Consider the following 127,365-nt stretch of genomic DNA (forward strand, 5'->3'; position numbering starts at 1 on the left):
GTGTCCCCCAGGGCTCGGTTCTCGGCCCTCTCTTCTTGTCTCTATACACTAAGTCACTCGGCTCTGTCATATCCTCACATGGTCTCTCCTATCATTGCTATGTGGATGACGCTCAAATACTTTTCTCCTTCCCCCCTTCAGACACCCAGGTGGCGACGTGTGGATGTCGGCCCACCACCTCAAGCTCAACCTCGACAAGACGGAACTGCAATTCCTCCCGGGGAAGGCCTGCCCGCTCCAAGAGCTCTCCATCACAGTTGACAACTCCACAGTGTCCCACTCCCAGAGTACAAAGGACCTTGACGTGGCCCTGGACAACCTCATTTTGACTACTTTAATAAGCGTCTTCTTCTCCAGAACCATTGAACCAATTGGCACCAAATGTTATATATAGCATTTGTACAGTATTTCTGTGCCACACCACACTCACATGAATGTTTATTGGACTATTTCTTGAGATACTATCCTGGATAAACATAATTTGTGAGAGTTTGGTCCATAGATCCTAAGTATCAAGTTTTGTGCAGATCGGTCATTCGGTACCAGAGGAGTAGAGTTATGTTTCACAAAAATTCAAAATCCATCATGGTGGATCTTATGGGTCTTTGAGGCATATTTGTTTGTTGTGAGGAGAGGGACCTGTATACCAAATTTCAGTTAAAATGGGATGAGGGGCGTGAGCTTTCAAAATTTGCATTTTCTATGGCTTGTTATAGAGCCACCATGTGGCCAATTGGCATGACATTGCATGAGAGGTTGTGGCCCTTGCCCCTTTACCATCAAGCAAGGTTGCAACTTCTGAGGTCTTACCATCTCACAGGAAATCACATTTTTTTCACCAATAAACACCACCAAATACAATAGGGTTTCACCAGCTTTGCCTCTGAACCCCTAATAATTAGGAACGCCAACAAATACAACATATTTAGCATATATGGGGTCGGCTATTTGAAAAACTAGGCTATAACGGACTAACATTAGAATTTAAGATGATAACAATGCAATACATAAAAAACGTAAATACACAACTAAAGGCAACCACACATTTAGCCATTGAGCATGTTCTGATTGGCCAGTGAGGGGCCAAGCAAGACACACCCACAACTTGCTAATTCATCAAATCCCAGGCCTTTTGCGCCGCTGCCCACTACTGCGCCTATAATTCCGGTTTTGAAATTAGAAAAAATATTTCTGACACACCCCTAAACTATTAAAACACTGCCACCAGCGCTAAGATTAACCAATGCGATAGGTTTGTTAAAATAGAGCCCAGACTGTGTCCTGGTTGTGGGTTCAAGGTCTGTTACAAACGAGAGACATAATATAGAAGTATTTGCATTCATAATTTGCGTAGTGTATGGACGGCAGAATTAGAAGGAAATCCTGATGAACCAGACCTGCAGGATCAAGAGTGAACTACCGCCACCATAGTAGACTGGGCGAGGTGTCGGTGACAATCTTTTCCAAAAAAGTTCCTTTGTGATGATTCATGAGCTAACTGCTGAGGCAGAACCCAAACTAATAGCAGCCTTTTCAGCTTCACTGGTATCTAATGTCACTCTTCGCCAAGGAGAAATTGATAACTGTGAATTGTTGCTAAAGGTAAAACATGTCTGCGAAATGTAAACTTAAATGTATCTCTTTCTTTAAATTATTTCCCTCCCTTTTACAAAACACTGAATTACAGCAGTGATAACATGTAATAATGTAAAAACTCATTGAACTTATGATTGACTATATTGTCACGACTTCCTCCGAAGTTGGCTCCCCTGCCTGTTCGGGCGGTGCTCAGCGGTCGTCGTCACCATCCTACTAGCCACTACGATCCCTTTTTCGTTTGTCTGTTGGTTTTGTCTTATTAGTTTCACCTGTGTGTATGTTGGTTTAATTAGCTTTCCTATATGTAGTAATTTGACCCGCCCTTGTTTTGTGCGGGATTGTCTTTTGTTACGTGTGTACATATTAGGTCGTAGTGTATTTTATTTTCTATACTGGACACCCTGTGGTTTTGGGTTGTCTGGTATAGTGTCCTGTGCCCTGTATTGTATTGGGCTTATCAGTTGGGTGTGCAATAGTAAAGCACTTTATTCCGTTACTCTCTCTCTGCGTCTGATTCCTGCACACACACCTAGTCCCGCGTGACATGTATATGGAAACATGTAACATGGAATCAGCAAGAGCAGCCGCATCTCCTCTCCCATCGATGGAGGAAAGGGTCCTCCATCATACCAGCGTTCTCCATAGGATTGGTTCGGCCATAGACCAAATGATGGAGAGGATGGATCGATGGGAGAGGAGTGGCCTTCCCACCTCATCTTCAGCACCCCCTCCTCCAGCACTTCTTGCTACCGCATCTGGCTCCGGGGCTCTTCGGCTGACGCTCCCACGGGAGTATCATGGAACGGCGGTGGGGTGCCATGGTTTCCTTCTACAACTAGAACTGTACCTGGCTACCGTGCGTCCTACTCCCTCCGGAGAGGAGAGCGTGAGCGCCCTCGTCTTCTGTTTGACTGGGCGAGCTTTCGAATGGTCCAACGCAGTGTGGAACGGTCCGGACTCGGCGAGGGATCATTACCCCGAGTTCACCCGCCGATTCCGAGCTGTGTTTGACCATCCACCAGAGGGTCGTGCAGCGGGTAAACGGCTGTTCCACCTGTGTTAGGAGATGAGGAGCGCGCAAGACTTTGCCCTGGAGTTCAGGACCTTGGCCGCAGGAGTAGGGTGGAACGACAGGGCCCTGATAGATCATTTCCGATGCAGTCTCAGGGAGGACGTCCGCAGGGAGCTAGCATATCGGGACACCACCCTCACACTGGAACCTGCTGGCTGTCCGCAGGCTTCCGGATCAGGTCCTGTCGTTTCCACTTCCCAGCTTGCCTGCCCCTATCCCTATGGAGTTAGGAGGGTCGGCTTCGAGGGGGACCGGAGGAGGAGTGTCCTCCTGCACCAGTTGTGGTCGGCGAGGGCACACGGCCGACCGGTGCTGGAGGAACTCGTCAGGGAGTCGGGAGGGCAGACAGAGCACTACTCAATCACCCCAGGTGAGTAAGAACCAGACTCACTCAGAGCTTCCTGCCGGTCATATGTATTTGTTAACTTCTTTCCCTGGGTTTCTTCCCTCTCTACAGCATAAGGCGCTAGTCGATTCAGGCGCAGCTGGGAATTTCATGGATCGTGGGCTCGCGTTAAGGCTAGGGATTCCCCTGGTGTCGTTAGACCTACCTTTCCCCGTGCACTCCTTAGATAGCCGACCATTAGGGTCAGGAGTAGTTAGGGAGGCTACGGTGCCGCTGGACATGGTAACGCAGGGGAGTCATAAGGAGCAGATTAGTTTGTTCCTTATAGATTCACCTGCGTTTCCAGTGGTGTTGGGCATTCCCTGGCTAGCTTAGCACAACCCGGTGATTTCTTGGCAACAGGGGGCTCTTAAGGGGTGGTCAGAGGAGTGTTCAGGCAGGTGTATAGGAGTTGCCGTTGGTGCGACTACGGTGGAGAGTCCAGACCAGGTTTCCAACGTGCGCATTCCCTCTGAATATTCCGATTTGGCTATCGCCTTCAGTAAAAAGAGGGTGACCCAATTACCACCCCATCGTCAAGGGGACTGAGCAATAAACCTTCTGGAGAACGCTGCACTTCCTAGGAGTCACGTGTATCCATTGTCCCAGGAGGAGACAGTAGCGATGGAAACATATGTTGCAGAATCGCTGGGACAGGGGTACATTCGGCCCTCCGCATCACCCGTCTCCCCAAGCTTCTTTTTTGTGAAGAAGAAGGATGGAGGTCTGCGTCCGTGCATTGATTATCTAAATTCCATCACAGTGGGGTTTAGTTACCCACTACCTCTCATCGCTACGGCGGTGGAGTCATTTCACGGGGCGCGCTTCTTCACAAAACTGGACCTGAGGAGTGCGTATAATCTGGTACGTATCCGGGGAGGAGATGAGTGGAAAACCGCATTTAGTACTTCATCTGGTCATTATGAGTACCGCGTCATGCCATATGGGTTGAAGAATGCTCCAGCCATCTTCCAATCCTTCGTAGATGAGATTCTCCGAGACCTGCTTGGGCAGGGAGTGGTAGTGTACATCGATGACATCTTGATCTATTCTGCCACACGTGCGGCGCATGTGTCTCTGGTGCATAAGGTACTTGGGTGACTGCTGGAGCATGACCTGTATTGCAAGGCGGAGAAATGTGAGTTTTTCAAACAGGCCGTTTCCTTCCTGGGGTATCGTATTTCCACCTCCGGGGTGGTGATGGAGTGTGACCGCGTTACAGCCGTGCGTAATTGGCCGACTCCGACCACGGTGAAAGAAGTGCAGCGGTTTTTAGGGTTTGCCAATTACTACCGGAGGTTTATCCGGGGTTTTGGTCAGGTGGCTGCTCCCATCACCTCACTGCTGAAGGAAGGACCGGTACGCTTGTGTTGGTCAGCAGAGGCGGGCAGAGCTTTCAGTCGTTTGAAGGTGCTGTTCACCAAGCGCCCGTGTTGGCGCATCCGGACCCCTCTTTAGCTTTCACAGTGGAGGTGGACGCGTCCGAGGCGGGGGTCGGGCCGTGCTGTCCCAGCGCTCGGGCGTGCCACCCAAGCTCCGCCCTTGTGCCTTCTTTTCGAGGAAGCTCGGTCCGGCGGAGCGAAACTATGACGTGGGGGACTGGGAGTTGTTAGCTGTAGTCAAGGCTCTGAAGGTGTGGAGACATTGGCTTGAGGGGGCGAAACACCCTTTTCTCATCTGGACTGACCATCGTAATCTCGAGTATATCCGGGCAGCGAGGAGACTAAATCCACGACAAGCTAGATGGGCCATGTTTTTCACCAGGTTTCGGTATACCATCTCATACCGGCCAGGCTCCCAAAACACCAAAGCCGTCGCGCTGTCCCGCCTCTATGATACCGAGGAGCGGTCCGTTGAGCCAACTCCCATCATTCCACCTTCATGTCTCGTGGCACCGGTGGTATGGGAGGTGGACGCAGAGATAGAGAGGGCCACACGGTTATAGCCGCCCCCCCTTAACTGTCCAGCAGGGGCTCAGTACGTGCCGAGGGGGGTCCGGGATAAGCTGATCCATTGGGCTCAAACTCTCCCCTCCTCGGGTCATCCTGGCATCGAGAGGACAGTGCGGAGTCTTAGAGGGAGATACTGGTGGCCCACGCTGGCTAAGGACGTGAGATTTTATGTCTCCTCCTGCTCAGTGTGCGCTCAGAGCAAGGCTCCGAAGTTACAGCCCCTCCCCGTTCCACAACGGCCGTGGACACACTTATCGGTGGACTTTCTTACTGACCTTCCCCCGTCCCAGGGAAGTACTACAATCCTGGTCGTTGTGGATCGGTTTTCTAAGTCCTGTCGTCTCATCCCGTTGCCCGGTCTCCCTACGGCCCTGCAGACTGCGGAGGCCTTGTTTACCCATGTCTTCCGGCACTGAGGACATCGTTTCTGATCAGGGTCCTCAATTCACGTCCAGAGTATGGAGGGCGTTTATGGAGAGACTGGGGGTCTCGGTCAGCTTAACCTCAGGTTTTCACCCCGAGAGTAATGGGCAGGTGGAGCGCGTAAACCAGGATGTGGGCAGGTTTCTGCGGTCATATTGCCGGGACTGGCCTGGTGAGTGGGCAAGGTATATTCCTTGGGCTGAGCTCGCTTAGAACTCCCTACGCCACTCCTCAACTAACTTGTCCCCTTTTGAGTGTGTGTTAGGTTACCAGCCGGTCCTGGCCCCATGGCATCAGAGCCAGACCGAGGCTCCTGCGGTTGAGGAATGGGTACAGCGCTCCAAGGACAGCTGGAAAGCCGTCCAGGAATCTCTAAGGTTAGCGGGAGAACGACAGAAGAGGAGTGCTGACCAGCACCGCAGCGGAGGACCCCGTGTTTGCACCGGGGGACAGGGTCTGGCTCTCGACCCGCAACCTGCCCCTCCGCCTGCCCTGTCGGAAGCTGGGGCCGCAGTGTGGAGCCATTCAAAGTCCCAAGGAGAATAAACGAGGTGTGTTACAGGTTACAACTTCCTAGGTATTACCGTATTAAGCCATCGTTTCATGTGTCTCTCCTCAGGCCGGTGGTGGCTAGTCCCCTGCAAGAAGGTGAGGTGCCTGAGGTCCCTCCGCCCCCTCTGGACATCGAGGGGTCCCCGGCGTACACAGTACGTGGCATTCTGGACTCGAGACGCCGGGTGAGGGGCCTACAGTACCTCGTGGACTGGGAGGGGTACGGTCCGGAGGAGAGATCCTGGGTTCCGGTGGGGGACATTTTGGACCCTTCTCTCCTGAGAGATTTCCACCGCCTCCACCCGATCGCCTGGCGCCTTGTCCTCCGGGTCGTCCTCGAGGCCGGTGGCGGCGCGCTGCGGGAGCCGCGCGTCGGGGGGGGGGGGTACTGTCACGCCTTCCGCCGAAGTTGGCTCCTCTGCCTGTTCGGGCGGTGCTCAGCGGTCGTCGTCACCGTCCTACTAGCCGCTACCGATCCCCTTTTCGTTTGTCTGTTGGTTTTGTCTTATTAGTTTCACCTGTGTGTATTTTGGTTTAATTAGCTTCCCTATATGTAGTAGTTTGACCCGCCCTTGTTTTGTGCGGGATTGTCTTTTGTTACGTGTGTACATATTAGGTCGTAGTGCATTTTATTTTCTATACTGGACACCCTTTGATTTTGGGTAGTCTGGTATAGTGTCCTGCGCCCTGTATTGTATTGGGCTTATCAGTTGGGTGTGCAATAGTAAAGCACTTTACTCCGTTACTCTTTCTCTGCGTCTGATTCCTGCACACACACCTAGTCCCGCGTGACATGTATTTCATGACTGATATTACAGATAGGATATATGGAGACATACACTGTGCGTATAAATTATTAGGAATCAAAGGGAAAGCTATGATCCCTTTATTGATGTCACCTGTTAAATGCACTTCAATTAATGCAGATGAAAGGAAAGAGACGGGTTAAACTGTGGGACGCATTGGGCCAGCATCACTTTGGAATGCTTGCAACACCTTGTTGAGTCCATGCCCGATGAATTGAGGCTGTTCTGAGTACAAAATGGGGTGCAGCTCAATATTAGGAAGGTGCTCCTAATGTTTTGTACACTCAGTGTATGTGACAGACTTGGCCTGAAAATCTGACATTCGAAGTGTCACACACCACAAAAGCAGTCTGCAGAAGCCAAAAACATGTCAAGCTGTCATTCATATTACTCCTTAGCAGCGTTAAGCAGTGATGCTGTATGCCAATCCGTTTTGATACAGTTGGATTGAGCACTGACTTTGTGCCAAGTGTCTCAGAGGATGAAGGTACAGATTTGGCTGGCAGGCTTTTTCCTGGTATGCCAGAGTGCAAAGGGAGGTCAGAAAAACAAAAAAAATAACCAGACTAAACAATGTGAGGCAGTTCTTACTTTAATTGTGTTCAGATCTCTTAACAAACGTAAGGGAAATGTCATCAGGTGTTCCACATGTTTGAGATTCTTTATACCATCACAACTTTTCATTGACCGTAAAAGGTATTTACTACAAATTGAATATTTATGATGAATATGATGTTCATTTAAATCAAGTTTGTTTCGGTTTAAAACTGTTTCGTACATTAGGCTTACATTGCTGTAAGTGTCGCAAAAAAACAAAAAACAAATGGTTGATTTCCTGTAAAACTATTTGTTTCGTGGTTTCCAATAGAGACCCCTAATTGTACAAGTTTGGGGTCAATTCTTCATGACTCACTGATTGTGGGAAAGTGTTGCAATAACCAAGAAATAGTAACACCACACTCAGAAAAAACATTATCCACTGTAATGATGCATCTGATTATGATATTTGGGAATTAATATTCATATGTAATGTACTTTATCATTCAGATGGAAACCGATAACATGATAATGTTTTTAATGATTTTATTTTTAAAACGATTTTATTTAACTCCTCCAGAGGAAAAATATCTTAGTTTTTTTTACAGCTTTTATGCTAAATATACATACATTTTACATACACTTTTAACATATACATTTGACATACATGGTACTTTTTATATATAACAACAATACATCACCAAACAAACTCTTTAATCCCAACCCTCAGCCACTCTCAGCCCATCCCACCTATCACCATAGACCTCAGCTCTTTAATCCCTCCCCTCAGCCACTCTCAGCCCCTCCCACCTATCACCATAGTCCTCAGCTCTTTAATCCCAACCCTCAGCCACTCTCAGCCCATCCCACCTATCACCATAGACCACCCTTGTTTGGTTTCCATGTGCCATATATTTTTCCATTGTGTTTTACAAAATTTTGGAATCATTCTAATCGTATATTATCCACAGATTGTGAGCTAAAGATGAAAACCTTTCCTACGAGTATTATTATGAGCTTTTCTTAATAATCTATTGGAGAACCATTTTGGGTTTGAGTATAACTTATGTATGCGTGAATCTTTTAGTGAGAGGTTTAAAGCTTTAATATTGAATCATTTTAGCCCCCCAAACTCATATTCATTATACAAATAGGCATGTTTAATTTTGGCTGCCTTAGCATTCCAAATTAAAATGAAATATTTTTTGTTCATTTGATTTTAAAAACAAATCTTCTGGGGTAGGCCATTAGTAAGTAAGTCAACTGTGATAGGACCAAGGAGTTAATCAGTGTAATATTTCCGTAAATAGAGTATTTACCTCTCCATGGTTGAAACATCTTATCTATTTTTGCTAACTGTCTATTGAAATGAATTGTGGTAAATTAATTTATATTTTTTGAGATGTGAATGCCTAGTATGTCTAATTCACCATCCACCCATTTTATTGTTAAACTACAAGGTAATGTAGACATTTATTTTTTAATGCTCCAATATTTAATATGGTACATTTGTCATAATTAGGTTTTAATCCAGTGAGGCTAGAAAAATGATCAAGATCTTCAATGAGACTGTGCAGGGATCCAGATTGAGGACTTGAGGAAAAACTACAATCATCAGCATACATGGACACTTTTGTTTTTATCCCCTGGATTTCTAACCCCTTGATGTTCTAATTTTAATAGCTCGCATTTAAATGGCCATAATAAATAGATATGGAGACAATGGACAGCCTTGTTTTACTCATCTTAAAAGCTCAATACTTTCTGAGAAGTAACCATTTTTTACTATTTTACATCTGGGGTTGCTGTACATAACTTTAAGCCATTGTATAAGCGATTCACCACAATTAAAGTATTCCAGGCATTTATATATAAATTCTAATCATGCTTTATCAAACGCCTTTTCAAAATCTGCTCTGAAGACCAGACCTGGTATCTTCAATGTTTCAATATGTTCAATTGTTTCGGCTAATTGTCATATTTTATGTCTAATATATAGTCCAGGTTAAAAAACCTTCTGGTCAGGATGAACAGTATCTGGTATAACCTTTTTTTAAATGATAACTGCATGGTAAGCTTTTTGCCTTCTTAATCCTTACTGGTACTGACCGCTAATGTGTTGTGTGGGTGCGTGCGGTTTGTGACGGGGTGTGTATGACATGGAATGTACACATTGGAGGAAGTCTGCTGTACCTGACTCAGTCGGTCAGTCAGAGACGCAGGTCAGGTGCATGATGGGATAGAGCAATCTATCTGTCTGCCATCCATCACGTCACCTCTGTCCTGCCTCGCCTGGGGGCGTTGGGGCGGAGTAACGCCTCCCCCAGCTTTGTCCCTCTGTGACTGAAACACCATGCCCTGAACGGTGCTGAGCACACACACACACAAACACACACACAGACAGACACTAAAAAATAACTCACTCAGACAGAAACCCAAATAGAGTCACACAAACATGCGTACACACACACACACACGTACACACAAGAGTTCATACACTAACAAACATACACAAAACAAAATGCATTGACACACACCTTCATACTTGCAAACATGAACATGTTTGTGTCTACTACAGAAAAATAAGTAAGATATTAATGGGGGAAATGTCAAGGTCCAATGCAGCTGTTTTATCCAATATATCAAAACATTTCTGGGTAACAATTAAGTATCTTACTGTGATAGTTGTCAATCAAAATGGTAAAATTCTTTACCAAAATAGCTTCTCAGCAAGACCAATTTCTCAGGCAAGAATTTTCCCGAGGACTGTCTGGGAGAGATCTGAATGGGGAAAACCGAAAACTAGCTGTTATTGGCAAAAAGGTTTGGAACATTCCTACTGATCTGTTAACTAATATATCGCCCGGTGATGTCACCAGACAGGCCAAAACTCCATCCCACCAAAACAGGCTGAAAATTAAACTCTAAAAGGGAATCATCATAATTGTCACAATATTTTTCCACCCTCTTGGTGTGGAGCTAAATATAAAATACAGGAAATCTAGTTTTTGACTGCACTGGGCCTTTAAGGCTGTGCCTTTCAGCTTGGGCGTCACAGGGACTGTAGTGCCACCTGATGGTCCTTATATTCCTCTCCTTTTGTGAGCAGATCGAGTTATTCTCAGTTTCTGCTAGGGTTGGGGTGAATTACATTTAAAATTCAGTCAGTTCAGAAAGTAAGCAAAATTACAATTACAAATGTGACTGACTGGAATTGAAATGGAATTGACCCTAACACTGCTTTCTACATTACTGTTGAATGTTACTCCCTTTTTGTCTTGGCACTACAGAGGGAGTGGTGCAATTGCCTATCTATCTATGCCTGCACAACATCATAACATCCTTACCAAAAACAAACTCAGAATTCAACGCTGGTAGTTACAGTTGAAGTCGGAAGTTTACATATACTTAGGTTGGAGTCATTAAAACTCGTTTTTCAACCACTCCACAAATTTCTTGTTAACAAACTATAGTTTTTGCAAGTGGGTTAGGACATCTATTACACAAGTAATTTTTCCAACAATTGTTTACAGACAGATTATTTCACTTATAATTCACTGTATCACAATTCCAGTGGGTCAGAGGTTTACATACACCAAGTTGACTGTTCATTTAAACAGCTTGGGAAATTACTGAAAACGATGTCATGGCTTTAGAAGCTTCTGATAGGCTAATTGACATCATTTGAGTCAATTAAAAGTGTACCTGTGGATGTATTTCAAGGCCTACCTTCAAACTCAGTGCCTCTTTGCTTGACATCGTGGGAAAATCAAAAGAAATCAGCCAAGACTTCAGAAAAAAAAGTGTGGACCACCACACGTCTGGTTCATCCTTGGGAGCAATTTCCAAACACCTGAAGGTACGACGTTCATCTATACAAACAATAGTAGGCAAGAATAAACACCATGGGACCACGCAGCCATCACACCACTCAGGAAGGAGACGCGTGTCTCCTAGAGATTAACGTACTTTGGTGGGAAAAGTGCAAATCAATCCCAGAACAACAGCAAAGGACCTTGTGAAGATGCTGGAGGAAACAGGTACAAAAGTAACTATATCCACATTAAAATGAGTCCTATATCGACATAACCTGAAAGGCAGCTCAGCAAGGAAGAAGCCACTGCTCAAAAATTGCCATTAAAAAAAGCATGACTACGGTTTGCAACTGCACATGGGGCCAAAGATCGTACTTTTTGGAGAAATGTCCTCTGGTCTGATGAACCAAAATAGTACTGTTTGGTCATAATTACCATCATTATGTTTGTAGGAAAAGGGGGGGTATGCTTCAAGCCGAAGAACACCATCCCACCCGTGAAGCTCGGGGGTGGCAGCATCATGTTGTGGGGGTGCTTTGCTGCAGGAGGGACTGGTGCACATCACAAAATAGATGACATCATGAGGAGGAAAATGATGTGGATATATTGAAGCAACATCTCAAGACATCAATCAGGAGTTCTGTCAGGAGAAATGGGACAAAATTCACCCAACTTATTGTGGGAAGCTTGTGGAAGGCTTCCCGAAACGTCTGGCCCAAGTTAAACCATTTAATGGCAATGCTACCAAATACTAATTGAGTGTATGTAAACTTCTGACCCACTAGGAATATGATGAAAGAAATACAAGCTGAAATAAATAATTCTCTCTACTATTATTCTGACATTTCACATTCTTAAAATAAAGTGGTGATCCTAACTGACCTAAAACAGGGATTAAATGTCAGGAATTGTGAAAAATTAAAGTTTGAATGTATTTGGCTAAGGTGTATGTAAACTTCTGACTTCAACTGTAGGTTTGCTTGGCTTCAGTCATGCTTGGACAGACTAGCTAGCTAGGCCCTAAAGTAGTGTAGCCTAACGGTAATAATTTCCCCCTGTGTCTCTGTAACTCCCCTGCATTCTATCAGTTGCTTCAAAGCAGGAGTTGGAACACACACATTCTGGCAGGCTTGTAATGGTTTATAATAGTACCAGGAACACACCGTGACATTTCCCAATCCCTTCCCCACCCCCCAAATACATAGAGTATTACTCGACATCCTAAAGTAAGCAAGAACAGCATTCCCTTGAAAGGAGTCACCCACTTCCCATTTCTATTTTGACATGGCCAACTTCCAGATAGTGAATGAATCCAGGGGAGTATCACATCATTCAGATTTGAGAAGATTTATTGACCCAGTAACATATACATAAAAGGGGAGTTAACCTTTTGATACTGTCTGGTTCAATGTGATATGTAATGTGTAATCCAGTAAACCTACACAATGTAAGTTAAAGGTACACACACACACACAAACACAAAGGGTGCCTAAACACATAGAATTTGCATCATTACAGTATTTTTTAATCACTTTGGTGCTTTTTCCACAAGCAGGTATTGAATTTTAAAAACTCAAAACTGATAACACTAGTTATGTTCAGAACCATTGATTGTGCATTAATTTGGGGTTCCACACATATTTCACCCCTGAGTCTTTCATGCCAAGTTTTTTTGAGAAATACCATGAGAACCATTTGTGATAGGATCATCATTTAGTCATTTTAACTCCCTTTAATCCAATAGCAAAAAAATACAAGAATTTTCGACATTTTGTTACGCTACAGCCTTATTCTAAAATGGATTAAATTAAATTCTTTCCTCATCAATCAACACACAATACCCCATAATGACAAAGCAAAAACAGGTTTTTAGAATTTTTTGCAAATGTATTAAAAATAAAAACACATACATAATTTACATAAGTATTCAGACATTTTGCTATGAGACTCAAAATTGAGCTCAGGTGCATCCTCTTTCCATTGATCATCCTTGAGATGTTTCTACAACGTAATTGGAGTCCACCTGTAGTAAATTCAATTGATTGGACATCATTTGGAAAGGCACACACCTATCTATATAAGGTCCCACAGTTGACAGTGCTTGTCAGACCAAAAACCGAGCCATGATGTCAAAGGAATTTTCTGTAGAGCTCCGAGAAATATTGTATCAAGGCACAGATCTGGGGAAGGGTACCAAAACACTTCTGTATCATTGAAGGTCCCCAGGAACACAGTGGCCTCAATCATTCTTTAATGAAAGAAGTTTGGAACCACCAAAACTCTTCCTAGAGCTGGTCGCACGGCCAAAATGAGCAATCGGGGGAGAAGGCCTTGGTCAGGGAGGTGACTAAGAAACCGATGGTCACTCCGACAGAGCTCCAGAGTTCCTTTGTGGAGATTGTAAAACCTTCCAAAAGAATCATAACCATCTCTGCAGCTCTCTACCAATCAAAACGTTATGGTAGAGTGGCCAGACGGAAGCCATTCCTCAGTAAAAGGCACATGACAGCCCGCTTGGAGTTTGCCAAAGGGCACCTAAAGGACTCTCAGACCATGAGAAACAAGATTCTCTGGTCTGATGAAACCCAGATCGAACTCTGAATGCCAAGCGTCACATCTGGAGGAAACCTTGCACCATCCCTACGGTGAAACATGGTGGTGGCAACATCATGCGGTGGAGATGTTTTTCAGCAGCAGGGACTGGGAGACTAGTCAGGATCGAGGGAAAGATGAACAGAGCAAAGTACAGAGAGATCCATGATGAAAACCTGCTCCAGAGCGCTCAGGACTTCAGACTGGGGCAAAGATTCACCTTCCAACAGGACAACGACCCTAAGCGCACAACCAAGACAATGCAGGAGTGGCTTCGGTATAAGTCTCTGAATGTCAAAATGTGGAAAAAGTCAAGGGGTCTGAATACTTTCCGAATGCACTGTAGATGTCACCTTGATACATAGCCTACATAAATTCTACTACTCTATAGGGAGGGCATGAATGGCAACACCGGGACAAAGTGCCCTTCGCTCCCGCTTGACAAGCACTACGGTCCGGCAACTGCGTGGGAAGTAGCTACCTAGTAGCCAATATCAGGGTGACAGTTTGCCCATCATAAATACTGTTAATATAAAATAACCAATTGTCAGTATTATATGTACAATTATTTGTGTAAAACTAAGAGACTCATCTTTTGGCTTAAAAACGGAAGTCCAAACTCTGGCGGTACATTAGTTTGTGTGGTAAGAAACGGACGAAGAAAAGCACTCCTCAATCAAAACCGCTGAACTTATAACAGAGCGTTTTTGACACACCCACTCCTCTCTATACGCCCACTCCTTTCCACATGCAAACCACTTTCCTTTTGATACACCCGCCACCCCCTTCTCATCCAAAGTGAAAACACCACACAAGAAGTGGGACAGCATAAGGTCGCCACGACCTGCGGATTTGAATCAATGTTGAAAAAACATTAATGATTTATCAATTTAGTTTTTGTATTCAATGTGTATGGAGGCCTATACAACTCCCTTTCCACATTTGTCGGTCAACTAATAGTCAATTAATTGTACACACCTTTAATAATAAATAGACAGTAGTTCACCCACAGGAAAAACTTGACCTCAGACTCAGTCATGAAAATAAAACTGTTTACAGAAGTGCATTACTACCGTAGCTGTACAATGTTGCACTCTACTGGCTGATCACAGGAAAATGACTGCAGAAATAAAATGCACCCTTTTACATTTTTTTTTTTACAATAGCCTACATGGAACCATTTTAAATCGTTTTCAAGAAGAGTGGTGCACTCTGCTAATCATAATCTGTAGTATATTGCTTGCACTGTATATATACTGAACAAAAATATAAATGCAACATGCAAAATCTTCACTCATTTACATTTCATATAAGGAAATCAGTAAATTGAAATAAATTCATTCGGCCCTAATCTATGAATTTCACATCACTGGGAATACAGATATGCATCTGTTGGTTACAGATACCTGGGCCTCACAATGGGCATCGGGATCTCGTCACAGTATTTCTGTGAATTCAAATTGCCATCGATAAAATGCAATTGTGTTCGTTGTCTGTAGCTTATGCCTGCCCATACCATAACCCCACTGCCACCATGGGGCACTCTGTTCACAACGTTGACATCAGAAAACCGCTCACCCACATGATGCCATACACGTGGTGTGCGGTTGTGAGGCCGGTTTGACGTACTGCCAAATTATCTAAAATGACATTGGAGGCGGCTTATGGTAGAGAAATTAGCATTAAATTCTCTGGCAACAGCTCTGGTGGATATTCCTGCAGTCTGCATGTTAATTGCACGCTCCCTCAAAACTTGAGACATCTGTGGCATTATGTTGTGTGACAAAACTGCACATTTAAGAGTGGTCTTTTATTGACCCCCAGCACAAGGTCCACCTGTGTAATGTTCTTTAAACAGTTTCTTGATATGCCACACCTGTCAGGTGGATGGATTATCTAGGCAAATGAGATATGCTCATTAACAGGGATGTAAAATAATTTGTGCACATCATTTTAGAGAAATACAGTTTCTGCAACCAACATTTTACATGTTGCATTTATATTTTTGTTCAGTGTAAATTAGTCCTATTAAATGTTCTACAATATAGACATAAAAAAACACAAAACGATTAATAGGCTACTAATCTTGTGTTCTACTTCAATAGTTAATTAATGGTGTATTAATTAGTACAGTTATTACCTTCTTTTTTTCCATAATTGCCATAAAAATGCAAAAAAATGCATATGTATGGCAATGCACTTATGTCATTATTATGTAATAATATCATTGATCAACAAATTGCTCTAGGCACATGAAACTGCGCAATGTTGAACGATCAGAAACGTCATTCTTCTTGTTGTCCAATGTCCATGCTATATTCCAAAACATGCTCCCCACCTCTGGCTAAATTCTCTGTTTATTTTCACCTCGCATTCACATAATTTGTGACGGGGTGGTATCACAATAGTCCAGTTCTAGCTGCTGAATCAGTTTCTTATTGACGAGGATCACCGTGCGAGAGGCGAGATGGTTGACATGGGATCAACAGCATGCGATGGGATGTATTCTAAACTTATCGACAAAGATAGTCAATATTTGGACGATTCAGAGCTGCGCGGTCCTGAAGTGCACACGGGTAAGAACATCAAAAAGTGTTTCCTGTACAAAGGAATTGATTTAGAGAAATTATACAAATTATCTCAAATGTTACAGTAAGGAAAGCAGCAGGTATTGGAAATATCCTTCATGGTTTTGAAATGTATGGCTTGTGGGACAAGAACACAATTCAAATGACTACAATATGACAACAATAATATGCATCATTTCCAGCAAAGAGAGCCTGATATGAAGGATTTACATTGTAAAGTTTCGGGAGTTACTTTGGTTATGCAGTGTTCACTCAGGCATGATGTGTATTGCATTCAAAATAAAGTTATCTCAGGGTTGCCATGTCGTGTCTTTCATCATTACCTTCTTGTCCAATCAACTCAATAGAATAGACACCGCTTCTAATTCATATTCAATATGCTTCCTTCCACGTATCTGACACCATAACTAAAAGTAAAATAATTATGTAATCGTATATTATAGAACTATCAGAAGTTCTGAAAATCAATAGTTCTTTATCAAGAGATGTTAGTTCAATTAAATCTAGCATCTAATGTGAAAAAATATATTTGCGTGCTGTGTCCTTAATATTCCGAAGAAAAAAATAATTTCAATTTCAAAATGTGTCAATCTGGTCATCTGGCACCCCCCAGCAGTTGCCTTCCAGCACTAGCATACCTGATTCAACTAGTCAATTTATCTCCAAGCCATTGCTGCAATATGACAAAATGTGCGACAGCTGGGTTGGCCGAGAAACAGATGTGAAAACACTGAGTGCATACAGTGCACCACAGGAAATATTATTTTCAGGAATCCCATATAAAATGGGGGATTTTCTCCAAACGGTTAACAAGCTACACCCTCTTCCCATTCAGCCCATGTAGTGTTCCGGGAATCCTCCTCCTACCTCGGGGTGCGGTAGCAACGACTCGTCCAAACAAGCTCGTGACATTTAACAGCAAGATACATGTTCTTCGTGTACTGATTGCACATTTGCGTGAACATGTGTAATTTCACAACCTGGAATATCAACAACCATAATCCTGCATTACAAATATGATGGGAGATGTGATTCAACAACAGGCATTTTGTGAATCATCGGGGAGCAAGAGGTAGCCAACTAGCAACACAGAAGAGCAGAATAGTCACGAGTTTTCTTCTTTGCATAACTTCTGTTCCTCTTTTAACAGTTGGCTCAAACAAACAACAGTTCTTCAACAATTCTACAAGTACGGAATTAAATTGATAAGGTATATACAGTACCTAATGATTAGTAGCCAGTAGCCTGTTTCCTTCTCAAGCACCCACAATAACACTTGTGTATTCCAATCATTAGGGCTATATTTCAAGGATTACAAAATTCTCATTTTATTTGAACCTTTTTTTTATTTTTGTGCAAACCACATAAAAAATGCAGTCGCCCCCACAATATTCTATGCATTGGTTGAAGTTCAATGTTACATGAAAATCGCTCTACCATCATATGCCATGTTGGCTTAGATCAATGTCGACTAAAATGTGCAAATCAACTTCATTGGAGGTACACAACACATTCCCCGCCTTTCATCCCAGCCGCCCGGCCGTTACCGAGAACAACATAGCGGATTTTCGTGTTAGAAGAAAAATAGAATTATTGCCCTGACCTAGCTCAACATAGACGTTGGATAAGAACAAGATGACAGTGCCCATAAAGGGACAATTAGACTTACCACCTTTCGGACTGAATACGTTTGTAGGGGCAACAGTTATGATAACATGTATAATTTATCCTCTCACGTGAAAATCTCTGTCCACTAAGAACCAACGATGTGCTGCTTCCTTTTTGTAGCATTTCTGACTATGCTAACATCTTTTCAGCTGAATCTCAGTTCTAAAACCAGACCAAAGCACTTGGGTTGCGCAATAACAGCACTAGTAGCTAGCAAACACCAGTCGGATGAGAGGCAAGTACAAGAAAAGGAAGGTATCTATATTTTGCTAAGGAAGGTTTTTCACATGGCTGAAGTCGATCTGTGTAAACTGTTGGCCTTAACAATTGCATGTAAACAGAGTTCAAACAAATAAGCACAAATAATGCCTCGATCACACCGACCGTGTCATTGCATTTTGGTACACCAGAAGTACACTCACGCCTCGATCACACCGACCGTGCCATTGCATTTTGGTACACCAGAAGTACACTCACGCCTCGATCACACCGACCGTGCCATTGCATTTTGGTACACCAGAAGTACACTCACGCCTCGATCACACCGACCGTGCCATTGCATTTTGGTACACCAGAAGTACACTCACGCCTCGATCACACCGACCGTGCCATTGCATTTTGGTACACCAGAAGTACACTCACGCCTCGATCACACCGACCGTGCCATTGCATTTTGGTACACCAGAAGTACACTCACGCCTCGATCACACCGACCGTGCCATTGCATTTTGGTACACCAGAAGTACACTCACGCCTCGATCACACCGACCGTGCCATTGCATTTTGGTACACCAGAAGTACACTCACGCCTCGATCACACCGACCGTGCCATTGCATTTTGGTACACCAGAAGTACACTCACGCCTCGATCACACCGACCGTGTCATTGCATTTTGGTACACCAGAAGTACACTCACGCCTCGATCACACCGACCGTGTCATTGCATTTTGGTACACCAGAAGTACACTCACGCCTCGATCACACCGACCGTGTCATTGCATTTTGGTACACCAGAAGTACATTAATTTCCCAATGGAACGCTGCATTTGCCTTGCAGCATTGCGTTGCAGAGGCAGTTGCGGTGTGTCCTGTGTGGTGCATGTGTTGAATTGGTTGCAGAAGGTGAATGTTGAACTTTTGTTGCACACATATCCAGATGATGCGGTGTCCCCTTTTGCACAATTGCTACAGTGACGCTCATAGTGGGGTGTTGCAGTCAAGTCAGTATCTAAATAATATCTGTGAAATGCTTGATAGTGTATGTGTTGTAAACAGAGAGGTCTACTTTCTCGGGAACCTGAATATTGACTGGTTTTCATCAAGCTGTCCTCTCAAGAGGAAGCTTCTTACCGTAACCAGGTCCTGTAATCTGGTTCAGGTTATTAATCAACCTACTAGGGTGTTTACAAACACTACAGGGAACAAGATCATACACATGTATCAATCACATTTTTACTAATGCTGTAGAACTTTGTTCTAAAGCCATATCCGTACCCATTGGATGCAGTGATCACAATATAGTGACTATATCCTGGAAAGCCAAAGTTCCAAGAGCTGGGACTAAAATAGTGTATAAGAGATCACATAAAAACAATTGCTGTGACTCTTATGTGGGTGAGGTTAAAAATATTTGTTGGTCTGATGTGATTAATGAGGAGCATCCAGACGTTGCACTTGATCTATTTATGAAATTGTTTCTTCCAATTATTGATAAACACGCACCTGTTAAGAAACTGACTGTTAGAATTGTTAAGGCTCCATGGATTGATGAGGAATTGAAAAACTGTATGGTTGAAAGAGATGGGGCAAAATGAGTGGCTAATAAGTCTGGCTGTACATCTGACTGGTTTACAAATTGAGAAATGTGACTAAACTCAACAAAAAGAAGAAACTATTATGAAGCCAAGCTCAATGATATAAAGAATGATGGAGGAAAACTTGATTACTTCAAATTAAATTATGGGCAGAAAGACAAATTCAACTCCATCTTTCATCGAATCATATGGCTTATTCATCACAAAACCATTTGATGTTGCCAATTATTTTAAGAATTATTAAATTTCATTATTATTATTATTTCATTGGCAAAGTGTGCAAACTTATGCAGGAAATTCCCACGACAAACAGTGAGCAATTATATTCATGCATAAAAAACAAATAATGAAATTAAAGCAGTGCAAGTTTGAGTTTTGTAAAGTTAGTGTGGGAGAGGTGGAAAATTATTGTTCATGATCAATAATGCCAAACCACCTGGCATTGACAACTTAGATGGAAAGCTACTGAGGATGGTAGCTGACTCTATAGCCACTCCTATCTGTCATATTTTTAATCTAAGCCTAGAGGAAAGTCTTTGTCCTCAGGCCTGGAGGGAAGCCAAAGTAATTTCGCTACCCAAGAGTGGTAAAGCGGCCTTTACTGGTTCTAACAGCAGACCTATAAGCTTGCTGCCAGCTCTTAGCAAACTGTTGGAAAAAAATTATGTTTAACCAAATACAATGCTATTTCTCTGTAAACAAATTAACAACAGATGATTTTCAGCATGCTTATAGAGAAGGGCACTCAACTATCATGCCACAAGGTGAGACCCAGATGCCGACACAGGAGGCAGATGGTTGGAGTCTTACAATGTTTATTAATCCAAAGGGGTAGGCAAGAGAATGGTCGTGGACAGGCAAAAGGTCAAAACCAGATCAGAGTCCAGGAGGTACAGATTGGCAGACAGGCTTGTTGTCAAGGCAGGCAGAATGGTCAGGCAGGTGGGTACAAGGTCCAGACACAGGCAAGGGTCAATACTGGGAGGACTAGAAAAAGGAGAATGTAAAAAGCAGGAGAACGGGAAAACCACTGGTTGACTTGGAAACATACAAGACGAACTGGCACAGAGAGAGTCAGGAAACACAGGGACAAATACACTGGGAAAACAAGCGACACCAGGAGGGGTGGAGACAATAACGAGGACAGGTGAAACTGATCAGGGTGTGACATCAACATGTACTGCACTGACACAAATGACTGATGATTGGTTGAAAGGAATTGGTAATAAGAAGATTGTGGGAGCTGTACTGTTAGATTTCAGAGCAGCCTTTGATATTATTGACCATAACCTGTTGTTGAAAGCACCTAAGTTTTATGGCTTTTCAACCTCTGCCAGATTGTGGATTCTGAGGTATCTATCTAATAGAACTCAAAGGGTTTTCTTTAATGGATGCGTCTCTAATGTCAAAAATGTAAAGTGTGGTGTACCGCAGGGCAACTTTCTAGGCCCTCTACTATTTTCTATTTTTACCAATGACCTGCCACGGGCTTTAAACAAAGCACGTGTGTCCATGTATGCTGATGATTCAACCATATACGCATCAGCAACCACAGCTAATGAAGTCACTGAAACCCTTAACAAAGAGTTGCAGTCTGTTTTGGAATAGGTGGCCAGTAATTAGCTGGTCCTGAACATCTCTAAAACTAAGAGCATTGTATTTGGTACAAGTCATTCCTTAAGTGCTAGACCTCAGTTGAATCCGGTAATAAATGGTGTGGCTGTTGACCAAGTTGAGGAGACTAAATTACTTGGCGTTACCTTAGATTGTAAATTGTCATTGTCAAAATATATAGATTCAATGGTTGCAAAGATAGGGAGAAGTCTAGCCGTAATAAAGAAATGATCAGCTTTTTTGACACCACACTCCAAAAAGCAAGTTCTGCAGGCTCTAGTTTTGTCTAATCTTGATTATTGTCCAGTCGTGTGGTCCAGTGCTGCAAGGAAAAGACCTAGTTAAGCTGCAGCTGGCCCGGAACAGAGCGGCACGTTTTGCTCTTAATTGTAATCAGAGGGCTGATATAAATACTATGCATGCCAGTCTCTCTTGGCTAAGAGATGAGGAGAGACTGACTGCATCACTTCTTCTTTTTATAAGAAACATTCATGTGTTGAAAATAGAGGTCAACCGATTATGATTTTTCAACGCCGATACCGATTATTCGAGGACCAAAAAAGCAGATACCGATTAATCGGCCGATTACAAAATAAATAATAATAATAATAAATGAATAATATATATATATATTTTTAAATGTTATTTATTTGTAATAATGCCAATTACAACAATACTGAATGATCACTTATTTTAACTTAATATTATACATCAATAAAAATATATTTAGCCTCAATTAAATAATGAAACATGTTCAATTTGGTTTAAATAATGCAGAAACAAAGTGTTGGAGAAGTAAAAGTGCAATATGTGCCATGTAAAAAAGCTAACGTTTGTGTCAGGATTTGGCCAGGGTTGTTCCGGGTTTTGGTCAGTAGATGTCCCCATTGTGCTTTTTGTCCCTATGTTTTTCCCTTGATCCCCATTATTATTTGCACCTGTGTCTCGTTTCCCCTGATTGTATTTAAACCCTTTGTTTCCCTCAGTTCTGTGCTCTGTGTTTGTATGTTAGCACCCTGCCCTAGTGTTCTGTGTGCTCTTGTCGATTCCGGGTGAAGTTCTTGTGGTATTCTGTTTTTTTTGTTTTTGTTTATTTTTGGTGAGTTTCTTTTGAGGTCTTTTTGTGTTTTTCCTACCACCTTTTGGATTTGCCATTTTTTTGTATTTTAGTATTTTTTCTTTATTAAATACACCGTCTTAAGTACTGCTGTGTCTGCCTCATCTTCTGGGTTCTGCTGACTATTCGTGGCTCAGTTGGTTAAGTGACTGTTTCTCACTCCGGAGACCCAGGTTCGAAACCGGGTCCTGACAGAAACACAGAGCCAAAAATGAACCCAGAGGCAGCCAGTTCCCAGGACCTTTTTGCCACGCTGTCCCACCACCAGGAGACTGTCCAACGCCACGAAGCCGCCCTGGTTCAGCAAGAGGCCTTAATGGCTAGACATTCTCATCTTCTGTCGGAGATGCTGACTTCCATAAAGCAGATATCTGATCGACTTACCCCGGCAACGGTTCCCGTCCCAGTACCTCAGGTTCACGTACCCATGGCAGTTAACCCCCTGGCTGAACCTCGTCTTCCACCTCCCCAACGGTTCTCAGGTGATCCAAGTGCTTGTAAAGGCTTTCTCACTCAATGTTCTCTCTCCTTTGAGCTGCAACCTTCGTCGTTTCCCACCGACCGGTCTAAGATCGCATATATCATTACCCTGCTGTCGGAAAAAGCCCTGGCCTGGGCTACTGCTGTGTGGGATGCCCATAGTTCCTGCTGTGCCAGCTACTCTGCCTTTGCTGAGGAATTCAAACGAGTGTTTCAAGGCCCAAGCAGTGGTTCTGACTCAGCCAAACAGCTCCTGACTCTCCATCAAGGTTGGCGCAGCGTGACGGACTATGCCATCCAGTTCCGCACGGTGGCAGCAGCGAGTGGCTGGAACAACGAGGCGCTCACGGTGTGCTTTCTGAAAGGCCTTTCCGACACTATCCAAGATGAACTGGCCACTCGGGAACCACCGGACAATCTCGAGTCCCTGATCAAGTTGGCTTCACGCATTGACCAGCGTCTGAGAGAGAGAGAACTCAACCGTAGACCTCTAGCCCCTATCAGTCCCAGCTCCGAGTCCCCACCTTTATCATCGCTGGCTCCACCGGAACCCATGCAGATTGGACGCATCTCCCAGGCTGAGAGAGACCGCCGGATGAGGGAGCGACGCTGTCTATATTGCGGCAAACCGGGCCATTTCCGTTCCACGTGTCCCGGGCTCCAGGGAAACGCTCTGTCCCGTACAGACCGGGGGAACTGTAACGGGAAACATAACCTCCTCCCATCCGTCCAACTCCCGTCTGCTCATTCCAGTCACCCTCTCCTGGGACAACCACAAGCTTCACCTTCAAGCCTTGGTAGACTCTGGAGCCGCAGGTAACTTCATGGATGGTGTCTGGGCGAAGGAGAATGGCGTTCCCTCTGAACCTCTAAGTGACCCCATGAGGGTTACTACATTGGATGGAAGCCCTTTGGGATCTGGACTTGTCACTCATGTCACTACCTCCTTGAGACTTTCAGTTTCACAACACCAGGAATTGATGAACTTTCATTTGATCTCCTGTTCCGAGTTCCCTCTCGTCCTTGGATACCCCTGGCTTCACAGCCATAACCCTCACATCGACTGGTCTGTGGGCACTATCAAGCAGTGGGGTCCTACGTGCCAAGCTACTTGTATTTTCCAGAATTCCCGAGTTCTACTCCCGAGTCTTTAGAATCCATCGACCTGACCCGAGTTCCCGAGTGTTACCATGACCTCAAACTGGTGTTTAGCAAACAGAGGGCCACCATGCTACCACCCCATAGATCTTACGATTGCCCCATCGACCTGTTTCCGGGCACTTGCCCCCCAGGGGTCGGATCTTTTCCCTATCTCCACCCGAACGAGCTGCTATGGATACCTACATCAAGGACTCTCTGGAAGCAGGCCTCATGCGTCCATCAACCTCCCCGGCGGGAGCAGGGTTTTTCTTTGTGGCCAAGAAAGATGGTGGATTACGTCCTTGCATCGACTACCGGGGACTCAATGACATAACCGTCCGTAACCGTTACCCGCTACCCCTTATGGCCACAGCCTTCGAGCTGCTCCAGGAAGCAGTTGTTTTCACTAAGCTTGACCTGCGGAACGCATACCATCTTGTGCGGATCAGACCTGGTGACGAGTGGAAGACCGCTTTCAACACGCCTACTGGTCACTATGAATACTTGGTGATGCCCTTCGGCCTGACCAACGCCCCAGCGGTGTTCCAAGCGCTCATAAACGATGTGCTTAGGGATATGCTTAACATATTTGTGTTCGTTTACTTGGATGACATCCTCATCTTTTCGAGCTCCCTTCAAGAACACACTAAGCATGTCAGACAAGTACTCAAACGCCTCCTGGACAGCCATCTGTACGTTAAGCCGGAAAAATGTGAATTCCATTCATCCCGAGTACAATTCCTGGGATTTGTAGTGGAACCCGGTCGAGTCCAAATGGACCCTAGGAAGGTAGGGGCGGTAGCGGATTGGCCCACCCCCAAATCCGTTAAGGATGTTCAGCGTTTCCTGGGCTTCACAAACTTTTACCGCAAGTTCATCAAGAACTTCAGTTTGGTGGCAGCTCCTCTCTCAGCTTTAACCAAAGGTGGCAATGCAAGGTTTGTGTGGGGAAGAGAAGCTGAGACGGCCTTCCAAGGACTCAAGCAGCGCGTCCTCTCTGCTCCCATCCTGATACTACCGACTACGGATGAACCATTTGTGGTGGAGGTAGACGCATCAGAGGTTGGTGTTGGAGCTGTCCTGTCTCAGAGGGGTGAAGACAAGAAGCTTCATCCGTGCGCTTTCTTCTCACACCGGCTTACCCCGACTGAGAGGAACTACGATGTGGGGGATCGTGAACTCCTAGCGGTTAAGATGGCATTGAAGGAATGGAGACACTGGCTCGAGGGGGCTTCTCACCCGTTTCAAGTGCTTACGGACCACAAAAATCTGGAGTATATCCAGCAGGCGAAGCGATTGAACTCTAGACAAGCTAGATGGTCTCTTTTCTTCAATCGATTCCAGTTTATCCTCACCTATCGGCCCGGGTCGAAGAATCTCAAACCGGATGCCCTGTCCCGAGTCTACGCTCCTGCCATTCGAGATGACACGGACATGCCTGTCCTTCCTGCTGCTAAGATTGTGGCTCCGATCTCGTGGCAAGTTGAGGATACCGTGAGACGTGCTCAAGCTAGCGAACCGGATCCTAAAGGAGGCCCTGCCAATCGGTTGTTTGTCCCCAAGGCAGTGAGGACTCAGGTCCTTCTGTGGGGGCACTCCTCTCGCCTCACCTGTCATCCGGGCGTAGGTCGCACCTTGGAGTTCATCCAGCGTAAGTTCTGGTGGCCTACCATAAGAGAAGACGTTGCCACTTTCGTCAATGCCTGCCCCGTGTGCTGCCAGGGCAAATCTTCTCACCTCCGCCCTCAAGGACTCCTTCACCCTTTACCTGTTCCCCACAGACCCTGGTCCCATATCTCATTGGACTTTATTACTGGACTTCCTCCATCCCATGGCAATACTACTATCCTAGTCATAATCGACAGGTTTTCAAAGGCGGCCAGGTTCGTCCCTCTGACTAAGTTACCTTCTGCCAAGGAAACGGCTGAGTTGGTAATTAATCATGTGTTCCGAGTCTTCGGCATTCCTCAAGATGTGGTTTCTGACAGAGGTCCCCAGTTCGCCTCAAGGTTTTGGAAGGCCTTCTGCCAACTCATGGGGGCTTCTGCCAGTCTATCTTCAGGGTACCATCCGGAGTCCAACGGCCAAACAGAGAGGATGAATCAAGAGCTGGAAACCACCCTCCGATGTATGACTCGTGACAACCCGTCCACATGGTCATCCTTTATTGTTTGGGCCGAATACGCGCACAACACCTTGCGCTCCTCCTCCACTGGTATGTCCCCGCACGAGTGTCAGTTTGGCTATGCTCCTCCATTGTTCCCGGACCAGGAGGCAGAAGTCAGAGTGCCTTCAGCCTTGAGGTTCGTCAGACGCTGTCGGCTTATGTGGAGGAAGACCCGTCTTAATCTGATGCGTTCCTCACAGAGGTATCAACAACAAGCCAACAGACGTCGCCGTCCCGGGCCTACCCTGCGCCCCGGCCAGAGAGTCTGGCTTTCCACAAGAGACTTACCTCTACGGGTGGAGTCTCGCAAGCTGTCCCAAAAATACATCGGTCCCTTCAAGGTTGCCAGGAGAGTTAACCCAGTTTCTTATCGCCTACACTTACCCAGATCCCTTAAGATTAATCCCACATTTCATGTGTCATTGTTAAAACCTGTTGTTTTTTCTCCCCTTGTCCCGGCAGACAGACCTCCCCCTCCGCCTCGTGTCATTGGAGGCCAGCCGGCTTATACCGTCCACCGGATACTGGATTCCCGCCGGGTGCAGCGGTCCTGGCAGTATCTGGTGGACTGGGAAGGCTACGGTCCTGAGGAGCGCTCCTGGGTTCCTGCCAAAGACATCCTGGACCCTGACCTCATTCGTCAGTTCAGGGTCCTCCACCCTGAGAGAGCTGGTAGGAACGTCAGGAGCCGTTCCTAGGGGGGGGATTCTGTCAGGATTTGGCCAGGGTTGTTCCGGGTTTTGGTCAGTAGATGTCCCCATTGTGCTTTTTGTCCCTATGTTTTTCCCTTGATCCCCATTATTATTTGCACCTGTGTCTCGTTTCCCCTGATTGTATTTAAACCCTTTGTTTCCCTCAGTTCTGTGCTCTGTGTTTGTATGTTAGCACCCTGCCCTAGTGTTCTGTGTGCTCTTGTCGATTCCGGGTGAAGTTCTTGTGGTATTCTGTTTTTTTTGTTTTTGTTTATTTTTGGTGAGTTTCTTTTGAGGTCTTTTTGTGTTTTTCCTACCACCTTTTGGATTTGCCATTTTTTTGTATTTTAGTATTTTTTCTTTATTAAATACACCGTCTTAAGTACTGCTGTGTCTGCCTCATCTTCTGGGTTCTGCTGACTATTCGTGGCTCAGTTGGTTAAGTGACTGTTTCTCACTCCGGAGACCCAGGTTCGAAACCGGGTCCTGACAGTTTGAGTTCCTTGCTCAGAACATGAGAACATATGAAAGTTGGTGGTTCCTTTTAACATGAGACTTCAATATTCCAAGGTAAGAGGTTTTAGGTTGTAGTTAATATAGTATTTATATGACTATTTCTCTCTATACCATTTTATTTCATATACCTTTGACTATTGGACGTTCTTATAGGCACTATAGTATTGCCAGTGTAACAGTATAGCTTCCATCCCTCTCCTCGACCCTACCTTCGCTCGAAACAGGAACACATCGACAACAGCCACACTCGAAGCAGCGTTACACATCATTCCACAAAAGCCGCAGCCTTTGCAGAGCAAGGGGAATAACTACTCCAAGTCTCAGAGCAAGTGACGTTTGAAACGCTATTAGCGCGCACCCTGCTAACTAGCTAGCTATTTCACACCGTTACACCAGCCATTAGGCTGATAGGCTTGAAGTCATAAACAGAGCTGTGCTTGCGACGAGCTGCTGGCAAAATCGCACTAAGGTTCTGTTTGAATGAATGCTTACGAGCCTGCTGCTACCATCGCTCAGTCAGACTGCTCTATCAAATCATAGACTTAATTCTAACATAATACCACACAGAAATACGAGCCTTTGGTCATTAATATAGTCGAATCCGGAAACTATCATTTCGAAAACAAAACGTTTATTATTTCAGTGAAATATGGAACCGTTCTGTATTTTATCTAACGGGTGGCATCCCTAGCCTTCAATGTTATGTCATAATTACGTACAATTCTGGCAAATTAGTTCGCAATTGGCCAGGCTGCCCAAGCTGTTGCATATACCCTAACTCTGCATGCAATGAACGCAAGAGAAATTACACAATTTCACCTGGTTAATATTGCCTGCTAACCTGGATTTCTTTTAGCTAAATATGTAAGTTTAAAAATATACACTTCTGTGTATTGATTTTAAGAAAGGCATTGGTGTTTATGGTTAGATACAGTCGTCCAACGATTGTGCTTTTTTCACAAATGTGCTTTTGTTAAATCATCCCCCAGCATTGCATTGATTATATGCAACGCAGTACACACTAGATAAACGAGTAATATCATCAACCATGTGTAGTTATAACTAGTGATTATGATTGATTGATTGTTTTTTATAAGATAAGTTTAATGCTAGCTAGCAACTTACCTTGGCTTCTACTGCATTCGCGTAACAGGCAGGCTCCTCGTGGAGTGCAATGAGAGGCAGGTGGTTAGAGCGTTGGACTAGTTAAATGTAAGGTTGCAAGATTGGATTCCTCGAGCTGACAAGGTGAAAATCTGTCGTTCTGCCCCTGAACAAGGCAGTTAACCCACCGTTCCTAGGTCGTTCTTAACTGACTTGCCTAGTTAAATAAAAGTATACATCTTCTTTTTTTTCCGGCAAAATCGGAGCCCAAAAATACCAATTTCCGATTGTTATGAAAACGTGAAATCGGCCCTAATTAATCGGCCATTCCGATTAATTGGTCGACCTCTAGTTGAAAATCCCAAGTTGTTTGCATAGTCAACTTACACACAGCTCTGACACACACACTTATTCCACCAGCCATGCCACCAGGGGTCTTTTCATAGTCCCCAAATCAAGAAAAACTTCAAGAAAACGTACAGAATTATATAGAGCTCTTATTGCATGGAACTTCCATCTTATATGGCTCAAATAAACAGCAAACCTTGTTTCAAAAAACAGAAAGCAACACCTAGCGGCACAACGCCTCTCCCCTATTTGGCCTAGATAGTTTGTGTGTATGCATTGATATGTAGGCTACGTGTGCCTTTATAAAAATGTACGTAGTTCTGTTCTTGTCTAATGTTGTTCTGTATTATGTCATTCTGTTTCATATTTTGTGTGGACCCCAGGAAGAGTAGCTGCTGCTTTTGCAACAGCTAATGGGGATCCTAATAAAATACCAAATCAAATTTTATTGGTCACATATTTAGCAGATATTATTGCGGGTGTAGTGAAATGTTGTGTTTCTAACTCCAACAGTGCAGTAGTAACTAACAATTCACAACAATACAAACAAATCTAAAAGTAAAAGTATGGAAATAAGAAATATATAAATATTAGATTGAGCAATGTCAGAGTGGCATTGACTAAAATACAGTAGAATATAATATATAGAACATATATACATTTGAGATAAGTAAAGCAGCATGTAAACATTATTTAAATATCATTAAAGTGACTAGTGTTCCATTATTAAAGTGGCCAATGATTCCAAGTCTAGGGCATCAGCCTCTACACAGGTGCACCTTGTGCTGGTGACAATAAAAGGCCACTTTAAAATGTTTTTCTTTTCACACAACACAATGCCACAAGTGTCTCAAGTTTTGAGGGAGTGTGCAATTGGCACGCTGACTGCAGGAATGTCCACCAGAGTTGTTGCCAGATAATTTTCTTATTTCTCTACCATAAGCTGCCTCCAACGTCGCTTTAGTGCACCTGGCACCTACTACCATACCCCATTCAAAGGCACTTAAATCTTTTGTCTTGCCCATTCACCCTCTCAATGGCACACATACACAATCCATGTCTCAATTGTCTCAAGGCTTAAAAAATCCTTCTTTAACTTGTCTCCTCCATTTCATCTACACTGATTGAAGTGGATTTAACAAGTGACATCAGTAAGGTATAATAGCTTTCACCTGGATTCACCTGGTCAGTTTTGTATACTCTGTGTATTTAGGTCTTGCTCATGGCATGTCATAGCACCTCTCTTTCAATTACACTTAATAGTTTTCGATTTCATACTTATTTTCCATACTTTGTACAATGATTCATGAAGTCTATAAAAAAACACATATGTTTCTTTGTCTGTAGGATTAGTTGAAATTCTGAGAAGATTTCAGTGTAAGCATGTTGTCCATCCCCAACCTGCAGACAGTAGGCTGTAGTATAGTATCTGACTGTGCCATCAAGTGTTTCCGGTGCACAAAGCCCCCCAAACTGCATACAGGGCAATTAGCACCAACATTTTCAACTGAAACAGAGCTCAATACACTGGTGTCATGTACTTCTTTGTGTCATCCATAACAGTGTCTGTTCCCTCACTGAGAGCAGGCTCCAGACAGAGTGGCCAAGGGCCCTACAGGTTAGCCACGGGCTGCCTGGCCACACTCTGCGCTGTCCTACTGCTGTCCGTCATCGCTGTGAGCACCCACTGTGAGTAATCAAACACACAACCACCACCACACAACGTTGCTTTAATGGTGCCTCCATAAACCACTTCCTGATGTACCATTGTGTCCCAATGAGGGGAGGGGAGGGGAGGGTGGATTCATGGAATCTGAATGCAGTGTGTTGGGCTGCCAGGGAATTACATTGTGAAACATTTCTTCCCCAGCCAACAAAGTTTAAGTGCTACCAGTTACTTATTTGTGTTGTATCATTTATTTCCCACATCTCAACGGTCCCAAGTGTTAGTCATAAGGTTAGCAGTCTGGTTAAGGATTGGTTTAAAATCAGATTTTTTGTCTCCAGTACATGTGTCATCCCAGTAAATGCAACCTGCATAAAACAACTGATATGAAACTCTACGTGCACACTGACAAAGTGTGAGGTCAAAAAGCGGTGTTGAGTCAGTGATTGCTGCTCCTGAACAAATCTTACCCTGAACAAATCTTAGATATCCCCATGGAACAAAACAAGCAAATGTCTATTCATTAACGAGCTGAGGATGAAATCGTCAACTGCGGACCTTCCCATGACTTATGGCTGCCAAGTTCAACTAGCCTTATCAAAGGAACCTCGCCACATCTGCCCTACACTCATCTTATACTTTGTCTTTGCCTTCCATTCTTTAAAGACTTGTTGTTTTTCCTGGATGCTTTGGACTGAAGTCCCCTGCTTCTTGTCTTCCTCTCAGATAAGAACCTTTATCAGAGCTTGCGCAACGAGCATCAGGCTCCTCTGCCTCAGAATGACTCTGGTGGCCAAATCCAGATGCAGAGGCAGACCACCAATGTGACCAACCTGACTGAAGCCCTGAGAAAATTGCAGATGGAGAAAGAAGACCTTGTGAAGGAAAGAGATGAACTTCTGGCTAGGTTGGCCAAATCAGGTCAGCTGTGTGTGTGTGTGTGTGTGTGTGTGTGTGTGTGTGTCATGACTTCAGGGGTGCAACTTTCATTGGGGACGGGGGGACATGCCCCCCCCACCCACATTCTGAAATTGAATTTTTGTCCCCCCCCAGTTTTATCATTGGAATGTGATTCAAAACGAGTTAAAGGTGTGCTTTAGGACCATGTGGACGCTTCCGAGCAGTTGGGTAGGCTGTTCGGAGTGTTTATCCGACTGGATAAATAAAAGAAAATAAGTTGTGTCTATGGGATCAATATCATGCCAAATGTCTTCGCAAGTGTAAATCACCAATCCACAAATATAAATCACTTTCCAAAAATGTACATCACCAATCAACAAATGTAAATTACTATCCACAAATTTCCAACATTTCCAAAAATTACTATCCACACTTTCCAAAAATGTAAATACACCACAATAGTGTTGCAAATATAAAGTAATCTAGGGCAAGGGTTTCGATTGTTTACGTTGGACATACTATGGTTACACATATGGTTAACATATAATGGTTACCATACTATCATTTCTGCAGCCCTGAAAGGCAGGCATCAACATGGCTGAACGAAAGGCTGCCAGCAATTTATAGAAATCCCATTCTATGAGTACAACCCTTTTTTCTACGACTACAAATCACTTTCTACCGCGATAACTTTTTTCTATGTGTGAGAACCTCTTGTCTACGCATGAGAACTTCTTGTCTACGCATGATAACTTCTTGTCTACGCATGAGAACTTCTTGTCTACGCATGAGAACTTCTTGTCTACGCATGATAACTTCTTGTCTACGCATGAGAACTTCTTGTCTACGCATGATAACTTCTTGTCTACGCATGATAACTTCTTGTCTACGCATGAGAACTTCTTGTCTACGCATGAGAACTTCTTGTCTACGCATGAGAACTTCTTGTCTACGCATGAGAACTTCTTGTCTTTTTCTTGTCGTCAAATCCCTGCCAAAAGTCAGGTGACCTAAGCGCTGGAGTTGCAGGTTTGCCAGATCTGTCATGTTTGCGCATATCTCTCCTATGTGAAAATCTTTATGGCAGTGATTTTACTTAAGGCCCTCGTTTTACAAATACAAATCAAAAGGTGTTTGTTTGTGGATCGTGAATTGCATTAGTGGAAAGTGATGTACATTTGTGGATTGGTGATTTACATTTTGTGGATTGGTGATTTACATTTGTGGATTGGTGATTTACATTTGTGGATTGGTGATTTACATTTGTGGATTGGTGATTTACATTTGTGGATTGGTGATTTACATTTTGTGGATTGGTGATTTACATTTTGTGGATTGGTGATTTACATTTTGTGGATTGGTGATTTACATTTGTGGATTGGTGATTTACATTTGTGGATTGGTGATTGATCCCATATATGTCCCCTCCACTTCTAAAACCAAAGTTGCGCCCCTGCGTGACATGATGCTGAAGTAAATCAAACATTTGCTGTCAATCTAAATCCTACCTTTTGCTGTGTATGACAGAACCAGAGCAAACATCACCCACATTACTCCCATCTCCACTGTCACCTCCGTCAATCCCATTGCCCCCTTCAACCCCACTAACCTGTCCTCCGGACTGGCTGGTGTTCAACAGAAGCTGCTACTACATCTCCACCAGGAGTTTGACCTGGCCGGACAGCCAGACCTGGTGCAAGGAGAAAATTGGACACCTGGCCATCATACACACTGCTGAGGAACAGGTGAGAGAGAGGGGAGAGAGAGGCAGGGATGGGGGAAGAGAGAGAAGGGGTGGAGTTAAAGATGGAAAGAGAGGTAGGAAAAAGGAGAAAGGAGGGTGGGAAAGAGAGTAGAGGACGAGGGATGTGGTGGATTAGACACTGTTGATTTTCTCTTTGCTCAAATATCTGGCGAGGCTGGAAATAACCAATCAATAGGGAAGATAAAGTCCAACGTCAACAAGAGAGTGTTGGGGTTCATGATAATAGTCTAAACCAATTTCTCCTGGTAGAATGGAGTAATTGAGGGAATGTTCTTTAATCATGTCTCCTGTTGTAGACGTCGCCATTCACATCCCAATGTAATCGTGTCTCCTGTTGTAGACGTCACAATTCACATCCCAATGTAATCATTTCTCCTGCTGTAGACATTGTCACACAAATAAGGGTCTGCTGCTATAGACATTGTCACATCCCAATGTAATCATGTCTCCTGCTATAGACGTTTCTGTGGAACCAGTTACCTCGGGGCCACTGGAATGCCTACTGGTTTGGAATCAGTGACGAGACGGCTGAGGCAGACTGGCTTTGGGTTGATGGAACCAAATTGGTCGGGGGGTAAGTTTTTGGCTTTGCTGGGCTACAACAAAAATGTGGGCGGGTTTCGTGGATGCCTAGATTCAATCAGATCAGGCGTTAACTGGCGATAGCAGACACCCGCACAAGGGGGATGTTTTGGCGGAGTGTCAGAGGTAGAACTGCGTTGGAGCCGTCATATCGCTGCTCTTGCTATCATTGTCACAAGTCACCCCCACCCTACTCAGATTAGAAGTTCAGAGCGAGAAAGTGCAGGCTGTATAGAAATAATGACGCTCAAATTGAAAAATCCAGAAATAAAATAATAAGGGTTTCTGTCATCGTAATGGAGGTGTAGATTACATCTCACATTCTCGTGTTCCAACTTGTAAACAAGGCTGCATGGGATTTCTGTTCATGTGACTCCCTGCAGCCAATAGCAATGCCCGCTTCAGGTATAATGCCAGGACAGCTAAAACAACCACTATGCCGATGTCTGCTAAAGCGGATCTGGTTGAATAGAGCCCTAAATCTACCCCATGATTATATTGGATTCAATCAACACTAAATTATTGGCTTCATACACATGGCCTATATTATCTCTGGACTGTGGTGGTTCATTAAAACATATGGAATCACAGACCATAGGTCTAACTAACCATGTAAATCATGATTGGGGTATATTCATTAATCAATCAATCAAATGTATTTGAAAAGCCCTTCTTACATCAGCAGATGTCGCAAAGTGCTGTACAGAAACCCAGTCTAAAACCCCAAACAGCAAGCAATGCAGATGTAGAATCACGATGGCTAGGGAAAAACTCCCTAGAAAGGCCGGAACCTAGAAAGAAACCTAGAGAGGAACCAGGCTCTGAGGGGTGGCCAGTCCTCTTCTGGCTGTGCCGGGTGGAGATTATAAGAGTGCATGGCCATTAAGGCCAGATTGTTCTTTAAGATGTTCAAACATTCATAGATGACCAGCAGTGATTGTAGAGGGTGCTACAGGTCAGAACCTCAGGAGTAAATGTCAGTTGGCTTTTTATAGCCGAGCATTCAGAGATCGAAACAGCAGGTGCGGGACAAGGTAGCACGTCCAGTGAACAGGATCAGGGTTCCATAGCTGCAGGCAGAACAGTCGAAACTGGAGCAGCAGCACGGCCAGGTGAACTGGAGACAGCCAGGAGTCATTAGGCCAGGTAGTCCTGAGGCATGATCCTAGGGCTCAGGTCCTCCGGGTGTGGAGGGAGAGAGGGAGAGAGAATAAGAGGGAGCATGCTCAAATTCACACAGGACACAGAATAAGACAGGAAAATGCCACCAGATACAACAAACTGACCCTAGCCCCCCAGCACATAGACTATTGCAGCATAGATACTGGAGGCTGAGACAGGGGTGGGTTGGGGGACACTGTGGCCCCGTCCGAGGATACCCACTGACAGGACCAACCAGGCAGGATATATAACCACCTTCGCACCCCTACGTCAGACTACACTCAATCATAGGACCTACTGATGAGATGAGTCTACATTAAAGACTTAAAGGTTGAGACCGAGTCTGTGTCTCTCACATTGATAGGCAGACCATTCCATAAGTATTGAGCACTATAAGAGAAAGCCCTGCCTCCAGCTGTTTGCTTAGAAATTCTAGGGACAATATGGAGTCCTGCATCTTGTGACCATATCTGTACGTGTAGGTATGTACAGCAGGACCAAATCGGAGAGATAGGTAGCCCATGTAATGCTTTGTAGGTTAGCAGGGGAGTAATATGATCATTTTTGGGGGTTCTATTCATGATTCTAGCAACCATGTTTAGCACTAACTGAAGTTTATTTAGTGCTTTATCCGGGTAGACAGAGAGTAGAGCATTGCAGTTGTCTAATCTAGAAGTGACAATAGCATGGATTAAAAGTAAAATATTGCCGCCTTCCACTTCCAGGGTAGGCAATTTTGGAGCTTCACCCTGTTTCATCGAAATGTAAAGCTATGTGTCGTGAAAGTTGGCATTCTGTTTCCAAATGACATCACCAAGAAGTAAAATATATAGTGAAAACAATAGTGGTCCTAAAACGGAACCTTGAGGAATGCCGAAACTTACAATGGATTTGTCAGAGGACAAAACATCCACAGAGATCAACTGATATTTTTCAGAGAGATAAGATCTAAACCAGGCAAGAACTTGTCCGTGTAGACCAATTCCGGTTTCTAATATCTCCAAAATAATATGGTGATCGATGGTGTCAAAAGCAGGTCTAGGAGCACGAGGTCAGATGCAGAGCCGTGGTCTGACACCATTAAAAGCTCATTTACCACCTCCATTTTTTTATTTTATTTTACCTTTACTTAACTAGGCAAGTCAGTTAAGAACAAATTCTTATTTTCGATGACGGCCTAGGAACAGTGGGTTAACTGCCTGTTCCGGGGCAGTCTCAGTGCTATGATGGGGTCTAAAACCAGACTGAAGCATTTTGTATACATTATTTATCTTCAGGAAGGCAGTGAGTTGCTGCGCAACAGCTTTTTGTAAATTGTTTGAGAGGAATGGGAGATTCGATATAGGCCGATAGTTTTTACATTTCCGGGTCAAGCTTTGGCTTTTTCAAGAGAGGTTTTATTACTGCCACTTTTAGTGTGTTTGTTACACATCTGGTGGAGGGAGCCATTTAATCTGCTCTTTCAGTAGTTTAGTTGGAATAGGATCCAGTGTCAAGAGATACAGGATTAAACAACTTAAGTGTCTCCATTGACCTACGTCCTGGATGTTCTGTGCAGACTCAGGACAACTGAGCGTTGGAGAAATACGCAGATTCAAAGAAGAGTCCATCATTTGCTTTCTAATGATCATGATCTTTTCATCGAAGAAGTTCATGAATTCCTCACAGCTAAAGTGAAAGCCATTCTGTCTTCTAGATGAGCGACAACGGTTGGGGGGGGGGGGGGGGGTTCTGTGCGCATAGTGTTCATGTCAATGTTACTACTTAGCTTTTTCGGCTGTTGAATGAAAAAGTTGAGCGAAGACAAAAACAGCCCAACAGCACGGAGATAAGTCTGTAAACCAGGATTCAGCCACACATGTTTAATTTGAGTCTGTGGCACTAAAGTAATATGAAAACCTGCTTTATCTTGTACAAATTAGCATATTAATGTAGTTTTTCACATTTTTGTTGTTTACTCAGTCCTATGTTTTCGCAGTTGGTACCTGTGATGCAAACAGCTTATGGTTCATTTGACTGTGTTTTTCATACCCATGCGTGTGCTATTCTGTAGGCCCCTACCCCATTTGGTTGTCCATCATTACACGTCTACAGTTGAGCACCTGCCCATTTGCATTGATGGACAGGATCGCAATGGATGACTCTGGCTTTTTATATGCTGTAAATGTGACCTTTTTGGGCGTTGTAGCTGTCTGATAAATTCATGTTTTGCCTTCTGCACGCTCTGAGCCATCCAAAGGATTACCAGAGAGTCTGTATACTGTTATGAGACTATCAACATGCTGCCTAAGGAACTTCTGGGCCAAGAATAGCCCCCCCACCCCCCCCACCCCCCCCCCCCCCACCCCCGCCCCACCCCCACCCCAGCACAACTTTCATTCAAGATGAAATGTTCAATTTCAGTGGGTTTGTCAAATACTTGCAGCCCAACCCCTCCTCCCCAATGTTGTCAATGTTCTATATTTGCATTCTCATTTTGGGATAATGTAACTTGCAGCTTATTAGGCCCAGTTACCACATGTTCAATGCAAATGCGGCATTTGAGCTTCTAGCAGTCGGAAAGACAAGATGTCACTGCAAGCATAAACCTCGTCTTGTCAGAACTGCAGGATCAGCACATCGGGATGGACAACCTGGCGTTTGTCAGCGTCAATGTGACTTTCATTGCAATCAGCGTATTTGCAAACATATTTTTTGCCTTCTGCCTGCTCTGTCCTCAGCGCGGCAGAGAGGGACTCAAACAGCCTATGAAGACACTACTGGAATCGTTGGTTTGCTGCACCATTGTTTTCTTGGTTTCTGTTATTGCAATGAAATATTTCCTCTTCACGGAACATCTGAAGCTCAGGCTCGCTGCTAGTATGCTAGTGGAGTACACTTTCCCCACTAGTATGACAACCTCTGTGTGGCTGAATTTCTTTTACTACACCCAGATCGTCCCTGCTCGGCGAGCTCTCTTCACCCGGGTGAAGAGGAACATCAAAATCATCATTTACTGGGTCCTGTTTATCAACAGGGTCTTGTTTTTGTTTGACATTTCTCTTCATATTCCAGCGATAGTTGATTTACTCAACAGTGCCTCCGGAAATGCAAACGGCACTTACACATCAATGAACAGCACTGCGTCTGCCTCGCCAAGTGCCCTGTTTTACACTGAGATGACACGTCTTGTTTTGAAAATTCTATACATCTTTTTTGGACTCTGTGTGGTAGTCGGGTCAAGCTGTGCCACTGTGCGCTACCTGCACAGACACATGAAGAGCATGAAGGAGAGCGGCAGCCCCGCGCCCCGCCTGCGCAGTCAGATGAGGGCCACCATTACTGGGATCCTGCAGGGAATTCTCTACGTCATTTGCTTTCTGTGGCTCATTTTTTATGTCTTCAAGGACTTTTTCTTTATAACTTTTGACAATAATAGAAATATCTTCTACACAGTCCTCTCTCTGTACACGTTTGGCACCACTGTAAACCTGGGTATTGGTCAGTCGGTTTTCCGACAGAGGGCTGCTGATATTTGGCTCAAGGCTCAACAGGCTGTAAGGTTGTCAAAGTTGCGTGGATGAAACAGTCAGTCAGGTGTGTTACACAGAGACTTACACATTGGTATATTTAAACGTGTAATGCTGCGTTGAGTTAAATAGTCTGCCCCAGGATTATATTGATATATAGATATAATCAATGCTAATAATAATAATTTGGATTCATAGACATGGCTTAAACTATTTAAGATTCAATAGTTTGCCCAACAAAATTCTTGTTTTTTTTTACCAGAATTACGCCTTCAACTGTAAGCCTTCACCTGGATTTATTTAAACTGTCCCATAATGTAGTTGGCTATAATCTTTTACAAGATTCATTCATTCATTCGGTGGTCCTCCGTAACTCATCTGGTAGAGAATGGCACTTGCGACGCTAGTAGGTTTGAATTCCGGGACCACCGTCAAATGTATGCACACATGACTGTTAGTCGCTTTGGATAAAGGCATCTGCTAAATGTTATTATTAGATGTATGTTTCTACATTATGTTTCCCATCTGTATCTGAGATACAAATATGTTATGGTACATTTGACTGTGTTTTTCATCAGGCGTGTGATATTCCTATTTGTTCTTCCATCCACTTAACTTATTAAGTGGACTCTGATAATGGATTTTAAATAGTAATGGATGATATATAATCTGTTTAGTACATAATACAGTACGAAGATTACCAAGATGGATAACTATAGCAAGATGGATAACTTTTTGACCTCTATATTCTCTACTGCATGACTGTACTTAAACGAAACTTGTGAAATGTATGACTGTGCTTTGTGTGCCCCATAAAGAAATAATATAAAACAGAAAAATAACAAAAATGTGTAACCCAATGGATCTACATGCAGGAGAAATAGGCTATTACAAACTACTGTTCGGACCCCAGAAATAAAATTACTTCCTGCTTTACTCCTGTGGGTACACTCAATATGGCCACCGGTCCACCCATCACAGAGCATTGACTTGAATGGTATTGACCATTCTAGTCGTTCTATTTCTATGGGTCCAAATAACTACCTATATCTCAGGTAGAGGGAAAAAGAGAAGGCTGCGGCTCCGGAAACATATAACCGCCACGTTCCTCCCCCGCCCCGCCCCCGCCCCCGCCCCGCCCCCCTGAAACCCCTTGAAAGATCTGTATCACGTTCCTCCCCCCCGCCCCGCCCCCTGAATCCCCTTGAAAGATCTGTATCACGTTCCTCCCCTGCCCCGCCCCCTGAATCCCCTTGAAAGATCTGTATCACGTTCCTCCCCCGCCCCGCCCCCTGAATCCCCTTGAAAGATCTGTATCACGTTCCTCCCCCGCCCCGCCCCCTGAATCCCCTTGAAAGATCTGTATCACGTTCCTCCCCCGCCCCGCCCCCTGAATCCCCTTGAAAGATCTGTATCACGTTCCTCCCCGCCCCGCCCCCTGAATCCCCTTGAAAGATCTGTATCACGTTCCTCCCCCGCCCCGCCCCCCTGAATCCCCTTGAAAGATCTGTATCACGTTTCGCACGTCTTTCTTTACCTCTACTTTACACATACATTTTTTGTGGTCACCCTCCCTTCACATTTCTCACTGTCAATCGTGTATGATAATTCTTTAAGCTTTACCAGTGCAACGTCCATGCAGCATCTGCACGCCAAACCATTTGATCTCAAATTATACTCTTCTTATGTTATGTACAGTGTTGTTTAGAATCCTGTACAGTGAGCAAATCTTTTAGCAGATAGTGTTAAACAAACTATAGCATACCTGTGTTTTGTTTCGATCAAAGCAGATATTTTGCCTAGTGGTGCATGCTATTGAGTTGTGGCCGCATGAGAGAAAAATGGTTGATATGCTTCAGTTTGCTGCCATATGACTGGTTTCACATTTGTCTCCAGCGATCATACGGGTTAAATAGATCGAAAACAATTATAATGTATATTAACAATCACCTTATCCTAGCGACTTACTCATTTACCCAGCTCTTATTAATAGCTCAGCCTCTTATCAATTTGTAAATTACAGTACATGGAGAATGATGTTATTTCTATCAGAAAAAATAAAGTCGCTCCACTTGGAAACCGACAGGTTGCTTAACGTTATTCATTGTTTAATTTGATTGTAAAGGGGGTGGAATTACCAGGGAATTAAGTAGACACACCTCCGCCACATCTTCAGTCCTTTGATCTCCACCCCCAAGCGAATAGCGAGTGAATAGTTTCACATCGTGTTAGTCATATGTACTGGGATACTCATGGTGTACATCCTCCTAGGAAATGTTTAACTAGCAGGTTCTTTCGCGACAAATGCAGCAATAACAAATAGTAAAAGATAAGAATATAATCATAAAGTAAATGGCAGTAGAATAGAATACACATTTTAGCAAGACTATAATTTATAGTCCAATATTTACACGTGTATTGGGTGATGGGGGGGGGGGGGGCAAGTGTTATTCTCATGCTTAAATTCAAGGTCAGAATAGACAAGAAAAAATTGCATCAAAGGGGAGTCACGGTCCATTTACGCTCGCAAGTAGAGAATCCTGCACATGCGCAGAGGTTTTGGCACCTTTAGTCCCCGGAATGAAAGTTCCAGAGAGTATGGATCTGCAGCCACTCCGAAAACAGAAACAGCTACTAACTTAGCTTGTTTTCACCCTAGCTCTGGTTCCTATGGACACTGACCTCTGGGACTGTGTGCTCAGGCAGCAACAGTATTGATCTACAGTAAAATAGGACAGGACCGTCTGTGTATACACACATTTACTGGCATGTTTTGATATACATACTTTGAAAGAGAACCTTTCCCCTTTGTCCCAGTTTCCCTTCCTCACGGGCCCAGAACCTCACTTGTTTTCTCCATGTTCTTCTTCCCTCCTTCAAATTTGTGTCAGCCTGGTCGCCATCATATGATCTCTCTTCCTCATTCTTAATGTGTTTTCAAAGGATATTAGTGTTGCTTCAGATTACCTTCTCCTTCCTCTTCTTTTGCTTGTCTTATGCTCCTTCCCATTCTTCGGCATTTCTTCCTTAATTCTTCCTCTTTTCTTTCTTTATATATATATATATATCTTTTTTTACATATTCCACTGCTTTGTCTTTCCTTACTACTGCTGCAATTAAGACGGCAGTGACAGAGTGAAGAATATGGTACATTATTTTACATTATCTCACTTTTATAACGGTTTGTCTCATTGAGACAAAGAGAGACCTGTAGAGGCACTGCAGATAACCTAGTTCGGTAGCGCACACCAATGGCCAACAGCTATTCTAGTGAAACATGTATTATACGCACACACACACACATATATATATATATATATATATATATATATATATATATATATACACACACACACATACAATTGAAGTCGGAAGTTTACATACACCTTAGCCAAATACATTTAAACTCCCTACTTGAGCATCTGGAACATCATCATTTCTTGGCAATGTCTCGCATGGAATTGCCTTCATTTCTCAGAACAAGAATAGACTGGTGAGTTTCAGAAGAAAGTCCTTTTTTTTTGCCATTTTGAGCCTATAATCGAACCCACAAATGCTGATGCTCCAGATACTCAACTAGTCTAAAGAAGGCCAGTTTTATTGCTTCTTTAATCAGTACAACAGTTTTCAGCTGTGCTAACATAATTGCAAAAGGGTTTTCTAATGATCAATTAGCCTTTTAAAATGATAAACTTGGATTAGATAACACAACGTGCCATTGGAACACAGGAGTGATGTTTGCTGATGGTTGCTGATAATGGGCCTCTGTACACCTATGTAGATATTCCATAAAAAATCTGCCGTTTCCAGCTACAATAGTTATTTACAACATTAGCAATGTCTACACTGTATGTCTGATCAATTTGATGTTATTTTAATGAACAAAAAATGTGCTTTTCTTTCAAAACCAAGGACATTTCTAAGTGACCCCAAACTTTTGAACGGTAGTGTATATATGTTGTTTGTATATGATGTACGTTATACCAAGAGATGTTTTGGTTGAAAATGTGTTTGTTTTTTTAATAATGAAACCATTTTCTCCCTTTATAGCTTTTGGGAGGAGGGCGAGCCCAACAACCACATTGACGAAGACTGTGGCTACATCGTGAAGACGCGCAAGCTGGAGCGCAAGGCGGTGAGCAGCTGGTACGACGCCCCGTGCACCATGCACTGGCCCTTCATCTGTGAGATCGAGATGTAGGCCTATGCACCTGCTACTTAGAGATAAGCACTTACAAGACTCGTGTTGGGCCCAGAATTCCTCCCTGTCAACGTCCATAGTGATAGACCAGTGATGACCAACCCTTTACCTGCAGAGCTACTGGGTATTCAGTTTTTTGCTCCAACCCTGCTCTAACACATCTGTTTCAGCTAACCAAGGTTCGGATGAGCAATTGATTAGTAGAATCAGGTGTATTAGAGCAGGGAAAGAGCAAGACCTGTAGCTCTTCAGGAAGATGGTTGGCCATCCCTGTTGTAGACTTTTATAGCATTATCAGGTCTGAAGAGCAATGCTTGACTTTAATAGTATCTACTTTCATTTGCTTTTTCAATTAATATTTTACTCCAGGAGGATCTTATATAGTTACTGTTGTGTCATTGAAGTGGTCACCAAAGTTCAAAATCCTTCTAAAGCAATGTCTGTCAATCAAGGTCATGTTATTTAGATTCATAGAAGAAACGAGGAAAAAAAAAAATATATATATATATATATATATATTTTTTTTTTAAATGATTTATGTAAATGTTTTTCATAAAACAGATGATCAAATGATCTATTCATAACAATGCAAATGCATTTGATTTGGTTTTGTCAATAAAAATGTTGAAAATGGAAAATAGTTCAGCCTATTTACTATGACATATTATGTTGGACCACACATTTTTACTTCTAGTGGTTACGGTTAGTTTTGGGAATGGATGATCCAGTCGAAGGTCGAAGGTCATCTGTCTAGACCAACGCGGTTATAGAGTATGTCCTTTTTCAGTGTTGTTCTCTAGGTGATTAGTGTTTGGGGCTGTCAATCGCCAAAGGAAATAACAGAATAGGTGTTATATAGGTGCACAGTTAGCGTATAAGTTACTTGTTTGCTAAATGATTGCTTTGCCTCGCCTATTTACATGTGGGGTGTTGAGCTATTTGAATACTGTGGAGTGAAATCATTCTAGAAAAATGGTACAAGATTTTGGACAATCTAACAAGATTTTGAAGCTTATTGAGCTTTCAGAATTATTACAGGTACTTCAAAAACTGAATTACTTTGCTGTTACGATGAAAAGCATACACTACCGTTCTACATTGTAGAATAATAGTGAAGTCATCACAACTATGAAATAACGCGTATGGAATCAAGTAGTAACCAAAAAAGGATTAAACAAATCGAAATATATTTTATATTTGAGATTCTTCAAATAGCCACCCTTTGCCTTGATGACAGCTTTGCTTACTAGTGGCATTCTCTCAACCAGCTTCACCTGGAATGCTTTTCCAACAGTCTTGAAGGAGTTCCCACACATGCTGAGCACTTGTTGGCTGCGTTTCCTTCACTCTGCGATCCGACTCAAGCCAAACCATCTCAATTTGCTTGAGGTCGGGGGATTGTTGAGGCCAGGTCATCTGATGCAGCGCTCCATCACTCTCCCTGGTAAAATAGCCCTTACACAGCGTGAAGGTGGGTCATTGTCCTAATGTCCCGTTGAAAAACAAATGATAGTCCCACTAAGCCAAAACCAGATGGGATGGCATTTCGCTGCAGAATGCTGTGGTAGCCATGCTGGTTAAGTGTGCCTTGAATTCTAAATTAATCACCCACAGTGTCACCAGCAAAGCACCCCCACACCATAACACCTCCTCCTCCATGCTTTACGGTGAGAAATACACATGCGGGGATCATCCGTTCACCCACACCAGGTCTCACAAAGACATGGCGGTTGGAACCAAAAATCTTCAATTTGGACTCCACACCAAATGACACATTTCCATTTGTCACATGTGCCGAACCCAGCAGGCGTAGACCTTACAGTGAAATGCTTACTTAATGCTTAATTATATCCCTCAAATATCCAATTTATGGTGGCCAATATTGAGAGCTTTTGTGAGGCCACCCTCATGTCTATGAAGTGATCTTTCCTGGTCGTGAAAAGCATGCAAACACTGTCTGTATAACTCTGATGACGTCACTAGAAATGTGTAGTTCTGACTATGTTAACGTTTGTTTTACAGTCCCTTGCAAGCGGTACACAGTTGTCAAGGGTTTTAAAGGAGCTGGTGGGTCTCCTTGCCACCAAGCAGGCAAATTGAACGCCTTGCACTTTATTGTGGCGTTTTATTGATAACAACCTGTAGTCAGATCAGATTGTGATGTCATGATCTGTGCCAAAAACTCCATCTCACTCCAACAGGCTGATATTCCATATATATATATATATTTTTTTTCTTCTTTTTTTTCACAAAAATGGCATTAATCATCATTTTCAAAATGTCAGTGTTATTTCAACCACATAGTGTAGAAATGTCTTCTTTTTTTTAACTGTAAAATTAAATTTTTTACTTGAGGTATTATTCTATTCCTTATACATTATTCATGTTAATATGACACCACATGGCGGATATTTTGATTGTTATTCAGCATGTCTTGAAGTAATGACAAGTCACAGGTGTGAAATGGCCCATTGTAAAGACCTAAAGGTGGGACAGAACTGCTCCAGTCCCTGTAATACACATTTCCAAAAGTCCGCACAAAACAGATATGGTTAGTATAGCACTTTAACACACAGTATACTGAACACTATCATACCAACATAATAGCTAAGCTAATATTTTACAACAATATAGTTAATACTAGTAAATGTTTGTTCCCGAAGACTCACTGTTGGACTGTTCTGCATAAAGTGCTGCCCTGAAAACATGGACCTTGACAGTATTGTCAGCTTCTGCCCAGATAAATGTGAAATTGCCTCGGTAGCAGTAGGTGAAATGGCAGTGTTGGCATGGGGAATAGACACACAGACATATACATACCCCTTTCATACACAGACCACAATCCCACATAATTACCGTGCGTGCATTTTTATACCAGCTTGTTCGTATATCTGAAATGGGTAGAGGGTAAATAAAATGGGAAAAATAAAAGCCACCTAAAGATTCCTGCATTTTCACAGACCCCGTAACCAAAATGCAGGTATGGTGTCTGTGTGAATGGTTCTCTGCTTCATTAAAGGTAAATCCATTAACACTTCCAATGTTTATCACCTCCCTAATTTGAAGTCTTCGGTCTGAATTGGGTAATAGAGAGGAGGGAGAGAGGTGAGAGTGTGCAGAGAGAGAAGCGGGAGAGAGAGAGTTTTTTTTAATGTTGTGTCTTGTCACTTTTGTTTTTTGTTTATTTCACTTGCTTTGGCAATGTCAACACATGTTTCCCATGCCAATAAAGCCATTTGAATGAGAGAGAGACAGAGAGAGAGACAGAGAGAGAGAGAGAGAGAGAGACAGAGACAGAGAGAGAGAGGGGGAGGGAGGGACAGAGAGAGACAGAGAGAGAGAGAGAGAGAGAGAGAGAGACAGAGAGAGAGACAGAGAGAGAGAGAGAAAGAGAGAGAGAGACAGAGAGAGAGAGAGAGAGGGAGGGACAGAGAGAGAGACAGAGGGAGAGAGAGAGAGAGAGAGAGAGGGAGGGAGGGAGGGACAGAGAGAGAGAGCGAGAGAGGGAGAGAGGGAGGGAGGGAGGGTAAATCTAGGTGTCCTACTGTGGCCTGATAAATGCACAGCCTTGCACTAACACTGAGGGGAAAGGGATGAGACGATGCCCAGGTTTAACATAGTAACTAACAACAAAGCATCTGAGGCTTCACCCCCTTGCACTGCTTTGAAGGGGCTTTGCAGACCTTTTCAGTGCCAACTGCAGAATAAAATCGACACAGGACAGCTTCTAAAATGGATTCTAAAAACTTGGATCGAATGCCAAATACTTCACTTTTCAAATACTTGACCTGCGTTTGATTGATTTTGAGTGCTACAACAGAACCGATAGAATAGTTTCCATCGTAAGTGCAAACTCCAAGCTGAATAAAGCACTGATACACATTTGCACAGGTCTGTAAGGTGTCAGAACTCGTTCCCAAATATTCAGGCAACATACTCTGTGATAAAGATTATGACATTCACAATTGGCTGTTGGGGGGGCCAGGGGGGAAGCGTTTCATGCCTGTTGAAACTTTTATCAATGCCGAACAATAAAGATAAAGAAATGATTGTGCATTTTATGCAGAGGATATTCAAAGATATCAAATTTGGCCATCAGTGCCACTTCCCTCCCTCACAAAAATAGTTGCGGCTCTACGTATTTATTGGGAACTCGTGGTCCACAGCCCCCTGGTGGTAGCCAGGTAGCAGTGCATCATCTGTCAAATCAATGGATTACAGATCAAGGTCTTTTGACTGGTGAAGGTGTGAATCCAATCCGAGTGTCCAACAGTCACCTCAACCTTTAACTATTTCTGGCCCAACGTGACATGCCACGGTGCAGGGTGATTGGTTTATCGCACCGATATGAAACCAGTGGAAATAGGCCAGATAAGTGGTAGTGTTGGTTCTACGGTGCAACCGAATGCATGACCTCCTGACTGCATATCTAAGTCTTTTTTGTTGTTGCATGTTTTCCATTGAAGAGGATTCAGCTACTTTTCACTATTTCTGCACATTGTGACTAGGATCTTAATTCCTGATCATTTAGGTTTTCACTTGTACTGTTTTGCTAGGAGTTCAAGTTGCATTGTCTCGTTAATACCAGAGGGTTGCATAGCATAGAATAGATGTGTTTTCACAAGATTTCTCCTCACATGGGGTCTAATATGACCTATAAAGTAATCATTGCATGGGCGCCGTTTAGAATATCAGTATTGTGCCACATTGTGTGCATCGAGGTACAAGGTTTGTTTGTTGGCATTCCTTGCAGCGAATAATGGCATTTCAAGCAACAAATCTTGTGTTATTTCATCGAGAGGTAATTGCGGGAACTTATCAAGGCACCAATGACCATTTGAACTCTTGAGGGTGAATCTGTACATCTGAATCTATATATCTGAATCTATATACTGCAGTAATATTACAGGTATTACTGCAGCAGCGACCCCCCCCCCCCAAGTTCTCGTTCCCATCCATCCCGATCTTTAACCCCGCCCCGATCTTGTGGGATCTGTGAAATCTCTCCCTCGGAGTCACAAGTCAGTTTACGTCCCATGGCCGAGAAAGGACGATCAACTCTCACTGTAACATTCTCCCTTTATCTACCAGAATTGCAAAGGCTTGTCATTTATTCCCAAATTCATTCTGGAACTGCACTGGCATCTTCACACCCAAATCTCTATTTTAACCCACAATCGATTCCTCGATTTCTTGATCCATTTCCATCTTGTGTCACTTGTGACGCACATTCTGGTTGGACTGCTCCAATTCCTTAACGAGATTTCAGATTCCCCCGGATTTCCAATTGGATCCTGATTAACTGGGTTCATCTCATTAGCTCTGACAAATGAATTCAACCCCCTTCATCCTCAACCCCTGCAAATCTCTCAGAAACCAGACAAAATTCAACCGCCCCATCAATACAGTCGGACAATAATATGATGATGTCTGATCATTTCTGACTGCTGCATCAGATGACTAGAAATTAAGGCTGCCATTGATAGACTGGATAAGAACCCAAACACCACTCGTTAGTGATGTGCACAGTAGAGCTTCCATGCAATTGGCTCAAAGTTGGTGATATAAATCATGAGCCAGTCCAGGTCAGCAAAATCAAATACGCTCTCCTTGCAGACGTTAATATTATACTGTTGAATGATGAGTGATTGAATGTGGAAGACATCAAATGTGTTCCTCTACCAGCTTTATGTAGTAGCCATTGACGTGGATGTTCTAACTATCAGTGTCTCTCTACCTTCTAATATTCTCACATTTAAACCTCCACCTGTTCCCTCTCTTCCTTCGTTCCTCCTCTCTTTACCTGCTCTTGACTTTTGACCTCATAACCTGATTTCCTCCTCCGATCGGTTTTACCTGCCTCCACTTGTCATGCTCCCTGCTCTCTCTGCTCTCTCTCTTTCCCTCTCTCTATTTCTATCTCCGGGCTTATCCCTTCATCCCTGATCTCCTTCATCCCTCCAATCCTCATCTGTTCCTCACAGGAGGAAGGGAGCGAGAGTTTTCACAGGATTGCCTGCAACCAGTTTGTGGATGAAAGCGTAAGAGGAACGAGAGAGAGATAATTATAGCAGGGCTGAGTATTGTGGGTCATAAAAAGCTGCTCCAAAGGGCTACTGAGGCGGAAAAGCCCCAAAATAAGAAGGATCACATTTTGTGTGGAAAAGGTGAGTGATTTTTGTCCACTTTGGTTGCAAATTCTTCTGGGCATTTACATGGAACTATGTGGAACTACATTGACTCCTCTGATGATTACCGCCATGGATCCACATAATCCTGGAAAGTATCCCATTACCTATCTCAGTGTTCTCATCCGTGATAAGATTTCACAGTTAAAAGAATGGAACTTCGTCTGATTTGCAGTACGGGCCAATGGATTGAATATGAGCCGAAAGAAACCGCTCAAGGGTCGGCCAATGACAGTCGAAGTAATTGGAGTTCTCAGTGGTACTCATTTCCATCGCAAAATGAACTCCAACGGCATGCCTGCAACAAGTGTGCTGTAGTCCGTGGAAAAGATATGGACTGATGTCTGTGCAAGTTGGAGAAAGAGAGAGGCGGAGAGAAGTAGGTAGTTACAGTGACATCGAGGGCTTTTCTTCTCAGAACCAGTCTCCTTTATTAGGTAACAGCAGGATGCACAATCATTAGCACCGTTGATTCCAGTATATTGATTCCAGTACATTGATTCCAGTATAAAAAAAATATCACGCCTGAGAGCAGCAAACTGCAGAACTTTCTTTCTCGGTTGTTTCTCACTTGACAAAATGATTTGTTTTGCAGGTGGCAATGTCTTACAGATAATAGTAATAATAATTCTATTGCTAATAGAATTGTGCACTTCTAGAGTACTTTTAGAGTAGAGGAATAGAGGCCTGTCTGTGCACTTCTAGAGTACTTTTAGAGTAGAGGAATAGAGGCCTGTCTGTGCACTTCTAGAGTACTTTTAGAGTAGAGGAATAGAGGCCTGTCTGTGCACTTCTAGAGTACTTTTAGAGTAGAGGAATAGAGGCCTGTCTGTGCACTTCTAGAGTACTTTTAGAGTAGAGGAATAGAGGCCTGTCTGTGCACTTCTAGAGTACTTTTAGAGTAGAGGAATAGAGGCCTGTCTGTGCATTTGTGCAGATATATATTCAAAGGAAATGACCAAACAGGAAACTGACGAAAACTCAAATGTATACCTGATAGGCCCCTATCTTTGCCTATTCTTGCCCCCTCTATCCTCTCTGCCCATCCCCCTCACTCCCCCTTTCTGATCCAGAGGTGAAGAGCGGTCTGTAATCGGATGACAGGAGATTTGACTGGAAAAGCCTCCCTTAAGTTCTGGGGCTTTAAAGCTCTTTTCCCACTGGGCACAGACATCTTTTCAACATCTAGTTTTGATGTACATTTGATTGAGTTGTGAACTAACGTGAATTCAACAAGAAATCCAAATCATTTTTTACCTTATCATTGGATTTAGGTTGAAAGTTGGGTGAAAAAAAGACAGAAATTCCAGAAATTCCTTTACGTTGATGACTTTTTGCAAAGTTTGCAGTTTTGCACGTTGATTCAACTTCATCACGTTTTTTTTTTTTTTTTTTTTTTTTTTTTTGATGACGTGGAAACAACGTTGATTTAACCAGTTTGAGCCCAGTGGGTTGTGCCCACCCCTCCTCGCACACTGTCTCCCTGGCTCTTGTCCTAGGTCAAACTACTGAACGACCTATGCTTTGTCAACACGTGAACAATTGTTTCTGTGAAAGTAATATGTTTTTTTAACACCGTATTTGCAGGGATGTGTGCTGTAGTTAGTTGGACACATTTTTTAAAAACAATTTAGAAAGTGGTGTGCGTTGGTAATTGGCCTCCAAATACGAAAACGTCAGCATCCAATTATGAGTATTAAGGCCATAGACAGCTATGCACTAATTACGTCTTGATCATTAAATATTCTCTCTTAAAAGGCATTGAAAGTCAGAGTGAGAGCTGACAGAAGAAGGTTCGTGGCAAATTGTCTCTTAAACTTGTTTTAATTGTAACAAAACATTTAAATAATCGAAGTCATGAATAGGAAAATTAAAGTAATAAAGTAAAGTTGCCATGTTGTAAAGTTGTGGTAAAACAGTCATTCTAAAAAATAAAATAAAAAGACAAGTACTCTCGAAAAACACAGGCAACACTTCTGTAATGACCTATAAAAACCAAAATGGCTGTCTGTGTCACAGAAAAGACAGTCAGTAATTTAGCCCTAATCTTCAGATAGGTGAAGGTAGAGCATGGATATATCACTATTAGACAGCGGATGTTGGATTATACCTCGTACCATACTCAAGAAGGCCAAGCTAGGCTCTGGCACCAGACTAGATGACGAAAGCACCTGAGCGATTTAGTTTAGGGGGTCAGAGGCCATGGGTGGGGTGGGAGGGGTTACAGGAACCTACAGTTACGTTCTCCTCAACAGGTACCACTGTACCACTATGTTACATATTTGAGAACGTTAATTCTTAGTTCTATTTAAGGTCTTCCTTATATTATTGTGTTCTACATTGTATTAATTGTACAGTAACGACAGCATTTTTGCCAAGCCCTGATTTGCATAAATATGTTTGTAATCATATAATCCTTTTCTCTTTCTCCCTATCTTCTAGTCTGCTAGTTTCTTTCTCCGGCGGTAACAGCCCCTATCAGCCGTTGCCATGGGTGAAATGGACACGTTGAAAAAGGAGGCCGATGGCCTGAAGAGCCAGATTGAAGTGAGTCTTCCTGTCACAGCATGCATTGATGTTGGGGTCACCATGACAATAGACATACTCATCAAGCACATTTCTGTGACGATATTCAATATCACCTCCAGTCTAAAAAAGGGCTCATCATCAGATAAATAACTTGGAAGCACAGTACCAATAATGCACAATAATTGATGTACGTATAGCCTACATAGAGTTTCCTCCACATACCAAAACTGGTACTGAGCTAAAGTTATGCTAAGACATTTTAAGCTGTGTCTGGTTCCTGAAAAATTGAAAAACACCAGAAGTATGGAGAACATTCAATATATATATGCTTATTTTTCTACAACTATTTTACTCTTCACTAATCTTATTCCTCTCCTATATGTATCTCCCCCTCACACCACTAGGCTGCCCGCAAGGCGGTCAATGACACCACCATGGCTGCCGTAGCATCTGGTGTGGCGGCTGCACCCCGTGTCCAGCTGAAGAACAGAAAGACATTGAAGGGCCACTTGGCCAAAATCTACGGCTTGCACTGGTCTGCTGATAACAGGCGAGAAGGACTTCTTGTCCAGATAGCTGAGAATCAGGATAGCGTCAGGGACAGTCTAGCTCACCACAGACACCCCACCACTACCACGAGCCAGTCTGATATAGGGGCTTATGAACAACATAGAGAAGGTCTACTTTGCGCAAGGTAGAGAAGGTCGATAAGAGGTGTTGTCTGATGCACCGCTGAACCCAAGTGGACTCAGATATTGAAAAGTCCCATTGTTTAATGTGTCCACTCTAACATGCAAGTGTTATGGGGTTCGGTGAAAAGGCTTTTCAAAGGCCTTCATTGTTTCAAATGTTGCATTAAACCAGATTCATACTGGATCTCGTGCCTGAACCCGGTTCAAACAGAATTTGATAGACTGACTGACCACTTGTTTCACTCTCTTTCTCTCTCCAACAGGCACATGGTCAGTGCCTCACAAGATGGCAAGCTTCTTATTTGGGACACCTACACCGGCAACAAGGCAAGGGCTGATCACTGTTCAGTCATCATTTTCACAGTTCTAACTGTTTTCATAATATTGCATAGGACTTACATCGAGAGCTTTCCACTTGGTTTACAGTGTATGGAGTAGATCCCTCCTTCAACCACCGATGTGTAGAAGGAGTATCGACTTCTGTTTCAGATTGTCTTGACTTTGACTACACACTCTACGAATGTATTTATATGGTAAAAGTCAGCTAGCTTGGTATATTATGTATTCTAACCTTTAGACAAAGCGAACTAGAAAGTGAGTGGTTAAGCGTTCTTCTCCCTGCCCTCCAGGTATATGCCGTCCCCCTCAAGTCCTCCTGGGTGATGAGTTGCTCCATGGCCCCTTCTGGCAATCTGGTGGCCAGTGGAGGTCTGGATAACATGTGCACCATCGTCAACATCAAGGGTGCCACGCCAAAGACCCTAAGGGAGCTGGATGCACATGAAGGTAGCTACCCTGCTTCACCCGTGTTATGGTTTACTCTGTGACCAACTGGGTTACGATCAACTCTGTGACCAACTGGGTTATGGTCAACTCTGTGACCAACTGGGTTATGGTTAACTCTGTGACCAACTGGGTTATGGTTAACTCTGTGACCAACTGGGTTATGGTCAACTCTGTGACCAACTGGGTTATTTATGGTCAACTCTGTGACCAACTGGGTTATGGTCAACTCTGTGACCAACTGGGTTATGGTCAACTCCTTTGACCAACTGGGTTATGGTCAACTCTGTGACCAACTGGGTTATGGTCAACTCTGTGAGCAACTGGGTTATGGTCAACTCTGTGACCAACTGGGTTATGGTCAACTCTGTGAGCAACTGGGTTATGGTCAACTCTGTGAGCAACTGGGTTATGGTCAACTCCGTGACCAACTGGGTTATGGTCAACTCTGTGACCAACTGGGTTATGGTCAACTCTGTGACCAACTGGGTTATGGTCAACTCTGTGAGCAACTACAATTCAGAGAATTCATTAAAACGGTGTTCATAAATTGGATGTCCTAAAAATATGTAGGAAATAAGTAGAACAAACAATAAAATCTCTGTCCGTCTCCTTCCATCTCAGGCTACCTTTCCCATAGCCGCTTCCTGAACGACACTGAGATCCTCACAGCATCAGGTGACACCACTTGTTGCCTGTGGGATCTGGAGACTGGCAAGCAGAAGGTGATCTACAAGAGCCACGTGGGTGACTGTATGTGCCTGGCCTTGTCACCAGACCAGAACACTTTCATCTCAGGGGCCTGTGACTCCAGCGCCAAGCTGTGGGACATAAGAGATGGTGGCTGCAAGCAGACCTTCATTGGCCACACGAGTGACATTAATGCCATTGCGGTGAGCACATAAATCCTGGTCAGAATGACTCTTCTTTCTCTAAAAATGTTAGTGACCTTAACCCAACAACTAGCGACCTCATCAAGGTGTTGGGTTGCAGTTACAAGATCCTGTGCTCAATCTCCAGTTGAGACTACCCCCCCCCCGACTACAATATAAGCAAGACATGAGCAGTGCGATCCAAAATCAAAACATAGTTTAGCATCACAACACCAGCTCTTTCTATGGAGTCTGTACTCTGCAAACTCAGTCAACTCAGCAGGCAACTTACCTTCAAGCTAGCTCAGTAAATGTCAAAACAAAAAACAAAACATGCTGAAATAGCCCTCTCCTCTTCTTTTTTTCCCCCTACCCCAGTTCTACCCTAGTGGCACTGCAGTTATCACGGGATCCGATGACTGCACCCTCAAAATGTATGACCTCCGTGCCGACCAGGAGGTCAATGGCTACCAGGACGCTGCGTTGAATGCAGGCGTCACGTCAGTCTCCCTCTCCAGCTCTGGACGCCTCATCTTCGCCGGCTACGACAACTTCAACTGCAACATCTGGGATTCCCTGAAGGCCGAGAAAGTTGGTGAGTAAAAGTGGGAGAGAAAAGAGCAGGAGAGAGGGGAGGGGACTGAGGGGATATGTGGGGGAAAAAAGAGAGTAGAGGCAGAGAGAACCGAAGGGAGAACAGTCAATGTAAACAGATGGAGGCAGACCAAGTGATAGATGGCATAAGTGGGTGGTTGAAACAGAGGCAATGAAAGGGAGAAAGTGGATTGTTTAAAAAAAAAGTCTGGATGAGATGTTTGTGGAGGCAGTCAATTAAAGAAATACAGGTGAAAAAGGAATATAAACTAGAACTGCATCATTTGCATCAGTGTGTATGACTTCTTCTCTCATCTCTCTCTCTCTCTCTCTCTCTCTCTCTCTCTCTCTCTCTCTCTCTCTCTCCCCCTCTCTCTCTCTCTCTCTCTCCTCTCTCTCTCTCTCTCTCTCTCTCTCTCTCTCTCTCTCTCTCTCTCTCTCTCCCCTCTCTCTCTCTCTCTCTCTCTCTCTCTCTCTCTCCCTCTCTCTCTCTCTCTCTCTCTCTCTCTCTCTCTCTCTCTCTCTCTCTCTCTCTCTCTCTCTCTCTCTCCCCCCCCTCTCACTCTCTCCCTCTCCCTCTCCCTGTCTCTCTCTCTCTCTCTCTCTCTCCCTCTCTCTCTCTCTCTCTCTCTCTCTCTCTCAGGTGTTCTATCTGGTCATGACAACAGAGTGAGCTGCATTGGGGTGCCAGATGATGGCTTGGGTATCTGCACAGGATCCTGGGATAGCTTCCTGAAGATCTGGAACTGAGCTGGTGCTCCAGAGGCGACATTAGGAGAGGGAGAGGGGGGATGGATGGAACTCGAGGAGGAGAGGAGAAGGGGGGAATCACAAGCCTGAGAAATAAGGATGCTCATTTTGGGATTGGGGAGATACCAGGAGGAGGATGTTTGCCGTACCATTTCACGTCATTTATAACCGCTAGATCTTCCCTTCTCTTGCTCCCTCTTTCTCAGCTATGTGTGCAAATGTGGGAGGTGGTGAATGGGACTTCATAGCACTTGCTGCATAAATGGCATCGACAACAGCACAAGATGCAGTCCCGCTACATGTACACAGTTATGGTTGACACTATCAATATCTAGACAATGACAAACACCAAAAAAATAGGATATTTGAAGTCATTACATGAAATAACAAATTAATAAAATAAAACAAATGCTCTACTTGTGTCTAAGGTGAGAAATATAATGCACATCAGTAATGATTTAGTATTACGGATACATTTTTATTGTTTTGAGATCTTTGATTAATAAAGCCCGCAGGTAGTAGCTGAAAGTTGATATGTACATTTATTTACATTTAGGTATTTAATTAGAGTGCATAGTTGATGTACAGTGTGATTTCTGTTTGGTCATACATATCCGATGTATGTGTCCCACAGGAATATGACTATCGCCATTTTGGACCTATGATGACACATGCTAACCAGCAGCACCCTCTGACTTTGCCCCAAAATGGCTGCAATCACCAGGCAAATCCATGATGTAAAAACAAAATGCAACGCCTGTATTATACTTCAGGGAAAAGCGTTGTTGAGGTGTTACATATCAGATACCAATACATTCCCTCCCAACTGCATTTTGTAGCACATTTACACATCTGCACTATCTCTGCAAAAAAAAAATGGATTGCTTGTTGAAAAACCTTTCTAATAAACATTGACTTCTGCATTAACACCATGTCTGTGTGTTTGTGCTTTGACGGTCAACCATTTAGAAAGAAGTTTGTCTCAGTTTGTCATCTGCAAACCTCTTGCTGGAGGACTTATTATAAAAAAAACATGCCCGGGGCATTAATCGAGTCCCATCATTGTCCTCCAAGAGTTGCTGAATTGTCTCTTCACTAAAGTCTGGTTTATTGCAAGGTATATGTAGAACAGGGTTTCCATTATGTAAATGTGGCATGGGACATTTGACTGGCAGCATTTCAATTTACCGGACCCATGTGCATTTGGTGAGTAACGTGATTAGTGTGTCCACCCACGGTGCTCAGAATGACAGAAATCACATTTAGATTATGATAATTACTCTTAACAGAACAGCCAAGTCGAGGATGCAACGACGAGTGTCCTTACCGTGAACTTTGAAGATGTTAGAATCAGTGGAGGCGCCTCAGAGGAGGAAGGGGAGGACCATCCTAATCATTAAATTTCATTAAAATGTTAAAACATTTAAAAAGTTATTATTTTTTAGATAAAACTATACTATATGATGCGTTGTGTTTTGAAGTCCACAAGTGAAGGGAAAAGGTGAGAGGAGGAGAGCGCAGAGATGCGAGAAGGAATACAATGTGGCTGCTATGAAAGTGTACTGTGTTTATGCGTGATCAGGGGTGTATTCATTCTGCCGATTCTGTTGAAAAACATTTCTAAAATGGAAGCAAACGGAATGAAACGGGGATAAACATACCTGCATTTGTCCAATAGAAACTCTCATTTGCTACTGTTGGACTAATGATTACACCCTAGATCAGTGAGATGCAGGCAAGAGTGTGCAAGGAGGTATTGAATGTGTCACTGTCACCTCCAATTTTTCTCTCGACCTGTGTGCACCTACGTTGTAAACATTCATTCATAGGCTAGGTTGTAGCTACCTCATGATGGGTATAGGGAAAATTAGAGTATCATGTAGTAGCCTAAACATATCCATATTACATTGAACTGGGTGAATGGAATATGAATGACAGCCATCCAATATACTGTAATAGAAATAAGGCCATGCTCATGAAAAAAAAGTGTCCTCCCTCATCTTAAACAGCACTGACCGCCACTGGTTAGAGTAACTTTTCCTCAGCCAACAAGAGGATTAAAGAAAAGCATTGTGTGAGTTTGAGGTTTGGAGAAGCACTTTTGTCCGTATAATAGGCCAATGAGACGGGAAGACAAATATAATATGACGTCCATCTAAACTGTCCAAATACAAACTTTTAACTGGCACTGAACCAACAATGATAATGAGTGAATATGCACAGTGCCCACTCACCAGACCACTGGGCGTGAGCCAGGTTCCCCGGTCTGGCTCACAAAACAAAAGTGATGTAGGTTAAGCACGTGAAGTAATGAGCAGGGTTCTGTGTATTCATGTCCAAAAGTGATTGATTTGGATAAAAGCACTTTATCTGCCTTCCCAATAAAAACGAGTTTGTACGTTTCTGAACAGTGCAACGTACTGCATTGTTGACAATATGACCGAGTAGGGAGCGCCTCCCTCACCGTTTTCGCCCCGTCATGTGACTGGCCATAGCCCAGTTCAACTGTGGGCAGTTTAATCGAATTCCCTCACTGTTGTTGTAAGAGTCGAATAGGGCGGTTGCTTAGAGAAAAGCCAGGAGGAGATCTACTATTGGAGGTATTAATGTTATTGTGGAGAATTGAGAGACTGGGTGACGTAGTGAAATTCTTCAGGGTCCCAGAACATTCGGGTGTGGAAGGGAATAAAATTGTAGACCAGTTAGTCAAAAGAGCTTTGAGTCGAGATATAATTGTTCCACTGGGTAGAGGTGAGGTGAAATCAAATCAACATAAAATCATCATCATTTTATTGGTCACATACACGTGTTTAGCAGATGTTATTGCGGGTGTAGCGAAATGCTTGTGTTTCTAGCTCTAACAGTAATATCTAACAATTAATATCTAACAATTAATATCTAACAATTTCACAACAATACACACAAAGGTATAGGTCGGCAGGCAGGCTCAGGCAGAGTGGTCAGGCAGGCGGGCTCAGAGTCAGGACAGGCAGGCGGGCTCAGAGTCAGGACAGGCAGGCGGGCTCGGAGTCAGGACAGGCAAGTGTCATACCAGGCGGTGATGCAACCGGTCAGGATGCTCTCGATGGTGCAGCTGTAGAACTTTTTGAGGATCTGGGGACCCATACCAAATCTTTTCAGTCTCCTGAGGGGAAAAGGTGTTGTTGTGCCCTCTTCACGACTGTCTTGTTGTGTTTGGACCATAATAGTTTGTTGGTGATGTGGACTCCTAGGAACTTGAAACTCTCGACCCGCTCCATTACAGCCCCGTCGATGTTAATGGATGCCTGTTAGGCCTGCCTTTTCCTGTAGCCCGCGATCAGCTCCTGTGTCTTGCTCACATTGAGGGAGAGGTTGTTGTCCTGGCACCACACTGCCAGGCCTCTGACCTCCTGTTGAAGAGAGGGAAAGATTGAACTGTAGGGTCATTGAGGTTGGACGGGGTTGGAAAGGATTTGGGGGATGGGGGATGGGGGAGGGTCTATTAGAAGTTAGTAGGACTCTTTTTATTTTCTCAGAAGTACTGAGTTAGAAGTGTTGTCAACCGTGATTGACCACACACTCCAGCACATTAGGTGGCACCTTTGACGTTTGTTTGCAAAGCCCCATTATACCATAGAATAAGAAGAAGAAAAAGAAGAAGAAGAAGAAGATGGGGGTCGGGGTGCACATGTTGCTGGGGTTCCGAAGTGTCCGGTGCGAGAGAGGAAGGTTGAAGTGGCCAGAGTCAGAGTAGTGCAGAGGATGTTGAATGCTGATGCAGTGAAGAAAGTAGAGCAGGATGGGTCAAGGGTGAGGGATCCTATTGAGTAGTATATGTGAGGGACAGGGTAACGAGTGAGTTATGCTTCAGTAAAGTTGGCTTCTTAGTGTTCATAGCAATCACAGAGAAAAGATGTTGTGGTGGCAGCTGCAGTATATGAGATTTGACATCAGAAGAGTTACAGGGTGTGTTGAGGGGTAGTTTCCCATCCTCCCAGGCCGTTGTCATGGTGCAGAAGCAGATGTAAAAGTATGGGGGTGGTGGGTTTTAGTGTAGGTGGTAGCTGCAGTTAAATAGGCTACCTGTTTACATGTAAGTATTTTATTGCAGAAGAGGTGATTTGTATTTTTATGAAATAGTGTTATTTAGGTGTAGGGTTAGTTGTTGGTGCAAGTTTTTCCTTTTAGGGACAGGAATAATTAAATTAATTTGACTGGCCTCACACTTTGGTACAGTAGGTGGCGGTGTATGCACCTTTAAATTGGATGCGATCCGCAAACCAATCCCAAAGAAGAAGAAAAAGACAGCTTCTGTTTGCCCGCTGTTCGTATCAAAAGCATCACCTCCTAGGCCCGTGTCGTCGTTTTTCTAGTATCATCTACCGCCCAGCCATCATGTCGTCCAGAACATTTTTCGTAGGAGGAAACTGGAAGATGAACGGTGACAAGAAAAGCCTGGGCGACCTCATAACGACCCTGAACACCGCAAGCCTCCACGATGAAACCGGTATACAATGGGTTTTTTTGTCTCAAAGTATCTTGTCTAGAATTAACCCTAATACGTTGTTTACAGTTCATTCTGACTGATACCAATATCCAATACTTGCATGTAAAGAGTAAATGTGAAATGTTTTTTTAACACTATGCGTCAAACGACACCATAACATTGTAGTTTCGTGACATGTATCTTTTGACCGCTCCATCCGTGCAGGGTTGTTGGCCTAGCGCAAGCTGTGCTCATTGGCCTGAGCATAGTTTATCATATCTGAGTGCATCGATGACACTTGGGCTTTGAATTCCCAATAAGCCTGCTTGTCTGCAATGCCTTTTGACTTGAGAGTGACTGGCTGAACACTGGTCCTGAGTCAATTTTACCACAGTCCTAATCATCTGTGACTTGCAAGGAAACCTTATGCTTGGCCAGTGTTTATGGGATAGGCCAGGGTTCCCCAACTGGTGGGCCGAATTTGGCCCGCGGGTGGTTTTTCATGGGTCCCCATGTTTTCAGATGTAATTTATTTTTTTAATGTCATTGTTGGACATGAAGACTAAAATCTAGAGGTTGACCGATTATGATTTTAATACTGATACTGGTTTATTGAGGACCAAAAAAAGCCGCTACCAATTAATCTGACTGTTTTTATATATATATATATATATGTATGTATGTATGTATGTATGTATGTATGTATGTATGTGTGTGTAATAATGACAATTACACCGATACTCAAGGAACACTTAAAAAAACAAACAACTTAATATAATCCATAAATCAAATCTATTTAGTCTCAAATAAATAAGGAAACATGTTCAATTTGGTTTAAATAATACAAAAACAGTATTGAAGAAAGTAAAAGTGCAATATGTGGCATGTAAAAAAGATGACGTTTAAGTTCCTTGCATATGAAAGCTGGTGGTTCAATATTCCCAGTTAAGAAGTTTTAGGTTGTAGTTATTATAAGAATTATGACGCGTCGACTATTTCTGTCTATACCATTTGTATTTCATATACCTTGACTATTGGATGTTCTTATAGGCACTTTAGTATTGCCAGCCTAATCTCAGGAGTTGATAGGCTTGAAGTCATAAACAGCGCTGTGCTTCAAGCATTGCTAAACGCTGCTGGCAAACGCAGTAAAGTGCTGTTTGAATGAATGCTTACGAGCCTGCTGCTACTGCCTATCACTGCTCAGACTGCTATCACATATCAAATCATATACTTAATTATAATATAATAAACACACTAGCCTTAGGTCATTAATATGGTCAAATCCGGAAACTATAATTTCGAAAACAAAACGTTTATTCTTTCAGTGAAATACGGAACCGTTCCGTATCTTATCGAACGGGTGGCAACCCTAAGTCTAAATATTGCTGTTACATTGCACAACCTTCAATGTTATGTCATAATTATGTAAAAATCTGGCAAATTAATTGCGGTCTTTGTTAGGAAGAAATGGTCGCATATAATCTGACTCTGCTTGCACTGAATGCAAGAGAAGAGACACAATTTCCTTAGTTAATATTGCCCGCTAACATGAATTTCATAACTAAATATCTAGGTTTTTAAAAAAAACATACTTCTGTGCATTGATGTTTATGGTTAGGTACATTTGTGCAATGATTGTGCTTTTTTTGCAAATGCACTTTTGTTAAATCATCACCCGTACAGAAGTGGCCGTACAGAATATACAGCCTCTGCAGAAGCCAGGGCTTTCATACTTCTTTAAAATAATAATAATAATTTAACTAGGCAGGTCAGTTAAGAACAAATTATTATTTGCAATGACAGCCTACCAAAAGGCATCTTTTTTTTTGTCCTATATTTAATATTTAAAACGCATCACGACAAGAGATAATGCAACACTACATAAAGAGAGACATTAGACCGCAACACAGCATGGCAGAAACACATGACAACACAGCATGGTAGCAGCACAACATGACAACATGGTAGCAGCTCAACATGGTTGCAGCACAAAACCGACATTGTTGGGCACAGACAAAGGGCAAGAAGGTAGAGACAACAGTACATCATGCAAAGCAGCCACAACTGTCAGTAAGAGTGTCCATGATTGGGTCTTTGAATGAAGAGATTGAGATAAAACAGGTCCGTTTGAGTGTTTGTTGCATCTTGTTCCGGCCACTAGCTGCATCGAACTGAATAGACAAGCAACCCTGGGATGTGGGTGCTTTGGGGACCTTTTAACAGAATGTGACTGGCAGAACAGAAGCACCCACATCCCGGGGTTGCTTGTCTATGTGGAGGATGGGGGCTGCGGTAGATATCTCAGATAAGGGGGGGAGTGAGGCCTAAGAGGGTTTTATAAATAAGCAATAACCAGTTGGTCTTGTGACGGCTATACAGAGATGACCAGTTTACAGAAGCATATAGAGTGCAGTGATGTGTCCTATAAGGAGCATTGGTGGCAAATCTGATGGCCAAATGGTAAAGAACATCTAGCCGCTCAAGAGCGCCCTTACCTGCCGATCTATAAATTACGTCTCCATAATCTAGCATGGGTAGGATGGTCATCTGAATCAGGGTTAGTTTTGCAGCTGGGGTTAAAGAGAAGCGATTACGGTAGAAGAAACCTAGTCTAGATTGAACTTTAGGCTGCAGATTTGATATGTGCTGAGAGAAGGACAGTGCACCGTGTAGCCATACTCCCAGGTACTTGTATGAGGTGACTACCTCAAGCTCTAAACCCTCAGAGGTGGTAATAACACCTGCGGGGAGAGAGGGGCATTCTTCTTACCAAACCACATGACCTTTGTTTTGGAGGTGTTCAGAACAAGGTTAAGGGCAGAGAGCTTTGCAGAGCTGTTGTGAAAGAAGTTGTCTAAGTGAGTTTGTGTTTATACAGGACCTCCTGCCCCCACCTACCGTCAACCAGTCATGTCAATGCGAAGCTATAAGGTGCCCTCCGCATCGTCAAAACATTTGGGAGGCGTACAACGATGCGGTACGGAGCTCCGTTTGGCCTCCGGAGGCTCTGCGATTGCGTCACACCCTCTGTACGCAACCTACAGATTGCATTTCCGGGGAAAGCATAAATTGGCTTTTACAGTGCCTCTCAACTGATGACTATGTGGGCGATGAAACTATGGAAAGCCCTTCATTTCCAAGCGAAGTGGGCGGAGGACTGTTTGGGCGACGGGAACATGGGCAAGGGACGTGAACTGGGTTGGACCAAAGTTGGGGAAAGCTGAACTTTATGCAAATACTTTGACATCACTAGGGTTGCACATTTGGGGAATATTCAGAGGTGGAAACTTTCTATGGGAATAAATGCAAATTAATACCATTTTAAATGTAGATTTATTTTGCGTTGGATATATTTACCATATCATAAAGAGACAAACATAAACCTTTTACCTTAAGTAGACATAATTGTAAATGTTTAAATCCTTCCAATATAAATAACAATTTAGTTACGAATTGAACTTTAATTAAATTAGCTGACTCTTCACATGGGATGATTTCACTGAACAACAAAAGAAAGGGAATATTGAATGATCCCCAATGATCCAACGCATCTCCCAAAAACGTTTTCAACATGCATCTGTAAAATGATAACCAAAGCTTTAGTTTCTAGACTATCTTCCTCTCAGGCTTCCATGTCTTCTCCCTGGACCTCCTCAATGTCTACCTCTTGAACATCAGACTCTAAGTCCTCATCTTCACTGTCACTTTCTTTTTCATCAATTTTTCAACCCATGTATTGGTCAGCCTGTTGCATGCTTTGGTGTGTGTGTGTGTGTGTGTTCCCAAACAAGGACCAGTTGCACTCTGAGGTGGCTGATATTGGTGGGATTTGGAGGATGATGGAGGCAACAGGAGAAAGAGCCTAAGATTCACAAAGTCCCTTCCACCAGGTGGCTGATGAGATGTGTTGGCACGACTGCCATATTGCATCTCTATCCCAAAGACCTTGGTTGGAAGTGTACTTCGCCAGACTGCCAAGAAACTTGCCCTCTTCCAGGCCAAAGTGGTGAGACACGGTAGTGATGACACCATAGGTCTTGTTTATCCATGCACCAGACAGGATACTCTTGCCAGCATTCTTGGGGTCCAACATGTACGCTGCGGCGTGTATGGACTTCAGGCAGAAGTCTTCACGCTTTTTGATGCATTTCAGAACTGCAGTTTTTGCAATCGTCTGCTTTCTCAATGATTTGCTTGATCTTCACTTGAACTCTGCATCCAGCAAATGAGTATATAAAGCATGTCTGATTGGAGGGGTGTATGCTGGGCGAAGAACATTAAGAAATCTCTTCCAATACACATTGCCTGTGAGTATCAGAGGTCAACCAGTTGCATATACAGCTTGAGCAAGACATTCATTAGTATTTATCTGACTACATTCCTCCATTGAGTCAAAAAAAACTTCTGATTTCAGGAGGACCATGAGCTGTTGCTATCGATAAGGCGTCTGATTAATAATTTTCACCTCGAATAGAAGTAGAGGGACTTTTGTCTGAGGTTACTTGTTGTGAGCGCTGAAGGATCTTTATGCACTTGGCCAGATGATTCTGCATCTTTGTTGCATTCTTCACATATGATTTGGCACAGTATTTGCAAATGTACACAACTTTTTCTTCTACATTGGCTGCAGTGAAATGTTTCCACACATCAGATAGTGCCTGTGGAATTTTCCTGTAAACATTAGAAAAACAAGTTTAAACATTTACACAATTCTGTGTACAGATAAATAGTTAAGCAGTTAGATTAAACAAGTCCTTTGTAAGATAAATATTTTAAAATAAAGGGAACACTAAAATAACACATCCTAGATCTGAATGAATTAAATATTATTGTTAAATACTTTTTTCTTTACAAATCACACAAATGATCAATGGAAATGACATTTATCAACCCACAGATCTGGATTTGGAGTCACTCTCAAAATTTAAGTGGAAAACCACACTACAGACTGATCCAACTTCGATGTAATGTCCTTAAAACAAGTCAAAATGAGGCTCAGTAGTGTGTGTGGCCTCCACGTGCCTGTATAACCTCCCTACAACGCCTGGGCATGCTCCTGATGAGGTGGCGGATGGTCTCCTGAGGGATCTCCTCCCAGACCTGGACTAAAGCATCCTACAACTCCTGGACAGTCTGTGGTGCAACGTGGCGTTGGTGGATGGAGCGAGACATGATGTCCCAGATGTGCTCAATTGGATTCAGGTCTGGGGAACGGGCGGGCCAGTCCATAGCATCAATGCCTTCCTCTTGCAGGAACTGCTGACACACTCCAGCCACATGAGGTCTAGCATTGTCTTGCATTAGGAGGAACCCAGGGCCAACCGCACCAGCATATGGTCTCACAAGTGGTCTGAGGATCTCATCTCGGTACCTAATGGCAGTCAGGCTACCTCTGGCGAGCACATGGAGGGCTGTGCGGCCCCCCCAAAGAAATGCCACCCCAGACCATGACTGACCCGCCGCCAAACCGGTCATGCTGGAGGATGTTGCAGGCAGCCGAACGTTCTCCACGGCGTCTCCAGACTGTCACGTCTGTCACATGTACTCAGTGTGAATCTGCTTTCATCTGTGAAGAGCACAGGGCGCCAGTGACGAATTTGCCAATCTTGGTGTTCTCTGGCAAATGCCAAACGTCCTGCACGGTGTTGGGCTGTAAGCACAACCCCCACCTATGGACGTCGGGCCCTCATACCATCCTCATGGAGTCTGTTTCTGACCGTTTGAGCACATTTGACACATGCACATTTGTGGCCTGCTGGAGGTCATTTTGCAGGGCTCTGGCAGTGCTCCTTCTGCTCCTCCTTGCACAAAGGCGGAGGTAGCGGTCCTGCTGCTGGGTTGTTGCCCTCCTACGGCCTCCTCCACGTCTCCTGATGTACTGGCCTGTCTCCTGGTAGCGCCTCCATGCTCTGGACACTACGCTGACAGACACAGCAAACCTTCTTGCCACAGCTCGCATTGATGTGCCATCCTGGATGAGCTGCACTACCTGAGCCACTTGTGTGGGTTGTAGACTCAGTCTCATGCTACCACTAGAGTGAAAGCACTGCCAGCATTCAAAAGTGACCAAACCATCAGCCAGGAAGCATAGGAACTGAGAAGTGGTCTGTGGTTATCACCTGCAGAACCACTCCTTTATTGAGGGTGTCTTGCTAATTGCCTATAATTTCCACCTGTTGTCTATTCCATTTTGCACAACAGCATGTGACATTTATTGTCAATCAGTGTTGCTTCCTAAGTGGACGGTTTGACTTCACAGAAGTGTGATTGACTTGGAGTTACATTGTGTTGTTTACGTGTTCCCTTTATTTTTTTGAGCAGTGTATATTCACCCCACCCAGTATTGTAATCAAAACTTACCAGAAAGCATGTTGTCCTTGGCTCAGAGAAGTGTAGTAGTGTTGGCTCAATAGCATCTCATTAGTGTGCAAGATTTTGAGAATCAGCTGTACATGTGATGGAAGAGGGCACTGTGCCTGCAGAGGGTTGCAATTCCATTGAATTGGGGATTGTTTAACCAAAATATACCACAAGACCTAGAATTGCGTTAAGTGTATCCCATAAAAAAGGTTCACTGTTATAGGCAAGCTTCTTTTATGAATTTCAGCAAAATACCCGGGCTTAACTTCCCATGGAAATATTCCAGAAATATACCGGAGAGTTTCCGACCCTTTGCAACCCTAGATGTGACACATGCAATTTGATTTGATTTCTTCTGATGTTCTCCTAACTCCTCCTACTGTCTCCCTCTCGTCTCCTCACCCCCACCTTTGTCTCCCTCTTATACACTCACACAGAGGTGGTGTGTGGCGCTCCCACCGTCTACCTCGACTTTGCTCGCTCGAACCTAGATGCCAGGATCGGTGTGGCCGCACAGAACTGCTACAAAGTCGCCAAGGGGGCTTTCACTGGCGAGATCAGGTAAGGCTCCACACTTGTGTATGACGACACGTCTTCCACTTTGAGACAGAATCTGTGACAGAAAACTTGTTAAAGAAATCCTCCTTATTGGGCGAATTCTTTTTTATTTATTTATTTTTAATTTTTCAGAGTTGATTGTTCCTGGTTGTTCCTGTAAAAGGAACTTCATTGGGAAGAAGGATGTTGAACATGTTTTTTACATTTGTATATAAAAAAAATATCATAATGAAATTGGCCTATTTCGACCTAACCATGCGTCCTGTAAGATCCTATGTTCTGTGGACCGTACATGATACAGACAACATCTTGGCGTTATTATACTCCTTATAGTTTTAAACATATGGAGTATGTCTAGATTCAAAAATACATATTTTCATATTAATATTACTCATTTTCACCCAGCTACTTTTTCCACTAGAAATGCGTCTCCATCAAACAGACTTGTTGCGGATAAAAGGCTGTGCGTGAACACGTAGTGCACATAAACATTTTGCCGTTAAATTCCCATGTACCGAATGGGAAAAATACCAGTTAAATGGGTTTCCGTGGCATTTTCAACTCTACCGATGGTTTCGTCACAACAGATCTTGCGTTATGTAGCGAGTGTGCCCACTCTGGTCTTGCTATGTGCTCTCTCGCCAACAGCTGGCAGATACAGTGAGGGTAGGCTACTCTACATGATGACATTTTAATTATGGATATGAGCGAGATCATTTTTATTTGTCAAATGACAGCCAAGCATGGATCATCATGTCACCAGAATAAGACCCTGGATATTTATTGGTAAGGAGCATCGTGCTCATCACCGTTCACTTTCACCACGCTGTGAAGTTGATCACAACTTATTTCATCTGTAGCCTAATAAACGTTTTTTTTTCTTTTTCTGAGTCCTAGTGGGAGGAGCTCTTGACTCTAAGTTTACTTCGACATGATGGTTATTACATCAATATTTGCGCAAAAAGGCATATCCACCTCTATTTCTCGCTCATTTTATTTGACAGAAACAAGATCCCACCATGTCTGTTGGCATTTCTAAAATTGTAACGGCATTTCATGTTTCCATCTGCCCGGTCGTGACTTTTTCCCCATGCGTCAGGTAATTAATCCGCATGAAATGGTTTGCCTGCAACCTGTTTAGTGAATTTGAGGGCTCTACAGTGCGACCATTATACTCACACTATTAAAAATAGATGTGTGCGAACTGAAAAAGTAAAGTATGAGCACATGTGCGAGTTATGATTTCATAACAAAGTATTTCTGCCGTTTGTTTCATAAGTGGTAGCTAATCACACAAAGAACCATAGAAATAAGATTGGTTTCTTATTTCTATGCCAGGAACTACGTAGGGTCCCATATACCCACCTGGTGTGCAGCAACAGTGCCTGGGGTGCTGTGCACACTGAGTGAAATTGGTTGAATTTACCCAAAAGTCTGCTCAAGTGACTTTGTCCTTGTTGCTTGGCTATGTACATTATTTTGTTCATACACTAGGTTGTTATTCATAATTTGAAGAACAGACATTGTGGCTATTCATATTTTGCATTAAAACTGTCAATAAGACAATCTCAAGAGAAGATGGGTTAAAGGTGCAATATGTAGAAATCGATCTGGCATTTCCTGGCTGCTAGAATCCTAATAGTTTGCCTAATTTCAGTTTGTGACAAAAACAAGCTCTCATTATGCAGAGAATCATTGTACCATCTAAACCGAAGTTACAATATTTTGGGTTATGGAAAATATATTTATTTTCAGTTTGAAGCTGGTGTACAAAACCGCAAGTTAAAGACGCAAAAACAAAAACTTACGAACGGGAAGCATGGAAATGGCGCACTTAGAACACATCTACCGCTTCTTAGACTTGCTTTCAATGCAAATGACAGATCTATAACTCACATTTCTATGTGAATTTGGTCTCGTTGCCAAAAAAGTGACATATTGCAGCTTTAAATGTTTAATGTGCTTTCACTTAGAAAATAGTCCTGATCATATAGGCCTAGACAATATCCAAAATAACTACAAATACACTGAATTCATACTTTTCCTGTAATTGAAATGGTAAAGTCATGTCCTTCTACACACAATGCCACAACTGTTTCCAATCTGGATGGTACATTTGATAATGTATTCAATTTTGCTGTGTTTTTCAGATGGAATCGAGGCATTAGAGTGTACCAGAGGCCACCAAAATATAGGTCGTTTTGCCCGGGAAGGCCTGGCTCACTACTTTTTATTTTGGGCTGGCTACGCCTGGTGCTAGTGAAACTCGTTTCACAGCCTTCCTTTAGGATTGCACATTCAGCAAGTCACCAGCAGAGGGAGTTACCTTTTTGAATCCATTTTCCCATTCACTGTGTTGATGGTGCACATAACATTGATCATACCTTCAGACTTAGCAGAGAGCCCGCACTGGAAATGGGATGTACCTGTAGAGTGTATTGTTCCAAACAATACCTTTTAAAATGAACGCAATCAAAACGGGTAGTTGACAATTCTCACATTGAATAAATGAATGTGAAAATGTAATTTCAGAATCAAAAATGGCCACTTTCATCATGATTTAAAAAAAAATACAAATGGTTTGATACAAATGTAATAAAGCATTTCAAACATCCTTCCTCCCAATGACGTTTGTGAGAATTGCCAGAAAAATATGAGATACCAAAAATGTATTTTGCGCTATTTTCAATTAAATCTACTATTAGTGGATGTATTGAGTCTCCCTCTCTCACTTCCTCAGCCCTGCGATGATAAAGGACTGTGGCGTGGAGTGGGTGATTCTGGGCCACTCGGAGAGGCGTCATGTGTTCGGGGAGAGCGACGAGCTGATTGGTCAGAAGGTGGCCCATGCCCTGGAGAGTGACCTGGGGGTGATCGCCTGCATCGGAGAGAAGCTGGAGGAGAGGGAGGCTGGAACCACAGAGGAGGTGGTGTACGCCCAGACCCAGGCCATCGCAGGTAACAGCTGGGCTCAAACCCTGGGTCTGATGTGCGTCACAGGACTGTGTTAGTCCTGTGACTAACACCGTAATCTTTCTTGTGATACACCACACGAGCACATGATGTACAGCACATACCCATTGTTTTCTCCACTGAATCATTCTGTGGGATTTTTTAAATTTTTAATGTCCATGAAAGCTCAATTGTATCTCTTCTACCCACTCTAGATTCAGTTAGCCAGCTCCGCATAGCACTGTTGCACACCTTCCAATTTTTTTTACCAAAACCTTCCAATTTCGGTTTAAGTGGAAAATAAATGTTAGTCTCAAAGGGTAAATTTGGGGGAATTTTGTACCTGTTATTCAGGAGGTAGTCAAAGGGGTTGGCAGTAGTTCACTTAAACGGTGGTGTTGCATGAATGGAACCCTTGCCTGAGACCTAAAAATAGGTTTACCTACCTTGCCTTATCATTATCTTACCTTACCATTATCTACATACAGTGCCATCCATTATCTTGATAATAAGCTGTTGTGTTGTAGACAACGTGAAGGACTGGAGCAAAGTGGTGCTGGCTTACGAGCCTGTGTGGGCCATCGGTACCGGCAAGACGGCCTCACCCGAGCAGGTACGACTCATCACCGTTTCTTAACAATATTGACTGATTTACATACATTGTGCATACTTTACTATGTTATTTAATAGTTACAAGCCGCTCTGTGGGGGGATGCATATTGGTTTTGCCCTCCCCACTCAGACCACTCCCAGACAGTCCTAGAAAAATTATTGCTTGAGGAATTGCTCTTTGCTATGAAGATGTTTTTATTTTATTTTTTAATTGAAAACAATCCCAGTAAAGTACTTAATTGTTAACAAGGAATGATTTGATATTGAGATGGCTGCATTGGACCTTTTTAATCTTTATTTATCCAGGCTAGTCTCAGAGAATCTATTTTTCAAGAGACCTGGTCCAAGAGAGATCTGGTTCAAGTGTGCATGTACCTATTTACTATCCAGTGCATCCAGAAAATATCCATACCCCTTTTACTTTTTCCATATTTTGTTACGTTAGACTAAATCTAAAATTGATTTAAATATTTTTCCCTCAATCTACACATAATACCCCATAATGACAAAACGAAAACAGGTTTTTAGAAATGTTTGCACATTTATATAAAAAAAAAATGTACACAACTCATCACATTTACATACAGTGCCTTGCAAAAGTATTCGGCCCCCTTGAACTTTGCGACCTTTTGCCACATTTCAGGCTTCAAACATAAAGATATAACTGTATTTTTTTGTGAAGAATCAACAACAAGTGGGACACAATCATGAAGTGGAACGACATTTATTGGATATTTCAAACTTTTTTAACAAATCAAAAACTGAAAAATTGGGCATGCAAAATTACTTTGTGGCGCCACCTTTTGCTGCGATTACAGCTGTAAGTCACTTGGGGTATGTCTATCAGTTTTGCACATCGACATCATTCCTCCTTGCAAAACAGCTCGAGCTCAGTGATGTTGGATGGAGAGCATTTGTGAACAGCAGTTTTCAGTTCTTTCCACAGATTCTCGATTGGATTCAGGTCTGGACTTTGACTTGGCCATTCTAACACCTGGATATGTTTATTTTTGAACCATTCCATTGTAGATTTTGCTTTATGTTTTGGATCATTGTCTTGTTGGAAGCCAAATCTCCGTCCCAGTCTCAGGTCTTTTGCAGACTCCATCAGGTTTTCTTCCAGAATGGTCCTGTATTTGGCTCCATCCATCTTCCCATCAATTTTAACCATCTTCCCTGTCCCTGCTGAAGAAAAGCAGGCCCAAACCATGATGCTGCCACCACCATGTTTGACAGTGGGGATGTTGTGTTCAGGGTGATGCGCTGTGTTGCTTTTACGCCAAACATAACATTTTGCATTGTTGCCAAAAAGTTCAATTTTGGTTTCATCTGACCAGAGCACCTTCTTCCACATGTTTGGTGTGTCTCCCAGGTGGCTTGTGGCAAACTTTAAACAACACTTTTTGTGGATATCTTTAAGAAATGGCTTTCTTCTTGCCACTCTTCCATAAAGGCCAGATCTGTGCAATATACGACTGATTGTTGTCCTATGGACAGAGTCTCCCACCTCAGCTGTAGATCTCTGCAGTTCATCCAGAGTGATCATGGGCCTCTTTGCTGCATCTCTGATCAGTCTTCTCCTTGTATGAGCTGAGAGTTTAGAGGGACGGCCAGGTCTTGGTAGATTTGCAGTGGTCTGATACTCCTTCCATTTCAATATTATCGCTTGCACAGTGCTCCTTGGGATGTTTAAAGCTTGGGAAATCTTTTTGTATCCAAATCCGGCTTTAAACTTCTTCACAACAGTATCTCGGACCTGCCTGGTGTGTTCCTTGTTCTTCATGATGCTCTCTGCGCTTTTAACGGACCTCTGAGACTATCACAGTGCAGGTGCATTTATACGGAGACTTGATTACACACAGGTGGATTGTATTTATCATCATTAATCATTTAGGTCAACATTGGATCATTCAGAGATCCTCACTGAACTTCTGGAGAGTTTGCTGCACTGAAAGTGAAGGGGCTGAATAATTTTGCACGCCCAATTTTTCAGTTTTTGATTTGTTAAAAAAGTTTGAAATATCCAATAAATGTCGTTCCACTTCATGATTGTGTCCCACTTGTTTGATGTGTCCCACTTGATTGTGTCCCACACAAAAAATACAGTTTTATATCTTTGTTTGAAGCCTGAAATGTGGCAAAAGGTCGCAAAGTTCAAGGGGGCCGAATACTTTCGCAAGGCACTAAGTATTCACACACTTCACTCAGTACTTTGTTGAAGCACCTTTGGCAGCGTTTACAGCCTCGAGTCTTCTTGGGTATGACACTACAAGCTTGGCACACCTGTATTTGGGGAGGTTCTCTCTTATCTGCAGATCCTCTCAAGCTCTGTCAGGTTGGATGGGGAGTGTTGCTGCACAGCTATTTTCAGGTCTCTCCAGAGATGATCGATTGGGTTCAAGTCCGGGCTATGGCTGGGCCACTCAAGGACATTGAGACTCGTCCCACAGCCACTCATGCGTTGCCTTGGCTGTGTACTTATGGTCGTTGTTCTGTTGGAAGGTGAACATTGACCGCCATCTGAGCTCCTGAGTGCTCTGGAGCAAGTTCTCTCTGTACGTTGCTCCGTTCATCTTTCCCTCGATCCTGACTAGTCTCCCAGTCCCTGCTGCTGAAAAACATCTCCACCGCATGATGTTGCCACCACCATGTTTCACCGTAGGGATGGTGCCAGGTTTCCTCCAGATGTGATGCTTGGCATTCAGGACAGTTGAATCTTGATTTCATCAGACGAGAGAATCTTGTTTCTCATTGTCTGAGTCCTTTAGGTGCCTTTTTGCAAACTAAGCGGGCTGTTATGTGCCTTTTACCGAGGAGTGGCTTCCGTCTGGCTACTCTACCATTAAGGCATGATTGGTGTGCTGCCGAGATGGTTGTCCACAGAGGAAATCTGGAGCTCTGTCAGAGTGACAAAGGTCGTGACCAAGGCTCTTCTCCCCCGATTGCTCAGTTTGGCCGGGCGGCCAGCTCTAGGAAGAGTCTTGGTGGTTCCAAACTTCTTCCATTTAAGAATGTTGACGGCCACTGTGTTCTTGGGGACCTTCAATGCTACAGAAATGTTTTGGTACCCTTCCCCAGATTGGTGCCTCGACACAATCCTGTCTCGGAGCTCTACAGACAATTCCTTCGACCTGATGGCTTGGTTTTTGCTCTGACATGGACTGTCAACTGTGGGACCATATATAGACAGGTGTGTGTCTTTCCAAATCATGTCCAATCAATTGAATTTACCGCAGGTGGACTCCAATCAAGTTGTAGAAACATCTCAAGGATGATCAATAGAAACGGGACGCACCTGAGCTTAATTTCAAGTCTCATAGCAAAGGGTCTGAATACTTATGTAAATAGGTTATTTGTTTTTTATGTTTAATACATGTGCAAACATTTCTATACCTGTTTTTTTGCTTTGTCATTGAGGTATTGTGTGTAGATTGATGAGGAAAAACATTTCATACATTTTAGAATAAGAATGTAACGTAACAAAATGTGGAAACAGTCCAGGGGTCTGAATACTTTCCAAAAACACTGTAAATTTGTGTGTGTGTGTGTGTACTTCTCGTCTCACCCCAGGCCCAGGAGGTGCATGAGAAACTGAGGGAGTGGGTCAGGGCCAACGTATCTGAGGCCGTGGCCGACTCTGTCCGCATCATCTACGGAGGTCAGTAGGGGACACCCTGAACCCAGCGCTGGGAACCTTATCTTATCAGAGGGTCTTTTCCATTCTCTACAAGGCTGCTGATAGCAAAGAGACAATCCCCAGAGAACACTGTTCCTAATGGAAATGTAAAGTATGTATTAGGCTGAGTAGAGATGGGGACAATTAACACTGACAATCAAATGGAGTTTAGAGCACGTATAACATTACTTTGGTAGGTATGTACATTGGTATCTTGAGAATGATATTGATTAGTGTTCCTAAACCTTTGATATGCAAGAATGTCATCTGTTTTTTTATAATATATGTACAGACACATGCTTGTGAAGTTATTTTGTTTAACCAAAGTCCCTCCCTTCTCCTCCAGGCTCAGTTACAGGGGCCAACTGCAAAGAGCTGGGCTCCCAAAACGACGTGGACGGCTTCCTGGTTGGCGGAGCCTCCCTCAAGCCAGAGTTTGTTGACATCATCAACGCGCGTGCCTAGAGCGCACAAGAGCAACCTAACCTGCTGCTAGTAGTGTCCTGTGACTGTCCCTCTTCCCATAGTCTGTGTGTGACAATGTCTTACCTGTGTTTTTGTGTCTGTCAACAAGGGACTATTTGACTCACTTTGTACTACACTGTAGTTTAGCCACAATAAAAATCTCCATTGGTTGATGCAGATGGTATTCTATGTGTTGAGGATGGGACTTTTTACATTGGAATGGCCCTTTGGATGCAAGTTACTAACAACTGCTATATCAGTATGCATTCTAAAATATATTTTTCTGATATATCAATAAGCACTGCACTTGATGTTCCACACTGGATAGGTGTTCACTCACAACTGTAGAGGGACCAGTACTTAGTGTATTGCTAGTGACTGTACAAGTTGCATTAGTCACTAGAAGCACAGTCATGCACGCGCTTGGTTTAGTCCTGCCCTTTCTCTCCTATTGGTTGAAGCACATGTCAATAACTTTTTCCAGCAAAAGACTGTCAAGACAAACCCACAAGGCTGAAGACTGCTTGAATAAATGGTTTAGTCCGTGCTGTGAACTTGCCTGTGTTCTCCCTTCTTTGAGTCTGTCCTCCGTTTCTGTGGCTTTTAATTGTCATGTCGTCGACCTTGAGGCATTGCATCATTTATTAGAGCCAACTGAAGTCTCTCCAGTTACTGCATGATTCTAGTAGAAATGACTCCTTCCATCCACCAAAAGCACACTGGATAATCCTTTCTTATAAACAAAATGATTGAAAAGGAAAAGGTGGAACAATCACTCACTAAGATGTATTTCTGTTTAAACAATTTGTAAAAGCTTGATGTTTCAGCCATCAAAGGCCTCCATCAGAACCTTTACAATGATTGCGTTTTGTCTGCACCTCTACTCACCTGGTTGAGCACCCTCCCCTTCTTTCCATTCTAAACCATCAGGATTTTAGTGTTTCCCCTATATTCATTTAGCAGCAGTGTGCTGCTTATAAGATCAGAGTAACAAGTTAAATATCTTCCTCAGAGAAACCTCCAAGGTAACTAGCAAGTTGTAATCCTGAAAGTGTATTCAACCAAATTTAAAGGGATACTTCCCCAGAGAGGTGAACTCTTGGATACCATTTTTATGTCTCTGCATTCAGATTGAAGGAAGCTGCTAACTAGTGTAGCACAAATGCTTACTAGGGTTAGCGCAATGACTGGAAGTCTTTGGGGAACCACTAGCTGTTCCTGTAGACTTCCAGTCATTGCGCTAATGCTAGTTAGCATTGGCTCATGAAACTACCTCCAATGGCTGCATTTACACAGGCAGCCCAAACTCCCTTCAAAGGGCTTCATTGCCAACATCCTGAAATATCCCTTCTTGATATTTTAGAATTGTTAGCTAAGATACAGTAACTTTACACTAGCTAAATAGTTGAATCAATTCACTTGCCAAACATGAAATAGTGTTACAGCAAGTGTTTGTCATCTGTTCTGTATTTACATGGGACTGTTTGTGTGTGGGATAGTGGGAGCATACTGTGGCATCCAGCGCCATAAATTGAGAACTACATGTACAACACACAGATGTGCATTGGTTGTAGAACCAGAAAAGGTTTTATCATCAGTAATTTACATTTGTGTGTAGGTAATGATGTAGGAAGAGATTGCCCCCAAATGCTGATCTGTCATTTTTGTATAACAAAAGCGGGGGCGGTTGTAAGCCGATCCTAGATTTGTTAAACACTTTGATATTAATACAAAAAAAGAGAATGTCAGTGTGGTTGAAACTGTAAATGACCATTTTATTTCACATATGTCCTTTCATGACAGGCATTCTGTCTTTCAACACAGCAATTTTGTTGCCAGAGTAACCAAAGGAAAGTAGACAAAGAGGAAACAGGGACAAGCATGGAGGAACAAGCCAATTCCTGCAAACATAGCAACACCAGGAGAGCCTTTTGAAGTAACCAAGAAACAAAAACGAGGGATGACTGCAGAGCCAGGAAAGGAAAGTGGAGAAGAGGACGAAAGAGGGAGAGTGCAGTTTTGTGTCGTCATTGGGTGAATGAGAGCAAACAACTGCAAAATACAATGTGTGTTCTTTTTATTCTCAGTCAGCCTGTAGTTAGTGTGTCCTTGTCAGCCATCAGTCGGAGTGCTGCTTTTTTTGTATACAGTGCTGTGTGTTTCATTTTCTTTTTGACGCTCATACCCGTCTTTCTTAGGTGCCCTTCAGGCTTCATATCTACACTTGTGTGTCTATGTGCACGTTTGTGTGTGTCGGTCGGTCTCTTTATATCTTAATCTGTCCATCTGTCTTTGTGTCTCAAAGTAACTGTGCATCTGGTTGGCGGCGATGTGTCTGTCTGGTCTCACAGGGCAGTGGGGTTTCTGAAGTTATAGCCTGCAAAGCGAGCTTGATCCCCCAACTCCTCCTCGATCCTAAAGAGACCAACAGAATGGACAAGGAGGGAAAAGAGAAAAACAGGTAAATGCATGTGAACAGAATTTGAATCTGACATCCATTTGCTCAAGGTAAAAGCCCGGGCGATCTGATCCTAGATCTGTGGTTAGGTTAGGGGGTGACTTCTACCTGCAGCTATAAACCCAGTGATCAGGGAGTTATAGTATATGTTAATGCTGCTGTGGGTGGGCAATCAGATCCTAGATCTGTGGTTACATACACCTCCACCCGCAACTATTAACCCAGTGATCATCATGGGTTATGGGAGCTGTTATTAGGGGGTCATGCAATCTGATTCTAGATCTGTAACTCCTAACTGGAACCATTAACCCAGTGGTCAGCGTGTTATAATGGCTACTAATGGTGCTGTGATTGGGTAAGAGGCCCTCCCTCCCCTGTCCTGCTAAGAGCCCAATGGGATTACACTGAGCAGATCCCAGGTGCTCTCCGTGCTCTGACTGGCTCTCACACATGGGGTGACACCGGCGTGTCGTTAGCATGCACGTCACAGCAATTAGCTTGGCGACACTTGTTTAGAATGGGATATGTGGGAATATGCTCTTGGCTACACTCTGGGCTAGGTCTTATACACTGCTCAAAAAAATAAAGGGAACACTTAAACAACACAATGTAACTCCAAGTCAATCACACTTCTGTGAAATCAAACTGTCCACTTAGGAAGCAACACTGATTGACAAATTTCACATGTTGTGCAAATGGAATAGACAACAGGTGGAAATTATAGGCATTTAGCAAGACACCCCCAATAAAGGAGAGGTTCTGCAGGTGGGGACCACAAACCACTTCTCAGTTCCTATGCTTCCTGGCTGATGTTTTGGTCACTTTTGAATGCTGGCGGTGCTTTCACTCTAGTGCAGTGGTGGGCCGTCAGGGCCAGCAAGGCCTCTGCTGGCCTAAACATCATCAGAACATACTTTTTTTTTAAATATATTTTCCCACCAATATGTATTAAATTATTTCCCAGAGTAAGAGTAACACTCTTCATTTCATAGCGTTCCTCTTGGTTGCACTGCTTCAAGCCCCAGGTTGAGATTTGGAGGGCTGGTCTTTATGTTAGATATTTTATCCAATCATATTCAGCCATCATGTGTTGCCAGGGGTCTAAAATCTGCCCTCATGCCTTCAGAATCAACAGTGCGGGCACTTGTAGTTTAAAGTGAATGGAAATTACAATTTTGTCAACCAATCAGCTTTAGAGTTGGCTATTGTACGCCTGCTGGCTGGCTCCAGTGTTACACAGGAGCCAGCTAGCAGGCGTAGTGCCTGCACGTCTTTTGATTGGATTACCAATATTGAGAGGCAGGTCCTATATGGGCAGATCTCAGAACTAGGAAACTGAAATTGATCAACAAATTAATTTGCGTACTACTAAACTGTTTTTTCAACCCACAATGGCGGAAGGAGAAGATATCGATTTGGTCGAGGATATAATTATAACGCCATTCTCAAGACAAACATTTCAAGAAAAGTTAGACATTGTCAGGAGAGGTAGACGCTGATGCTACAAAGCCGACGCTACAAAGACAGGCTCCGAGAAGCACTGCAAACTGTACTGCTGGGAATGCCTATTATTTGCAAGTGATTGATTTGGTGTTTGGAGCCACACTGGCTTTGCAAACCTGAGTTGTCTAACCAAGGCAGCAACGAGACACCAAAGTACGGCTGGGCACTTACAAACAATGGTGCTTTTGAAAACTTTTGGGGACACCGAGTGGATCTACAGCTCAACGAACAAGCGCGCAGGGCAACGAAGCTGCAAAATGAAAAGGTATTGTACTCTTCCCCTGCAATTCTCTGAATAAAAATGTCAATTTCTAGGTGACGCAACGCCTGGTTATACTGCGTTTCTGTCTAAATGTATAGTGTCTAGAGCCATGGCATCATAATGATGGTAATAAGAGGTGGATTAATTCGGGTGGGACTTTGTAGGACTTCACTGAAGGCCCAGGCCCCAGAACCACGGCACGCTACTGCTCTAGTGGTAGCATGAGACGGAGTATACAACCCACACAAGTGGCTCAGGTAGTGCAGCTCATCCAGGATGGCACATCAATGCAAGATGTGACAAGAAGGTTTGCTGTGTCTGTAAGCATAGTGTCCAGAGCATGGAGGCGCTACCAGGAGACAGGCTAGTATATCGGGAGACGTGGAGGAGGCCGTAGGAGGGCAAAAACCCAGCAGCAGGACCGCTACCTCCGCCTTTGTGCAAGGAGGAGCAGGAGGAGCACTGCAAGAGCCCTGCAAAATGACCTCCATCAGGCCATAAATGTGCATGTGTCTGCTCAAACGGTCAGAAACAGACTCCATGAGGGTGGTATGAGGGCCTGACGTCCACAGGTGGGGTTTGTGCTTACAGCCCAACACCGTGCAGGACGTTTGGCATTTGCCAGAGAACACCAAGATTGGCAAATTCGCCACTGGCGCCCTGTGCTCTTCACAGATGAAAGCAGGTTCACACTGAGCACATGTGACAGTCTGGAGACGCCGTGGAGAACGTTCGGCTGCCTGCAACATCCTCCAGCATGACCGGTTTGGCGGTGGGTCAGTCATGGTGTGGGGTGGCATTTCTTTAGGGGGGCCGCACAGCCATCCATGTGCTCGCCAGAGGTAGCTGGACTGCCATTAGGTACCGAGATGAGATCCTCAGACCCCTTGTGAGACCATACGCTGGTGTGGTTGGCCCTGGGTTCCTCCTAATGCAGAACAATGCTAGACCTCATGTGGCTGGAGTGTGTCAGCAGTTCCTGCAAGAGGAAGGCATTGATGCTATGGACTGACCAGCCCGTTCCCCAGACCAGAATCCAATTGAGCACATCTGGGACATCATGTCTCGCTCCATCCTCCAACTGTCTGTTGCACCACAGACTGTCCAGGAGTTGGCTGGTGCTTTAGTCCAGGTCTGGGAGGAGATCCCTCAGGAGACCATCCGCCACCTCATCAGGAGCATGTCCAGGCGTTGTAGGGAGGTCATACAGGCACGTGGAGGCCACACACACTACTGAGCCTCATTTTGACTTGTTTTAAGGACATTACATCAAAGTTGGATAAGCCTGTAGTGTGGTTCACCACTTTAATTTTGAGAGTGACTCCAAATCCAGATCTGTGGGTTGATAAATGTGATTTCCATTGATCATTTGTGTGATTTGTAAAGAAAAAAGAATTTAACAATAATATTTAATTCATTCAGATCTAGGATGTGTTATTTTAGTGTTCCCTTTATTTTTTTGAGCAGTGTATGTAGATACAGGACTAGATTCAGTTTACTGTAACTGAGTACTAACCTTGAACCATTGAGGGTGGAAGGTGAAACTGACCTTAGATCAGTGTCTAGGGGCAACATTGTCCTACTCCTACTCTTCCTTTTAGGGATTGTTGACCAGGAGCTTGTTGGTCTCTACATAGTACAGCTATAGTACATGTTCATGCATGCTTGTGTAGCACGTGGGGATGTGTGAAACCTACTCCTCAGTCTGAACTGTCATGCTTCCGCCAAGATGCTGGAGGGAGGACGGTCACGTGTATTTGTGAGGCAGAGGTCCCGAGTTCGTGCCAGGTATGGGCCGAATCGGGAGGAAGTGGTACTCGCGAAGCAAGCAGCGTGACGTCCTTTACACTTACAGTTGAAGTCGGAAGTTTACATACACTTAGGTTGGAGTCCTTAAAACTAGTTTCTCAACCACTCCACAAATGTCTTGTTAACAAACTATAGTTTTGGCAAGTCGGTTAGGACATCTACTTTGTGCATGACACAAGTCATTTTTCCAACAATTGTTTACAGACAGATTATTTCACTTCACTGTATCACAATTCCAGTGTGTCAGAAGTTTACATACACTAAGTTGACTGTGCCTTTAAACAGCTTGGAAAATTCCAGAAAATGATGTCATGGCTTTAGAAGCTTCTGATAGGCTAATTGACATAATTTGAGTCAATCGGAGGTGTACCTGTGGATGTATTTCAAGGTCTACCTTCAAACTCAGTGCCTCTTTGCTGGACATCATAGGAAAATCAAAATAAATCAGCCAAGACCTCAAAAAACCTCCACACATCTGGTTCATCCTTGGGAGCAATTTCCAAACACCTGGAGGTACCAGGTTCATCTGTACAGACAATAGTACGCAAATATATACACCATGGGACCAAGCAGGCCATCATACCGCTCAGGAAGGAGACGCGTTCTGTCTCCTAGAGATGAACATACTTTGGTGCAGAAAATGCAAATCAATCACAGAACAACAGCAAAGGATCTTGTGAAGATGCCGGAGGAAACAGGTACAAAAGTATCTATATCCACAGTAAAAACGAGTCCTATATCGACATAACCTGAAAGTCCGCTCAGCAAGGAAGAAGCCACTGCTCCAAAACCGCCATAAAAAAACCAGACTATGGTTTGCAACTGCACATGGGGACTAAGATCGTACTTCATGGAGAAATGTCCTCTGGTCTGATGAAACAAAAATAGAATGGTTTGCCCATAATGACCATCGTTATATTTGGAGGAAAAAGGGGGCGGCTTGCAAGGCGAAGAACATCATTCCAACCGTGAAGCACAGGGGTGACAGCATCATGTTGTGGGGTGCTTTGCTGCAGGAGGGACTGGGGCACTTCACAAAATAGATGGCATCATGAGGCAGGAAACTATGTGGATATATTGAAGTAACATCTCAAGATCCCATTCTATGGTTTTTACTAGTTTTTCATGTTGTTTGTCTGTCATTTTTGTAATGACTTGGTGCTACCTATCTTTCACAAGAAGCAATAGAAGCCACTGAGTACAATTTGGAGGGATAGCTAAAGAGGATCATGTTTGACCACTGACCTCATGAGCTGGTTGTACTTGGCCAGCCTTTCAGATCTACATGGGGCTCCTGTCTTAATCTGAGAGAGAGACATAATTAGAACAGATTTAGTGAAAGCAATACAATGTTGTGGTCAGATTTGTATAATGGTTGGGGTCTTCTGTATGGGATGCTCCGCATGACTTTTTGAGTGAGCGAGTGAGTGTGTACCTGTCCAGTGCAGAGCCCCACCACCAGGTCAGCGATGAAAGTGTCCTCTGTCTCTCCTGAACGGTGACTGACCATCACCCCCCAGCCATTGGCCTGGGCTAGCTTACACCTGAGAGAGAGCGAAAGAGAGAGAAACAAACAAACAAAGGTGGGGGCTCGGAGACAAAAGAGAGGGAGAGTGTAAGAGTAGAATAAGCATGAGGGTACTAAAAGAAGATTAAAGTAAATGTATGAATGATTGCTATATTAATACATTTTAATTGTACGACTTTGAATGACTGTTGGCTGTACTTACAGCCAAGATTGATGACAACAGTTATAGATGATGGATAGCTGTAAAATGTCAATGATTGATGGCTATGAGTGTTGTAACATTTGACAAGTATATACAGTGGGGCAAAAAAGTATTTAGTCAGCCACCAATTGTGCAAGTTCTCCCACTTAAAAAGATGAGAGGCCTGTAATTTTAATCATAGGTACACTTCAACTATGACAGACAAAATGAGAATAAAAATCACATTGTAGGATTTTTAATGAATTTATTTGCAAATTATGGTGGAAAATAAGTATTTGGTCAATAACAAAAGTTTATCTCAATACTTTGTTATATACCCTTTGTTGGCAATGACAGAGGTCAAACGTTTTCTGTAAGTCTTCACAAGGTTTTCACACACTGTTGCTGGTATTTTGGCCCATTCCTCCATGCAGATCTCCTCTAGAGCAGTGATGTTTTGGGGCTGTTGCTGGGCAACACGGACTTTCAACTCCCTCCAAAGATTTTCTATGGGGTTGAGATCTGTAGACTGGCTAGGCCACTCCAGGACCTTGAAATGCTTCTTACAAAACCACTCCTTCGTTGCCTGGACGGTGTGTTTGGGATCATTGTCATGCTGAAAGACCCAGCCACGTTTCATCTTCAATGCCCTTGCTGATGGTAGGCTTTGTTACTTTGGTCCCAGAACTCTGCAGGTCATTCACTAGGTCCCCCCGTGTGGTTCTGGGATTTTTGCTCACAGTTCTTGTGATCATTTTGACCCCATGGTGTGAGATCTTGCGTGGAGCCCCAGATCGAGGGAGATTATCAGTGGTCTTGTATGTCTTCCATTTCCTAATAATTGCTCCCACAGTTGATTTCTTCAAACCAAGCTGCTTACCTATTGAAGATTCAGTCTTCCCAGCCTGGTGCAGGTCTACAATTTTGTTTCTGGTGTCTTTTGACAGCTCTTTGGTCTTGGCCATAGTGGAGTTTGGAGTGTGACTGTTTGAGGTTGTGGACAGGTGTCTTTTATACTGATAAAAAGTTCAAACAGGTGCCATTAATACAGGTAACGAGTGGAGGACAGAGGAGCCTCTTAAAGAAGAAGTTACAGGTCTGTGAGAACCAGATATCTTGCTTGTTTGTAGGTGACCAAATACTTATTTTCCACCATAATTTGCAAATAAATTCATTAAAAATCCTACAATGTGATTTTCTGGATTTTTTTTCTCATTTTGTCTGTCATAGTTGAAGTGTACCTATGATGAAAATTACAGGCCTCTCTCATATTTTTAAGTGGGAGAACTTGCACAATTGGTTGCTGACTAAATACTTTTTTGCCCCACTGTAGTTGGAAGTAAAGTGTTGGCTATATTCAATATGGCTGATTGATGATCATACAAATGTCAAAAATAAAGCTCATTATTTTCTTAATTCAATTATCTTTTATTTAAGTAGGTAACTGCCATTGAGATTGGCATCTCTTTTTCAAGGACTCCCAACCTGGCCAAGAGACAGACTTGATGACTGACGGCTACATAAATGTGCATGACTGACGTCACACTTTACTTGAACCCTACCTACGTCATAAGGGCTACATAACCTTATTATAGATCATCGTAGTGTTTCTCCTATATATTACCAGGTAATCTCTTTTTCAAGGACAATTTAGCCTGGCCTAGTGACTGAGATTGACAGATTGACTTGATGATTGACATCTATATATCAAAGTGATTTATTGACCGATCATGTGACGTGGGTCACTTACGCCTGGATGGCTTCACTGACAGAGCCGATCTGGTTGACTTTGAGCAGTAGGCAGTTGCAGGCCCGCTTCTCGGCAGCCTTCTCTATCCTCTTGGGATTGGTCACCGTCAGGTCGTCCCCGACAACCTGGATGCCCACGGAAGCCGTGAGGCGGGACCAGGCGGCCCAGTCATCCTGATCAAACGGGTCCTCTATGGACACCACTACAAAGAGGACAAGGGTTTAGTGGAGTGCACACTCAGTTAGGACATGTACTCAGTCGTGGTTTGGAACGGAGGTTTTTCTATAGGGAGCAAAGTTGTAGACAGCCATAGTGTTGTAAGAGGAAATGTGTCGTGGGATCTTTCAACGTGAAGGTAGATATAAACTTGAACTTCTCTTTTGAATGTAAATGTAGGATCAGCCTGTTGCCTCTATAATTTTTATTTAATTTTTTTCTCCCATAAATAGTGTGTATATGGTCCATACCTGCGCACAGCCCACACTGGTGAGTGTAGGCTAAACGCAGGTATAAACCATACACCCACCCCCTTTTTCTCCCCAATTTCGTAGTATCCAATTATTAGTAGTTACTATCTTGTCTCATCGCTACAACTCCCGTACGGGCTCGGGAGAGACGAAGGTCGAAAGTCATGCGTCCTCCGAAACACAACCCAACCAAGCCGCACTGCTTCTTAACACAGCGCCATCCAACCCGGAAGCCAGCCACACCAATGTGTCAGAGGAAACACCGTGCACCTGGCAACCTTGGTTAGCGTGCACTGTGCCCGGTCCGCCACAGGAGTCACTGCTGCACGATGAGACAAGGATATCCCTACCGGCCAAACCCTCCCTAACCCGGACGACGCTAGGCCAATTGTGCGTCGCCCCACGGACCTCCCAGTCGCGGCCGGCTGCGACAGAGTTGCCTCTATAATTGAATTGAATGGATTTGAATTTAAACTAATTAATTGAATCAGTCGAGGGAGGGACCCCATTTACTTTTTTGTGTTATCCCTGTCTAGATTTTTAAAAATGATGCACTCTGTGTATTTTTTTGTATCTCAAATAAAACGAATCAATAAATCAAATTCATGTCAGATTGAATTAGGAATCCAATGGGTGTCAAGTGACTGTTTGCCTACCTGGGTAGTCGTTAACGAAGCCTTGGTAGATGTCTGACAGCTCCTCTCCGCTGATGTGCCTGTCAGAGTCCGGAGTAGACTTGAAGTCCAGGTCGTACTTCCCCTCGCGGTAGAACTCGGACGCCGCCACATCCATCCCGATCACCACCTTATCTGTGAAGCCCGCTTTCTCGATGGCTGTCTTTATCAGCTCCAACGCTGAGGGGAGAGACGGAAAGAGGGAGGGGAGAGATGGGAGGAAAGAAAGATGATAAGTGTTGGGTGGAGGTAGAGAACGAGAGAGGAAGGCTGTAAGGGTAGACTCTACCTAGCCTGTGAACCACTCTGTTTCTGCTCTGGCCTACTTGTCTTGTTGCTTGTTTGGTGACATGATACTGCTGTGTTGCTGAATGCAGAAATAGTCAAGTATCCAGGCTAGAGTGTTGGTCGAGAGTGAGTCAGAAAGGTTGCAAGACTACACACACCATTCTGTTCTCGATGCTTGAGAGATACTACAGAGCAAAATCTATTCTAAGAGCCTACAGCTGACAGTCCTTTAGGCTTTTCACACTTTCTTTTGATCTTGCCAGGGTTTTGACTTCCTGTCACACCTAGCTACTTCTTCAATAGTGGGATCGCGGCATCGCTTTTTCCCCAAGGCCCAGGGTTATCTCACTCACTCACTTACACGCTCACTTACACGCTCGCTCACTCACACACTCACACACACACTTAGTTCGAAGATCAGCTGATACACATTGCCTTGGCTGTTGGGAAATGTGAGAGAAGAAAGCCTTGAGGAGGACATGTTGTGACAAACATACAGATGGACAGACACTGTACCAGAGGCAGGATGGAAACTCATTAAAGCATACCACCTTGGATTTATGATTTTATCTCTAACACTATTTTAGATTTATGGCTGCTGTTGTCCCATAGTCATCGCAGCAAAGACTAGATTGTGGGTGAAACGATTTGTCTATTGGTGTAAATGCCCATACAAGAATGTGGGCAACCAAAATATTAATATTGGTACAGTCCACTATTTTCAGTGCCCACAACTATGGCTGTGGTGGCCACGGAATTTCGTCAGCCGGTGATTGTCAAGGAAATAACTGTCGGTCTCGCGGCAATTGACCGGTAATTAACATAAACACATTTAGCATCTCCTGGCTTCCACACACAGCCTACAAGCCACTAATGCAGACCTTTGGAACATCTACATTTTAAAAAGTCTAATAGATCCATGTAATATAGCTTACACCTTCACAATAAATCCATTATTCACTTTAGACAGGTCTAAAGAAACATAATATGAAGACAATTTAATCTATTTCAGAAGAACAGAATAGCATAGGAGTTGTCCTTATGTTAGGTCCTCATCTGGCTACGCCAAATGGCTGTGGGCTACATTAGTTCATTTAGCAGACAAGATTTTCTTAGAATTCCATGGCATTATGTTATGGTATGAAGAATACAATTGAACAAAGCTGAATAAAAGAGAAAGATATTTTCACCAAACGATTTGAGGGAGTGCACACATGCGACTATTCTTTGTTGAGCGGTTAACAAAGAAATAGGTACTCCTATATGCCTAATTTAGAGTTATTAATGTAACTTAAGTTGTTCTACAAACGTTTTTATTGGTAATACATTGTAAGACTGCATGATGAGATTCTAATTATGATTTGAAAAAAGTCGCTTGAAAGATATGAGCTCTGCTTTTTTTGCGCAGGCTGTTCACAATTCATCAGTCTCATTCACAATTTGACAAGCACTTGATAATGCCTCGAATTTCACGACAGCTCCCCTTTGTGTGGCCGTTGTGCCCTTGGCCCGGAGTGCTGTGTTGTGCCCTTCTCCCTGAGTGCTGTACACTCCGAAGCACCTCTCACTCACATGGCTCTCCATCATGTGATCGAGTGTTTCTCACAGGCTACAAGTGAAGACAGACACATCGGAGACGCAACTGTGCACATCCTTATCCAATTCCGAGGTGCATATTGAAGATACTGGTAGAACTGTCCACATTTACTTTTCATCAGCCAACAAGATGAGTTAGGCTAGTGCTTTTTCTGTTCATTAGGCCTATGTCAATCTACTATCCCCCATAGTACAAAAGTTGACCTATTCTGTGCGAGTAATAAATACTCCAAACATAGTCTGGGACAGTTGTGGGATGTGATAGATCACAAATTAATACAACTACTAGCATACCCCCCAAAAATTAAGCTTCGTAGCTGATGCAACAGATCAGAGCGTTTAGCTTAAAATGTTGATAAACAGCGGTCACAGCTGAATCACATCCGGCCGTGACTGGGAGTCCCATAGGGCAGCGCACAACTGGCCCAGCGTCGTCCGAGTTTGGCCTGGATAGGCCGTCATTGTAAATAAGAATTTATTCTTATCCGAGTTGCCTAGTTAAATAAAGGTTAAATAAAATAAAAACATTTGACTATTTCTTGACATTATAAGCACAGCAATGTGTACACGACAGTAGGCTATAAGCATTAGCGGGAAAACAGCATTATCAAAATGTGATTATGCATGTAATGCTTTTATTATAAAGGTGCATTTTTATGGTGAAAATTATCTTCCCCAAACTTGAAACTCACGTGCTGCTTATGTATGCCAGTTAGGCTCTACACCCCTTATAAAGCAGATTAATGTGCTTCATTTTAAGAAGTTATTTGGCCACTTTAGTTGTGATACAAACCTTGTCAAAACATATAGGCTAGGTTACAAGAGGTGTACAACTATGATTCTAAAAAGATGCACAAAAAAGAGCATTGTCTTTTGCCTTAGGCTGGGCATCATTCACAAGTGATAATATATAATTATCACAGTAATTCGCAAGTGATAGGCTAATATCACCCATCAGACTATTATTGATTTAATTTTGTCTTTACATATACTAAATAATATATATGTGAATTTTGTTAAATAGTAAATGGAGGACCGCTTTTGCCTTGATTCATTTTCATGCCATCTAGGTAGGCTATACTCCTGTTGTAAAGATAAGCAATGGTGCTTAGTATTAGGAAAGTTGAGAAATAAACATAGTAGGCCTAGCTGATTGGATCCTCCTCTTTTTAATAGAGGCCACTCGAAATGTTGAGCAACATGAGCTCTCATTAAGTGTTTGATTAGATAGTCGATGGCATTTGCATTGATGTCAGCGTGATTAGAGGGACAGTAGAGTGCTGAGTACCAGACAGTTAGCAAGTTTGGTGGGCTACTAATGACCATCAACAGCATTAGAGCTTGGAGAAGCCTAATTACCATGATTAAACAGTGCAACAGTCCTTCCCCCAAGAGCATGTATCATTTAAACCCTGGTTAAAGTGTTACCAGAGTCGTGTTCAATGGGGCACACAGCAAAATGTTATGAAACAGAAAACAAAAACAGAGTAGTCCATACTGCTTTCTTGTGTATGGTACGTAAATGAACATGACCCAAGATAGAGGTAAAGTGCCATGGATATCCTATGGTTGGATTTGTACCGGAGATGTCTTGCTCGGGTAATCCAACGTTTTAACCATTAAATCAACTATAAAATCCCTGTAGACCGAGGGTGACAACTGCTCTTACAGGTCACAAGACTGTGTTTCTAAATGAACTCTGCTGCACTTACCCTCACTGTTCTCCAGGATATTGGGGGCGAACCCCCCCTCGTCGCCCACGTTGGTAGCGTCCTGGCCGTACTTCTCCTGGATCACCCCCCTGAGCGTGTGGTACAGCTCGGAGCCCACCCGAAGCGCGTCCCTGAAAGACTCCGCCCCGACAGGAAGTACCATGAACTCCTGCATGGCTAGCTTGTTGCCCGCGTGGGAGCCTCCGTTGATCACGTTGAACGCCTGGGAAGGAGATAAGGGGAATTAGCAGTTAGGGCAACACCCATGTTCAGCAGATACTGGTACAGTTTCTAATTTCCCACATATTTTTCATGTACAGTATATGTTATTTTTATCATACATACCATTATGGTAAAACCATTCACAGAATGACTGTTTCAGTGTTGAATCATCGTTATTATGCTTCTGCTACACCTTCTCTGGTATAACTGTTATATAAGTAGTATCTTACTGGAACTGGCAGCACCAGCTCTGTGTTTCCTGCCAGGTCAGCGATGTGACGGTACAGGGGGACCTCTTTTTCTGCTGCACCAGCCTTGCAAATGGCCAGGGAGACTCCCAGGATAGCATTAGCGCCAAACTGAGCTGTCGACGAGGAAGGAAATGTGACAAATTTCAAAAAGGTCTACCAAAATCCGGGTTCAGACAAAAGCCCATTCTCTCAGTTGATGGTGGACCTGAATTGATTGGGGGATACATCGACACATTTGATCTGTTTCTTTGGTAGGAACCGGGAGACTCACACTTGTTCTCTGTGCCGTCCATTTGAATCATTGTGTTGTCCAGTTGCTCCTGCTCCACAACACTGATACCCTATGGGACACATCCTTTTTACACAACTTATTTATAAGCATATTAAAACGTTCATTATATTGGTAAGTCATCGAGGACCAATTCTCTAATTGGTCCTCGAACAAATGGATGGATGACCCGCGACATATCTGCACACAAGAAATATCTCATATTTGCAGCCACCTATGAGCCAAACCCTCAAAAGTACATATCATAGATATAACCGATTGGAAATCATAGTACCCAAATCATAGTACCCAAATCATAGTACCCAACTCACCGATGCTATGAGAGCAGGAGCCAGAGTGTCATTGATGTGGCCCACTGCCTTGAGCACACCTAGAGCAGAGAAAGAAGGCAGATGGGAGAGAAGATGGGGAAGGAGGGACAAACATCATTCTGTTTACTCCAGCATTAGATGCACGTGCGCACACACACAAACAAACCTTTGCCCCTGTAGCGGCTCTTGTCTCCATCCCTCAGCTCTAGAGCCTCATAGATGCCTGTGGACGCTCCACTGGGCACTGCAGCCCTGAAAAGACCTGAGAGAGACAGAGAGAGAGAGGGAGGGAGGTGTAAGAGATGGCAACAGAGAGAGTGACGTTAGAGCGGAATGATCCGGGAAATCGTACGAGGCCTTGGACGGCGACGCTCTTAAGAATTTTATTGTAGCTTTTGGCTAATCTTAAGGCTCTTCGTACAGTGCGATACTACGCTTTGTAGACAGGCTTGAGAGGGGTCACCTTTCTCTGTGCACAGGTCCACCTCCACAGTGGGGTTTCCCCGGGAGTCTAGGATCTCCCTCGCAACGATGCTGACAATCGACATCCTGTGAAAGAGAGAGAGAGAGAGGGGGGGGGGGGGGGGGAGCCAGAGAGATCAAGTGCCTCTATTTTTACCATTGCATTTGTACATACAGTAAGGAAGTGCATAATGGGAGTGCAAACGAAGTGTGCAGAGAGTGACATTACGGTTGCTATAAACCATCATGATATATGAAAGCGTTTCCCCATGTGAAGTTGGAATTGAATAGATTTTACAATGCTTCATGTACCAGGAGGTCAGATGGAGCTATTACCACGGTAAAAGGACCAGACTAAAATCTATTCTAAGTCCCATGATGCTAAAACATGGCTCACTCAGACACTATGTCGCTATCAGGTGTGGAATCTGTGGACGGCCGGTGACTCGAGCGAAACGACGACATGGTTCCTAGTCACTTGGCCCACGACTCCACGAGACACAGGGAATCCGTCACCGCCATTGGTCAAGATTGGACTGTCGGCGCCCACCATGTCAAGCATTACCCAGAAATCCACAGGCTAAAAGGCTAGGATTTATGTGTTGGTATGGATGTGGGTACGCAGACCCGCGACTCCTCATGACGAGTGCCCATCCCTGCCCTATGCTGTACCATATCATGTCATTATAATGTCCCTTATTAATAGTACTAGGTCTCTGACAGTCCTTGTTGCTAATTGCTCACTTATTTGACTTAACAAAATAACATGGATCCCTACAGAACTGGACAGCTATATAATCTCCGGTCTTTACTGAAAGACTGAAATGTTACAGCAACTGAAATGACAACTGAATTATTGTGCACTGAATAATAAGCCCTTGTACACTTACAGCTCTATTCCATGACATCCCCCCTCATTTACTGTGTAAAAATGTATGAATGTCGCTGTAAGTTTTTCACTGAAATGTTTGTGGTGTTTGTGGTATACGTACCTTTCAGCGACTATGAATGTATTTAACCTTATGTTCTTCATTTAAATGCTTGTGATTTAATGGTGCCACAATATGCATAAATCCCTATCCACTTTCAGCCAATCAGCCCCATCCATTATCGTGGCTCATATATATGAATGCAGCTGTAAGTTATATAACCCCTCCCTCCCAGCAGTGTGCAGCATGAGGACACCCATGTCCACACCGCACCTCCTAAAGATTGCAGCGCTCAGCACAAATACCCAGGGACAGTGTGATAAGAGAGGGGGGGGGATGGGTAGAAAAAGAGAGAAATCATTAAATCCCTCCTTTTGGCTGAAGAAGAGAGGAGATTCAGGGATGGAGGAGGAGAGAGGGACGGTTGGGTAAAAAGGAGAGCAGGAAGGGAAAGAGAGAGAGAGGGACGCAGAAGCATCATTTTCACAGGAGTGGCACCGATTGCACACATGCCAACACAGACGCATGGAGAGCAGTCTAACGCATGGCACACACACACACACACACACTTTTGCAGACGTTGACACTATCCCTCTTCCTCTCTCTCACACATTCACTGTACATATATACACACACACACACATTTGTACACATACTGATACAGACATTCAAGGTTCTCTCCCTCCCCTTCACCGTCTCTCAGGCACACATACAGACGTGTAGAGCTTCTCCTTTCCTCTCCCTGCCACTCACACACACACACACACACACACACTAGCTCAAACACAATCACATTATCTCCATACACACACACACACACAGATCATGCACTAAGGCAACTTCATAGAACCCAGACACAAATGCTCTAATACAAAACTGACACACACACACTCACAGTGAATCAATATAACACCTCGAACCCAGAGCCAGGCAGGGCTGGCACATTAGTTAGCATTCACAACCGTAATGCCTCACATACCGAACTAAGCAAGCAGCATCATCACAATCATCATCACCTACTCCAACCCAGCACATCTCTGCTACTGGGAAGCAATCAATACAAGATGCAGGAATAATAAAACAGGGGATGACAGCCTGGAGAATGAAGAAAAGAGAGTGGAAGAGGGAGAGAAGAGAATGAGGATGATCCATCGTTACCTGCCGTTTGTGTGTTTCCGCCTAATAGAGAAAGCCAGAAAATACTGGAGACGGATGAGAGAAGGAGAGAAACAGAGAGAGGGAGGGGGAGAAAGAGAGAGGGGGAGAGCAGAGGAGGAAAACAGAGGGTGGGGGTCAAATGTGTGACAGAAGGGGGAGGGGATGACGGGATGACTCACAAAAAGACGCTGAGAAAAGAGGAGCGACATAGGGAAGAGAGTGGGGAGGGTTGATTCATTAGACAGAAAGAGGGAAGAGAGTGGGGAGGGTTGATTCATTAGACAGAAAGAGGGAAGAGAGTGGGGAGGGTTGATTCATTAGACAGAAAGAGGGAAGAGAGTGGGGAGGGTTGATTCATTAGACAGAAAGAGGGAAGAGAGTGGGGAGGGTTGATTCATTAGACAGAAAGAGGGAAGAGAGTGGGGAGGGTTGATTCATTAGACAGAAAGAGGGAAGAGAGTGGGGAGGGTTGATTCATTAGACAGAAAGAGGGAAGAGAGTGGGGAGGGTTGATTCGTTAGACAGAAAGAGGGAAGAGAGTGGGGAGGGTTGATTCGTTAGACAGAAAGAGGGAAGAGAGTGGGGTGGGTTGATTCGTTAGACAGAAAGAGGGAAGAGAGTGGGGAGGGTTGATTCGTTAGACAGAAAGAGGGAAGAGAGTGGGGAGGGTTGATTCATTAGACAGAAAGAGGGAAGAGAGTGGGGAGGGTTGATTCTTTAGACAGAAAGAGGGAAGAGAGTGGGGAGGGTTGATTCATTAGACAGAAAGAGGGAAGAGAGTTGGGAGGGTTGATTCTTTAGACAGAAAGAGGGAAGAGAGTGGGGAGGGTTGATTCATTAGACAGAAAGAGGGAAGAGTGGGGAGGGTTGATTCATTAGACAGAAAGAGGGAAGAGAGTGGGGAGGGTTGATTCATTAGACAGAAATAGGGAAGAGAGTGGGGAGGGTTGATTCATTAGACAGAAAGAGGGAAGAGAGTGGGGAGGGTTGATTCATTAGACAGAAAGAGGGAAGAGAGTGGGGAGGGTTGATTCATTAGACAGAAGGAGGGAAGAGAGTGGGGAGGGTTGATTCATTAGACAGAAAGAGGGAAGAGAGTGGGGAGGGTTGATTCATTAGACAGAAATAGGGAAGAGAGTGGGGAGGGTTGATTCATTAGACAGAAAGAGGGACGGAGGAGAGGTGGATTGGAGAGAAAAAGATGGGGTGCCACCTTTTGAACTGCAAATCAGCTGTAAAAGATAGAGGGGAAGGAAGAAGTGGTCTGTCTACCCCCTTCTCGCTCTCTCTCATCTCTTTCCCTCTAATCTCTCCCATATCTCTCTTTCCTCTCTACCTGTCTCTCTCATCTCTTTCCCTCTGTCCCTCTCTCTCATCTTTCTTTCCCGCTCTCATCTCTCATCTGTCTCTTTCTTTCATGATGCTGTAAAGGCTGTGTAGACGGTATACAAGGCACTGTTCATATACTGTACACCATTGCATCATCTATACTAAACACTGGCTCAGCAATGATGCACCTACAGCGTATACCACTTCTTATATATGACTAACTGTATAGGCACTAAACAGTGAATGGTAATGTTGCACTGTTACAGCATCAAAGTGGATTTGGAAACATTGAATGTATTCCCCATTCTATAGTATATATCGAAATTACTACTATTATCTTGTTGTTTGAAAAATGTTTGTAAACTGTAAGAGAACAATTACACGTAAGAAATACCAACGCATTTCAAATGTATTTTGCTTGACGATGTGCCTATACTCAAAACCATCCATGAAAAGTAATGGCCTTCAAAATGGCAATTTGTTGAGTACTGGAAGAGTTGAATGTTTTAGGACTGCATGATGGTTATACAGACAGACAGGCGGTGTGGGTGAAACAGCGTGTGTGTGTTTGTGTGCACATTTATTTATTTATTTTTACTCTTTAAAAAATAAATCGAACCTTTACTTAACAAGCCAAGTCAGTTATTAAGAAACAAATTCTTATTTACAATGGCAGCCTACCCCGGCCAGTCTTGGCCAATTGTCCGTCGCCCTATGGGACTCCCAATCCCGGCCGGATGTGATACAGCCTGGAATCGAACCAGGGACTGTAGTGATGCCTATTGCACTGAGATGCAGTGCCTTAGACCGCTGCGCCACTAGGGAGCACGTGCGTGTGTGCGCATTCCTGTGTATGTGCATTTGTATGTGTGTGCATTCCTGTGCATGCATGTACGTGGTGTGGTGTGGGTGTGTATGCCTAGACAGAGGAGAGTGAGAGATATATAATTCTATAATTAAATGGCCAAGTAAAAATGGGATTATCTTTGTAATACAACAACAACAATGTCCTTGACACCCATCTCACCCGGAAAGAGAGAGAACTGTACAGGGAAAGTGCCTCTATCCAACTGCTATTTTAATCATGGTTGATTGACAACATTTCCTCCGCCCTCTGGTCACACCTCTGGTTCTTCAACCTCTGTTTCAGTCCACACAGCTGTTCCTGTCCCATCCTCATTCCTCTTATTTCCTATTGCAATGTTTGTGTGGGGAGTGTGAATGTGAGGGTGGGGTTGTTCTGTATGTGTGTGTGTCTGTCATTTGTGAGGAGAGAGGGAGCCAGAGTAGGTGCAGATGTCAGGTGAGGCACAGGGATGTATGGGAGGCCAGTGGACAGAGAGCCAGTGTGTCAGTGAGGGGAGTCTGCATAGACTCCTCTCCTAGGGCATTGTGTGTGTGTGTGTTAATGCATTGGCGTTAACGCTCTAGCTTCTAACCATCCTCTATCGTTTCCAGATTCATGTCGAGATTCACGGACACATTACTTTCTATAGGTGGATTCTGGATGACGAGAGGGGTGTGCCAACAGCTGTTCAGTGTGTAGGCCTATGCATGGGTAGATTTGTTTGCAGGTGTATCGAAAAATGTGTGGACTACAGAATTCCTATACTACCTCATTTATCAGATACACTACACTAGCTCCACATTGTCCAGATGTCTTATGTCCTTCTCGTTTGTTTTCTGCCTTGAACTGTGCCTTCATATCAGGGGTCTAAAGCGGCTTCCAGCTCCTCCTGTCTCTGTATCCTTCGTTGTGATCTGGAAATTGGATTGATAAAAGCAATATGGTGGATGTGGTCTATGAGCCAATGGCTGTCGCTTGTCTAGTTCTTTTAAATCAGTTCAGATATACAGTGCCTTCGGGAAAGTATTCAGACCCCTTGACTTTTTCCACATTTTGTTACGTTACAGCCTTATTCTATAATTGATTTAATAGTTTTTTCCCCCACATCAATCTAAATCAAATCAAAGTTTATCTGTCACATGCGCCGAATACAACAGGTGTAAACCTTACAGTGAAATGCTTACTTACGAGCCCCTTAACCAACAGTGCAGTTAGGAATAATATGTGTTCAGTAAAAAATAGGTAAGTGAAAACTAAAAGTAACAAATAATTAAAGAGCAGCAGTAAAATAACAGTTGCGAGGCTATAAACAGGGGGTCATAAACAGAGAGTAGCAGCAGTGTAAAAGGGGGGGCAATGCAAATAGTCTGGGTAGCCATTTGATTAGCTGTTCAGCAGTCTTATGGCTTGGGGGTAGAAGCTGTTAAGAAGCCTTTTGGACCTAGACTTGGCACTCTGGTACCGCTTGCCGTGTGGTAGCAGAGAGAACAGTCTATGACTAGGGTGGCTGGAGTCTTTGACAATTTTTAGGGCCTTACTCTGACACCGCCTGGTATAGAGGTCCTGGATGGCAGGAAGCTTGGCCCCAGTGAAGTCCTGGGCCGTACGCACTAACCTCTGTAGTGCCTTGCAGTCGGAGGCCGAGCAGTTGCCATAACAGGCAGTGATGCAACCAGTCAGGATGCTCTCGATGGTGCAGCTGTACAACTTTTCAGGGATAGGCTTTGTTGAAAGCTTCACGACTCTCTTGGTGTGTTTGTCTACACACAATACCCCATAATGACAAAGCAAGCACTACAGGTTTTTAGAAATTTTAGCTAATTTATTAAAAATAAAAAACTGAAATATCACATTTACATAAGTATTCAGACCCTTTACTCAGTACTTTGTTGAAGCACCTTTGGCAACAATTACAGCCTTGAGTCTTCTTGGGTATGACGCTACAAGCTTAGCACACCTGTATTTGGGGAGTTTCTCCCATTCCTCTCTGCAGATCCTCTCAAGCTCTGTCAAGTTGGATGGGGAGCGTTGCTGCACAGCTATTTTCAGGTCTCTCCAGTGATGTTCGATCAGGCTCAAGTCCGGGCTCTGGCTGGGCCACTCAAGGACATTCAGAGACTTGTCCCGAAGCCACTCCTGTACTGTCTTGGCTGTGTGCTTAGGGTCATTGTCCTGTTGGAAGGTGAATCTCGGCCCAGTCTGAGGTCCTGAGCGCTCTGGTTTTCATCAAGGATCTCTCTGTACTTTGCTCCGTTCATCTTTCACTCGATCCTGACTAGTCTAAGGCCATGCAGCTGAAAAACATCCCCACAGCATGATGCTGCCACCACCATGCTTCACCGTAGGGATGGTGCCAGGTTTCCTCCAGATGTGATGCTTGGCATTCAGGCCAAAGAGTTCAATCTTGGTTTCATCAAACCAGAGAATCTTGTTGTTTGAATGTGGTTTCTCATGGTCAGAGTCCTGTAGGTGCTTTTTGGCAATCTCCAAGCGGGCTGTCATGTGGCTTTTACTGAAGAGTGGCTTCCATCTGGCCACTCTACCATAAAGGCCTGATTGGTGGAGTGCTGTAGAGATGGTTGTCCTTCTGGAACCTTCTCCCATCTCCACAGAGGAACTCTGGAGCTCTGTCAGAGTGACCATCGGGTTCTTGGTCACCTCCCTGACCGAGGCCCTTCTTCCCCGATTGTTCAGTTTGGCCGGGTGGACAGCTCTAGGAAGAGTCTTGGTGGTTTCAAACTTTTTCCATTTAATAACGATGGAGGCCACTGTGTCCTTGGGGACCTTCAATGCTGCAGAAATATGTTGGTACCCTTCCCCAGATCTGTGCCTCGACACAATCCTGTCTCGGGGCGCTACGGACAATTCCTTCAACATAATGGCTTGGTTTTTGCTCTGACATAGACTGTTAACTGTGGGACCTTATAGACTGGTGTGTGCCTTTCCAAATCATGTCCAATCAATTGAATTTACCACAGGTGGACTCCAATCAAGTTGTAGAAACAACTCAAGGGTGATCAATGGAAACAGGACGCACCTGAGCTCAATTTCAAGTCTCATAGCAAATGGTCCTCATACTTTTGTAAATAAGGTATTTATATTTTTTATTTGTAATACATTTGCAAAAAAGTTCTAAAAACTTATTTTCACTTTGTCATAATGGGGTATTGTGTGTAGATTGCTAAGGATTTTTTTATTTTATCAATTTTAGAATAAAGCTGTAACGTAACAAAATGTGGAAAAAGACAAGGAGTCTGAATACTTTCCGAAGGCACTGTAGGAAAGGTGACAAGGAGAGCTTAGGACACCACTTTAGAGACTATTGACTATTGGACAGAATGTGTAGTCTGGAGACTGTTGTACCCACCCTTTGCTGCTACCACACAGCTTCCCATACTTCAGTGCCCTCTTGTGGTCATCTTCCCATTGCTGCCTGAGAGAGTCCAACCTAATGTAGCGTCCCTGTATGTCAGCAATCCTGTATGGGTTGGCATGGGTAGCCTCAAGCTTAGAAAGTCGGGCCAGCACCCAAAGGCTTGCCGGTTTGAATCCTAGGGCAGACAAGAAAAAAAGTGGAGAGAGAGAGAGATGGCATTTAGACCTCAGGTGCCACCTACTGCCATTGTGCCCTTGAGAAAATGCACAATAAAGATCTATTCTATAATGCATCAAGAGGTCTGAATGTTATGGTAGGTACAGGACAGGTATCAGGCTTGTCTTGTAGCTGCAGGTTCATGCCCCATCCCTGCTAATTCTCCTGATGACTCACACTAAATTTGTTCGCTACATACTTAGTCAGAGACTGCCATCGTTGAAATTGTTGGTGGTGAGAAAGGGAACGAAGGGTGTTGTAAGAAAACAAAGTCATCAGAGATTGGATTGTCTCTAACCAATCAGAGTATCAAAGCCTATGACAAATTTTCATACTGCCGCTTTACCTGGTTTCCACTAGATAGCACAGCCACAAAGTCCCAAAATGGGCTATATCTCAGTAATTCATGAAAAAAAAATGTGCTTTATGATCTTAATTTAAGGTTGGGGTTAGGCAAAAGGTTAGCAGTGTGGTTAAGTTTAGGGTATTTTTTTAAATCACATTCTAAAGCTGCAATATGTAACTTTTTGGGTGCGACCAACCAAATACACATAGATATGTGAGTTATAGATCTGTTATTCTCATTGAAAGCAAGTCTAAGACACGGTAGAGCTGTTCTATGTGCACTATTTCTATGCTTCCTGCGCTTGAGATTCAATTTTGTCATCTTCAAACAGCTGGAAATACAATATTTTTGGTTACTGAAAAGATATTTTAGAGTGGTTTAGATGGTACAATGACTGTCTACACATTGGTTGTTTTGTCACAAACTGAAATTAGGCAAACTTAGAATTTTAGCCACCAGGAAACGGCGAATGCACCTTTAAGATAAATTGTAGAAATAGGCGGGGTATAGGAAAAAAACATGTTGTTGATCAAATTCGACACTCTCATCAACTGCAATATAAAAAATTCCTTGCATGGTGAGCGAGAAAAAAAAAAAACGCCTGCTGGAGAAGACCAACAAAAGACAGATTTTGGGTCCATTTATCCCTCTCACTTCACCTCTTCCTCTCTGGTGAAGTGTTGGGGGTTACCATAGAGAATGATAGAGGCCTCTAGTAGCCAAAAAGCTATTTTAGTAAGAGCAGCGCCATTGAGCGCTTCCACCATTTGAATGTAGTCAACTGAGTGGGACTTCTAGCTTCATTGGCTGATCCCTCCAGATGACCCGGTTGGAATCATGTCCAATAGGGTCATCATGCTCAAGATGGCGCCGACAGAGAGGGCTGCCTTGCTTCTAGTCCTTCTAATACTTTGCAGTATTTTGCTTTTTTATGTATTATTTACATATGTGGCAGGGTCTACAGACAATCACAGACTACAAAAGGAAAACCAGCCACGTCATTGACACAGACATCTTGCTTCCAGACAAACTAAACACCTTCTTTGCCCGCTTTGAGGATAATACAGTGCCACCAGCGCGGCCCGCTACCAAGGACTGTGGGCTCTCTTTCTCCGTGGCCGACATGAGTAAGACATTTAAACGTGTTAACCCTCACAAGGCTGCCGGCCCAGGTGGCATCCCTAGCTGTGTCCTCAGAGCATGCGCAGACCAGCTGGCTGGTGTATTTACAGACATATTCAATCTCTCCCTATCCCAGTTTGTTGTCCCCACATGCTTCAAGATGGCCACCATTGTTCCTGTACCCAAGAATGCAAAGGTAACTGAACTAAATGACTATCGCCCTGTAGCACTCACTTCTGTCATCATTTAGTGCTTTTAGAGACTAATCAAGGATCATATCACCTCCACCATACCTGTCACCCTAGACCCACTTCAATTTGCTTACCACCCCAATAGGTCCACAGACTTTGCAATCGTCATCACACTACACACTGCCCTATCCCATCTGGACAATAGGAATACCTATGTAAGAATGCTGTTCATTGCATAGCTCAGCATTCAACACCATAGTACCCTTCAAGCTCATCATTAAGCTTGAGGCCCTGGGTCTCAAAACCGCCTTGTGCAATTGGGTCCTGGACCCTCTGACGGGCCGCCCCCCAGGTGGTTAAGGTAGGAAACAACCTCCACTTCGCTTGATCCTCAACACTGGGGCCCCACAAGGGTGCGTGCTCAGCCCCCTCCTGTACTCCCTCTTCACCCATGACTGCGTGGCCATGCACACCAACTCAATCATCAAGTTTGCAGATGACAACAGTAGTAGGCTTGATTACCAACAACGACGAGTCAGCCTACAGGGAGGTGGTTGAGGCTCTCGGAGTATGGTGTCAGGAAAATAACATCTCACTCAATGGCAACAAAACAAAGGAGATGATCGTGGATTTCAGGAAACAGCAGAGGAACCACCCCCCTATCCACACCGATGGGACAGCAGTGGAGAAGGTGGAAAGTTAAGTTCCTCTGCGTACACATCACAGACAAACTGAAATGGTCCACCCACACAGACAGTGTGGTGAAGAAGGCGCAACAGCACCTCTTCATCCTCAGGAGGCTGAAAAAATGTGGCTTGTCACCTAAAACCCTCACAAACTTTTACAGATGCACAATTGAAAGCATCCTGTCGGGCTGTATCACCGCTAGGTATGTCAACTGCACCACCCACAACTTCAGGGCTCTCCAGAGGGTGGTGCGGTCTGCACAACGCATCACCAGGGGCAAACTACCTGCCCTCCAGGACACCTACTGCACCCGATGTCACAAGAAGGCCAAAAAGATCATCAAGCACAACAACCACCCGAGCCTCTGCCTGTTAACCCCGCTACCATCCAGAAGGCGAGGTCAGTACAGGTGCATCACAGCTGGGACCGAGAAACTGAAAAACAGCTTCTATCTCAAGGCCATCAGACTGATAAACAGCATTCACTAACCACAGAGATGCTGCTGCCTACATACAGATTTGAAATCATTGGCCACTTTAATAAATGGAACACTTGTCACTTTAATAATGCCACTTTAATAATGTTTACTTATCTTGCATTATTCATCTCATATGTACAGTGCCTTGCGAAAGTATTTGGCCCCCTTGAACTTTGCGACCTTTTGCCACATTTCAGGCTTCAAACATAAAGATATGAACTGTATTTTAAACAGCTGTAGATCTCTGCAGTTCATCCAGAGTGATCATGGGCCTCTTGGCTGCATCTCTGATCAGTCTTCTCCTTGTATGAGCTGAAGGTTTAGAGGGACGGCCAGGTCTTGGTAGATTTGCAGTGGTCTGATACTCCTTCCATTTCAATATTATCGCTTGCACAGTGCTGCTTGGGATGTTTAAAGCTTGGGAAATCTTTTTGTATCCAAATCCGGCTTTAAACTTCTTCACAACAGTATCTCGGACCTGCCTGTTGTGTTCCTTGTTCTTCATGATGCTCTCTGCGCTTTTAACGGACTTCTGAGACTATCACAGTGCAGGTGCATTTATACGGAGACTTGATTACACACAGGTGGATTGTATTTATCATCATTAGTCATTTAGGTCAACATTGGATCATTCAGAGATCCTCACTGAACTTCTGGAGAGAGTTTGCTGCACTGAAAGTAAAGGGGCTGAATAATTTTGCACGCCCAATTTTTCAGTTTTTGATTTGTTAAAAAAGTTTGAATTAGCCAATAAATGTCGTTCCACTTCATGATTGTGTCCCACATGTTGTTGATTCTTCACAAAAAAAAAATACAGTTTTATATCTTTATGTTTGAAGCCTGAAATGTGGCAAAAGGTCGCAAAGTTCAAGGGGGCCGAATACTTCCGCAAGGCACTGTATATACTGTATTATATTACATCTTAGCCTATGCTCATCCATATATTTATATATTCTTATTCCATTCTTTAACTTAGATTTGCTGTGTTATTGTTAGATATTACTTATTAGATGTTACTGCACTGTCGGAACTAGAAGCAGAAGCATTTCGCTACACTCGCAATAACATCTGCTTATCATGTGTATGTGACCAATAAGATTTGATGGTCCAATAGTTAAGAAGAAAAATAACTACTTTAAAATGGAGATAGCCTCAACGGCCACTGCCCATGCTGTCACAGATACAAAAGTGTGTTCTCTATCTATCTCTATGGGAGATCCAAACTACTTGTGTGGGTGTGGCCTAGCATTTGGCCGGAACAAGGAATCTGGATTGCCAGGCAAGCGATCCTCCCCAAAATTCACTATGCTCACAAGTAACCCACTGTTTAAAAAAATGCGTTATTCACTCCTGCTAGAATTACATTCAGTCGTGCTTACTCGCCTCACCTAGCTCAAAATCTCCCGTGGCATGACTTAGTTCCGGGCTTGCTCTGAACCTGAACGTTTACAGACTCTCAATGTGCACTGATCAGTAAATCAATATCGCAGATTGATTAATGATGTTTACTGAAAAACGTTTTGCCAATGTCAATTCCTCTCCATTGAAGATCACCTACCTGCCCTAATAAAATATTTTCAAGGTTGTCTCACCACTTGCCAAGGACAATGTATGTAGTCTCTTTGGAGGATGTCTCTCTCTTTGGCTCTCTAGATTTTCTTATATAACTAAACGGCAGGGTAGATAAAATGTAGAAGATATACTCACTAAATGCCATATGATGAGCCACAGATGAACCTCAAGAATATTGGAGGCTGTGTTGAATGAAACGCCTCCTTTACAGTGATCATGTGTATGAATCCCGGATGTGACAACGCCTGTGTTGGATTGATACGGTAGCGAAACTTTTGCAATCTAAGTCTGATTTGAGATAAATCGCGAAATGTATATTATGTAGAAAGAGTACATATTTACATTTGGAACAACTTAGTGTATGTATTTATTTTTAAACAACGGCATTAGCAGTTGACACCTAGCTAACCAGCTTGCTAAAGTTAGCTGCTAAGAACGTTAGCTATCTTTTGTTTGTTGTTTTTAACTAGTTAACGTTACGTGCTATGTGTCTACATAGCAGCTTGGGAAAAATAGCATTCGTTTTTGTTTACTTTTACTTCATTGTTAAAAAAAATGACATGGCACTGAAAATGATTGAGGCGAAACGGTTTTACAGGCCTCGTCTGGGATTTAGCTAGCTAACAAGCTAACGTTAGGTCGCTAGGCTATGATAGGTAACGTTAGCCAGATATAAAACGCTCTGTTTAGTCGGTTTGGCAAGCTCTAGTTAAGATTTAGTATGATTCAAAACTTTACATGTTTTTTCCCCCTTTTTTATTGGCTAGTTCGCTTGCTACCTTCACCTTACCTCGAACATTGTATGCGGAAGTGACAGCCAGTAACCTTAACGTTCGCTAGCTAACAGTAGCTAGTAAGCAACAATGTAGCAATTAGCAAGGTTTGAAAGTGCTACAAAAAAGTTGGTTAGTAAGCTAGCTATAATTGTGCCCATATTATCCATGCATGTTATGGTACAGTAAATAACCATTTTTGTAGGAAATAACTTGCTTCTTTAACGTTAGAGGTTGGCTAGCCTATTCCCCAGTGTTTGCTTGCCTGCAATCCTCGTGTGATAGTTAACGTTAAGTCTGATACATTGTCACTTTTTTTTTGTTTCGTATGTTTTTGTTGGAAAGCATTTAGAACTAGCATTGTTGTTAATTACTTATGTCATACTCCCAACCCACAACCGTCAAAATAATCACAAGACCCTCATTGATGAAATGGTGACGTAAAGAAGAGATACTCTATATAATGACGAGATGGTCTTGTCTCTGCTCTGATACAATTTATGCTTGTCCACACTGGTCGGCGGAGCCTTATGGGTGGTGTGACGCAATTCCTGGGCCTCTGGATGCACTCTGTTCTGCATCGCCTTGGCCTCTCAAATTGTGTAACAATGCGGAGGGCTCGGTATTGCTCCGCATTGACATGATTAGGTGAGGGCGGGAGGTCCTGTATCAATACAAAGTCACTTCCTTGACAACAGCTCTGCGCTGCTCCATGACGCGTAAAAACATATGTTTGCCCTAACTTCTGCGGAGGCCGCATTACAGTAAATGCTGTACAGCCATTGCAGAAAGCATATTGACCATGTAGTGCATTTAACAATATGAGTCGTTGCTCAGCAACATACTGGTCACAGGGCCTTGTGCTATGAACGGTGTATTACTGTCTGACAGCCTATTGTGTGCACTTGAGCGATCTAGATGGTTGGAATTCTTACCACTTGTTATTCACAAACACACTGTTGGGTCTGTGGTCAATGAGTCATACAATGGTTGTCTGCTCTCACTCTTGTGCCCACCCTCTCATGATGTATTATCTTGCCTCTCTCTCTCTCAATATATTTTATACTTAGTGAGATAAACCAATGACACATACCTCTAATCTAAATTATGACTACAGCTACCAAAAAGACATTTGCAGATTTTTTGTCTTCCCCGATTGGTCTGAAGTTTCACCAGCATCAATCAGTACATTCAACCCTGTTTCTGTCTGTCTCCCTCCATCCAGATGCAGACCATAAAGTGTGTGGTAGTGGGTGACGGTGCAGTGGGAAAGACCTGCCTGTTGATCTCCTACACCACCAACAAGTTCCCCTCGGAATACGTCCCCACGGTGAGTGGCACTGATTGGAGTGTTGTCAAGAAAGGTCTTTGAGCGGGGCATGGCCAAGTGTCGGGGTTTGTCAAGTGTCTAGACTAGGGGGTGTGCTACAGGAGCCGCTGCAGTTTGTGCCGTTTGTTCCAGACCATTTTCTAACACATTTCTGTTTCAACTAATCAAATTTAAACCGCTATTGAATGAATCCAGTGTGTGTAGTGCTGGGCTGGAGCAAAAGCCTCCACACACTGTCTGTAATTCTTGATCTGTGCAGAATCTCACATATAGAATCACATATAGAATGGGTTTTGATAAGAGAAGGTATTTGTTTTGTAGCTGAAAAGTAGCTCTTTAATAAAGAGCCAGACTCTTATGGAAGTGGTTATGGACCAAAAAGCAGTCTGGCTACAAGCCTTTTCACCTTTATTCTACCTTTATTTAACTAGGCAAGTCCGTTAAGAACAAATTTGTATTTTCAATGACGGCCTAGGAACAGTGGGTCAACTGCCTTGTTCAGGGGCAGAGCGACAGATTTGTACCATGTCAGCTCGGGGATTCGAACTTGCAACCAGGTAGCTGGCCGCTAAACTGACTTAGTAATCGGAAACATTTTAGTCAGTCAATTAGCACACATCAGCTATCAGTGACTGACATAACAAGATAAACTGTAGATGCACAAACACATTTAGAAATTGCACCTTGTGTGTTCTACTATTCTAACTCTCAACATTAAGTTGAAACTTCGACTAAGCACCCCCCCCCCCCCCCCAGCACTGTACTGGGGTGCTGCAGACAGTGTGTGATGAGGAGCTATTTCTATCAAGCCCATCTCTCTCTCTGGCAGTAATCAGCACAGTGATGTACCAGAGCCTGGCAGAGAGAGTCTGTTGACTCAGTCCTCTATGCCCAGTCAGGTCCAACTGGGTGTGTTCATGTTGGCCTGTAAAACAGACCCAATTGTCTCCGTGACGTTTCTCCGTCCTTCTATACTCACTACAGTGCACTCTTCTCATAAGAATCACGTGGCAATTTAAGTTTAAAAATAATTATAAGCAGATGACTCGACATACTCAAACAATGCTACTGGTTGATTTGGTAGGTATTGAAATACTCTTGCACATCTTACATGTACAGAAATAGGCTGAGATGACCTACAATGGCCTAGTGTATTCTTATATTAGATGCATGTAGTGCATTCTTAGAACCTTTCATTTATTGGTGAATACAGTCCTTGTACTACTGCATTTGGGAGATGAAACATCTGAATATGGCTGTAGTGTGGACAGTCACCCTTGGAGAGGCAGTTACTTTCTTCTTCTTTTTTTACCCACCATTCTCTATGGTGTTAGGCCTGGCTCTGTCCAAACACATTATCGTCATGGTGATCAGAGATGTGTTTCTGACTTTGCTTGGTTGCTCTTCAATGTGTGCTGCCTGCCGCACCTTTCCACTGCATGCCCCAACGCCTCACTGTTTTTATGTCTAAACTTGAACTTCCCATTAAAAGTGCGGCCTCCCATGGTTTCTCAACCCAATAACGGATAAGCAGACCAATGGTGTGCGGCAGACTGAAGTCCTTGGTTGCATCTTAATAGTCGAAAGGGGCTTCCTCGCTTTCGTCTTTCAGCGCTGGTGTATAAAAACACATGAGAGGTGAAGGAAATAAGCCTATGATAGACTGCTTTCACCTCTCCAATTCTTTCATATTCAGGCAGTATTCAATAGTGTTGTCACGATACCAGAAATTTGACTTCGATTCCAGGTTCAGTATCAAAACCAAAACGATACCACAGCAAAAAGAGACGGCATATTAGCCAAAGTGTACAGATGGAAAAACAATGTTTTCTTTCCATTTGGGACTTATTTTATTGTACTGATCAACAACATTGGCATAAAAGAAGCAATCTCTTATTTTATCAAAGTGTGCTCTTTAAGACCTAATGACATCATTCACACACACAGTGAGAGAGACGTGACTGAGGCGAGGAAGACGAAGTGAATGGGTAAATCGTTTTTTTATTTTAGTTTTTTTTACTTCATCCGGTGCCCTGGCTCGACAAGGTTTGCTCATTTCGACCATCCCATTGATCCTGAGGAGAAATCTCCACCAACCCGGGGCACCGAGCCATGCAAAACAAACTTGCCCAATGAAAAACGTTTTTTGGATATGACTGTATGGTTTTTGGTGACAATCAGCTTTGAATTAAGCATATTGTGTGTTATGGTTTGCGTATTATCACAAACAAAGTTCTAGGGTAGTGAATTGATGTGAGCTTCAGCTGTAAGCTAGCAAGAAAAGTTGCTCTGAATAGCTGGAAGCTACCGGTATCTTCTTGCATTGTGACGTGTTCTAGCCTGGAATGAACTTTGTTTTGCGAACAGTAATTAACAGTTGCAAGATTTCTACATGCCGTGTTGCTTTATTGAAGTGTGTTAGTTCCACACACTTGCTGCACAGAAGTTAACATGATGCAGCCCAGACTCCCAGCGAGTGCAGGGATTCCTCAGGACAGGCTAGAGCTAGCAATGACTAAGTGGAGCAGACACGGTGCGCTCGCGCTAGAAGGTGACATCAGCTTCGCTGATAGACTGACTTGATCCTCTCTCAATCAGTAGAACCTCTTTTCATGTTCTAGTATCAAAAAAGTACAAAGGTTTCGGTATACAGTGTAGCACTAGTGTTCAATCATATTCAGTGCAGTTAAAAGAAAGGTGACAAGGAGAGGAAGACATATTAGACCAATGAGATGCACCCCAACTCTAGCAAGCATGACTTGTGGGTAGGGCTGTAAGGGTACACATATATTCCTACCGAACCGTTCGGTACCGGGATCTCTGTTCGGTACGGGTTATGCCTACGCTGCGTTGTATGCCGTTGACTTGTGAGTAAATCTGAGTGGGAAAAATGTATGGAATTCCATTAAAACAACTACAGCCTATGCGCACGTTGTAATTAAAATTTGAATCTTAATTTAAACTAACCTCTGAGGTGTAGCCGGGAACTCTGTAGATGGTGAGTGGTGGGAACGATTAACCAGAATTTAAATCTGCAGTTTAGGAACATTTTGGCTTTACAGTCAACTACAATGACGATGGACAGAGAGTTGTGGATAAAAAGCTAATATTATGTTCTCCACTGCTCAACGAGAATAGCCTATGCAGAGTGGGGCGTGTAGCTTGCTTTTGTCGGCCAATCACAAGTCATCAAAGCTCCAAGTCATCAAAGCGCCAAGTCATAGAGCCTCCATGTGTGGCAAAGCAAGTTAGGAGATGATCTAATCAATGAAAGATGGAATTAGTTTAAATGAGAAGTATATGCTATGTGTTATTTGTTACTAACTGTAGGACAGGAAGAAAGTGCATGCAGAATCAATTAGCCTAGCTAGCTCTTAGCTAGCTATTTAGCCAACTAGCTTCTCTCGGTTTGATGCAGTCGAGAGGTACTACGTAATTATATTGGATGATAAATAACCTAGCTATGACAAGCTAGAAGTTCGTCTACTCGGGCAAGTCGGCTCAGTTGGTTGCTGCCTCTCCCTCCTTCCTTGCTCCCGTTTCACTTCCTTGCTCCCGATCACAGGACACACACCGCATGGTCTGTCCTCTGCCTACTCTACTTCACGCTGTATCAGCTCTGGTTAATAAAATAGCTTACAAGTGGACTTTTCTGCTGCGTCCCTCACTCTGATCCGACCACGTCTATACAGAACTGGTCATCCACACGTCTGTTCGGAAAAGATCTCTGTATTGAAAAAAATATTTATGCACATTTGTCTTGGTGGGAATGCCCCAGGTCCATTTCGGAACGCGTCCAACTTTTTAGACCTCTACTTGATGGCTAAAAGACAATGCCAGGAACATTGTGAATGATGTCACAGAAACTGTTCCACAAATAGGGTGCTTTTGAATTTTGCTAACTAAAGTAACTGTTGGAATTTTATTTTTCTGCTGTGCTGAAAACTGAACCGTGACCCCAAAACAGCAACAGGTGGGTTTGGTGAACCATTACACCCCTACTTGTGGGTGCATCTCAATGGTCTGAAATAGCTTCCTCTCCTTGTCGCCCGGGGAGGCTCAAACTCAAGTGTAAGAATGGACTAGGATGAGGCCTGAGATGAAACAGGGAGTGAATAGCCAGGGAAGAAGGTAAATTGGTGGTTTCGTGACTACACAAGGCAGGAATGTCAGGAATCTCGCACCCAAATTGAGGGAATGACCCTCAAGCTCCACACTACAAAGACAAACATGTACACTAAAATAATAGTAGTTAACACTGTTATTAATTCCCAGGTGACAGCCACAAGACTCCTTTCAAATAGAACACCTTAAAATGGCAGCAATGATTTAGTGTTTCACGCTAGTCTACATTTTCCAAAGCAACGTCAAGAACTCCCTACAGCAATTTGTCACTTTCTGGAACCCACCTATGTAATGGTGGGAGAAACATCGGTTGGGTTAAAGAGACGATGTGTTTTGAGCACAGGGTTTCAATTTTCCTTCAAAGTTTTCTGACCTACAAAAAAGCTTGAAAATGATACCACCCGTGAACCTGCCCTTCGGTAGTCACTGTCTACGCAGTCTTGTGCGACGTAGACAAAAAAACGATGCAATTCAGCACGAAGCACAGTGGTTTCATCCGCACATTATAGATGAGCTGAGTCAGACAGTTCCTCATTTTTACTGAACAGTATGTGGCTTCTTTGTCTATACAGGGAGTCCCCTAAAGAGGAACAAGAACGCTGTGAAACATTCTGATACCCTACGTACGCAACACAAGCACGCTACGCAAAATGGCATTATTGCGTCAAGTTATGAATGACTGGGCTGCACGAGTCTACGTAGTTTCTCTACGCAATACCATTTTGTGTCGCTACTTGTAGTTCTTCCATGTGTACATGTGGTATAAATCAGGGCTTACTTAGTTGACGACATGGTTCCCTTTGACCACATACCACTGTAAGTACCATACACTGTTCTGTCAAGGGAACCAAAGTGAGGGGTTTTCATGTGTATGTATGTACATGTGTATGTATGTACACCCCGGGTCCTGTGTGGCTCAGTCGGTAGAGCATGGTGCTTGCAACGCCAAGCGTCGTGGGTTCGATTCCCGCTGGGACCACCCATATGTAAAAAAAAAAGTAGTGGCCCCAGCCGACTTGTAAGTCGCTTTGGACAAAAGCGTCTGCTAAATGGGATATATTATTATTTATATTATTATATATTATTATATTACATACAGTTGATGTCGGAAGTTTACATACACCTTAGCCAAATACATTTAAACTCAGTTTTTCACAATTCCTAACATTTAATCCAAGTAAAAATTCCCTGTCTTAGGTCAGTTAGGATCACCACTTTATTTTAAGAATGTGAAATGTCAGAGTGATAGTAGAGAGAATGATTTATTTCATCTTTTATTTCTTTCATCACATTCCCAGTGAGTCAGAAGTTTACATACACTCAATTAGTATTTGGCAGCATTGCCTTTAAATTGTTTAACTTGGGTCAAAAGTTTCAGGTAGCCTTCCACAAGCTTCCCACAATAAGTTTGGTGAATTTTGGCCCATTCCTCCTGTCAGAGCTGGTGTAACTGAGTCAGGTTTGTAGGCCTCCTTGAACGCACACACTTTTTCAGTTCTGCCCACAAATTTTCTATAGGATTGAGGTCAGGGCTTTGAGATGGCCACCCCAATATCTTGACTTTGTTGTCCTTAAGCCATTTTGCCACAACTTTGGAAGTATGCTTGGGGTCATTGTCCATTTGGAAGACCCATTTGCGTCCAAGCTGACTGATGTCTTGAGATGTTGCTTCAATATATCCACATAATTGTCCTTCCTCATGATGCCGTCTCTTTAGTGAAGTGCACCAGTCTCTCCTGCAGCAAAGCACCCCCACAACATGATGCTGCCACCACTGCGCTTCACGGTTGGGATGGTGTTCTTCAGCTTTGAAGCCTCCCCCTTTTTCCTCCAAACATAACAATGGTCATTATGGCCAAACAGTTCTATTTGTGTTTCATAAGACCAGAGGACATGGGTGGGTGTGGGGTGGGATATAAGTTGTGAAAATAGGTTATGAAACAAGATAACCATATTTCTGTATCCACACCTGTGCCATATAGATTCAGTAGTTGTAAAGATGGGGAGAGGTCTGTCCGTAATAAAGAAGTGCTCTGCTTTTTTGACACCACACTCCAAAAAGCAAGTCCTGCAGGCTCTAGTTTTGTCTTAACGTGATTATTGTCCAGTCATATGGTCAAGTGCAACAAAGAAAGACCTAGTTAAGCTGGTCCAGAACGTCTTGCTCTTCATTGTAATCAGAGGGTTAATATAAATACTACGCATGCCAGTCTCTCTTGGCTGAGAGTTGAGGAAAGACTGACTGACTTCCTGGTTTTTATAAGAAACATTAATGTGTTGGAAATTCCTAATTGTTTGCATAGTCAACTTACACACAGCACTAACTCACACACTTACCCCACCAGACATGCCACCAGGGGTCTTTTCAAAGTCTCCAGTCCCAGAACAAATTCAAGGAAACATACAGTATTTTAAGTGACCTGCAAACCTGTTTTTAAAAAGAAACAAATAAAGTAACACCTCACGGCACAACGCCTCTCCCCCATGTGACCTACTTGTGTGTATGTATTTGTAACTGATGGATGCAGACACACACATCGCTCATCCATATATTATGTTCATATTCTTATTCATTATTTTACACATGTGAGTGTGTGTGTGTGTAAGGTAGTTGTTGTGAAATTGTTCGATTACTTGTTAGATATTACTACTCGGTCGGAACTAGAAGCACAAGCATTTCGCTACACTCGCATTAACATCTGCTAACCATGTGTATGTGACCAATAAAATTTGATGTAAACCAACACACACACACACACACACACATACGTACACACTACATGTAAATGTATTTAAATTGTAAAGTCTTTTTTCTGTATTCAAATTGAAATGGTCACATACACGTGTTTCGCAGATGTTATTGCGGGTGTAGCGAAATACTTGTGTATATCTCCAACAGTGCAGTAATATCTAACAATTTCACAAAAACACACACAAATCTAAAGTACAGGGATGGTAATGTATTTTTCGTTATGTGTCGGACCCCATTGAGACAAGCTGTCGCCATTGGAGTCAGCTAATGGAGATCCTAATCAATGAATTGATGTATGCCTACTGTGTGTCCAACCATCTGACAGGTGTGGCATATCAAGAAGCTGATTTAAAACAGCATGATCATTACACAGGTGCACCTTGTCCTGGGGGACAATGAAAAGCCACTATAAAATTTGCAGTTTTGTCACACAACACAATTCCACAGATGTCTCAAGTTTTGAGGGAGTGTGCAATTGGCATGCTGACTACAGGAATGTCCACCAGAGCTGTTGCCAGATAATTTAATGTTAATTTCTCTACCATAAGCCACCTTCAACGTCTTTTTAGAAAATTTGGAAGTACGTCCAACCGGCCCTCACAACCGCAGACCATGTCTAACCATGCCAGCCTAGGACCTCCACATCCGGCTTCTTCACCTACGGGATCGTCTGAGACCAGCCACCCGGACAGCTGATGAAACTCTGGGATTGCACAACCGATTAATTTTGGCACAAACTATCAGAAACCGTCTCAGGGAAGCTCATCTACGTGCTCATTGTCTTGACCTGACTGCAGTTCGACGTCGTAACCAACTTCAGTGGGCAAATGCTCACCTTCGATGGCCACTGGCACGCTGGAGAGTTGTGCTCTTTAATTTAAGTCTCTATGGGGGTGCCACAGGGTTCAATCCTCGGGCCGACTCTTCTCTGTATACATCAATGATGTCACTCTTGCTGCAGGCGATTCTCTGATCCACCTCGACACAGACGACACCAGTCTGTACACTTCTGGCCCTTTTTTGGACACTGTGTTAACTAACCTCCAGACGAGCTTCAATGCCATACAACTCTCATTCCGTGACCTCCAACTGCTCTTAAATGCAAGTTAAACTAAATGCATGCTCTTCAACCGATCGCTGCCCACACCTGCCTGCCCGTCCAGCATCACTACTCTGGACTGTTCTGACTTAGAATATGTGGACAGCTACAAATACCTAGGTGTCTGGTTAGACTGTAAACTCTCCTTCCAGACTGACATTAAGCATCTCCAATACAAAATTAAATCTAGAATCGGCTTCCTATTTCGCAACAAAGCCTCCTTCACTCATGCTGCCAAACATACCCTCGTAAAACTGACTATCCTACCGATCCACTCTACCCAGCAAATTGGATGCAGTCTATCACAGTCCCATCCGTTTTGTCACCAAAGCCCCATATCCTACCCACCACTGCGACCTGTATGCTCTCGTTGGCTGGCCCTCGCTTCATATCCATTACCAAACCCACTGGCTGCTCCAGGTCATGAATAAGTTGTTTCTAGGTAAAGCCCTGCCTTATCTCAGCTCACTGATCACCATAGCAGCAACCACTCGTAGCACGCGCTCCAGCAGGTATATCTCACTGGTCACCCCCAAAGCCAATTCCTCCTTCGGCCACCTTCCTTCCAGTACTCTGCTGCCAATGACTGGAACGACCTGCAAAAATCACTGAAACTGGAGACTCATATCTCCCTCACTAGCTGTAAGCACCAGCTGTCAGAGCAGCTCACAGATCACTGTACCTGTACATAGCTCCTCTGTAAATAGCCCATCCAACTACCTCATCCCCATACTGTTATTATTTTGCTCCTTTGCACCCCAGTATCTCTACTTGCACACATCTATCACTCCAGTGTTTAATTGCTATATGGTAATTAGTTTGCCACTATGGCCTATTTATTGCCTTACCTCCCTTATCCTACCTCATTTTACACACTGTATATAGACTTTTTCTATTGTATTATTGACTGTATGTTTGTTTATTCCATGTGTAACTCTGTGGTGTTGTTTTGTGTCGCACTGCTTTGCTTTATCTTGGCATGGTCACAGTTATAAAGGAGAACTTGTTCTCAACTAGCCTACTTGGTTAAATAAAGGTGAAATAAATAAATTGAGTTAAGGGTCTGAATACTTATGTAAATGTGATATTTTTTTACTTGTATTAAATTTGCTAAAATTTATCAACTGTTTTTGCTTAGTCATTATGGGGTATTGTGTGACGATTGAGGGGGTAAACAATTTACTACATTTTAGAATAAGGTTGAACGTAACAAAATGTGGAAAAGGTGAAGGGGTCTGAATACATTCCGAATTCACTGTAGGCCTAGGCAGAGCTCACCGCCTAGGCTACCTAATGGTCATCATGGCAACCAAAGAACTATCTGATGAAATGGAGGCAGTGCTTAAAAGCCAAAGGCCTGTATTTTGTGCGGGTGTCTCCAGAGATGTTCGATGGGATTCAACTCCGGGCTCTGGCTTGGCCACTCAAGGACATTCATAGTTTGCTCCGTTCATCTTTCGCTCAAACCTGACTAGTGTCCCAGTCACTGCCGCTGAAAAACATCCCCACAGCATGATCCTGCCACCACCATGCTTCATCGTAGGGATGGTGCCATGTTTCCTCCAGACATGACGCTTAACATTCAGGCCAAAGAGTTCAATCTTGGTTTCCTCAGACCAGAGAATCTTGTTACTCATGGTCTGAGCGTCTTTAGGTGCCTTTTGGCAAACTCCAAGCGGGCTGTTGTGCCTTTTACTGAAGAGAGGCTTCCGTCTGGCCACTACCATGGTAGAGTGCTGCAGAGATGGTTGTCCTTCTGGAAGGTTCTTCCATCTCCACAAAAGAACTCTGGAGCTCTGTCAGTGACTATCGGATTCATGGTCACCTCTCTGACCAAGGCCCTTCTCCCCCATTGCTCAGTTTAGCCTGGCAGTCAGCTCTAGGAAGAGTCTTGGTGGTTCCAAACTTCATCCATTTAAGAATGATAGAGGCCACTGTTTTTTTGGGGGGACCTTCAATGATACAGAAATGTTTTGGTACACTTCCCCAGATCTGTGCCTCGACACAACCCTGTCTCGGAGCTCTAAGCACAATTCCTTCGACCTCATGGCTTGGTTTTTGCTCTGACATGCACTGTCAACTCAAGTGTGCACCTTTCCAAATCATGTCCATTGCGTTTTTTGAATAAGGCTGTAACGTAACAAAATGTGGGAAAGTACAGGGGTCTGAATACTTTCCGAATGCACCGTATGTAGCTGGCTATTTGGTTTGAAGTAATGCATCACGTTTTTTTTTTTTATCTGCTTGAAATTGACGACAACAACTGCATGAAATGTCCAGGGATGGCAGAGAAGGCTAAAGGACTGGTTCCTAACTACTATCCGTGTGGAGTCTTCTTTGAGCGCTTGTTCAGCAGCCGTGGCATTACCCAGTTGCCTGTATTTGTTTCTCCCTGGATGTACCGACGATGCCCTCCACTCAAGCTATACTGCCTTTCCAGCTCAATGCCTCAACTCCCTTACCATTATCCGGAACCGACTACTACTAGAGAGACTTTACAATTGCCTTTAAAAATATACATATATGTATTTTTAGGGACGACAATGGAAATAAGTCTGACTTTTTTTGTGATGTCCCTGTCACTTAAAAAAAATGTATGCTGTGTATGATTTAAAAAAATATTTTTTACTGGAAAATAAATACTAAAATAAATAAATAAATACTAAAATAAATATAACATCAAAACTCTACATGTTATGAAATCCCTAATGATTGATCCTCTATCCATCTCTTCCTCAGGTGTTTGATAACTATGCAGTGACAGTGATGATCGGAGGGGAGCCCTACACTCTGGGGCTGTTCGATACAGCAGGTAAAACAAAATGGCCGCTCTCTGTCTCTCTCTCACTCTCTCTCTCTCTCTCTCTCTCTACGTGAGCGCCTCCTAACTACAGTGTCTTGAGCCTCGACTTGTAATACCTTCTTCTCACTCACCATGGTCTGCCTGTTTTACTTGCACACGGTGCTTACGGATCGTGTTTCTCTCCAGGCATCTAAGCATTTAACATTGCATGGGTAACTAGCCTATGTAGTTATAGCATTTACCATCGTTTCTAAACAAGTTTTTGTGTTTGTGGGTTAGTCTGCTTGTGTTAGTCCACCAAGCTCAAATATAAACTAGATCATGTAGAGTCCATTGTGTAGTTGTCTTATTTAGACTTTTCCTTGCATATGAAAGGTATCCTTGACGTAAAATCCCCAAATGTTTTGCTCTCTCTCTCTGTCGCCCTCCCCAGGTCAGGAGGACTATGACAGACTGCGACCACTCAGCTACCCTCAGACAGATGTCTTCCTGGTGTGCTTCTCTGTCGTATCACCTTCCTCTTTTGAGAACGTCCGTGAGAAGGTGTGTGTGGAATACAACTTTATTGTCCATTTGCTAGAACATAAATTAGTTTTCTGCCCTTCCCAACACCCCCAAAACACAACACACACACACATGTGACTTGTGTTTTCAAGCCCATGTCTTTACACCTAGGTTTCTCTGTAAACATAGCATTGTGTGTGTTTTGTTAGTTGGGGTTAATGTTCTTTTTCTCCCCTTTGCCTTGATGACAGCTTTGTGCACTCTTGGCATTCTCTCAACCAGCTTCTTGAGGTAGTCACCTGGAATGCTTTTCTAACAGTCTTGAAGGAGTTCCCATATATGCTTAGTATTTGTTGGCTGCTTTTCCTTCACTCTTCAGTCCAACTCATCCCAAACCATCTCAATTGGGTTGAGGTCGGGTGATTGTGGAAGCCAGGTCATCTGATGCAGCACTCCATCAGTCTCCTTCTTGGTCAAATAGCCCTTACACAGCCTGGAGGTGTGTTGTGTCATTGTCCTGTTGAAAAACAAATGATAGTCCCACTAAGCGCAAACCAGATGGGATGGCGTATCGCTGCAGAATGCTGTGGTAGCCATACTGGTTAAGTGTGCCTTGAATTCTAAATAAATCATTGACAGTGTCACCAGCAAAGCACCATCACATCACCTCCTCCATGCTTCAAGGTGGGAACCACACATGCGGAGATCATCCGTTCACCAACTCCGCGTCTCACAAAGACACAGCGGGTCTTTGCAGCAATTCGAAGGCCTGATTCACGCAGTCTCCTCGGAACAGTTGATGTTGATATGTCTTTTACTAAAACTATGTGAAGCATTTATTTATTTGAGCTGCAATAATTGCCGATTTCTAAAGCTGGTAACTCTAATGAACTTCTTGACATTTTCTAGATTGACTGACCTTCATGTGTCATGCTGTAATTTTTCTTGGTTTTATTTGAGCTGTTCGTGACATAATTTGGACTTCATATTTTACCAAATACTGTCTTCTGTATACCACCTCTTTCTTGTTGCAACACAACTGATTGGCTCAAACACATTAAGAAGGAAAGAAATTCCGCAAATTAACTTTTAACAAGGCACACCTGTTAATTTAAATGTATTCCAGGTGACTACCTCATGAAGCTGGTTGAGAGAATGCCAACAGTGTGCAAAGGGTGGCTACTTTGAATCTCAAATATAAAATATAGTTTGATTTGTTCAACACTTTTTTTTTTTGGGTTACTACATGATTCAATATGTGTTACTTAATAGTTTTGATGTCTTCACTATGATTCACCAATGTAGAAAGTAGTCCAAATAAAGAAAAACCCTAAAATGAGTAGGTGTGTTCAAACTTTTGACTGGTTCTGTATATAACATGAATCCCTCCCATACTCCATGGACATAATACAGTGGGGCAAAAAAGTATTCAGTCAGCCACCAGTTGTGCAAGTTCTCCCACTTAAAAAGATGAGAGGCCTGTAATTTTCATCATAGGTACACTTCAACTATGACAGACAAAATGAGAAAAACAAATCCAGAAAATCACATTGTAGGATTTTTAATGAATTTTATTTGCAAATTATGGTGGAAAATACGTATTTGGTCACCTACAAACAAGCAAGATTTCTGGCTCTCACAGACCTGTAACTTCTTCTTTAAGAGGCTCCTCTGTCCTCCACTCGTTACCTGTATTAATGGTACCTGCTTGAACTTGTTATCAGTATAAAAGACACCTGTCCACAACCTCAGTCACACTCCAAACTCCACTATGGCCAAGACCAAAGAGCTGTCAAAGGACACCAGAAACAACATTGTAGACCTGCACCAGGCTGGGAAGACTGAATCTGCAATAGGCAAGCACCTTGGTTTGAAGAAATCAACTATGGGAGCAATTATTAGGAAATGGAAGACATACAAGACCACTGATAATCTCCCTCAATCTGGGGCTCCATACAAGATCTCACCCCGTGGGGTCAAAATGATCACAAGAATGGTGAGCAAAAATCCCAGAACCACACGGGGGGACCTAGTGAATGACCTGCAGAGAGCTGGGACCAAAGTAACAAAGCCTACCATCAGTAACACACTACGCCGCCAGGGACTCAAATCCTGCAGTGCCAGAAGTGTCCCCCTGCTTAAGCCAGTACATGTCCAGGCCCGTCTGAAGTTTGCTAGAGAGCATTTGGATGATCCAGAAGAAGATTGGGAGAATGTCATATGGTCAGATGAAACCAAAATAGAACTTTTTGGTAAAAACTCAACTCGTCGTGTTTGGAGGACAAAGAATGCTGAGTTGCATCCAAAGAACACCATACCTACTGTGAAGCATGGGGGTGGAAACATCATGCTTTGGGGCTGTTTTTCCTCAAAGGGACCAGGACGACTGATCCGTGTAAAGGAAAGAATGAATGGGGCCATGTATCGTGAGATTTTGAGTGAAAACCTCCTTCCATCAGCAAGGGCATTGAAGATGAAACGTGGCTGGGTCTTTCAGCATGACAATGATCCCAAACACACCGCCCGGGCAACGAAGGTGTGGCTTTGTAAGAAGCATTTCAAGGTCCTGGAGTGGCCTAGCCAGTCTACAGATCTCAACCCCATAGAAAATCTTTGGAGGGAGTTGAAAGTCCGTGTTGCCCAGCAACAGCCCCAAAACATCACTGCTCTAGAGGAGATCTGCATGGAGGAATGGGCCAAAATACCAGCAACAGTGTGTGAAAACCTTGTGAAGACATACAGAAAACGTTTGACCTCTGTTATTGCCAACAAAGGGTATATAACAAAGTATTGAAATAAACTTTTGTTATTGACCAAATACTTATTTTCCACCATAATTTGCAAATCAATTCATTAAAAATCCTAATGTAATTTTCTGGATTTTTTTTCTTCTCATTTTGTCTGTCATAGTTGAAGTGTACCTATGATGAAAATTACAGGCCTCATCTTTTTAAGTGGGAGAACTTGCACAATTGGTGGCTGACTAAATACTTTTTTGCCCCACTGTATTACCCAGGATCAAAACCTGGGTGTGATCCTAATATACCCCCTCTCCCACAGTGGGTCCCAGAGATCTCCCACCACTGTCCGCGTACACCCTTCCTGCTGGTGGGCACCCAGATGGACCTGAGGGACGACAGCAACACAGTGGAGAAGCTGGCTAAGAACAAGCAGCGGCCCCTGGCCCCTGAGAGCGGAGACAAGCTGTGCCGGGACCTCCGGGCCGTCAAATACGTCGAGTGCTCCGCCCTCACCCAGGTGTGTGTGTGTGTGTGTGTGTGTGTGTGTGTGTGTGTGTGTGTGTGTATACACACATGTGGGAAAGAGACACAATCTCTATCTACTAAGTCTCTGGCCCTCATTTAGGTAAAACAGGAACTGGTGGGTGTAAGTGACTTGAATGGTTTCTGAAAAGTAACTTCCTCTCACTCTGTCGACCTCTGTCATTCGTTGTCTTGATGTCATACTTTCTCACTAGGAACTACTAGCGGATGATGGCGACTGTCGACAGCCTTTCATAGTGTAACTGTGGACATTGTGAAACTAGAATAGTGGATCAATGAGTAAATTGACTTCTCTCTCTCTCTCAGCGAGGTCTGAAGAACGTGTTTGATGAGGCCATCTTGGCCGCGCTGGAGCCGCCAGAGACCAAGCCCAAGAAACGCTGCGCACTCTTATAAGATATTTTAAATTGGGCCAAAGAGCCAGGGGAAAGACCAGACGGGGGGGAGACAGGCAGACACGGAGAACAGACAAAGCTGGGAGGGGTGTAAAGGGAGGGAGAAAGAGAGGACGAGTGAGACATTTGTTTAATAGTGCCTTCAGCGATACAGGTGGGGAGGGGCGATGTTGCGTGGATAGGTAACAGAGACCTAGAAATACATCCTAATATGTAATAGAATGTATATCTATGTTTCTTGTAACAAGCTGATCAATTCTCTTCCAGACCAGAAAAGTCCTTCTTAAAAGGAGACCGACAGAGCAATATAGGGAAGAGACAAGGTTTTGAAACCTCTATTGCCTTAAAGTTACAGTACAAACAAAATAAGTTAGACAAAAGGAGGAAGAGACCGTGTGGAGTTTATTTTGTGTTTGATGATACTTAAAAACTGACTGGAAAAATGTGCTTAATCTGTGCAATCTAGACGCACACAGGCCTCATCTAGACGCACACAGGCCTCATCTAGACGCACACAGGCCTCATCTAGACGCACACAGGCCTCATCTAGACGCACACAGGCCTCATCTAGACGCACACAGGCCTCATCTAGACGCACACAGGCCTCATCTAGACGCACACAGGCACCAGGGCTTTACTCCCTTCAACCCACAACTGAACTCTTCTTCTTCACACACTATCTGCCATCACTGCTCCCATGGAAACTACAAGCGCTTTTTATTCCTCTTGGGATTTCACTGCCCCCTAACATGAACTGAATTTCCACTTGCTTCCTTTTTTTGACATTTATTGTTTTAGAGATGATGGTATATTAATGACGATAATAAGAGTATTATTTTTTTGCCCCTTTATTTCCGGTGACACCCCTAGTGGTTAGCGGTTTGGACAATTGTTTTTTAAAAATGTTTATTTTTTATTATTTTTTATGTTGTGTGCCAATGTGTTGAGTGTCACTGGTTTCATTTGACAACAATCCTAATATGCCTCTAATGACTACGTAGCTGGTTGTGATGTCAGTAGTAATAACAGCAAATAGCAATAATGATTATGAGTAACAGTAATAGCTGTATTGACGCATCATCCAGTTGTTTGAAATAAATAAAAAATAACTTGAAAATGGTCTCTAACTTTGAACTCTTCTCAATTTCCCCATAAAGCATACTATAATTAAACAATAAGGTCCGAGGGGGTGTGGTATATGGCCAATATACCACGGCTAAGGGCTGTTCTTATGCACGACGCAACACAGAGTGCTTGGACACAGCCCTTAGCTGTGGTATATTGGCCAAATATCACAATACCCAGAGGTGCCTTATTGCTATTATAAGCTGGTTACCAATGTAATTAGAGCAGTAAAAATAAATGTGTTGTCATACCCATGGTATACAGTCTGATATACCACGGCTTCCAGCCAATCAGCTTTCAGGGCTCGACCCCACCCAGTTTATAATAGAATATTTGTACAGTGCCTTCTGAATGTATTCAGACCCCTTGACTTCTCCACATTTTGTTACGTTACAGCCTTATTCTAAAATTGATGAAATATTTAAAATATCTGCAATCTACACACAATACCCCATAATGACAAAGCAAAAACTGGTTTTTAGACATCCTTGCAAATGTATTAGAAATAGTAAACAGATACCTTATTTACATAAGTATTCAGATCCTTTGCTATGAGACTCGAAATTGAGCTCAGGTGATCATCCTTGATGTTTATACAACTTCATTGGAGTCTACCTGTTGTAAATTAAATTGATTGGACATGATTTCGAAAGGCACACCTGTCTATATAAGGTCCCAGAGTTGACAGTGCATGTCAGAGCAAAAACCAAGCCATGAGGTCGAAGGAATTGTCCGCAGAGCTCCGAGACAGGATTGTTTCGAGCCACAGGTCTGGGGAAGGGTACCAACAAATTTCTGCAGCATTGAAGGTCCCAAAGAACACAGTGGCCTCCATCATTCTTAAATAGAAGAAGTTTGGAGTCAGCAAGACTCTTCCTAGGGCTGGCTGTCTGGCCAAACTGAGAAATGGGGGAGAAGGGCCTTGGTCAGGGAGGTGACCAAGAACCCATTGGTCACTCTGACAAATCTCCAGAGTTCCTCTGTGGAGATGGAAGAAGGTTCCAGAAGGACAACAGTCTCTGCAGCACTCCATCAATCTGGCCTTTATTGTAGAGTGGCCAGACAGAAGCCACTACTCAGTAAAAGGCACATGACATCCCGCTTGGAGTTTGCCAAAAGGCAGCTAAAGGACTTTCAGACAATGAGAAACAACATTCTCTGGTCTGATGAAACCAAGATTGAAGTCTTTGGCCTGAATGCCAAGCGTCACATCTGGAGGAAACCTGGCACCATACCTATGGTAAAGCATGGGGGTAGCAGCCTCAAGCTGTGGGGATGTTTTTCAGCGGCAGGGACTGGGAGACTAGTCAGGATCGAGGGAAAGATGAACGGAGCAAATTACAGAGAGATCCTTGACGAAAACCGGCTCTATAACGCTCAGACCCTCAGACTGGGGTGAAGTTCACCTTCCAACAGGACAACGACCCTAAATTCTCTGGATGTCCTTGAGTGGCCCAGCCAGAGCCCGGACTTGACCCCGATCGAACATCTCTGGAGAGACCTGAAAATAGCTGTGCAGCGACGCTCCCCTCCAACCTGACAGCGCTTGAGAGGATCTTCAGAGAAGAATTGGAGAAACTCCCCAAGTACAGGTGTGCCAAGCTTTTACCGTCATACCCAAGAAGACTTGAGGCTGTAATTGTTGCCAAAGGTGCTTCAACAAAGTCCTGAGTAAAGAGTCTGAATACTTATGTAAATGTGATATTTCAGTTTCTTCTTTTTTATACATTTTCAAAAAATATCTAAAAAGCTGTTTGTGCTTTGTCATTATGGGGTATTGTGTGTAGATTGAAAACCATTTAATCAATTTTAGAATAAGGCTGTAATGTAACAAAATGTGGAAATAGTCAAGGGGTCTAGATACTTTCCGAATGCACTATATATACACTACTTTTGTCCTTCTAGACAGAGTTCTTCTGTCCGGTGTCTGTGTTTTTTCCCATCTTAATCTTCTTTTTATTGGCCAGTCTGAGATATGGCTTTTTTTTGCAACTCTGCCTAGAAGGCCAGGATCTCGGAGTCGCCTCTTCACTGTTGACGTTGAGACTGGTGTTTTGCGCGTACTATTCAATGAAGCTGCCAGTTGAGGACTTGTGAGGCGTCTGTTTCTCAAACTAGACACTCTAATGTACTTGTCCTCTTGCTCAGCTGTGCCCTGGGGCCTCCCACTCCTCTTTCTATTCTGGTAAGGGCCAGTTTGTGCTGTTCTATGAAGGGAGTAGTACACAGCGTTGTACTAGATCTTCAGTTTCTTGGCAATTTCTCGCATGGAATAGCCTTCATTTCTCAGAACAAGAATAGACTGACTTGTTTCAGAAGAAAGCTCTGGTTTCTGGCCATTTTGAGCCTGTAATCAAATCAAAGTTTATTTGTCACGTGCGCAGAATACTTAGTGAAATGCTTACAGGCTCTAACCAATAGTGCGGAAAAAAGGTGTGTGTGTAGGTAAGTAAAGAAATAAAACAAGTAAAAAGACATTTGAAAATAAGAGTAGAAGGGGCTATATACAGACACCGGTTCGTCAGGCTTATTGAGGTAGCCTGTACATGTAGGTATGGTTAAATTGACTATGCATATATGATGAACAAAGAGCAGCAGTAGCGTATAAAGAGGGGTTTGTAATGATAAATTAGCCTTTTAAAATGATAAACTTGGATTAGCTAACACAACGTGCCATTGGAACACAGGAGTGATGGTTGCTGATAATGGGCCTCTGTACGCCTATGTAGATATTCCATGTAAAATCTTCTGATTCCAGCTAAAATTAGTCATTTACAACATTAACAATATCTACGCTGTGTTTCTGATCAATTTGATGTTATTTTGATGGGCAAAAAAAGTTGCTTTTCTTTCAAAAACAAGGACATTTCTTAGTGACCCCAAACTTTTGAACGGTAGTGTATGCATGTGTGTGTATATACAGTTGAAGTCGGAAGTTTACATACACTTAGGTTGGAGTCATTAAAACTCATTTTTCAACCACTCCACAAATTCTTGGCAACAAACTATCATTTTGGCAAATCGGTTAGGACATCTACTTTGTGCATGACACAAGTAATTTTTCCAACAACTGTTTACAGACAGATTATTTCACTTGTAATTCATTGTATCACAATTCCAGTGGGTCAGAAGTTTACATACACTAAGTTGATTGTGCCTTTTAAACAGTTTGGAAAATTCCAGAAGATGATGTCATGGCTTTAGAAGGTTCTGATAGGCCAATTGACATAATTTGAGTCAATTGGAGGTGTACCTGTGGATGTATTTCAAGGTCTACCTTCAAACTCAGTGCCTCTTTGCTCGACATCATGGGAAAATCAAAACAAATCAGCCAAGACCTCGGAAGAAAATTTCAGACCTCCACAGTCTGGTTCATTCTTGGGAGCAATTTCCAAACGCCTGCAGGTACCACATTCATCTGTACAAACAATGGTGTGCAAGTATAAACACTATGGGACCACGCAGCCGTCATACCGCTCAGGAACGAGATGCGTTCTGTCTCCTAGAGATGAACGTACTTTGGTGCAAAAAGTGCAAATCAATCCCAGAACAACAGCAAAGGACCTTGTGAAGATGCTGGAAGAAACGGGCACAAAAGTATCTATATCCACAGTAAAACTAGTTCTATATCGACATAACCTGAAAGGGCGCTCGGCAAGGAAGAAGCCACTGCTCCAAAATCACCATAAAAAAAAGCCAGACTACGGTTTGCAACTGCACATGGGGACAAAGATAGTACTTTTTGGAGAAATGTCCTCTGGTCTGATGAAACAAAAATAGAACAGTTTGGCTATAATGACCATTGTTAAACCTGACTCAGTTACACCAGCTCTGTCAGGAGGAATGGGCCAAAATTCACCCAACTTATTGTGGGAAGCTTGTGGAAGGCTACCCGAAACGTTTGACCCAAGTTAAACAATTTAAAGGCAATGCTACCAAATACTAATTGAGTGTATGTAAAGTTCTGACCCACTGGGAATGTGATGAAAGAAATAAAAGCTGAAATAAATCATTCTCTCCACTATTATTCTGACATTTCACATTTGTAAAATAAAGTGGTAATCCTAACTGTCCTGAAACAGGGAATTTTTACTAGGATTAAATGTCAGGAATTGTGAAAAACTGAGTTTAAATGTATTTGGCTATGGTGTATTTAAACTTCTGACTTCAACTGTATCTATGTATGTATACTGGAGGGGAGGTGGGGGACTATTTCTGTCTTTAATAAACCCCTTTTGTGGGGAAAAACAAATTCTTATTTTCTGGGCCTGGCTCCCCAGTGGGTGTGCCTGGCTCACAAGTGGGTAGGCCTATGTCCTCCCAGGGCCACCCCTGCCGAGTCATGTGAAATGAATAGATTAGGGCCTAATGAATTCATTTCAATTGACTGATTTCCTTATATGAACTGTAACTCAGTAAAATCTTTGAAATTGGTGCATGTTGTGTTTATGTTTGCTCAGTGTGTATATACAGTGCATTCCTTAAGTGTTCAGACCTCGTGACTTTTTCCACATTTTATTCTAAAATGGCTTAAATTGTATTTTTCCCACAGCAATCTACACACAATACCCCATAATGACAAAAGCAATAACAGGTTCTTAGAAATGTTGGCAAAAAAATGTTTTACTCAGTACTTTGTTGAAGCACCTTTGGCAGCGGTTACAGCCTCGAGTCTTCTTGGGTATGACGCTATTAGCTTGGCACACCTGTATTCGGGTAGTTTCTCAAACTCTTCTCTGCAGGTCCCCTCAAGCTGTCAGGTTGGATGGTGACCGTTGCTGCACAGCTATTTTCAGATGATCGACCGGGCTCAGGCTGGACTACTCAAGTACATTCAGAGACTTGTCCCAAAGCCACTCATGCGTTGTCTTTGCTGTGTGTGTTGTCCATTATAACTATCCTTGTTTTGCAGACTTTAACCACACGCATCAAACAACTATTTGACTTCATCTATTTGTTACTCAGTTAGTGCCTCTGTATTAAAACCATGGAGCTCCATGAGGATGAGTTTTTAAACTGAGACAGTAACTGTATAATCTGCTTGTTATATGTTTCAGGCAAGTCCCTTCTCTTGAAATAGTTGGGGAAAGTGTCCAGAGAGGAAAATCAAAACTAGACGCAATACCAAAGTTGGAAACATGCTGTCAGAAAGACAAGTGGTGAAGGAACAAAGTGGCTGCTTTGAAACTACAGTCCGCTTTTGAGTAAATAGTGTTTAAATCCACGCTATCTCTTGGCATGGTGAAAATGCTACATATAACTACTTGGTTAGTGATGGGTGAAGTTCCTAGTTTTCTTAATGTCATGTCCCGTACTATTTATTTCACTTTCACTGAATCCAGAGCAAGCAATGCAAACACTTCTGAGAAACAGAAGATGTATCGAAAAACAAACATGCAATGTCCTTCAATACGTTTATCTGCCCTGGGCTGTTTAATCATTTCCATATGGCGCAAAGGAGAACCCTGCTCATCATGGGGGATTAATGAGGGTCTGTAGCAAAGTCAGCAAGCTTTAATGTATGTATTTTATGCATGATTTTTCATTCATATTAAATGGAAACAACCGTCCTAACCAGTATCGTTTTCCCAGAGATTAATAGCGCTGAGACAAGTTGATGAAACCAGTGGAACCAGTATTTGAAGTGGTTGGACAAAGTGAATGAATACAAATGTACACGAGACACCCCCTACGTTGGAAGGTTGAGGGTTACTTTGTTACATCTTATTGCCACTAGAGGGAGGTATGCCATCTGTTTTGAGCGGAGCTCATCACTCAAGTCCCATTTTGATTGGTGATCTAAAATGGATCTCGTTTCAATGAAACGAAGTGATGAAATGAAGAACCACTGGCTTTAGAGTCTCCATGTAGGAAACAGTAGTGGAGAGATTTGAGCAGAGCAAAATGGGAGTGTGTTGGTTTGTGTGATTTGATTAAGTGAAAAGAATAGTTCTTCGAGTGAGTTGCCCTGAAACAAAGATCATCTTTAGCGTTAAAGATCACTGTTCATCCATTGCATAGTGCATACCAATGGAATGATCTTACTGGTAAATATGATCTTTAGGTTTTTGGCGAAACTCAACCCTGGATGGCAAATACATTGGGGAACCTAACTCTGCGAGTAACTGAGTAAGCAAAGAGCCACAAATGGCCTCCACTAACAAACGAAGGTCCCAGTTCACCTCCATATCTTCAACAGAATGATGTGTAGTGCTATCTTATGTCACAGTCAATGTGTATCAGTCTGACATACTGGTCTCTAGTCTCTTTCACCGTACCTCCCTCCCAGATGGGTTTCCCTTTATTACTAAGGTAAACTAGAGCCCCTGTACTTTATTTGACATGTTCTTCTCTTTTGTGAATTGAACGTCTTCTAACGTCACAATAGGGCCATTGAAGGTAAAGTCTCTTGTCTTTTTTTAAATGTTTTTTATTTTTATTTAACGAGGCAAGTCATTTAAGAACAAATTCTTATTTATACAATGAGGGGCCTACCTCTGGCCAAACCATCCCCTAACCCGGACGACGCTGGGCCAATTGCGCGCCGCCCTATGGGACTCCCGAGCACAGCCTGATGTGAGATACAGCCGGTCCTCACAAGTGAGACTACACTCAAGATCTCTGTCCTAACGTAAGCCTCTTAACAGCCTGCACCCACTCCTACTGTGGGCCTACGTGTAAATTGTTTGGAATGCAAAGTACTCAATATAATCACATCCTGTCATCAGTGAGTGTAGAACCTATACTCTTACCAACCCTGTATCTTTAGTTGGTGCATTTCTAAAGCATCGCTCGTGATTACTGTGTCTCTGTTACCCAGAGACAACGGTCCGGAGAGTCACTCGCCACACAACCCAAGTGTCTTGATGTGGTTGTGTCTGGTCCACTTAGTG

General features: G+C 43.4%; 5 protein-coding genes across 11 annotated transcripts; 4 read left to right on the top strand and 1 right to left on the bottom strand.

Annotated features, from left to right (window-relative positions):
• Positions 1 to 16,028: 16,028 nt before the first annotated feature.
• Positions 16,029 to 43,388, top strand: LOC135552251 (C-type lectin domain family 4 member M-like). Its single transcript, XM_064983761.1, has 6 exons — positions 16,029 to 16,309; positions 30,546 to 30,671; positions 31,375 to 31,569; positions 33,076 to 33,293; positions 33,772 to 33,887; positions 42,616 to 43,388. Exons 1-6 carry the CDS (start codon positions 16,201 to 16,203, stop codon positions 42,764 to 42,766), a joined length of 915 nt encoding a protein of 304 aa, XP_064839833.1. The 5' UTR covers positions 16,029 to 16,200; the 3' UTR covers positions 42,767 to 43,388.
• An 8,056-nt stretch (positions 43,389 to 51,444) lies between these two features.
• On the top strand, positions 51,445 to 55,174 carry LOC135552252 (guanine nucleotide-binding protein G(I)/G(S)/G(T) subunit beta-3-like). 3 transcript variants are annotated; one of them, XM_064983763.1, is made up of 7 exons: positions 51,445 to 51,501; positions 51,888 to 52,039; positions 52,430 to 52,502; positions 52,805 to 52,961; positions 53,583 to 53,851; positions 54,209 to 54,425; positions 55,068 to 55,174. In XM_064983763.1, exons 1-7 carry the CDS (start codon positions 51,445 to 51,447, stop codon positions 55,172 to 55,174), a joined length of 1,032 nt encoding a protein of 343 aa, XP_064839835.1. The 3 variants fall into 3 exon arrangements, with proteins under 3 accessions (XP_064839835.1, XP_064839834.1, XP_064839836.1); XM_064983762.1 differs by having other exon boundaries at positions 51,888 to 52,033; positions 52,424 to 52,502; XM_064983764.1 differs by having other exon boundaries at positions 51,888 to 52,033; positions 52,439 to 52,502.
• Positions 55,175 to 59,435: 4,261 nt separating this feature from the next.
• LOC135552254 (triosephosphate isomerase A) lies at positions 59,436 to 74,822 on the top strand. The gene is made up of 6 exons (XM_064983765.1): positions 59,436 to 59,663; positions 66,443 to 66,566; positions 69,304 to 69,521; positions 70,043 to 70,128; positions 73,698 to 73,785; positions 74,150 to 74,822. Exons 1-6 carry the CDS (start codon positions 59,552 to 59,554, stop codon positions 74,266 to 74,268), a joined length of 747 nt encoding a protein of 248 aa, XP_064839837.1. The 5' UTR covers positions 59,436 to 59,551; the 3' UTR covers positions 74,269 to 74,822.
• Positions 74,823 to 76,019: 1,197 nt separating this feature from the next.
• On the bottom strand, positions 76,020 to 103,111 carry LOC135552250 (gamma-enolase-like). 4 transcript variants are annotated; one of them, XM_064983760.1, is made up of 13 exons: positions 103,073 to 103,111; positions 97,662 to 97,845; positions 90,033 to 90,118; positions 89,736 to 89,831; positions 89,570 to 89,628; positions 89,241 to 89,310; positions 88,949 to 89,082; positions 88,497 to 88,719; positions 84,883 to 85,080; positions 83,760 to 83,961; positions 81,736 to 81,844; positions 81,546 to 81,604; positions 76,020 to 76,683 (listed from the first exon to the last, which is right to left on the bottom strand). In XM_064983760.1, exons 3-13 carry the CDS (start codon positions 90,115 to 90,117, stop codon positions 76,614 to 76,616), a joined length of 1,305 nt encoding a protein of 434 aa, XP_064839832.1. In that variant the 5' UTR covers position 90,118; positions 97,662 to 97,845; positions 103,073 to 103,111; the 3' UTR covers positions 76,020 to 76,613. The 4 variants fall into 4 exon arrangements, with proteins under 4 accessions (XP_064839832.1, XP_064839830.1, XP_064839831.1 ...); XM_064983758.1 differs by lacking the exon at positions 103,073 to 103,111 and adding an exon at positions 102,418 to 102,502; XM_064983759.1 differs by lacking the exon at positions 103,073 to 103,111 and adding an exon at positions 95,063 to 95,208 and having other exon boundaries at positions 97,662 to 97,753.
• LOC135552255 (cell division control protein 42 homolog) lies at positions 102,460 to 119,940 on the top strand. 2 transcript variants are annotated; one of them, XM_064983766.1, is made up of 6 exons: positions 102,460 to 102,545; positions 104,281 to 104,385; positions 115,101 to 115,173; positions 115,598 to 115,707; positions 118,729 to 118,926; positions 119,259 to 119,940. In XM_064983766.1, the coding sequence occupies exons 2-6, from the start codon at positions 104,281 to 104,283 to the stop codon at positions 119,346 to 119,348; spliced, it is 576 nt and encodes a 191-aa protein (XP_064839838.1). In that variant the 5' UTR covers positions 102,460 to 102,545; the 3' UTR covers positions 119,349 to 119,940. The 2 variants fall into 2 exon arrangements, with proteins under 2 accessions (XP_064839838.1, XP_064839840.1); XM_064983768.1 differs by lacking the exon at positions 102,460 to 102,545 and adding an exon at positions 102,564 to 102,641.
• Positions 119,941 to 127,365: the final 7,425 nt, after the last annotated feature.

The sequence above is a fragment of the Oncorhynchus masou genome, chromosome 13 (genome assembly GCF_036934945.1).
Source record: "Oncorhynchus masou masou isolate Uvic2021 chromosome 13, UVic_Omas_1.1, whole genome shotgun sequence".
In the NCBI taxonomy this organism is placed as follows: domain Eukaryota; kingdom Metazoa; phylum Chordata; class Actinopteri; order Salmoniformes; family Salmonidae; genus Oncorhynchus; species Oncorhynchus masou.

Excerpts from the sequence above, each read along its gene's own strand:
- LOC135552251 (XM_064983761.1), top strand. The coding sequence starts at position 16,201 with ATGGTTGACATGGGATCAACAGCATGCGATGGGATGTATTCTAAACTT. Across the intron at positions 30,672-31,374 it reads CATCGCTGTGAGCACCCACT|ATAAGAACCTTTATCAGAGC; the intron begins GTGAGTAATCAA and ends TCTTCCTCTCAG. Across the intron at positions 31,570-33,075 it reads GGCTAGGTTGGCCAAATCAG|AACCAGAGCAAACATCACCC; the intron begins GTCAGCTGTGTG and ends TGTGTATGACAG.
- LOC135552252 (XM_064983763.1), top strand. The coding sequence starts at position 51,445 with ATGGGTGAAATGGACACGTTGAAAAAGGAGGCCGATGGCCTGAAGAGC. Across the intron at positions 53,852-54,208 it reads GTGACATTAATGCCATTGCG|TTCTACCCTAGTGGCACTGC; the intron begins GTGAGCACATAA and ends CCCCTACCCCAG. Across the intron at positions 54,426-55,067 it reads CCTGAAGGCCGAGAAAGTTG|GTGTTCTATCTGGTCATGAC; the intron begins GTGAGTAAAAGT and ends TCTCTCTCTCAG.
- LOC135552254 (XM_064983765.1), top strand. The coding sequence starts at position 59,552 with ATGTCGTCCAGAACATTTTTCGTAGGAGGAAACTGGAAGATGAACGGT. Across the intron at positions 69,522-70,042 it reads CCAGACCCAGGCCATCGCAG|ACAACGTGAAGGACTGGAGC; the intron begins GTAACAGCTGGG and ends GTTGTGTTGTAG. Across the intron at positions 70,129-73,697 it reads AGACGGCCTCACCCGAGCAG|GCCCAGGAGGTGCATGAGAA; the intron begins GTACGACTCATC and ends GTCTCACCCCAG.
- LOC135552250 (XM_064983757.1), bottom strand. The coding sequence starts at position 92,396 with ATGAATCAACCCTCCCCACTCTCTTCCCTCTTTCTGTCTAATGAATCA. Across the intron at positions 89,629-89,735 it reads GAGCCGCTACAGGGGCAAAG|GTGTGCTCAAGGCAGTGGGC; the intron begins GTTTGTTTGTGT and ends TCTCTGCTCTAG. Across the intron at positions 81,845-83,759 it reads GTCAGTGAAGCCATCCAGGC|GTGTAAGCTAGCCCAGGCCA; the intron begins GTAAGTGACCCA and ends GCTCTCTCTCAG.
- LOC135552255 (XM_064983766.1), top strand. The coding sequence starts at position 104,281 with ATGCAGACCATAAAGTGTGTGGTAGTGGGTGACGGTGCAGTGGGAAAG. Across the intron at positions 115,174-115,597 it reads GGGGCTGTTCGATACAGCAG|GTCAGGAGGACTATGACAGA; the intron begins GTAAAACAAAAT and ends CGCCCTCCCCAG. Across the intron at positions 115,708-118,728 it reads TTGAGAACGTCCGTGAGAAG|TGGGTCCCAGAGATCTCCCA; the intron begins GTGTGTGTGGAA and ends CCTCTCCCACAG.